The 125,458-nt window shown below is 42.9% G+C and overlaps 1 protein-coding gene and 1 pseudogene across 2 annotated transcripts; both read right to left on the bottom strand.

Moving 5' to 3' along the window:
• Positions 1 to 405: 405 nt before the first annotated feature.
• Positions 406 to 3,531, bottom strand: LOC308260333 (polyadenylate-binding protein 4-like; annotated as a pseudogene). Its single transcript has 2 exons — positions 3,510 to 3,531; positions 406 to 2,319 (listed from the first exon to the last, which is right to left on the bottom strand). The product of its transcript is annotated as a polyadenylate-binding protein 4-like (transcript).
• Positions 3,532 to 14,530: 10,999 nt separating this feature from the next.
• RAB8B (RAB8B, member RAS oncogene family) lies at positions 14,531 to 82,151 on the bottom strand (the record flags this gene model as incomplete). The annotated part of the gene is made up of 8 exons (XM_080691970.1): positions 14,531 to 14,623; positions 15,933 to 15,983; positions 17,846 to 17,911; positions 19,360 to 19,449; positions 20,385 to 20,462; positions 23,589 to 23,649; positions 29,590 to 29,650; positions 82,028 to 82,151. The coding sequence occupies 8 exons, from the start codon at positions 82,149 to 82,151 to the stop codon at positions 14,531 to 14,533; spliced, it is 624 nt and encodes a 207-aa protein (XP_080548096.1).
• Between the last annotated feature and the right edge of the window lie 43,307 nt (positions 82,152 to 125,458).

Raw genomic sequence — 125,458 nt, 5'->3', positions numbered from 1 at the left:
GTAGACAGACGAGAAAAGCCTAGAAACTTGACATGAGTGCTTCATTAGTTAGCAACGAAACCAACCTGAAACCTGAAACTCTTTTATTTTATGGAGATTTTTTTCTTTATTGAGAAACTTAAGTATATCAAATAAAACCAGTGTTTGGGGGGATCAAAACCCACAACACACACACACACACACAAAAGTCAACACTGTCTGGGTCATATCTGAACCCAGAGAATATATTATTTTGATTGCAAAATTTTAGGTGCTTCATAATTGACCTTTTGATACAAAATGATCTATTAAATTTGCAACTTGTAGTTCTTGATGTTGAGCTCCATAGGACAAGCGAGGAATTCTTTAAACCTTAAGCTGACTTTGGTAGGAGGTTATTTGGCTCTTGAATAGGTTTTCCCTTGTTTATGAGGTAGCAGCAGCAGCAACAGCGCCCACCTTCTGGGCAGCTTCTTTCTTGGCATGATGAGCTTGAAGAATAGCCACAGCTTCATTCACCTCGGAGCAGAAAGACTCGGGGGACTGCAGCACGCGCAGCAGCTCGGAGTTGTCAATCTCCAGCAGCAGCTCCGTTATCTTCCCAGACAAGTTTGGATGAGTGGGAACCAATGTTCTCCCAGCGTCTGCTTCTGTTCTTGCAGGGGAGCTGCAGTCAGCATGGACGCAGCCAGGGGCTCCTGGCCCTGCCCATGGGCTGCAGGCTGGGGGCGCCAGCAGTGGCTGCATGGCAGGGTGGGAGCTGCTATAGCCACACTTGTATGGTGCCCCGGCCCGAGGAGCAGCAGAAACTGTAGTACAAGGTGGGAGGTTCAGCACAGCTTCAGGGCACCTCCAGATTTGCAGCTGTCAGTCCCTGCTGGGCAGCACCAGCCCCCCAAAGTCCATAGGCAAGGAGTCCGGGCACTCAGACCCGACTCTCTGAGTGGTAGCGGGGAGGCCACCAGAGGCCAGAGCATTACCAGTTGGAACCATATGGTGAAGAGTTGGACAAAGCCCAGACTGGCAGACAGCATTTGGCATTCCTAGAAAGCCTTGAGGTCTCCCACCTTGCTGCCAGCGTGGGTTGGGCCTCACCTGTGCCAGCTGTTTAGGTGTGTGATGTGGAGGTCTTCCCTGCGCCTGTGGAACTGCCGGCAGCTGCCACAGTGGCCACCAGCTGCAGGCTGGAACGGATTTAAAATGGCATTGGCGGGGAGTGTCCCCATGCCAGCCACCCGCCGCATACACTGGTTGGTCGGGTGAGCCTTCCGCTCGTCTTTCCTCTGAGCCAGTGCCACACACGGAGGCTTGGAGCCCACGAGATGGCTCGGGGCCATCTGCTGCTTCCTCAGGAGATGAGGCACTGACAAAGCGGAACCCTTGACTTACCTCAGCTCCGGGGATGGATCCAAAGGGAGAAAACTCTTTTCACTAACTTCTCATCGTCAGTGGTGTCATCCAAGTTCTTAATGTGGAGATTCACCCCCTGGTGTCGACTAATTCTCTCCTGTTTCAGCTGCTCACATTTCTGTTTGAATTCAGCCTGCTGTTCGACTTTCTCCTCTGCACGGCCTGCAATATGGCTTTCCCACTGATTTCTTTTCCATTCATCTCTTCTACTGCCCGATTGCCATCCTCGTGTTTTTCGTAACACTCAAAGCCTTTGGATTTCCCGAGAGGCTCTCTCACCACCTGGACACTTAGGGTCTTTCCAAACTGGCTGAACAGCTCTTCCAGACTCCCATCATCCACCTCTTCCCCAGAGCATTTGATATAAACATGGTGAGGTCCTCGGCTTTGGCACCGAGCTCAGCTTCCCTCTCTTTGCGAGACTTGAGTCTGCCCACAAACACTTGGCGGTCATCGAGGAGCGCGCCCTTCATGTCCTCCGTGGCCTTGTCTGCAGCCTCTTGGGTCTCAAAGTGGACAGAAGCGTAACCCTGAGAGCCGTTCTCATTACACACCACCTTGCAGGACAGAGTGTTCCCCAAAGCTGGAAAAGTATCTTAAAGTGCCTTGTTATCTATAGATTTGTCCAGCCTCTTGATGAAGACGTTTCCCACACCAGATTTTCTCAGCGGGATCCCTCGGAGACCACTGAGGGATGTGGATTTGCTTTCCCTTACTCACATCAAAGTTCATGATGTCCAGGGCCTGCTCAGTGTCAGCTGGCTGCTGGAAGTTGGCGTAGGCAAACCCAGCGAGCGCGGGTGATCATGTCGCAGCAGACGCGGATGGACAGCACAGGCCCGGCGGGACTGAACTTTTCATACAGCATGGCCTCGGTGACATCCGAGTGCGGGTCGCTTACGTACAGGGAGGCCACGGGGTAGCTGCTGGCTGTAGTGGAACCTGGAACTCTTGGTTTTGAAAAACTGTCTTTAGCTAGGTGTGGTGATGCATGCCTGTAGTCCCAGTACTTGGGAGGTTGAGACAGGAAGAGTGCAGATTCAAAGCCAGCTCAGCAATTTAGCAAGGCCTTCCACAATTTAGTGATACCCTGTTTAAAAATAAAAAAATAAAATAGGGATGGGGACATAGCTCACCTGAGTTAAATCCCCAGCAACACACACAAACACACACCCCTCTGTCTTTATACAAGATTCAGCTACCTCAACTGGGGCCTGAGGCATTTTCAGCAATTTATTAACTATTGAAGCTACCTATATAAAATATCTTCCCCTAAAATTTCATTGCAGAATTTGCTCATAAGGAACAAAAACTTAGTTTGTCTCTTCAGCAGTCGCTATTCTTAACCACACAATTCCTAGTTTTCTTTCATGTTGCCATTCAACTACTTTTACCTTAGAAAGTTAACTGCTTATTTTATTACTTATTATAAATGTGTTTGCTTTCTGTCACTGTGACAAAATACCTGAGAAAATCAAATTAAAAGGAGGAAGGATTTGGACTCACACTTCCAGTCCACGGTTTGCTCAGTATCTCGTGAGCCTGTGGTGAGGCAGTACGGGGCGGCGGGAGCGCGTGGCAGAGGAGGCTGGTGGTCAGGAAGAAAAAGATCATGGGGGGTGGAGGAGGGAAGGAGCTCGAGGTCTCTCTTTGTCTTTCTTAGGGTTTATTCTTCTTGCATTCGTGTATTTGTATAGCAAAATATATGCACACACACATATACACATATATATGCACACTTTTATTGGTACATTGTAACTATCCATCATACTAAAGTATAAAGTGACAAATATACCTGCACACAATACTTGCTTGTTTCCAACCAGATCACACCCCTCTCCGCTACATATTATTGAGATTGGTACTGATAATTTCACATGCAACATGGTATTATACTGATAATGTCACATGCATACATGGTGTTATACTTATAATGTCACATGCATACATGGTGTTATGCTGATAATTTCACATGTATACATGATATTATACTGATAATGTCACATGCATACATGGTGTTATGCTGATAATTTCACATGTATACATGATATTATACTGATAATGTCACATGCATACATGGTGTTATGCTGATAATTGCACATGTATACATGATATTATACCGATAATTTCACATGCATACATGGTGTTATGCTGATAAATTCACATGTATACATGATATTATACTGATAATTTCACATGTAACATGGTATTATACTGATAATGTCACATGCATACATGGTGTTATACTTATAATGTCACATGGATACATGGTGTTATGCTGATAATTTCACATGTATACATGATATTATACTGATAATGTCACATGAATACATGGTGTTATGCTGATAATTTCACATGTATACATGATATTATACCGATAATTTCACATGCATACATGGTGTTATGCTGATAAATTCATATGTATACATGATATTATACTGATCATTTCACATGCAACATGGTATTATACTGATAATGTCACATGCATACATGGTATTATGCTGACAATTTCACATGTATACATGATATTATACTGATAATGTCACATGCATACATGGTATTATGCTGATAATTTCACATGTATACATGGTATTATGCTGATAATGTCACATGCATACAGGGTATTATGCTGATAATTTCACATGTATACATGGTATTATGCTGATAATGTCACATGCATACAGGGTATTATGCTGATAATTTCACATGTATACATGGTATTATGCTGATAATGTCACATGCATACATGGTATTATGCTGACAATTTCACATGTATACATGATATTATACTGATAATTTCACATGCATACATGGTATTATGCTGATAATTTCACATGTATACATGGTATTATGCTGATAATATCACATGCACACATGGTATTATACTGATAATTTCACATGTACACATGGTATTATACTGATAATTTCACATGCACACATAGTATTATGCTGATAATTTCACATGCACACAGGGTATTATACTGATAATGTCACATGCACATATGATATTATACTGATAATTTCACATGCTCACATGGTATTATGCTGATAATTTCACATGCACACATGGTATTATACTGATAATGTCATATGCACACATGGTATTATACTGATAATTTCACATGCACACATGGTATTATACTGATAATGTCACATGCACACATGGTATTGTACTGATAATGTCACATGCACACATGGTATCATTTCAGCTGTTACCTTCATTACACGTCTACCCCCTCCTCCCTGCCCTGAGCCCAGTCCATCGCTCCACTGGACTCTGCTCCTCTAGCTGAGGTCTCCTTTGTTGCCTAATTTCTCTCTAGCTTCCACATATGAGTGAAGACATGCAAGTCTTCACTTTCAGAGACTGGCTAATCTCACTTAGCATAATATTCTCAAGTTCCATCCATTTTCCTGCAAGCGACATAACTTTGTTCTTCTTTAATGACTGAGTATAATTTTATTGTGTGGATAGACCACAGTTCTATGATCCATTCACCTATCGATGGACTCCTAGGCTGGTTCCACGATTTGACTATTGCAATTGTGCTGCAGTAAACCTGGATATGCATGTGTAGCTATAATATATTTTTACTTCAATTCCCAGGAGTGGTTCAGCTGGGTCCTATGCTGGGTCCAGTCCCAGTCTTCTGAGGAACCTCCCACTGATCTCCAGACTTGCTGCACTAGTTTGTAGTCCCACCAATAGTATATTAGAATTATTTCCTTACACTGAGCCAGGCATGGTGGCGCACGCTTGTAATCCCTGCACTTGGGAGGCTGAGACAGGAGGATCGCACGGGTTCAAAGCCAGCCTCATCTACTTAGTGAGGCTCTCAGCAATTTAGTGAGACCTTGTTTCCAAATAATAAAATATAAAATAGGTCTGGGAGTATAGCCTGGAGGTAGAAAAGCCCCTGGGTTCCACCCTCAGTACCACCAAAAGAATAAATAAATTAAATAAATAAAACTGAGGCAGAGGAATAACAAATTCAAGGGCAACCTGAGCAACTTAGTGAGACCATGTCCCAAAATATATAAAGAGGTAGGAAAGTAGTTCAGTGGTAAAGCACTTGTTTAGTGTGCAAAATGTCTCCAGTATTGAAAAAAATAAAGTTTTCTAGTATTTATTCCAAGGATCTCTGAGAATGCAAATAAATTCCTGCTCTGATTTTCCCCTTAAATGCCCCCACGCTCCTATGTTGAAGGCCTGCTCCTCAACTGACGGGCTTGTCGGAGGTGTTGGGATGTTTAGGAGGCAGGACTGAAAGAGGGAGGCTAGATACTGTGGCAGTGCCATCAAGGGGACAGTAAATTCAGCATCACCTTGGAAACTACTGATTTTTTAAAAACAGCAACACAAGGTATTAGTCCTCTGTCAGAGGAGTAGCTGGCAAAGATCTTCCATTCTGTAGGCTTTCTCTTTAGACTCTTGACGGTGTCCTTTGCTGCACATATGCTTTTTACTTTAATGCCATCTCATTAACTCACTTCAATTTCCTGAGCTTTGGAGATATTATTGAGGAAATTTCTATCAGTACTTATATGTTGAAAATGTTGGTCCTATGCCCTCTTCTAGTAATTGTAATTTCTGCCTAATTTCCAGGTCTTTGATACCTCTAGATTTGAGCCTTGTGTAGGCTGAGAGGTCGGGGTTTAATTCCATTCTTCTACAAATGGGTAGCTATTTGTTAAAAAGGCCGTGTTTTCTCCAACATATGCTTTTGGCACCATTATAAAAAAAAATCAGCTGGCTATAAATATAAGGTTTGGTTTCTGAATCTTCTATTCCTTTGTTCTATGTGTCTGTTTGTGGGCCAACACCATGCTGTTTTTTAAAAGTATAGTTCTGTAGGATAATTTGAAATCAGGCATTATGATACCACCTGCAAGGTTCTTATTGCTGAAAATTGGCTCTTCTGGGTCTTTTGCTTTTTCACCTGAGTTTTGGGACTGATTTCTCTAGATCTGTAAAGAATGATGTTGGTACTTTAACAGGAATTTCATGGAATATGTAGATTGCTTTTGGTAAAAGGCCATTTTGACTATATTTATTCTGCCCATCCAAGAGCATGGGAGGCCTTTCAAATCGAAACTACACTGAGATTTTATCTAACTCCAATTAGAATGACAATCATTAGGAACACAAAATAATAAATACTAGTGAGGGTATAAGGAAATAATTATTTTGTGTGTGTCGTACTGGGGGTGGAACCCAGAGGCCTTCTACCTCCAGGCTATCCTCCCATAATAAAGCTTCTATTTTTCTTGCTGCACTTAATAAGGCATTTATGGACTACTTCAACTATTTCTTTAAAAGGAAATGGAAAGCCAGACGTGGTGGTGCACGCTTGTAATCCCAGGGTTTGGAAAGCTGAGACAGGAGGATCATGGTTTGAGGCCAGTCTCAGCTACTTAGTGAGGCCCTATGCAACTCAGTGAGACCTTGTTTCAAAGTAAAGAATAAAAAATAGGAGCCGGGCGTGGTGGCTTACACTTGTAATCCCAGCATTTGGGAGGTTGAGACCAGGGGATTGCGGTTCGTGGACAGCTTCAGCTACTTAGTGAGGCCCTCCGCAACTCAGTGAGACCCTGTTTCAAAATAAAGAGTAAAAAATTGGGCAGGGGGTGCAGCTCAGAGATCAAATGCCTCTGGGTTCCATCCCAGACTTGCAAAAAACCCAAAGAAAGCAAAACAAAACAACACAAACAAACAAACAAACAAACAAACAAAACAGGGCTGGAGGAGAATCACACAGGTTCGAAGCCTGCTGCGCTGGCTTCAGAGACCCTGTTTCCAAATTAAAAAAATATAAAAAAATAGGTCTGGGAGTATAGCCCGGAGGTAGAAGGGCTCCCAGGAACCCCAGTACCACAAATGAATGAATGAATGAATGAATGAATAAATAAATAAATAAATAAATAAATAAATAAATAAAATAAAAACAGTGCTGGGAGTGTATCTCAGAGGTAGAATGTCCCTGGGTTAAGAAAATAATAAAATAAGCTGGGTGTGGTGGTGCACACTTGTAATCCCAGCATTTGTGAGGCTGAGACAAGGAGGATCCAGGATTGCGACCAGCCTCAGCTACTTAGTGAGGTCTTTTGCAACTCAGTGAAACCCTGTTTCAAAAAAAAAAAAAAAAAAAAATAGGGCTGGGGGGTGTAACTCAGAGGTAGAATGACCCTGGGTTCCATCCCTAGTACTGCAAAAAACAAAATCAGATAAAATAAAATAAAGTAAATGGAGAGCTGGGCAAGGTAGCATACATCTGTAATCCTAGTATTTGGGAGACAAAAACAGGAAGATTGCAAGTTAGAGGTCAGCCTCAGCAACTGAGTGAGATCCTATTCCAAAAATAAAATAAAATAAAATAAAATAAAATAAAATAAAATAAAATAAAATAAAATAGGGTTTGGAATGTAACTCAGGAAGAATGCCTCTGGGTTCAATCCTGAATACCAAAAGTGGTGGTGGTGGGGGGAAGTTAATGGAGAACAAAACTTCTAAATTACCCTCATTTCCTAAATCACATGTAGTTCTCTTTGCTTTATTTTTAATGATTTATATTTATTTTTGTGGTACTGAGGATTGAACCCAGGGGCATTCTACCTCCAAGCTACACCCCCAACCTCATTTTTTATTCCTTATTTTGAAACAGGGGCTCACTGAGTTGCAAAGGGCCTCATAAGTAGCTGAGGCTGGCCATGAACTTGCGATTTTCCTGTCTCAGCCTCCCAAGTATTGGGATTACAAGCGTGCACCACCACGCCTGGCTGGAACATTAATTTCGATGCCTACAGAAGGTCACGGGTTCTTCCAACACTTATTCTATACTTACTGTGTGCCAAACCCTTACTGTGGATTCAAAACCCTTTTAGGTTTGTTCCACCCTCCCACCCTTCAGAAGCCTGACTGGGGACACAGAGATAATGGTGCTACTTAGTACCAGGGAGAAAACAAGAAAAACAGGTTTCCACTCCTGGAATTGGGGTTGCTGCTGGGAATTGGCTGGGGAAGGGGGAAGGTACAATGGACTTTGAGTTTCAGAAATGTTTGATGTATGTGTAGTAGATCTGAGGACAGATGTCCAGTAAGACATCAGGGTCTAGGGAAAGAGGCTGGTGCTGGAGATACACATTTCAAGGCTATATTCCCTCCCTACTGCTGCTGAACCAAATCACCACAAATGAAGTGGACAAAGCATCACAAAGGCATTTTCTTCTTGTTCTGCAAGTCTGAAGTACAAGATGAGTTTAACAGGCCAGGATCCAGGCATTGGGGTGGCCTGGTCCCTTCCCGAGGCTTTCCAGGCAAGTCCTTTCCCTTACCTTCCCAGACCCTAGAGGCTGTCTTGGCCTCCGTGGCCCACAGCCCTGAGTCACACCAACTTTCTCCCTCTGCCTCCACCATCACAGAACTCTCCTCACATTCTGACTCTTCCTGTCTCTCTAAGGATCCTTAGATGACGTCATCCAGGGTCATCCAGGACAACCCCTCATCTCATTACGTCATCCGGAGTTATCCAGGACAACCTCATCTCATTATGTCATCGGGGTCATCCAGGACAACCCCTCATCTCATCATTCTTAATTTGGTCACATCTTCAAAGTACTTGTTTTTTTTTTTTTTTTTTTTTTGCGGTACTGGGGATGAACCCAGGGGCATTCTACCTCCGAGCTATTCCCCCAGCCCTGTTTTTTACTCTTTATTTTTTGAAACAGGGTCTCACTAGGTTGCAGAGGGCCTCACTAAGTAGCCGAGGCTGTCCCTGAACCCGCTATCCTCCTGTCTCAGCCTCCCAAGTACTGGGATTTCAAGTGTGTGCCACCATGCCCGGCTTCAAAGTACCTTTTGCTACATAAAAAACAAACAAACAAAACAGTTTTAAGGATTAGGACATGAACATAATTCATGGCAGAGGGGAGGAACATTATTCTGCCTTCCTAAAGGAGTTATGAGCATTTAAAGAGCCATGAAAAAGGATGAAATTATGCTGAAAAAGTGGAAATCGGAATACTGTCGCAGGAGCAGCAAATGGCTAACCCAGAGTTAGCCAAGTCAAGGGCTGGGAACTGCCCTCTGCGCTAACCACAGGCTGGTATAAGCAGCGCCAGTGGTGTGGCCGGGGCAGGAGCCAAAGGGAGCAGGGTAAGGAATAAATGGAAAGTGAAAAGGTGGAGCTAGTAACTACAGGCAATTCTTGAAAAAGCTCAACTGAAACAGGACGATGAGGGGGAAATAGTAGGTGAGAGAGGAACCGGAGGAATGGGGAGGAGGGCTGGGGTGCTGAGAAGCGGAGAGGAAGGGGTAAGAGCCGAAGACAGCGCAGGCAGCGCCCTGAGAGCAGGTGCGGGCGGGAAGGGTCTAGACGCCTCAGGAGGCAGAGGGAGGAGCCCAGAGGAGGAAGGACGCTGCTGCCACCAGGAGGAGGGAGAGGGACAGGGTAACTGCAGACCCAGGAGGGACCGGAGGCTGAATGCTCTGAGAACCTTGGTTTGCTTTGAGAGGCAAAAGAACCATCTACCAAGACTGACAGGTGGGGAGCTTGAAAAGAAACTGTGAAGGGTTGAGACGGTTGTGGGATGAATGATAAAGGCTGGAAACATGAACAAGCAAAGTGGTAGAACACCACAGGGCTAGCGCGATCAGACTGTGGATTGCTCAGTGAAAATAAACTGCGGAGACTAGATTAGCAAGGACTGAGAGGAAGGGTGATCAGTTTAAGGCTCTGGGTTCTACAGTAGAATAACGTCTGGATATTATCTTGAACTAAGGACGAGCAGACAGTCTGGCCATTTTTTTGTAGTCTTAAAACAAATTTCGGTAAGACATAAAGTTCGCTCAATTATTCACAACTCTCTCATGGTTTGAATCATATGAGGCAAATATGAAGAAATGGTTTTTAAATATGCAATCAACTTCAAAGAGACAAAATATTTTCATTATGTAGTTTTTATTTTAGACGAACATTATTGTAAAAAAAAAAAGACAAGTTCACCTGGAATAAAATCCATTAAAAAAATAAAACCACAGCATCAGTATCAGTATACAGTTAATGAATTGGCTTAAACAAGATTAACCACATGACAGGTCCATTTTATCTGCAGGAGTTTTTCACATTAAGCCATTGGAGCAAAAATAAAATATGCTTAAACATACATAGCAAGGTAATTCTATGGCATAAACTAGATAGCTCCCAAAAGGGGCATAATTTTACTCAAAGAGTTTATGGTGTTTTTTTTTTTTATTAAAAGAACTGCAGAGTCAGCTGCAAACAAAATAAAATCCATCTGTAAGGCCATAGGTATGAACTATCATGATGAAATTCACATTTTTGAAATAGGTAACAAAATGAAATAAGTTTTATTAGTTCTTGGCAATAAGAAATGCAACTATATATAGCATACACATTTCAAGAAATGAAGCAAAATCTGAAAACATCCCTAAAATAATTGTTTGCTAATTTTCATTTCTGTGCATTTCCATCATTTAATTTTTCATAGTGAACACAACCCCTACTAATTTTATTAGTCTAAAAAAGACTAATCCTTCTGTAAATTTTTGTTGAATTTGAAGTTTTATTAGCATAGCCTGTCCTTCTGGGTCCCTCTACACAAAGGGATTTAGTTTTTAGACATTTCTCTCCACCTTCCAGTGTAATGAGAAGGCAAAAGGAATGTCTTTTCTGTTAAAAAAAAAATCTAAAAAAAAAAAAAACCCTGATTGCAGAAAAGAGTGCTCAGAATTTGAGATAAATAAACCAACATAATGAAATGTGGTTTTTAAAATTTAAGCTTAGCAGCTCATCTTTAGTGGTAAAAAAAACACCTATATTTATAAAGGAATCTAAGTCATAAACATGAAAACAGGGCCTGCTTAAATGTAGCACTGATCACAGAAAAAACTTTATAAGCCTCAATATAGTCTCAGCATTCAGAACCTGTAAAATGGAGCTACAAATTCTTACTTGGAAACTTCTATAAAAATGTATCTATATTGCACAGCTAAATTTATTAATGGACACAGAATGATAATACTTTTTTTTTTTACACTATTGGATATGACATGTATGTTCTAAACTATTAAGATATCGCCTACCTCTCTCAAGGATGCCTTCCATTCAAAACGAAACATAGAATCCAAGTTTTGTTGGATACTTACAGGCTGGCTCACTGATTCTCTACTGGGTATTAGAATACTAGTTAGCTAAATGAGGTATAATTAAAAATAGTCCTTCAAAGTAAAGAGTAAAGTCTTCTGAAAATGTATAACAAAGACTGCACAAAATGTTCATGTAAATAGTAAGAAACCCTGCAGCACCTACTAATAGACGCACAGGTGGATTTTTATCATAATTTTTCTTAAGTAAATATAGCTAATATAAGTTCCCAGTGAAACATTTTACAATCGACTGCTTTCCATGCTACTTAGTTACAGCACATCTGCACTGTCTGATCCCTCAGACTCTCTCTGAAAAGTCTAGTCCAATCATTGTCAAATATTAGCACACTGATAATAAAGTGCAGCCAGTGAACCACTAATACTGCTGCAAAAATCTTTATGTACCTTATCTTTAAGACCACAAAAAATGTTCACAAAAAAGAAACAAATCTAGATTTCTTCAATTTCAGCAGGGAACAGACAATTATTTGTCACTAAACTCATCTACAAATAGAAAAAATAATGCACTATATGTACATTATTAAGCAAAATGAAATATTTACTGGGCCTTTTTTTACCATGCAGAAAGTGAATTTCCTATGCTCTTAGCTCAAATTATATACAATTTAGCAAAGCTAAATGTAAGAAAATAGCAAGGACAATTTATTTCTATATAACAGAGCATACACTCCCAGTTTGCTGCTACTTCAAAGAGCACTTTTAGACTCATCAACTTTCCAGGCTTTTTCAAAAGGAAGTTCATGGAGACTAGTTATTAACCCAAAGAAGACAAAAGAAGAGCGAAGAAATGTAACAAAAGCAAAGTATTCTGTTTTTTTTTTTCTTTAAAGAAAAAACAAACAGTAAAAGCTAACCACAGAATATGTCAGTTTTGGTTTGCAGACAACCCCTGAGATAGAAACCAAAGTGTTAAGACACCAAATAGTCAGAGGTAAAATACAAGGAGAAGTACATTCATTTATGGTGTCCTAGCACTTACCTTTTATTTTGTTACCAACCGGAAAACTTAACTGCTTGGAGTTTTCCCCCAGAAAATTAGTAAATACAAGATTTTTCTAAGAAATCATTTTTTTTTCCTCTTCAAAATGTATTTAATTTGAAGGTGGTAGACGTAGAGCTGACTTTCAATCATGGAATTCCTACTGCGCTGAGATAACAATGGGTTACTTTAAGCCCATGGATAACTATTTTTTAAAAAAATTCAAGGAGGCTGTGATTTGCCAATAGTTATCTTATCCACCAAATATGCTCTGGCGTGTGCGCAGTCACTAAATTATTTCTGTTTTCAAACGAGTAGTAAAGGCTGACTGTCCAAGCACCGAAATGACATGTCTTACTTTGAAGCAGAATTCTCTGTGGTAACGCGCAGTCCGTTTGCACATCCATCTCCTGTTTTTAACTGCCTAGCAGGACAGCAGCCTTGCTAGGCATGATGGGAGGAATAATTACGAACAGAATCTGTTTCCCTAGCCATCCCTCCATCATTCCCAGTGTTAATGCCACTGACGGCTACAATAACAACCGTGACATTCTGATCTGAACTTGGCACAGAAGTTAACACTAAAAACCAGCTTATATGAGAGTTTCATCTACACAACTGGTGTTCGGTGAGAAAGGCAACTAAGCTTTTGGTTGGCTTTGGCCCAAAGGATTAGACCAAGTTCTATAACAGCTAACCAAAACAGACGGAGCTGCCTCTGCACATTCAGCCACCGCTGCTTGAAAATTGAAATCTTGATCATATTTTCTCTAATGAAAAGGCAAGACTTTTCTTAGAGGAAGTGCTAAGTCTAATTGTTTTTAATTTTAAAAATTCCAAAATAGAACCAAACATCATTATTTTTAGCATTACTAAGAGCTATCTCTTAAATTGACATCAACAAGTTAATCTCTCTTCCTAAAGGTATTCTTCCTGCAAACTATAATTTAAATCTAACTTGTGTTAACTCTTACAGACAGGGATTATGGCAGAAGTTGGGTATTACAAGTACATCAGAAAGCTAAGGGGTGAGTCTAAGAAAAAAATACACGATATATCCCAAAGTGACAGAACCACAGTTAGATGCTGAAATAAAACTCTCGATTATACATTTCAGCTCAACAGATTCACAAATAGAAACAGATAACAATGCTTGAATATGTTATTAGTTTTAGCTATCAATGTTATTACAGTAAGTCAAACGTGGGAAAGACCAGCAAACACAAACTCTAGGGAAGGTGAGATTACGGTGATTTCCAATGTGGTGTCTATAGATTAAATGGAGGTAATCAATTTACAAAGTGATTCATACAGCTATCCAGACTCTGACAAAGGGATCAGGAATGAAGCAAAGCTTCTAACAACATGAAGAAATAAAGATACGGTGGCCTCTGATGAAGAGGTGGGCATTTTATGAAATTTTAAATTAAATTCTATCAGAACTTAATGATGCTTATTTAAGAAAAGCACAAACCAAAGCCCTTAAATAAATGCTAACAATACATTAACACTCGGCCATATGAACCTGATTACCTGCCCTTGACTTTAGTATATCAACCTCTGCTTGATGTTCTGTTGTCTTTTAAACATCCCCAAATGTACACATTTGTCTGGAACTTCATGACACAAAAGTGTGGAAATATGAGTCTAAGATTGTGTGGTTATAAGGAAAGGCTAACACTGATGTGCAAAGTGAAAAGAAAGACGGCAGCTTCTGCAGTAGGCGGTAAAAGAAAGAAAGAAGCTGGGTCCTGCCTGTGTCTCCACGTCATTGCTTCCATGTCTGAAAACAGGAGCCTCTGCTTTTGCTGGGCCTCGAGGCTGGAGTCCTCCTGGCGTCCCGTGGCGAGAGGTCTAAGTTCCAGTGCTCTCCGCAGCAGCCGGGCAGTGTGACTGAGGCTGGGTGACCTGTGCTTTCAGAGAAGCAGGAAAGGGCCCTCTAGGGGTGCTGCAGTCTCTCAGAAAGGAAGAGTTCATCAAAGCAGCGAACAACGGAAGAAACTGGTCTTCTTGGATCGGTTTTCTGTTATTTTCACTGGCCCGCCTGCCCCTGATGAATTGCTGTCATTCTGCAAAATGGGAGATGAAGTTACCAAGGAAATGAAAGTTTCATGATCTGACCCCAATTACCTAAGGATAAAAATAAACCATGCTATGTGCGATGTATATTCTAGGGAAATATGGACTTGTTAGAGTATTTTCTTAGAAAGGGAATGAGATAAGCTCCAATGTTGGCTTTTTCTTTGGGAATAGTGAATTAAAAGGGGAAAAGTGTTTTTAGGATAGCACTTTTATTTTAATAATATATTAAGTAGGAAGCTCCTATTTCCAGCTTAAAGGAATTATAACCAATGGAGTATAAAGTTTCAAGGGTAAGGATGGAACTAAGATACTAGTGTAGACAATCTTGTTAGAGGTAAGAAGAGTTAGTAATATAACATATACAATTATAGTCAGGCCTCAGGCTAAAATAAAATTTCAAGACTATGCTAATGATTAACTACCAAGGTAGTTTTAAATGTGAGCCAACTTGAGCAACCTCAAGATCACAATTACATGGACATAAATATTTGTCAGGTGAAAACCGAACTAGATCACTTTATGACAAGAATATAATTTGTGCTACTGTTATTCTCATTATTCTGGTCAAATCCAATTAAAGACCAATCAAAGAGCTAGATGAAAGAGCTGAACTATCTGTGGGAAATGAGAATACTGAAAAATAAGAATCAAAATCCAACCAGATGAATATATGAGCCAAGAAAAAATGAGTTTAAGCCGGGCGTGGTGGCGCACGCTTGTAATCCCAGCATTCGGAAGGCGGAGACCGGAGGATCACGGTTTGCGGACAGCCTCAGCTACTTAGTGAGGCCCTTTGCAACTCAGCGAGACCCTGTTTCAAAAGAATAAAAATAAGCTGGGTGTGGCGGCGCACGCTTGTAATCCCAGCATTTGGGAGGCAGTGACCAGAGGATCACGGTTTGCGGACAGCCTCAGCTACTTAGTGAGGCCTTTTGCAACTCAGGAAGATTCTGTTTCAAAAAAATAAAAATACTAAGCCAGGTGTGGCGGCGCACGCTTGTAATCCCAGCATTTGGGAGGCTGAGACAGGAGGACTGCAGTTTGTGGCCAGCCTCAGCTACTACTTAGTGAGGCCCTCTGCAACTCAGTGAGACCCTGTTTCAAAATAAAGAATAAAAAAATAGGGCAGGGGTTATAGCTCGGAGGTCAAATGCCCCTGGGTTCCATCCCCAGTACCAAAAAGAAAAACGAAAAATAAAAAATGAGTTAAAAATGTATTATAACCCTGTTTATTCTTTTTATCAAATGTTAAATTAAAAACAGCATAATGGATATAAAATTGTAAGCGATACAAACCATTTTTCTGTTGAGTTTTGTCATTATATCTCGTGCAAGTGTAAAAAATGCCTAAAGGTAAAACAAAAATTTCCATTATTATATATACATTCCTTAGTACATCAAGAACAGGGGAGAGTAACCCACTTCCCCAGAGCAGGACACAAAGCCTGGTCTAAGAAAGCTAAATTATGTTTATTGGGTGGATGAATGATCAAGTGTTACCCTAACTCTAAAACAAACCTCGGCAAAATTCACCTTTTAATTCTTCTTCTAAGAACATACCTGATATTTTCCATGTTTTAACACTCCAAAATCCTAATAACTCCTGGAATCCAGATAAATTCCCTTCCTTGGTGATTGGTTCAACAGAAGCAGGACAAATCTGATTAACTTCAGGGACGCTTTACCCTTAGCCTCTACTGACCCAAACCAAAAATATTTTAAACCTGTCATCACTTTTTATTTCTGCAGAGCCAAGAACTCTTAAAGCTTTTTCAGCTGTCTCTACGCTAAATGCGCTGCTGTCAGCCTTACAGCTCCCAACCACTCCTAATCCCCAAAATATGTCAAGGAAAAAGGATTATTTCCAGTCCAATTAAATAAAACCATATAGTAACTGCTAGTGTTAGTCGGGGTGAGAGTCTCAATGTCCTGCTGGTCACCGATGAGTCCAAGTTTCTAAGTAAGCTCATGCTCATGTTAGTTTTTATGAGGCTAACCACACTAATTAAAAGCTCCAGGAGAATTGCTAACTTAAAAAAAAAAAACATATGGCCAGAATAAGAAGCTCAGGCAACTGCTAACTTTGCACTTACACACACCATGCTCCCAGCACCGCAGGTGTGATCAGGGTATGGTGCTCAGGGAGCCCAGGCTTGCTGCGTTCAGCCAGGGTTCGGAGCTCATGCTGTGGAAGGAACCCTACAGGGCCGTCACAGTGAGCATGCTTCTCTGTCTCCACCATTCCAGCTGACAAGAGGCTGACCTGCCCTCTTTCTAGTGGAGGGAAATCTTTTTGTGGCAAGCATAAGGAAGCATTTTTCCGCTTAACTATGCTTGTGTAAATAAATCAGCCAAGACTTCCTGTTTCCCAACACCCACTGGCCAACCTGAAAAAATGAGTGCCAGTTATTTAAGACAAAGAAAATGATCTGATCAATGTCCACTGGCAATGAAGTCTCTAGTTTTGGCCAGCATGTTATGATAGTGAGTAGCTTAAAACACTAAATGTTTAATGGACCATCAGTATTATTAAATGAATTTCATGTATTAATACATATTACATGTATTATTTTTGTGATCAGTTAAAAACATTTTAACCAAGAAAATATCAACAATTCTGCCCTTTGCAAAGAAAACCTATTCTTAAAAGACTTTAGATGACGTGGTTTTCTTTAACAGCTAACTTAATGAAAATTTATTAAAGCTACTCTCTCATAAACACAATTTCTATTTCTACTAAATGCCACGGTGTTACAATGTATTGTGCTTAATCTACTTCTGATGTGTACACAAAAGAAATCTGTTCAATAAACTAGCAGTTTAATTTTCTCTTGAGAGAATACAGACATGAAAGTAGATTAACTTGTCTCTCGAGGCCACCACCGGTGACAGAATGAAGACACAGGAGCAGAGGGCGCCGCCAGCTCAGCCTGCCGGGCCAGAGCTGCCGCCCCCGACAAAGGGCCACACTGAACCCGAGCTGGACCTCTTTCTCCTGTTGAGTGAATCTTGATGGAGCAATCTACTATAAGCTGCATGGAGACTGGATGCTAGAGATTCAGCCATCCAAGTCCACTTAGTAGTCAGGGGCACATGGTGCACGGAATGGAGGTGGGTTGATAGAAGGCTTTCACCTGTTCGGAACATGCTGAGGCTTTAAGAACCGCTTCAGCATGGCGCCCGAGTTAGCACCAAATGTTTCCTCTTACCTCTTCTACATTTGTACTGGATTTTGCACTTGTCTCCAAGAATTTAATCCCGTAGTCAATTGCTAACTGAAAGGCAAACAGAAACATTACATTTGTGTTTTTTAGGTTTTTCAGAGCCCCCAAAGTAGGGTCTCTATATCAGACCTCCTGTGGCTCTCAAATTTCTTTTCTTTCTTCTATTACATTTGGAATTTAATAATATAACTTAATAGTAAAAATGGTGCAGCTTCCACTTAAAACACAATGTCAGTACTTCTCTTTGTTCTGTTGTACTTTTAGTTTCTCCAACATATGGACAAGAAAACTATGAGATGGATTCCCACCTCTACAAAAACTTGAGATTCGTTTCTCTTTTATCTTCTCCAAAAGTACAATTCTTTAACCATTACTATGCTAACTTTTATTTTGTAATGAATTGGTCCATAATATAAAACAAAAACACTGAAGTACTCACTGCTTTGATTTCTATTGACTGAGACAAATGGTTAACTCATCCATATTCCCATCTGCTCTCAAAGAGGCCCCCCGTTCATTTACAACAATTAAATTGGTGAGTGTTTTTTGTGGAGGAGGAGTGTGTAGTCGTCTGGGCATGGTGGCACACACCTGTAAACACCTGTAATCCCAGAACTTGGGATGCTGAGACAGGAGGATCATGGGTTCCAGGCCAGCCCCGAGAATATATAGCAAGACTCAGCAACCTAGAGAGATCCGGTTTCAAAACATAAATGAAAAGAGCTGGAGATATAGTTTGATGATAGAATGCCCCCAAGTTCAATCCCCAGTATCAAAAAAAACAAAACAAAACAAAACAAAACAAAGTATACAGTCGGATTGGAAAAACAAGATGTATTTTACATGTATCCCTGAAAAAAGGACCAAAGCAAAATTCTTAGATTTATGAAAGTGAAGCCTTTATGTTAATTTAGAAAATGCCATAGAAGTGAACATGTGCAACAACAACAAAAAAGAAACTTTAGATTTACAGGATACAAAATAAAGAAAAGCCGGTAAATGATACATCCATAGCCTGACGAATTATAAAGAGTTTATCCCAGATGACCTAAATCCAATGTATAATAATACATTCTTAGGGAAATAAAGGAACTGAAAAATAATTATGGCTTAAGCTTCACCTATCCTTTACTATTTCTTTCCAAAAAGAATGAACTATTTTAACTTAAAAAAAAAAAAAACAGCTTTTCACACAGATCTGGAAGAAGTGGCCTGAACTCTAAACTGTAGGAAATCTTAAACTAGACCAATTTGTACTTCTCAGAAAACATTAGCACATTCCTTAGGAGTGAGTCATGACCACACAGTATATGCAGTTGGATCCTGAATACTAATTCACACCATTCAAGTATGGATTACATCTCTTTGTTGTTGCTGCCCAGTTTTAAAGAATTAAAACACAGATATTTTTAAAGCTTAGATCAAGAATGAAATAACACTAAGAAAATGAATGTGCAGTGTGAGTAGGTCCCAGCCTTTATCCACGCAGCCCAATTTACCTTCTCCCCTCTTTCTCTGGACACTTGTCTTTTGTCATTCATATCGCATTTGTTACCCAGGATCATCCTTTCCACGTCTGAAGAGGCATGCTGCCGGGAGAAAACGGTATGCTGTAAACACCGCCTGAGAAAAACCACAGCCATCCAGCAGGAAAATCCCAGCCTGTCAGGAACACATCGATGTGCTAGTGATAAGACCGATGATCTTTCATTCAACACGAGGCCTGACTCAGAGAAAAGTGTAAAGATGGAAGAGGGCAGGCAAATGCTGCAGCTTAGAGCCTTTACAGAGCCTGTGCAAACTTTTCTCCCAAGGGCTTCCAGTTATACCAGTAGCTTTGTTTCCACATTTAAACAAACAAACAAAAACTGTATGGTTGTCTAGTAGGAAAATTGCCAAATACTTATTTGGGTCAAAGACAGAAAAAACCTCGGTAGTCAGTGACCCAGTAGAGAAGGTATTCTGGATTCTGAAACATTAAAAAAAAATATTCATATGGGTTAATATAAATGTGTACAGAGTTATTTCAAAAATGTTTCTTTCTAAAACGTCAAAGATATTTTCCAAAAATCTCAATGCAAATTATTCTGAAATTGAGCTAAATTCCAAATATCTAAGACAGAGAAAATGTTTAAAGGGCAACAAGTTATTACAAGGATGAAGATGTATCTTGCTAGTCACTCGGCACAGTGGGATAGATGACCCCGGGCACCAGACGGACATCTTCTTCCTGGCTCCCTTTTCAAAGGGCTGCAGGAACATTGCCAGTCGCCTCCTTCCGGCCTCAGCATCCTCGTGTGTAGACAGGGACTTGGATTATATATAGTATTCCAAGATCTGGCCCACGTTCAAGACTGTGCAATTGCTCCTCTGTCCACAACCCACAGGAGTCAGACTGGCCGCCCCAGAGATCCAGCCCTCTATGGAGTGAAGTGCGAGGTTCCCGCCCGCCAGGCTCCTCCTCAGCCGCGCAAGCGCCCCGCAGGACTCTACTCCAGGGCCACCATTCCCCTGCCACACCTACCTCTTCAATGTTTCTTATCCAGTTTTTAATATTGTCAAAGGATTTTTCATTTGTGATGTCATAGACCAGCATGATTCCCTGTAAGAGGAAACAAAGGTCTGTACCTGGCACTTTATATATTTACAGTTAAAGGATGAAATGTCATTGTACTCCGGGCCTCCAGAAGCCTTTTTTCTTTTCTTTTGGTAATAGAGGCTGAACCCTGGGACATTCTACCTCTGAGCTACTCCCCCAGCCCTATTTTATTTTTATTTTGAAACAGGGCCTCACTTAGTGGCTAATAAAGGTCTTGCTAAATTGCTGAGGTTGGCCTCAAACCTGTGATCCTCCTGTCTCAGCCTCTCAAGTATTGGGATTATAGACATGAGCTACCATATCTGGCTTCCTTTTTATCTTTAAAAAGGAACTTGTAAAGACTTTGAAAAGAATAAAAAAAAATAGATACATTTTTCTACTGTCTCACTATGTAAATAAATAAAAACTCTGTTAACATCTTCACTGTTAACCTTTAATGAATTAGTGATTGTAAAGTGATACCTCCTTTATACCTGACCTCGTGTGACAAGGACCAGCACCAAGTGAGCTGAGGGTGCTTAAGGCAGAGAGAAGTACAAACCGTCTTACTTCTACCCTTGCAGTAAGATTAAGACCATACTGCTTTAAAATTATTTCTTTTGATCAAAATGTCACCAGTTATCTAAGTAAGTCACCGATACTTAGGGTGCAATGATAAAACACTGTTTTTGCCGGGCGTGGTGGCGCACGCTTGTAATCCCCGCGCTTGGGAGGCGGAGACAGGAGGATCGCGCAGGTTCAAAGCCAGCCTCGCTGGCTTAAGAGACCCTGTTTCCAAATAAAAATGTATAAAATAGGTTTGGGAGTGTAGCCTGGAGGTAGAAGGGCTTCCAGAAACCCCAGTACCACCACCACCAAAAAAAAAACCCCACTGTTTTTTTTTTTTTTTTTTTTTTTTGGTGGTACTGAGGGCTGAACCCCTGATTCTACCTCTGAGTTATACTCTTAGGTCACTTTTTTAAAATTTTGAAACAGGGCCTCACTAAGTTGCTGAGGCTAGTCTCAAATCTGCGATCCTCCTGTCTCAGCCTCCCAAGTACTGGGATAACAACTGTGCACCCCCACGCCCAGCTGTCATCAGCTGTCGTCATATTTTTAAAGAGCCCCATGTTCAGTATTTCTGAAAGGTCCATCTTCTAAATGTTCCAACTAACACTTGTATGTTAACTCATCCATCATCTATATCCTCGGACCCCTTTTTGGTACAGTCTGACAGATCCGCTCACCTGTGCATCCATCCAGCAAATATTTATAATACATTCAACAAATATTTAGTGAGCATTTACTACGTGTCTTACACTCTACCAGGTGCTTCTAGAGGTAAACAAGAGAGTCCCTTCCTTTTGGGGATGGTTAGCAAAGAAAACAGACTGATCACTTCTATTTTGACAAATGCTATGAAGAAGTATGGGGAGCTCTGAGCCCACGTGGCAGGGACATTAGTCTGGTTGAGGGGTCAGGGAAGGTTCCCCTGGGAAATAACACTGAGGCCATGGCGAGCACCGCGTAGACTTACACTGGGCCGAGGGCCAGGGCCGGGGTTCAGAGGGGAAGCCCACGTGCCTGGCGAATAACAGAGCAACCACCTCACTGACACGGGAGGCCTAGACCCAGCGAAAGCAAGTCAGGCAGGCAGGAGAGAGAGCACTGATCCACCGGGAAGGGCACAGGCTGGGCCGAGAGGTGCACGGGGCCTATGTGCCTCGGGTACCACTGTCTGGACCTCAGCCACTAGGTTATCTCCTGCGGTCAGCACAAATTCAACTGAGTAAAGCATGAGATGTTAATGTTCCATTAACATCTGGGTAAAGGGCGATAAAAATCCAGCTAGCCAGCTACTGATACTCAAATAATGGTGGGCAAAGAGACATGTGGGAAGGGAAGGAAAGCCTGACAAAGCTGGGGTCTGTGGACTCAGATCACACCGTCCTGGAGTCAAGGCGCAGCCACCACCCCTCAGCTCTGCTGCCCAGCGCCACTCCCGGGGTACAGTCCTCTGAGCAACGAGCTGGGCAGGATGGCATTTGGTACCCACTGTTCAGCCTTCAGAGACTCCGAGACGACTGGGCTTCATCAGAATTCAAGGTGCCTCCTTGGGCTTGGCAAAGTCTAATTCATTATTTAGGATTTTTGGTGCTGGAGATTGAATTCAGGGCCTCGTGCAGGCTAAAGGAGATCTTTACTGCTGAGCTACACCCTCAGCCCCTGACTTAGGCCTAACAGATAAAGCCTGTCTGGGCCTGAAGTTCCAGGCCTCGTTCAGCGCAGCTCTGCTTCCTAATTCACCACGGGAACAGCCAGCACTTTGCAGGACCTGCCCGGAGCCAACAAGGATACAGATGCTCTGACTTAGGATGGAAAAGAACCGAGTAATAACGTTATGATAACAAGGATAACGCCAGGGTGTAGCCAAGAAGGACACGGCGTCAAGTCCACCAGATTCTTTTTTTTTTTTTTTTTGGTTGTACTGGGGTTCCTGGAAGCCCTTCTACCTCCGGGCTACACTCCCAGACCTATTTTTGGAAACAGGGTCTCTCAAGCCAGCACGGCTGGCTTCGAACCTGCGCGATCTCCACCTCCCAAGTGTGGGGATTACAAGCGTGCGCCACCACGCCTGGCCCACCAGATTCTAAGCCTCTAGCCCTGGGCCACCCAGCTGTTGCCTGGTCAGCTGACAGATCGCTGGTCAAGAGACTCCAGAGAGGTGAGCCATAGCAAGGGGATGTTGCGGGAGTGGCGAGAGATCGCGTGAGATCGGGGGTGACGGGGCAGGGCTAAGAGATAAGAGGGCATGAGAATGAACACTTCACCATAGGGCTCTGGCTTGCTAAGACTGTCACAAAGTATTGGTAAAGGAAAAAATCACAAAAATATTCAAACATCTCAGAATGTGGAGAAAGTCTAGAACTTCTATTAGCTAATTGCCTGTTTATTATTATGAAGACCAGTAACAACTCACAGTTACTAAACATAACACATAACCAAGAACCCTTTAAAAGGTCTCGCTTTCCCCGTGAAAAATTTATTTATGCCCACTGTACTAGATTCCAGCCTGAACCCTCTAACTGGGGCAAATGAATATTCATGCCTAACCTCCACCTGAGGAGTTCCACACCCGCCAGCACTCACCATGGCTCCTCTGTAGTACGCCGTCGTGATTGTTCGGAATCTTTCCTGACCTGCTGTGTCCCTAAAATTTGAAACAAAGGAGAGAGTGGTTTTAAGTCACCAGGGCATCAGAGAGGAGGGGCCGCCGCGGGAGGAGACCACTCGGGTCTGCAGGCCGCAGCAGGGGCAGGGCGAGGCGAGGAGACGCAGGAGCTGGAGGCGGCTCAAGATGCCGGGATGCAAACCTCGGCCTTGATGAATGCAGCCACGGGAAAGTGCAGGTCCTGCTGGCAGCCGGCACGTCATATCAATCAGACACACGTGGGCGGGAACAGGGAATAGTTCCAAATTCCTGGACTCATGGGATAGCAAGAATCCTTTTTATACACGCTTATGATTAAGGCATTTTGCTTTCTTGACTGAACATCTGATTTCTGTACAAAGCAAACAATTCAACTGGACTTACTACTGTGCCCATTCTGCTCAGCAGAGCACAGTAAGGCAGCTCTCCTTCAGAGCGTTCCCAGCAGCAGAGCCTGTGATTACGAGAGCCTGCACTTCAACAGAGCACTCTTGATGATGCTCCCACAGGTTTTTAAACATAGACACTTCAAAATTACATCAACTTCAATAGATTCTTGCTATTTTTTATCTTCCATCCATCCATCCATCCATCCATCCATCCATCCTTCCTTCCTTTTATTGGTTCTAGGGATTGAATCCAGGGGCATTTGACCTCCAAAGTATACCCTGAGCCCTTTTTAAATTTTTCTTTTTAGTTTTGAAATAGGGTCTCACTAAGTTGCAGAGGATCTCACTAGGTTGCCAAGACTGGCCTCAAACATGTGGTCCTCCTGTCTTAGCCTCCCAAGTACTAGAATTACAGGTATGTGCCATCACACATGGCATATTCTTTTTTTTTTTAAAGCTGATGTCATACCATTAAAATAGATTCTGGTTGGCTGGAAGAACATTTGCCTAGCCGTGTGCAAAGCCCTGGATTCAATTCCTAGCACTGAAAAAAATAAAAGCAAGTGTATTTTTCCTCTGAAAAATACAAGTATCTAATTACATTTATAGCAGCAACCTTATTAAAGGAAGTCAAATTTCCTTGATAGTTGGGGAAATCAATATTCTCAAAATTGCTACTTATAGCCAGAACTAATTCCTTCCCTGAGCCACTCAAACTAAATCGTACAATTTAATTGCGAGGGAGAAAGAAGCATTTGTAGAAATGTATTAGAAACCTAATACATACTGAATCCTAACAAGGGACAAAGGTCCAAGGGAAATATAGTATATTAAAAACAATAAACACCTTAACATTTGTGTCTTACAAAATGTCCTTACGTTCTGCCTACAGGATGCCACCACAGCCTGGGGCGCGTGGGGTGTGGGTATTATCATGATCCTCCTTCTGCACAAGAGGAAGCAGGCTCAGGAGGGCCGAGGCCCCATCCCTGCCACAAGCTCAGACCCTCGGAGTCGCGAGCACCCTAGGCTCCGGCTGTCCAGGGCCGGAGCCACACCAAAGCCTTACCTTGTCATTCTCTCACCAATCAGGATTAGAAACTTGTGACACTTGTTTTCTGCATAGCAAACCAATCATGGGGAAAGCCAGCCAAGCACCCTTGAGCAGGGTAACCATATATTCTTGAGTCATGGATACTACTGCTTAGCAATAGCTTTGCAGTGAGGAAGGAGAAGAAATCCTACCACGGTATATGTATGTTGTAAAGGCTAAGTGCAAACTATTTTGCTGCTAAAAGTAATGATAGAGCCATGATGTTTTGTATTATTATAACAAAATATCTGAGGCAGGCAGGTTACTTTATTCAAAAAAAGGGTTTACTGGAGTAGGGGGTGTAGCTCAGTGATACAGTGCTTGCTTAGGATGCACAACAGCCTAGGATTGATCCCCAGCACCACAAAAAGAGAAAAAAGGTTTATTTGGATCCAGTTGTGGAGGGCCAGGGCAGGGCTCCGGCACTGGCCGGGCCTAGTGACGACCTCTGGGCTGTAGCACACCATGGCGGGTGGTAGTGGCAGCAACAGGAGGAAGCAGTCACCTCTCACAAGCCAGACAGTGACTCAGGGTCAGGCTCAGGCTTTGGTAACAACTTGCTCTTGCAAGAACTCACTCCAGCTGGGTGTGGCTGCCAAGCCAGTCATCCTCGTACTTTAGGAGGCTGAGACAGGAGGATGACAGATTTGAAGACAGCCTCAGCAACTTAACAAGGCCCTCAACAACTCAGTGAAACACTGTTTCAAAATAAAAAAAAATTAAAAGGGCTGGAGTATAGCTCAGAGATAGAGTGCCCCTTGGGGTTCAATTCAGGGCATAAAAATCAACAATTAAAAAAATAGCAACTCACACCAGGAGATTAGTATTCCCCTCTGAGGGCATCACCCTTGTGACTGGGCTCCTCCCTCTAGGCCCCACATGGGCTCCCACTGTCACATGGGGCCAAGCTCCCATTGCAGGACTTTGGGGCACAAACCACAGCCAAACACTGTATTCAGTTCTAACTAGCTGCCATCATAGGCTCCTAGAAATATTTCTATTGCTACCATAAAGCCTGTATAACACAGAATCAAAAATTCTCTGTGCTTTCCTCTTTAAAATGTTTATATCTTTAAAATATTTGGCTTCTTACTACACGTCAACAGATGAAAAGGGCGGCCTGTGGGAACCTTCAGGATGTTTCCAGTGAAGTTTACTGGGAGCCACTAGATCAGATGAACCCACAAACCTGACACCACGTTCCAGGAGATTTGAGTAGTTGTCGGGCATTGTCACTGACCCAGACAGCGGCACTCAGACGAATGCAGCCACCCTCACACCCTAAGTCCTAGTTCCTCTTCAATAGAGGAGGGGCTGGGGCGTTTAAGACGGTATTCTAGCAAGACAGTAATCTAGCTTTATCTCAGTCCTGAGATTCAAAGAAGAAAAAGAGCCTATAGAAAACACAAAACAAAACAAAATTGATATATATTATAGGATAAGAATCTGAAATCTGAAAGGCTTTAAAATCTGAAATATAAAATGTGAAACTTTGTATGTGCCAACATGTCAAGTGTAAAAGTCCATACCCCAATACTTTGTTTCATGTACAAAATATTTAAAAACATAGTATAAAATTACCTTCAGGCTGTGTTTAGACCTGGATCTCATCCCTCAGCTACTGCATTATCTAAATGCAAATGTTCCAAAATCTGAAAGCCCAAACACTTCTAGTTCCAAGCTCTCAGGATAAAGGACTTGACCTGCACTTTATTTTTTAGCTCGGCCTCTTAGGCTGTGTTTGCTCTGAATTTCTAAATTTTCTTTGCTGCTATCATCATTATCTATATACCAGCAAACATCACCAAAATCTTCTTCAAGGCTCCAAATCTACATGGCTCCACAAGAGGCATCATACTGAAAGAGATTAACTTGTGTCTACTAGATTAAAAATACATATAAGAAGAACTTCTGCTGGGCGTGGTGGTGCACGCTTGTTATCCCAGCATTTGGGAGGCTGAGACAGGAGGATCCCAGGTTCGTGGCCAACCTCAGCTACTTAGTGAGATCCTTAGTGAGATCTTTATTTATTTCAAAATAAAGAATAAAAAATATGGCTGGGGGTGTAGCTCGGAGATGCAATGGCCCTGGGTTCCATCCCTAGACACATACACACACACACACACACACACACACACGAACTTCTGAATTCAAGTCAAAAATACTCAATTTGGCAATCTGAACATCCCATATTTACTGACTGTAGTTTGATAAATTCTTTACAAATTCACCATCTAGAGATGTGTGTTCATAAGGAAATCTTTGCCGTGCACACTCTAATCTGAGAGATGAGAGACATGTTGTAGACTAAATGTCTGTGTTCCTTTAACTGTGCATCTGGAAGCTACTTGTCAAGGCGCTGGTATTCAGAGGTGGGCCTCTGGGAGGCAATCAGCTCACGAGAGCAGAATTCTCTGAATGGAATCAGTGCCCTGTGAGAAGAGCCAGGAGAGGTGATCTCCCAGGCCCATTAGGGAGCCATCTGCAGCCAGGAGACTGACCCTCGCTAGACCCTGGATCTACGCACACCATGACCCTGGACCTCCCAGCCTCTGGAACTCTAAGAATACAATGTCTTGGTATGGTTTTTTTTTTAGCTGCTGTGCAAGTGTGATATAATAAGAAATATATATTTGGTCTCTGCCACGGGTTTCTGGCACAGTTTCTAAAACTCTAGGAATCTCCAAAGTAATGTGTCTTTCTGTATGATGAGAGTGACTGGTGGTTGGGGATGGCCTCAGGACCAGGGCTGGTTGCCAAGGGAACCAAGCCTGTGATTAGAGGGGAGGACCTTCAGTCCCACCACCCAACCCTGAGGGAGGGGAGCAGGACAACCTGGAGTCCATCACCAAAGGCCAATGGTAGAGACTGTGCCTATGAAATGAAGCCTCCCTGCACCCCAAGAGGGCAGGGGTCAGGAGCGCTCAGAGACGTGGAGGTGTAGAGGTGCCGAGAAGGCCACGTGGCAGAGGGCGCGCAGACGCTCCACACCCCATGGGGCCTGCCCTGTGCCTCTCTTTCATCTGCCTGTTCACCTGTATTCTTTACAATATCTTTTATAATGAACAAGCCAGACGTGGAGGCATGTGCCTATAATTTCTAGAGAGACTGAGGTAGGAGGATCCCATGTTCAAGGCCAGCCTAAGCAACTAAGTGAGACCTCATCTCAAAAAAAAAGGGACAGAGTGTAGCTCAGTGGTAGGTGCCCTGGGTTCAACCCTCAGTACCACAAAGGAACAAACCAACAAAAAAAACTGGGGAGACTGTGGGAGCTCTGGTATAGAGCCAGTCAGTGACAAGTACGGGTGACAACTTACTGTTTGCAACTGTAATAGCGGCCGACTGAGCCCTCAACTTATGCCTTTGATGCCATCTCCAGAACATTATAGAACACTTATTTAGTGTACCCTGAAAATCCCCACATACATCTGGTGTCAGAAGTATTCTGATTGTGTAAAAGAAAAAAAATTAAAAGAAAAAAAGAGCAGTCTGAATTAAGACAAGGCATTACTTATTTTATCCCTACTTTGCATTCCAACAGATATCATTTTTCTGTTTAATCACGAGAAGCAAATAAATTATAAAATATCAGAGCTAGGGGAAAACTCCAATGTTGTCTATATAAAACCAATTTATAAGTGAGAGAAAGCAGACCCTGAGAAGGTGCTATGGTTTAGGTACGTGTCCTCTCAAAGGTCCATGTAAAGCTAAAGGCTTGGCCCCCAGCGGTGGTGCTGGGAGGTGGCAGAGTCTCTGGGAGGCCCTTAGGTCCTGGGAGCATCCATCCCCTTGAAGGGATGTGGGACCCTGGCCCCTCCTGTCTCTGTCCCGCTTCCCGGTTCAGGAGGGAGCAGTCTGTTCTATACTATGTGCTCCCACCACTGCCATCCCGCACCACCCTCAGAGGCCTAAAGCCATGGGTCTGCCAGATCTTAGATCAGGACCTCTGAACTATGAGCCAAGATAAACTTTTCTTCTTTCTAAGCTAATTATCTCAGATATTCTGAAATAGAGTCAGAAAGCAAACACAGAAGGGAAGCAGCTGGCCCAAAGTCCTCAATTTAGGGGCACTGTGGCTAGAATGTGGCACTTTCAGTTTAGGGTTTGTATGACTTTACATTTTACCTTATCTGATTTCAAAGCCACAACAATGGCAATGTAGAAGTAATGTGCTCTTTTTAGAATTTAGTTTCCTTTGTGTAAATTGGAGTCCTGGAAGAATGAGCTCCCAGGATTCTTCTGGATCTAAGAGTCAGTGATACCATCCCTCATTTCCCACTCTTGCTGGAGGTGCCTTTGAAGGATGCTTGGTACTTGCCCATGTCTCCTTGGTCATGATACAGAAAAGAGGTTTGAGCTATCACAGGATGCCTCTAACTTCATCACAATTCACTTTTTTTTAAACTCCCACTTTAAATTCCAATTAAAAACCCTGTGTATATATATATTTTTACTTACCATATCTGAAGCTTAATTTTCTTTCCATCTAGTTCTATCGTTCTGATTTTAAAATCAATTCCTGCCAGAAAAACAAAAAAAGGATAAGTTAGGTTTCTTCAAATCTAATCCAAGTCTTATTAGAAAGAGGACAAAGATTTCTATTGAAAAAGAAAAAAGAAAAAAGAAAAAAAAAGCTCTCCAACGCACTGGAGAATGTGAACGCAGAGAGGGTGTGAATGGTATGTTTCCTCTGAATACAGGCTGAAGAAAGGAATGCTAATTACTCTGCAAAGAATTCCCACACGTGTTAAATGCAGCGCATTCTATGCCTCATTATTTTGACACAAATGTACCACATTCCGCAAAGTTACATAATTTAGATAGATTGAGAACATGCCATATTTTCTACTTCCTGAAATACATTTAAACAATACTTCCCATCCCTTCCCCGTCCTTCCCTAAAGAAGGCCACGGGACCGCTTTAAAATGCCTTTCTCCTTCTTTTTCATTTTCCCTTCAGAAACTGCAACTAAGAAGAAAACAAAAATGCGAAACACCTCTCCTATCTGATGACAGGGAGGGAAGGCTGGCATTCAAGTGTACACAGTTAGCAAGTATTTTATATACATCTTAATCAATGTCCCAGAGATGACCGCCTAGAATTTAAGTAGCTAGAATGGTTTTCAGCCTGTCTGACTTCAGCATTACTTGCAGAACTTAAACAAAAACAAAAAACCTCATGAGTAGGCCTGCTTCCTCCCCAAAGTCTGAGGTTCTGACTTAACTGGTAAGGGCACTGTTGCTTTCAAAGCTCCCTCGGTGAATTTAACCTGAAGCCAAAGAAAGGAAGGCTCTCGGCAGGGCCTGGCGCGGCTGCTGCGGCGTGTGAAAGTGATGCGGGGCTCTGGCACTTCAAAGATGCAGCCCCAACCTATTTCCCTTCACTATAGTAGCTCAAAACTTATTTATGGATTCCGACTACCAAGAACCACAAAAGGCCAGGCGTGGTGGCGCACATCTGTAATCCCAGGACTTGGGAGGCTAAGATAGGAGGATTGCAAGTTCAAGGACAGCCTCAGTAAGTAGGAAGTCTCTCGCAATTTAGTGAGATCCTGTTTCAAAACCAAATATAAAGTAGAGATGTGGTATAGTTTGGAGATAGAATGCCCCTGGGTTCAATACCCAGTCACACACACACACACACACACACACACACACACAGCCTTCAACAGTCAGCAAGCACACTCTATCATATGTCAGGAATAAACTTTCAGAGGGATCAGTAATTTGCTAAATCTTCATTATCTGGTGGCTCAGCTTTGTTTTAGGTTTTTCCATTATTTTGTATTCTGTACGGAACTCAAAGTAGTTCCTAAGACATTTCAAGAATGTGTGTAAATTACGTACCCTCTAAGTTATCTTGAACATTAGCAGCAGTTATTTGGGGTGAGGAACCTTCAATAGCTATGTTTCTTCAGAAAGAAACTGAAAACACCCACAAAAGCTGTTTCCCAGTCTCAGCTTTAAATGATACATAAAATTAAACCAATTAGTTTTGCCCTCCTCAGTGTGGTACTTTTCCCTAAGAGATATTTTTTTAGGTTCTCTTGTGAAGCTTGATGTAGACAAAAATCACACCCAAGCTAACCCAGCAAAACAACCTCGTCATCATTCCTTTCCCTCACTAATAAGCATGGATAAGCAAACACAAAGCCAGGTCACGGTGCTCACATTTCGTATCTTAAGGTGCCTTCCTCATGGCTGCAGAGTCCGCAGTGGTGGAAGGAAAACTCGCCTCCACAGCTTGAGTACCACTGCGAGCACGGCATCTCACAGAACTGGCTTTGCCATTCCTTAGGACTAATAACACTGGTTTTTATTGTGGAAATTGTGTGTGTGTGTGTGTGCGTGCGCGCGCGCGCGTGTGTGTGTGTGTGTGTGTGTGTGTGTGTTACTGGGGATTGACTCCAGGGCTGTTCTATTTTATTTTATTTTATTTAGAAACAGGGTCTCACTAGGTTAGTGAAAGTCACTAGGTTAGTGAAAGTCACTATGTGCAGAGGCTGTCCTTGAACCTCTTGTCTCACTCAGCCTCTCAAGCACTGGGATTACAAAGATGCTCTTAAAGACCTTTCTTTAGTATCTGTCTGTCTGTCTGTCTCTCTCTCACCCTCTCTCACCACCCCCTCTCTCTTTTGGTGGCACTGGGAGTGGAACCCAGGGGCTTTTCTATACACCCAGACCTATTTTATACTTTATTTGGAAACAGGGTCTCACTAAGTTGCTGACAGTCTCACTAACCTGCGTGATCCTCCTGTCTCAGCCTCCCAAGCTCGGGGATTACAAGCGTGCGCCACCACGCCCGGCCCTTTACTCTCTTTTTGGCTGGCAGCAAGAACAATGCCCCAAACCTGTCACATGCACAATAAATGTTTCTTGAGATAAAATCTAAAAACATTTACCACTTCCCCAATGCACAGAGACAGAAAGTGGAATGGTGCTTGCCGGGCTAGAGGGAGGAGGGGAGGGAGGAGTCAGTTGTGACGGGGAGTTTCAGGTTTGCAAGTTCTGGAGAAGAGTTACACGACAAAATGAACACACTTAATGCCACGGAACTGTGCGCTTAAAAACAGTGAAGATGGGGTGTATTCATTTTGAGTCATCCCCCCATGCCATTTTGGCATGGGGCTGTATTTCTATCTTTTAATAAACTTCTTTAAATCTTCAAAAAAAAATGGTGAAGATGAGAAATTTTATCACACTGTTTTCTTTTTACCATGTTAAACTAAATTTGGCCTGAAAAAAGCCTCCTCGCTCACACGTTCGAGTCCTTGTGCGGGGGAACTGTGGGTTGACGCGGTCCTAAGCAAATGGAAACCTAACTTAAGAATCTGCTTTGTAGCAAATAACTGAGTCTCAGCCAATCCCAGCAGATGAGTTGTAGTCAAATCGGGCCGAAATCCAGCAAATGCCAAGTTTTAACCGAGGGCGCTCTCTCCGCACGCACCTGCATTTCCCGTGTGCCACTCCTCTTTGGGCAGCCTGCGTTCATGGAGCCTATGCTGGTTCCTGGGCTGCTGCATTCACGAGCTGTTCTTTGCTCACTTAATCCCCAGTAAATTTAATCTGTCTGAAGTTTCTCTTTTAACAAAATCACAACCAAAATGAAAAGAATCCTGACACTCAAAATGTCTACTGCATGCCTACAGAATAACTTAAAGGACAAGTATTTAACATCTTGCCATTAATAGTTTATTCACATTTTACTTTTATTTATTTATTTGTTTTTCAGTACTGGGGATGGAACCCAGGGGTATTCTACCTCCGAGCTATACCCCCAGCCCTATTTTTAATTCTTTATTTTGAAACAAGGTCTAAGTTGCAGAGGACCTCTAAGTAAGCTGAGGCTGGCCATGGACTGTGATCCTCCTGTCTCAGCCTCCCAAGTACTGAGATTACAAGCGTGTGCCACCAGGCCCGGCTTATTCACATTTTAAATACAAGTTGATATGTATCAAAATACTTGCTTAAGCCGGGCATGGTGGCATAGGCCTGTACTTCCAGCTACTCGGGAGGCTGAGTCAGGAGGACCACAAATTCAAGGCCAGCCTGAATAACTTAGCAAGACCCTTTCTCAAAACAATATTGAAGGACTAGAGATAACTCATGGGGTGTAGCTTGCTTGCCTATGATGTGCAAAGCCCTGAGTTCAATGTTCAGTACCACAATAAGTAAATACAGAAATAATCTGTTGAGCTGAACACTTTCCTACTTCTGACTTGCTAAGATGACAGCTCCAGGTCTTTCCAGTTGGCTTTGCCCGTGTTGGGAATCAGGGGCGACCTGACCGCCTTCATTCCACAAAGCCATCTCGAGCCTCCCTTACCATCTCACTCTCCATTTATCCTAGGCACTTTCTACTGACCTAGTCTTTCGTTTTTTGTGCTTTGTATTTCTTAGAAGTATTACCTGTTACTTGAGGAAGTTCTAAAGGCTGGTGGCTCCTAACCATCTTTACGCTATTGGTATATTTTTCAATGTTTGTAAGAGTGGTAGTGATATTTAGCTTTTGTTTATGCTGCTGTCAAGAGCCACTGGTAAACAGGTGGAGAGCACAGTCAAATTAGCAGACATGGAGGAAAGCAAGCAAGAACCTAAAACAGGCTAACATTCTTACAAGGTAGGAATTTCACTAAAATCAGAAAATACTAAGAGTATTAAAAAGCAGTAAAGCAGTAAATGGGAAAGTCAAAAGACTTCGATTTTTGGTTATATTCTGTTACAAACAACTTTGGGACAGGTTGCTTAGCTTCTCTAGACCTTGTAGCTTCATGGACAGAGAAGGTTGGAGGATCTAATTAATCTAATTTAAGATAATGTGTATGAACAGCTTTGGGAACTCTGGAATTCCTTACAGAATTCAGACTCTGTTTTCTTACTGCTGCTGTTACTTCCTGTGTGGATTGTTGGTAATGGCTTCCCAGGCTACTGTGCCAGCCTCTCCCTGGTCTAATTCCCCCCCCCCCAAGCCTCTGCTGGAGTAACCTCCAGCCATCCCCGAGGGGCGCCACTGCTCTGCCGAAGAAGGGCCAGTTCCGCTTCCTCGCCTGGCATCCCACCCAGCCTTTCCCGTGGGACGCAGTTTCCTCACACTACCCGCAGAGCTTCTTCAATTGGGCCTTTTTATCTTCTTTTTATGTTTTTCTATTTCTTTTTCTTTTCTTTCTTTTTTCTTTTTCTTTTTTGTTTTGTTACTGGGGATTAAATCCAGGGGCATTCAACCTCCAAGCAACACTCTCAGCCCTTTTTATTTTACAACGGGATCTTGCTAAATTCTGACTTTGAACCTTCAGCCCTCCTGTGTCAGCCTCCTGAGCACAGGGATTACAGGTGTGAGCCCGCCCGGCTACTTGGGCCTTTTGTCTCGCCCAGTGGGCCCTGTACCTCTTTTCCTCTGCTCTTGCAAGCTTGTCTAAGGGTGCCACCCCACCATGCCATGCTCTCTCTTCTCCACTCAGCCATGTTCATCCCTGCTCAAGCCTGGCTTTTGTACAGTGACCGAATCCAGTGTTGCTGGGTTTTGTTTATATATTTGCTCTCAAATCAAGCAAGGACCCATCCTCTTTGAAAGTTAAGTTGAAAACAGAAGCATATACACAGTGGGTACTAAATTAAAGGTTAAATACTTTCATCTATTTAAGTGAGTGGTAAATGCTACTATGTGTGAACAACCTTAGAAATAGTTTTTTTTTAATATACTAAAGTACAAATAATGAGGATGCTGAGGACACTTATTCTAAGAAGAAAATGAAGTCACTTATCATTAATTTGATAATAGTATCAATAGAAATATCAATAAAAATATAGTGAATTAACATTCAGTTTACCGCTGAAAAAAACAGTAATGTTCTGAGACTACTCCAGGGGTTTAAAGAATAATTTGCTGTAAATTATATCAACTGCAAATAACAGAGACCCCAAATCAAACTACCTTGCATTAATTTGCTGACTCCTAACAAGGCCAGTGTTGAGCTGGGCTCAGAGTACAGTCTAGTAGTTCTGGCTCAATTCTCTAGGCTTCCCCGTGGCTCTGACTCTGAGGACTATCTGACTGGTTGTGTTCCTGACCATAACAGCAATATCAAGAAAAAAAGAGACCATCTTCCTGTGCCTCTCTTAAAAGTGAGAATGTGCCAGGCATGGTAGTGTACCCTGTACTTCCAGAACTTGAGAGGTTGAGACAGGAAGATCACAGGTTTGAGACCAGCCTCGGCCATTTAGTGAGGTTCTTAGCAACTTAGCAGGACCCTGCTTCAAAATAAAAGATAAAGCTGGTGTGGTGGTGCAGGCTTGTAATCCCATTACTTAGGAGGCTGAGACAGGAGGATTGAAGGTTCAAGGACAGCCTCAGCAAGTAATGGGACTCTCATCAACCTAGTGAGACCCCGTTTCAAAATAAAATAAGGCTACGGGTGTAGCTTGGAGGTAGAATGGCCTGGGGTTCAATCCTTAGTACCACTAAACAACAACAACAACAACAAAAAAAAAACCCCACAAAATAAAAGATAAAATAGGGACAGGGGTATAGCTCAGAGGTAGAATGCCCCTGGGTTCAATCCCCAGTCACACACACACACACACACACACACACACACACACACACACACACAGTGAGAACGTGTCTTCCCAAAGCTTCCCATGATCAAATTCTTCACTTCTCATTTTTGGATTATTTTTATTTACTTTTACTGGTGCCTTGCAGTCTCATATACATGCACACAGCACTTGGTGGGCTTCATGTCTAAATTGCAGCATGGGAACGTTGTGTTCTGGAGGGCGAAGGCCGAATTCCTGAACCAATCACTGCCATGGGGAGTTACCAAGACTAGATTAATGTAAATCCATCCCTAAATTTAGAATCATCAAGACCCACCCCTGGAGCTGGGTCACTTCTTCGATCCACCAGATTGCTGAGAACAGTGGTGAGCATGGAATGGCTGCTGGCATCAATCACAATATCCTTTATACTAGTACGCAAGTCCATCTAATTAAGAAAATTTATATTCACAAGTATAGGGCAATGCAAGCTACTACATTTAGCAATACACTACAGTGCCTTTCTGAAGGTAATTTTGTCTAGTGTTTTGTCAAGAACCAGAAAATAGTAAGAATAAAAGGATAATAAGCCACCCAAGCAGCTGCTACAACATCTCTGTGCTACTGTCAGGAGAGGCCTCGAGGCGACTGACAAGGATGAAGGGGCTGCCACACTGACCGCAGTTTATCTTGCTACTGTGGGTACAAATGTTTATTTGTTTGTTTGTTTGTTAAGAATTATCTAGGCGTGGTGATGCACCCTTGTAATCCCAGCATTTGGGAGGCTGAGATGGGAGGATCGTGGTTCGCGGACAGTCTCAGCTACTACTGAGGCCCTTCACAACTCAACGAGACCCTGTTTCAAAAATAAAAAGCCAGGCACGGTGGCGCATGCTTGTAATCCCCGCGCTTGGGAGGCGGAGACAGGAGGATCGCGCAGGTTCGAAGCCAGCCTCAGCTACTTAGTGAGGCTCTCAGCAACTTAGAGAGACCCTGTTTCCAAATAACATATATAAAATAGGTCTGGGAGTATAGCCCGGAGGTAGAAGGGTTCCATCCCCAGTACCACCAAAAAATAATTATAATAATAATTAAATAAATAAATAAAAATAAAATGATAGGTAGGCATGGTAGCGCATACTTGTAATCCCAGAGCTTGGGAGGCTGAGACAGGAGGATTGCACAGTTTCAAAGCCAGCCTCAACTACTTAGTGAGGCTCTCAGCAACTTAGTGAGAACCTGTTTCCAAATAACGTATAAAAAACAGGTCTGGGAGTATAATCCAGAGGTAGAAAAGTCCCTGGGTTCCACCCTCAGTACCACAAAAACAAAACAAAAATAAAAAACAAAAAGACTAAAGAATAGGGCTGGGGGTGTATCTTGTAGGTAAAATGCCCTTGGGTTCCATCCCCAGTACTGCAAAAAAAAAAAAAAAAAAAAAAAAAAAAAAAAAAAAAAAGTATAGAATCTGAAGGGTGTCATATTTAGGGTCAGAATGTCCTTGGCATTTCAAAAGGCCCTGAAAGAGCACCATTTCTGTAGCATGAAATATCACAATTCATGTTCACAATGACAGGCTTGAGCCATCCTGACTCATGGGGCGATCCGTGACCCACAGGCTGTGTGCAGCCGACCCGCTGGCCACAAACCCCGCAGCTAAGCCAGGAAGCTTGGCTCCAGAGTCGCCTCCGTGCTGCTCAAATACAACCAGTGATAATTTTTTGACGGCTTTAAAGCCAGGCTTAGTTTCCTCATTTATGTTTATCTACTCAATAACATAGAAAATCTAAATTAAGAAATAATTCCCAAGAGACTCAAAGTTATTTTCATTTAAATTTTTACAAATACATATGCCTACTCTAAAAGGTTTTTATTTTTCTGAATTGATTCTTATGCTAAATGGAGAATCACAGAATCACTGCTTATGGAGGCTGTTTAGTCTAGAATTGCCTTGTGGCTAAGAAAACTGAGGCCCAGAGAGGCGCAGCAGCTTACCAGACTCACAGAGACCAATACGAAGAGGGTTAAAATCAAGTCTGGGGCTGGGCGTGGTGGCGCACGCTTGTAACCCCAGCATTTGGGAGGCTGAGACCAGAGGATCATGGTTTGCGATCAGCCTCAGCTACTTAAGTGAGGACCTTTGCAACTCAGTGAGACCCTGTTTCAGAAATAAAAAGACTAAAAACTAGGGCTGGAGGTGTAGCTTGAAGGGACAGTGCCCTTGGGTTCCGTCCCTGGTACCACTAAAAAAAAAAAAAAAAAAAAAAAAAATCAAGTTTGGGGCACTTAAAAAAAATGCGTTCTCAAAGAGACAGAAGAATGCCTATGTCTTCTGCGGAAACCTGCTTTTAAAAGGTCACAGGAGAGCACTGGCAGCAACTGAAGTGTCCACCAACAGGATAGCACCTTGCTGTCTAAGAAGGGCCACTCTGGGGAGTGAGCGAGAGTCACATGTAGATTCAGCAACGTGGCTGAATCTTAAGAAACATCATGCTCAGCCGGGCGCGGAGGCGCATGCTTGTGCCTGGTAATCCCGCGCTTGGGAGGCGGAGGCAGGAGGATCGCGCAGGTTCAAAGCCAGCGGCGCTGGCTTATGAGACCCTGCTTCAGAATAAAAATATAAAATAGGTCTGGGAGTGTAGCCCGGAGGTAGAAGGGCTTCCAGGAACCCCAGTACCACACACACAACCCCCCCCAAAAAAACCCCAAAAACCATCATGTTCAGCCAAACAAACAAAAAAAGTCACAGAAACAGAGTCAACTCATTTCTAAAGAAGTATATAAATGCTCTAAACAAAGTCTATATAATTTACACATATATCCATGTATAATTAAAGTTTATAAATGAGAATGATTATTAATAAATTAAGGATAGCTACTGCCTTTGGAGAAAAATGGAAGAGAAGGGACTCAGAGGGACTTCAATTCTGCCTATTAAATTAATTAATTAACAAGTTTATTTATTTATCTGTGGAACTGGGGATGGCGAGGGGCATTCTACCTCTGAGCTATATCTCCCTCCCAGTCCTATTTTATTATTTTATTTTGAAACAGGGTCGCACTAAGCTGTGAAGCTGATTGTGACCCTGAAATCCTGTCTCAGTCTCCCAAGTACTGGGATTTTAAATGTGCAGCACCACGCCCAGCATGATTTAGAAGTCCATAGCCAGGCATGGTAGCAACAGGCTTGGAATCCCAGTACTTGGGAGACAAGAGGATCACAGGTTTGAGGCCAGCCTCAGTAACTTATCGAGGCCCTCAGCAACTTAATGAGACCCTGTTTCAAAATAAAAGAATAAAATAAGGCTAGGGGATGTAGCTTAGAAGTAGAATGTCCCTGAGTTACATCCCTAGTAACACACACACACACACACACACACACACACACACACACAGTAAATTCAAGTGATGGATACATGGATGGACATGGGAATATTTTATATTAGCCATACTTTTATATGCCATACTTTTATATTTCAAAGTTTTTTTTTAAAGCAGATATTAATTATCTGGAAAACTGGTATATGGAAACACATATTAATGATAGTAGAAAAATAAAACTAAATCTTACTAATGAAAGGCACCTTAGTAGATCTAGTTAAGAAAAAGCAGGCTCTGCTATTCTTGTTCAAATAAAAAGAGTGCCCGTGCCCCTGTGGCGGGTCACTGTGTGGGAAGCGGCCCTGTGGCCAGGGGCCACAGTGGGAGACAGAGGAGTTCAGACTGTCTACCAGGGAGAAGGAAGAGGAGCCGCCAGCCCTTCCCTTTGGTGGGAGGGTGCAGAGGGAGCTCTGCCCCAGACCTCTGCACTCCAGGGTGACACACAGGCCACAGGAGCAGGCAGACACCCGGCTGAGTCAGGAGCACTTCCCCAGAGCACTACTTCTCAGATGCCCTCTGGGGGAAAGGGCTGGGCCAGCAGAGCAGAGGGCAGGGCAGTCGGAAGCAGGCTCAAGACCACGGCTGACAGACAGACGTCACAGGAAAGGAGCGTGGATGCTCTCCTGGCCACCTTGCATCCCACAGGAGACAGAAGACAAAGCTCTTTTACACTAAAGTCGAATTAGTCAACATGTGAATAACACAAGCTCCTCCTCCCCCCCAAGAGACCAGGGAGGTTGCCTTGGGCCTGTGCTGGAGTGTGGGAGCATCCTGCTCCAGCCTTGGGAACTCGTGCGCAGGCAGCCAGCTCTCCTGACCTTCAGCTGCTGAGATGCTGAGATCGATGCCTCTGCCCTGTGGCCGCGCTGCCTCAGGACAACACAGAGCCCTTTTTTCTATCTTAGTTCTTTTGGGTCACTTGGAGAAATCTGCTGCCTGGCCCAGAAAAAACTCAGGGGTGAAGAAACAATAGGACTTTCAGTTGAGATACTCTGCACCTGGTTCCTGCTGAAATTCTTTCAAAAGTCCAATTTGGCTGCAGTTGTGAAAATCATAAAAAATAAAATAAAATCAGATTTCTGGGTCATTCAGCCTGTCGATGAATGATAGCCATGCAAGATTTCAAGGCTGGTTTTTCAACCTGGTTTTATTTATCCCGTTTGGCCCACTTTTAAGGAGCAGAAATGTAACACCGTGCACTTACAATTAAAAAGGGGGAAAATGTGCTTTGTCTTAAAAGTACTTTTGGAAACATCTGTGATCCCAGGCCATCTGAGTATGGGCTATGTGGTTTGTCTATTTACATTTCTGAGATTCTAGAAATAGAAAAAAAAAAGTTTCCCAAATACTGAAACCCACTTTAAAGAAATGCTACATTCCTTTCCTTACTCTAGATATTATTATTAATAATGAAGACAGCATAAATGGATCCTGCCTGTTTTGAAACTTTGACAACCACATTTTCCCAGCGCTGTGTGTGTGTGTGTGTGTGTGTGTGTGTGTGTGTGTGTGTGTGTTCTTTTAGACAAGGAGAATAATGAAATTTTAGAGTCGTTGACTTTAAGATAATTAGTTGAAATCTCTAATTAGAAAAATGAATTACCGAAATAGGAAAAAATGAGTCACAGACTGAAGCTTTGAAATATTTTTTTCCAAAAAAAGAAAAAACTTGTAGAAAACGTGTAAGAATAGAAATAAAATTAAGAATGTTACTTAGATTGAAATAGAGGAGCTGAAGGCATTATTTTTTATGTAAATACACATCCCAAAACTTTTAAAGCTATTTTCACCAAGTATAAATTTTGCTGCACATATTTAGAACTATTTAATTTTTAAATTTATATTAGAACTTATGGCTTATGTTCTATTTGAAAATTATAAGCCTAAATTTGGGGAGAAAAAACATTAAATATATTTCTAGAAAACATTTTAACAACAGTGACAGCCAAATATGTTTATATTAGTTTAGTTAAATCCAACAGAGGAAACTGGGTGTGGTGGTACATGCTTATAATCCCAGCATTCGGGAGGCTGAGACAGGAGGATCTCAGTTCCCAGCAGCCTCAGCTACTTACTGAGGCCCTTTGCAACTTAGTGAGACCCTGTTTCAAAATAAAGAATAAAAAAATAGGGCTGGGGGTGTAGCTTGGAGGTAGAATGGTCCTGGGTTCAATCCAGAGTACCACACACATAGCTGAGGCTGGCTGTAAACTGAGATCCTCCTGTCTCAGCCTGTGAGCACCGCTACACCCAGCGACTCATGGCATTCTTTATATGACAGCTATACTTATACAATCTAACCATATCAACAAGAGATAACAAACTTGTAAACTAATTCAAGAAATTACTAATGTTTCTTTGGGTCATAAACATGTATAACAGATTAAATAAACAGCATAGTTACATATAATTTTGTTTGTTTTGGGGTGCTGATCTCTGGGCCTCACACATGCTAAGCAAGTGCTCTACTACGGAGCCACACCCTCAACCCCAGTTAAATATTGTTGTTGTTGTTGTTGTTGTTGTTGTTGTTGTTGTTGTTCTGCAATACTGGGGATGGAACCCAGGGGCATTCTATCTCCAAGCTACACCCCCAGCCCTATTTTTTATTCTTTATATTGAAGCAGGGTCTCACTGAGTTGCGAAGGACCTCACTAAGTAGCTGAGGCTGTCCTGAACCTCGATCCTCCTGTCTCAGCCTCCCAAATGCTGGGATTACAAGCGTGCGCCACCACGCCCAGCAAATAGTTTTAAATAATGTCTATATTTGTCATCTCCAAGGGCTTTACCTTAGAATTAAGATACAATGATCTAATTAACCATTCAAATGTCTTTAAATTCAACAGATAAAGGGCAAAATAAATCATCATATACCAAATGATAATGACTATGTATGAAGAAAGAGAAATAGCAAATGAAGTATGGTAATGGCAGGGCTATAATAACTCAGGTAACACATGCAGAACCACACGCAGGAAGCAGCAAAGATGTTTCAATTGACTGCACAGATTAGCCAGCATTCAGGTCAGCATTTCAGAGTCCCAGTGAGCGCACGGCAAGCCTCTTCTGCAAATCTTGCACTTTCCAGAGGAAATGTGTTTCCACATTTCCTGGAAGTTGCAATGAGTTTGAAGATGTCAACATGTGGATTTTAGAGATTCTCAAAAAACAGATGTTTGGCCCTCAATAAAATCTGTCGCAAGGGGTCTTTTTTTTGCAAACTAATCTTTTCTGAAGAATAAGTTCAGACCACCCCCCCTCTGCGCACACACACAGTATTAATTCACGATGATTTCAAGAGCCAAACTGCTCCAAAATGAAACCAGTTGCAGGGTCTCTGCTCCATCCATCGTTTCCAAGAAACGCACACCTTGGCAGCAGGAAAATTCCTCCAGCGTGAGCCACCATCACTTTCCTAAACCTGGAATTTCCCAATTTTTTTTTAAATTTGACAACTCAGAGTCAGCCCTGTTTCGTTTAAACACTGAAGGGAGAACTGTAGTCATTCAAGAAATGAAGATGAAATAAAAAGCAAATCCCTGATTTTACATATTACTGCTATGAGAAAATCATACAGCCAAATCACTGGAATTAACACTGGAAAAAATTACAACTGCATTCCAATGATGCGGCACCAAACATGCAGTGAAATTGATCCTCTGGGTCTTCCCCAGTATATTAACTCCATTAATTCAGAGGTAAGTGAAAGCTAAAAAGAAAAATGATCATGTAATAGGAATGAAGTCACAACACTATATAATGTAATTTTTTTTAAAAAAGGGTATCTGTTCCCTTTTAGAATAAGTTCCTAAAAAAGGAAAAGTGAAGTAGATTATTAACCATGTAATAAAAAATAAATAGAAGGAGCTGGGTGTAGATGCACATGCTTGCAATCCCAGTGCTTTGAAGCTGAGACAGGAGGATCGCAGGTTTGGGGCCAGTCTTAGGAACTTAGTGAGATCCTAAGCAACTCAGCAGGACCCTGCTTCAAAATAAAAATCAAAAGGGCTAGGGGTGTAGCTCAGAGGTAGAATGCCACCAGTCCCTGGTGCTCAAGGAAAAGCAAGGGAAATGGTCAGATTATAAAACAAACACAACTGCAATCTCACAGTGCTCTGAATATAGTTAGCAAGGATTTTTTCTTGACCAAAACCAACATCAGGAGCTGGTGCATGCCCGTAATCCCAGGAACTGGGAGGCTGAAATAGGAGAGTAGTAGTTTGGAGGATAGCCTCGCAGTGTAGTGAGACTCTCGTCAACTTGGTGAGATCTTGTTTCAAAATAAAAATAAAATAGGGCTAGAGATATAGCTTGGAGGTGGAATTCCTCAGGGTTCAATTCCCAGTACCAAAAACAAAAACAACATCAATGCCACATAAATAAAGTAAAATTAAGCATCAGCTCCCTGTAGCTGTGGACATTTATAATGAGCTGTTGCTAGTGAGAAGGGTTAAAACAGAGTACATGCAAGTAAAGGATGAGACAAAAATCAACAAAAATGGCCCAAACTGCACATAATTTTTCCCAAACAAAAATTAAAAACTATTACTCACTCCATCAGCTGAGCTGGAGGCTCACTCTCCCACAACGGAGCTGCCAACTGCAGCTCTAGGACCCCCGTGCACACGCACTGCCACCTGCTGTCATGTATGGCTGCATACGTGGCCATTCAGCTCTAAAATAATTAAGACACTTTCTAACTTCACAGGGTTCCTAACTACTTCCTTGGCCTAGCTTTTAGAATAGACTACAATGCTACGAATGGGCTGATAAACCCCAGGACTTTTCTAACCTGGAGTCAGACCCAGGGAGGAAGTCTGGCCCAATGAGGAGTGACCCAGAGCAGGGCACGTTTTCCTTTGTCTCCTTTTCCCTAGCTATTTGCCAACTCACAGAGCACCAGTAACAACTCTTCAGGGCACACAATAAGGTTGTCAATACAGGCAGGGGCAGATTTCACATCGAGTCCTTATTCTCCCTGCTCCCACATCCCAAGTATTGAGGAAAGAGAGGAGAGAAGGAACAAGAAAACCTAAAAGATGTTCACAGGAGACTGTTTTTACGTCATCCCTGTTTTGTTTGTTTGTTGTTTTTTGTGTGGTATTGAGGATTGCACTCAGGGCATCCTACCTCTGAACTACAGCCCCAGCCCTAGTTTATTTATGTGTATTTTTAAACAGTCTCACTAATTTGCGGAGGGCCTCATGAGGTTGCTGAGGCTGGCCTGGAATCTGAAATCCTCCTGTCTCAGCTGCCCAAGTACTGGAATTACAGGCATGGGCCACCAGGCCCGGCTTGCCCGGATATTTTAATGTTTTGGAAAATCAGCGAGTACAGTGCCACATATAATAATTTTTCTAAAACTGACCAAAATTATATTTCAAGTTATATTTTATCGGCTTGTTTTATAAAACCAAATTTAAAGATGCCCCTCCCCCCACTAAGGGTGGGGCCTTGGATTAGCACAAGATACTGCGACATTCACTGACTTGTCTTCAAGCCTGGAGAGAATTTTTGCCCTGTTTCCTTTATCTATTTTTTCAAAATGGATGCTTCCTTCCAAATTCTGGAGAAGAATCTTAAAGTTCATTTAATGTCTATGAACACTTGCCTTCCACAAGCAGGTTTTTCAAAGTTAGAAAATGTCTTGTTTTAAACAGGTCATCATTAGGTATTTGCCCAACAGGCATGTAAGATACAAAGGCAAGTTTGCAGCCTGAGCCTGGGCCCCAGGGAGCAGTGGCCTGTACGTATTAGAGCAGAACACCGAGAACAAGTGACCAAGAGCTAAGTCCTCTTTTAGGCAGGCACACAGTTCCTTGTATGGCCTTGTCCCCCGCCCCTTACTTCACAATGCTGGAGTAGCCACAGAAGGCTTTGAGTTTGAATGTTTTGAAGCTATTAAGAAATATTTTGAAGCCAGGCGTGGTGGCGCCCGCTTGTAATCCCAGCATTCGGGAGGCTGAGACTGGTGGATCACGGTTCGCGGATGGCCTCAGCTACTTAGTGAGGCCCTCTGCAACTCAGTGAGACCCTGTTTCAAAATAAAGAATGAAAAATTGGACTAGGGGTGTAGCTTGGAGGTAGAATGCCCCTGAGTTCCTTCTCCAGTACCGCAAAAAAAAAAAAAAGAAATATTTTAAAGATATTGGAAGGACTCTGATCATTATTGAGATTATATAGAAAACTGAAAGACATTTGTTATACCTTATAAAAAGAGAAAAACATAAAGTGCACTATGTCTGTGTTATGTAAAAACACACGTTCACATGAGAAGTAGCATGTCAACAGGAAAGCAGTTTACATTAGGGCAAGTGTGTCCATGTGCGACGATTTTCAAAATCAGGAACTTAAACTTTTCACTTACTCTTGCATTATTTTTGCATTAAGTAATTTTTTTTTTTTTTTTTTTTTTTTTGCGGGTCTGGGGATGGAACCCAGGGGCATTTGACCTCCAAGCTACACCTCCTGCCCTATTTTTTATTCTTTATTTTGAAACCAGGTCTCACTGAGTTGCAGAGGGCCTCACTAAGTAGCTGAGGCTGTCCGCGAACCGCAATCCTCAGGTCTTAGCCTCCCGAGTGCTGGGATTACAAGCGTGCGCCACCACGCCCGGCTCTGCATTAAGTAATTTTGAAAAAAAAATTACACATGGTAGCCAGGCGTAGTGGTGCACGCTTGTAAGGCTGAGACAGGAAGCTCGCACAGGTTTGAAGCCAGCCTGAGCTACTTAGTGAGGCTCTCAGCAACTTAGTGAGACCCTATTTCCAAATAAAATATAAACAGGTCTGGGAGTATAGCCCAGAGGTAGAAAGCTCCTGGATTCCACCCCTAGTACCACCAAAAAAAAAAAAAAAATTATATATATATATCGCATGCTATAACTGCACTGGTACTCACCACAAATATTCTTCAAATTTTGGAATGAAGCAGATTTGGGAGGCTGCCCTTGCAAAATCTTAGCATTAAGTATAATATTTCTTTAGGGGAAAAAAGCATAAAAAGGTACACTAAAGAACTATACTCCTAAAGAGAAGATTGTTATTATTTAGGGAGTTATTACTAGTTCTTTATTTGGCAGTACTTTCACCACCGCTGGGATGACTTGGGAGAAATTAGACGGTTGGAAGTATAGCTAATGAAAGCAAAATAAGAAAGGAGAAGAACTAGAAGTAGGCCTTTTGGTCTTCAGTGGCTACTTCAGCATTGAGAAATAAGGAGGGAGGGGAGAGATTTTCAAGGGAGAGTGTTAACTCGGAGCTACAATCATTGTCCACCAAATAATCCAAATCTTTTCCTTATTCCTTGGTCCTGAGCCTGTTCCTTATTTCTTGATCCTTCAGGTCATGATTTGCTGTCACCTGCAAGAGACTTTTGGAAACCGAGAGCACTGGCTCTCACGTGGTGCGCTTCTGCGGCATCTGCAGAAACAAAGCCCAGAGGACAGGTGTCACCCACAGCTCATTTGTCCATGCTATCCCTGTCCCTAATTAGTGCAGATAATTCTGAGTTTGCCATACTATAATTTATTAATCACATTCAATTAATCTAATCAGCTGTGAAACAGGAGCGGGCAACAGGGCAAACCTTCATCAAGTGAGCTCCCTGGATTTGCAAAGCTGCTCCGCCGAGGTTCGCGGTAAATTCCCACACAGACAAAAGGCAAAGGTGGTCTTGCTGAATACTTTGCTTTGTATGTTTTTAACTTTTTCTTCTACTTGAAAAGACCCCATATAACAATAGGATTAAAAAAAACAACAGGTGTACAGAGATTATTTTAAAAGTGAATTCAGCGGTGAGCTCTTGGGTATGCAGGGGGTAAACAGAGCGAGAATGCTGCCATATATAAATAGCTGAGAAAAAAATGACACAAAGTAAAAGTGACATCCAGTTGAAACCTTTCCCTCTTCCATTGAAAAGAGCTGGTGATTTGCAATGGTAAATGCATTTACCTAGTTTGTGACCGATCCAAATGTGCTTTGGCAGCACCCTAACTGTAACCCTAAGTTAGGAAAAACAAAAACAGAACTAGTCACTCACATGGTTCCTTTAAAGGCACACTGTAATTGCAAGGATGCCTGGGGCAGTATTTCCACATCGGGTGGTGACAGTTTTGGCGGTCCCAGTTTGGCCTGAGTCACTAGGTCAGGAAATGCACAGGATAGTGATGTAAAGAAGTTAAGGACCATGAAACATAATGACTGTGTATTTTAACCCCAAATGATCTGTCGACAGAATGAGGAGAGCAAAGAAAATGTCACTGGTCATTTGGGGGACAGAAAAGATCACAACCGCTGGATTGGATTCCCTATATGGACTTCTGAGAGTGACAAAAGCAAGCAGAAAAAAAGTGTACATTCAGAAAAAACGGGCGTTTCATCTACTTCTGATAAGCAGTATGCCTCTGCAGGCCTCAAAGTTGAAGGCGGAAGCCCATCTTTGGGGATTGATACTGAAATCAGAGTTGCACACCTGACTCCATCTCAGATTTTACTACCAAATCCTCAGTTTAGGTGTCTGACCCACTTCTTAAATTATGGAGCAGAAAACCGACTGAGGCTACTTGTTTTAGGTACAGAACCAATATGGCTAGAGTGCCCAACCACAAACGGTAAATACAATAAGGCCTGGCTGCAGACATGTAAAGTGACACTTGCTGAAAATCCAGTTGACTAATGCAAGACAAATGTCAATACTTAATTTGTCAAAGGTTTAGTGGGCATCTCCAGGAGCCTGACACCATGCCAGGCACTGAGGAATACAAAAAGGAAGAGGTACAAGCTTCAGAGAGACCTTGGGCTAGCAGTCACTGACATTTCATAAGGTTTCAAGCCTACTCCATACCTGGGTCTTTTGCTCAAAATAACAATCTAAAATTTGATCTTCAGGAGCAGGAACTTACAAAGGATGACAAACCATCAGAAAATGGGATTTCCTAAGACATGAAACTGCTTTGATTCTGTCATTACCACAGGCAAATATATAATTATCTAGCCAAAGGCAGAGAGTAAGCAAGTGGCATTTATCTATCACAATGGAAAATATGGTAAGAGCAAATTTTCCTATTGTTCAGAAAGAGATGTGGCCTAAAATTCAATACAGCAAAAGAAAAAATAGTACACAATATACCATCAGCTTCACCTTCCCTCCTAGCACTCTAGTAAATCAACTATAGACTTGATTAAATTTACAATTCTCTCTGAATTCTGAGGGCTTAGATGACTAGCTGAAAATCAAAATTATCAACCATAATAATAATAATAATAATAATAATAATTAGAAGAATGGTAATACTTAAAATTCCATCAGTTTTAAGTTACAGTAACACAGACTGGAGGGCTCAGCAAAACTCTGCAGCTCAACTGAAGGGTCTTGAATCCCTGGCTCCAAAAGTTCCTTGTCTGATGAGCATAATGATATCATATTAAAAATAAGATGGCATTTATTATGTATGCACAATAGTCATCCCCATTTCACTGATAAAGAACCTGAGACTCCAATGAGTTAAATAACTTGTCCAAGATGACATAGGAATACAGCAGTCTCCTTTTCCATGGGAGATAGGTTCCAAGACCAGAGTGGATGCCGCAAACCACCAGATAGTACCACGCTCTAGATACAGATAACCATGAATTTACAATAGTTTGGCTGTATGGTGGTGCAAAAGTGATGTACATTCAGTAGAAGCTGTGCTTTGAGTTCCGGTCTCCTCCCAGGCTAAGGGCAGGCAGAACAGTCCTCTTCCATGGTGCCGGGCAGTGGCAGTGCATGGTGGCAAGAGGCACTCCCTGGAGGCTCCACCAGGGAAACAGTTGATACTCCACCGGGTTCTGTGTTGCCAGCACAGATACAGACATTTGATAAATCTTATGAGCTAGTATAAAAGAGACTTTATGAGCAGGGTGTGGTGGCCACGCTTGTAATCCCAGAATTTGGGAGACTGAGACCAGAGGATTGCGGTTCGCAGCTAGCCTTAGCTACTTAGTAAGGTCCTAGCGACTTAGAGAGACCCTGTTTCAAAATAAAAAATAAAAAATAGGGCTGGGGGTGTAGCTCGAAGGTTGTATGCCCCTGGGTTCCATCCCTAGTACCGCAAAAAAAAAAAAAAAAAAAAAAAATTAAAAAAAAAAGAGAGAGAGACTTTATGTTGGATGATTTTGTCCAACTGCAAACTAATATAAGTGTCCGGAGAACATTTAAGGTAGGCTAGGCTAAGCTATGATGTTTGGTAGGTCATGTGTATGAAATGCATTTTCAACTTACCCTATTATTAACTTACAGTGGGTTTATTAGGATGTAACCCCATTGTATGTTGAGAGGCATCTGTAATCTATGTTTTCTCCTATACATACATACTCATGAGAATGCTTAATTTATAAATTTAGCACAGTAAGATATTAATAATAATTAGTGGGGAAAAAACAATTATCTGAGTGTGGTAGCACACACCTGTAATCCTAGTACTTGGAAGGCTCAGACAGGAGGATTGCAAGTTTGCAGCCAGCCTCTGCAAATTAGTGAAGCTCTGTTTCAAAATAAAAAATAAAATAGGGCTTGGGGTGTGGCACACACACACACACACACACACACACACACACACACAATAATACAGTGTAATAAAAGTAATTTAAAACTTACGAATTGTTAGCCAGGTGCTCTGGTGTTCACCTATACTCCCAGCCACTCAGAGGCTGAGGCAAGACGATTACAAGTCTGACACCAGCCCAGACGATTTAGCAAGACCCTATCTCAAAATAAAAAGGGTTCTGATGTAGTTCAGTGACAGAGTACTTGCCTAGCATACAAGAGTCTCTGAGTTCAACTCCCAGGACTGCACAAATGCCTCCATGCTAGAAATACAAACTTAACTTATACAGGATTTGGAAAGAAACGACTGCGCCTAGCTCTAGGTCACTTCTTCATCACAAAGGGGAAATGGGTCTATGCTTGGTGGACAAGAATAGTAGGTATCAGTTCTTTGAGCCTCTTAACATAATTAGCATAGCCATTTTATTTTAAAACTTCCTATTGTTGGATTAACTGAAAGTAAATCTCATCATCCTGGCATCTTTCCCTATTTTTTATTATTTATTTTGAAACATCGTCTCACTGAGTTGCAAACAGCCTCACTAAGTAGTAGCTGAGGCTGTCTGCGATCCTCCCATCTCAGCCTCTGCCATGCTGGGATTACAAACGTACACCACCACACATGGCTTATCCTGGCATCTTTTATTATCTAGAAAAGACTCTGTCCACACAGGTTTGTTTTGAGGCAAAGTGAATCTAGCCTTTAGAGCAAGACTCAAATAAGGGGTGTTGAGGAGGCAAACAGGCAACTCTCTGCTCATCTGACTGAAATGCATCCCACGAGTCTCCATGACAGGGAGTATGGCACTCATACTGCCCCAGGGGATGTGCTCCTGGTTCTTTTTTAGTTTCTGAAATTAAAAAAGTTTGAGAAACCTAGGGTATTACCAGCAGTCGAATTCTTCTTGGTATTTGAAGCATGCTGTTTTTTGGTTTTGTTTTGTGGTACTGGGTAATGAGCCAGAGACATTCTACCTTATTTATTTATTATTTATTTATTGTGGTACTGTGGATTGGACTCAGGGGCATTTTATTGCCAAACTATACCCCCAGCCCTTCTTTACTCCTTACTTTGAAACAGGGTCTCACTAAATTGCAGAGAGCCTCACAAGTTGCTGAGGCTTGCTGCAAAGCTGTGAACCTGAGATCCTCCTGTCTCAGCCTACTGGGATTACAAGTGTGCACCACCACGCCCAGTAATTTTCTTATTTTAAAACAGGGTCTTGCTAAGTTGCTGAGGGCCTCACTAAGTTGTGGAGGCTGGCCTTGAATTTGAGATACCCCTATCTCAGCCTCGAAGAATCGGGTAGACATGTGCCACCATACCAGGCTCAAGGATACCTCTTAAATACACATAAATATCTTCCAAGATGAGATGAGTTGTTTATACTAAATTTCTCTGTGTATTTTATCTTCCAGTTCTGAGTTTATAATGGGTAAAAAAACTATGTTGGAAAAAACTACAAATGCTCATAAAAATTTAAAAGATGGCCAGCTAATAAATATACTGTTCTGTAACATCATTGAGACTCCCTGCGTCACTTGAGTAAGCCTGAGGGATTATAATGCATGTCTCTGTTTTGATTATCCAGGCAACCCACAGAGGTAGGTACAACAAGAATTATAAGTACTTCACTAGGAAGGACGAGGCCAAGGCCACAGTGCCAAGTGCCAGGCCTCGGACCTCACCTGGATCAAGTGATTCTAGATCCAGTGCCCTCTCCTCTGCATCACACTGCTTGATTAGGAGATTCCTTGTGGGATAATGCAAGGGGCTGTTTTTATACCTATTTCTGAGGCTGTACCTTAGGAAAAAGCAACATGAAAAACAAAAGAAAAAGGTTCTTTGGAACAATGCTTCAGTCAGGTCTAATCAGGAAACAGAAAATACTTCAAATATTCATAACAGTAGGAATTCATTTGTATGTACACACACACCCCATTGGCTTATATAATTTATATATTTATTTTGAAATCAGCTTATTTTTGTTATTTTGCAGGGCTGGGGACTGAACCCAGGGCTTCATGCATGCTAGGTGAGTACTTTACCATTCAGTTACATCCCCAGCCCACAACAAAAGGATCTTAGTGCAATTAGTCATGTGAACCACAGTTGCTGAGGGCAGCAAAAGGTTTAAAGAACAAAAAGCTACTACTACCCCTAAGCCAGAGAGACAAAAGGAGCGGTGTCACTGTAACTGAAGGCCCTGGAGTCCCTGGGAAGAGCATGGAACCACGCACGTGGGCACAGTGGGGGCTGGAGCCACCTAGAAAAAGTCTTTGCCAGAGAAGCCACAGGAAACGAAAGGAAGAAGAAATCCTGGTTTCTCGCCTTGCACAATCTCTCCCCAGTATCTGATCACTGAGCCCAGTCTGGAGCCAGCCACCCAGGAGCCTGGACAAGGGGTTAGGGGGAATGTGTTTCCGGGAAGCCGACTGAGGATTAGTTAACCCTCAGCGGCAGGAGTCAACTGCGTGTTAGTGTGGAAAGCCACTGAGATTTGGGTTATATATCAGCAAAAGATGACTAATACATACCTCCACAAACAACATCAAGTAGATAAATCAACAGGCAGGCAGAAAAATGAAATATAAGCTGGGCGTGGTGGCACACGTTTGTAATCCCAGTACATGGGAGGCTGAGAAAAGAGGATTGTAGGTTCCAGGCCAGCCTCAGCTATGTAGTGAGGGCCTCCACAACTTAGTGAGACCCTGTTTCAAAATAAAAAATGGGCTGGGGGTGTCGCTCAGAGGTAGAATGCCCCTGGGTTCAATCCTTAGCAACACACACACACACACACACACACACACACACACACACACACAGAGAGAGAGAGAAATGGAGAATCAAAAGTAAAATAGTACTGACAATTTTTTTCAATAATTGCTCTCAGGAAAGCATTTCTACCATTAATATGTGAGCCCAGGGTAAAGGGCAAGCACATGTACAAATGCCCCCAACCGTGTAACCTGTGGAGGACTGTGATGAGACCCCAGCCACAGGTGGGAAGAGTCCTGGTCATGACTGTCTTGCAGCTTCAAGATCAAGTGGGCAGCTTGGGACAGGATGACCCGGTGAAGTGGGATGTCATGTACTGGCAAGCCAGGAGCCAGGCCTTCAAAAAAAGGAAGTCTGTCCTGACTCAGTGCTACTGCCAATCCTTACGCAGAATGGTACTGATAAAGCTCAAGGTAGTCGCTGACATGGATGGACTCGAAGCTTCTTGTTGATACCACTTCCATCGCTGTACTAGCATCCCTGGGAATACTCACAGTATTCATTAGTTCTTCATAATCCCTCCCTACACCCAAGTAGACTGCAAGCACTGGAGAATGCCAATCTGTTTTAGCTTATGTGACTTTAATATTACCCACTTTCAAATACACTCAATATACCCACTCCTATTCCACCTTAAAATTCCCTCAATATATCCAATCCTGTTTTTCATGAGTCCTTAGCACACAACCTTAGAAATGCTCCTTTTGCCTTTACTCTGTGGTATCCCTGCCTCTTGGAGACACAGGATTCTCAAATTGTGTAGAATATTTTCTGTCCTTCCCATCTGAATCCTGACAGTGCTTTAAGACCCAGGAACTCTATCCTCTGTGCTCCAGGTATCCCAGCCTGCTCACCCTCTAACCCAAATTCCTACAGGATCTAGAACGAATACCATTAGAGATGGCGCTTCATTGTTTTTTAGTTCCAGATAAGTCTGCCTTCCCTATTTATTAGACTTGAGCCTAGAACAGAGCCCAGGAAGAGCTGACTGAGTAGGTGCCTGATAAATGTTTAAAGGGATGCACGAAAGACAAGTCTGTTAAAAGCAGCCTCACTCACCTTTTACTTACAGCACTCCTTTTGGAACTTCAGTCCTGTTTGCCACGCAAGTAACAGACACTCAATAAATACGTCTTGACGCTGATTAACTGCTTTGGAATACAATCAGGTTCACAAAGCTCTAAACTGGTCCTACTAAAATGCATCTTAATGACTGACAAAGGAAGGTGAATAGGGTGTGTGTGTGTGTGCGTGTGTGTGCATGTGTGTGCGTGTGTGTGTGTTTTCCTGGGGACTGAATTCAGAGGCATTCTACCTGTGAGCTACACTCCCAGCCCTGTTTCATTTTTCGTTTTGAAACAGGGTCTCGTTGCAAAGGGCCTCAGGCTGGCAGTGAACCGCGATCCTCCTGCCTCAGCCTCTCAAGGACTGGGATCACAAGTGTTCACCACCATGCCTAGCTTTAGAGGGCTTTAGGTGATAAAAATAAAAAGGCTCAAGACACAAAGAGTCATTGAAATATTTAAATTATCAGAAAAAGTAAGAACTGCAAAACATAGCATTAACCACGCACAAAGCAGATGTCTTAAGAATGGAAAAGGACGGCAATGCAGTCTCTTCTAGAGAAATGGGACTGAATGAAAGGCTCTGCTCCCACTCTCTGCTCCCACTGTTGAAATCACAGTTTAGACAGGCTTAGGGGTTCGGGTATTTTTTTTTAAAATCCACACACAATGAAATAAACACAAATTCTGTAATTACATTGGGACTAATACAAGTGCAACCCCTGGGGAGGAAAAAGACTTAGCTGTTGGTTAGAAAGTTTCCCTTTCTTCAGAAACTTTATTATTTTCTTAATACTTGAACAACAATCACAGAACCACAGATGGCAGATGCGGCTGTGCCGTGTGGGAACTTCTGCATCGCTCCCAGCGGCTTACAGGATCTTGCAGAAGGAGCGAAAATCAGGAAGCCAAACAAGGAGAGAGACAATGGAGTCATTACCCACCAGACCTTAACACAAACGCAGCAACCGAGGCCCTCTATCAATAAAGGTTGGATACCTAAAGGGCCCGTTTTTCTTTCGTGGCAAAAAAAAAAAAAAAAAAAAAAAAAACCCACCAACTTTTGTCCAGTCAAATGCAGCCTCCACAGAACTGTTAATGTTGTTTTATTTAAAATGAGATGGGTCTTTAGCAGCAAACTGACAAAAGTAGCTTCCTAGCTTTTGTGACCCACAGTGTAAAATACTTTTTATATCACACCTTATACATATATTTATACTTAACTAACTGAACCATAAAACAGTACTTGACCCTAATTTCTGTACACATGGTGGACTTTGTGCTTTTCTTTCTATTCTTTCATTCTGATCTATTCTCTTCCCCTCTATTTAAAAAAAAAAGTTGGTCTGGACACAATAAATTGATTTCATGACCTAATAATGGATTGCAAAACATGTTGAAAAATTGTTCCAAAGAACATTCTGGAAGTCAACCAAAGGACACATGCTAATTATTTTATTTTTAAAAAATGTGTTGCTGATGAGGAAAAGCCACTCTGGTTTCACCTTTCAATGAGAGAAAAAGACAGAGAGAATGACAACTTGAGGGCCTTGTGTATAGTAGGCACTAAAATATCTGATCAATTTAAGAGGCCATTGAAAAGCACTTTTCCCCCTTTTGTGGGTAAAGCAGCATAGAAAGGAACAGGGGAGATAGAAATTAAAGGAGAAAAGAATTCCAGCAATGGAGATGCTGGCTGGGCAACATGCCCAATATTGTGAGCAGCATGTAGCCAAAGGTTCTGCTTCCTCGCTCATCTGAGATGCTCTGACCGTTAGCCTGCAGCCAAGAAGCAAAAGAGAGAAAAGACCATTATAAAAGGAAAGAAGAGCACAACAGTTTGATAAATGACCAATTCCAAATAAATGAAATGGAAACATACTCTTAAAATGAGGCAAGCACTGTCTGCAAAACCAAAATCTCTAGTTTAAATCGGTCCAGAATCACAAAATGAGCATCAGATTAGGTAAGTCTGCATAATGGAATCAGTAAGATCCCTCAAGATACTCTCCTGAGATCTTCCCAGCTCAATAGATAATGATGCTGACAGCTGTAATGGGATAGGCTATCATTAATAAAAACAGCTCTCTTCTCTCAAGAGTCCACTCAGTGCCAGGCTTCGTGCTACGTACTTAATATACCTTATCACTACTCTTAAAGCAAACATGCCTGCACGGAGACCATTATCCCCATTTTACACAAGAGGAAAAGGCAGTCCTGATAAGCACCTTGCTTATAACCACATACCTAGACAGTGGCAGGCTGGGATAACGAACTCAACTGTAGAGTTTAAGCTCTCATCTCCCAGTGGCTTATTGCTTTGGCAACAAAAGAGTACGAGGATTAAAAAAAAAAAAAAAAAAAAAAAAAAAAAAAAAGCACAGGTAACCAAATGAACAGCACGTCTGCAGGTATAGGAAAGGAGGAAAGAAAGGCAGAGAGAAAAAGGAACTGGTTCTTTTAAATGAGAAGGACACATTATTTCAGAAAATAGCAGCTTCCCTTAACCTGGAAGCTCAGCTTTATCTCTGCAGTCCTGTCTATTTCAGTAGCAGTGAGTACTATGAGCTCTGTACTGTCGATCTAGGAAAATGAGTTATGCCACTAGGAAGAGGAATTTCAAAGTGAGAGTTTGCTTTTGATATAAACATTTGCTACAGATACTAAGTTATACAAACACAGTAATCTATCCCTCCCTTCTCTGAAAAACTGTCTTTATCAGATTTTATTTTAAACTCTTTATATTTTTAATTTTTTTTCAAATTAGAAAAGAAAGCCAGTAGCTGGATGTGATGGCACATGCCTGGAATCCCAGGACCTGGAACGCTGAGACAGGAGGGTCACAAGTTGGCAGCTGGCCTTAGCAACTAAGCAAGATCCTGTTTCCAAATAAAAATAAAATAGGGCTGGGGATATGGCCTGGAGGTAGAATAGCCTGGGTTCAATCTCCATTACAAGAGAGAAGAGAGCGGAGAGTGAGAGAGTGAGCCAGAGAGACTGTCAGAGAGTATTTTAAACCTAGCAAGACAACGTTTTAAAACAAAAAATAAAAAGAGCTGGACTGTAGCTCAGAGATAGAATCCCTGGGTTCAATCCCTAGTACCACCAAAAAAAAAAAAAAAAAAGTGATGTCTTTAACTTCCAGATTCCGGGGCCCCATTGGTGAGTTGGGTGCATACTGTAATTGGTCTCAAGCAGCATCAGTGGGTATGTGGCGTGTGGAACGGGGAAGGAGCTCAATCCTGTGGACACTGTGGGCTGCTGGCCCCATGAGAACAAGGTGGAAGGCATATGGGCAGAAGAGCTCTAAATGTCCACTCAATTTTAATGCCCTCAATAAAGAAGAAAAATAAATACCATATGTATATTCTTGAGAATTTGTGTTTTTTATTTGGTGGAAAACATGACAACACGCAGTTTTAAAGTTAGAAGGGAAAAATAAGAGTCATGAACTCTCAAAAGCAGAAACTCACATCTCAAAGGTTACGTAAGAAAAGAGAAATGCACTGTGGCTGAAATTGGAGTCAGGAGAACCCGCCCCTCACATCCACTGTCAGATGCAAAAGTTTTGTAAAGGGTTGGGAAAAGAGCACACCCATTCCCCAGGAATCAAGCGTCACTGCCAAATCTTTTCCAAACTGAAATTAAGCCCTTAGAGAACTGTATCAGACCCTTTATCTCCCTACTGTAGTATCTCAGAAGGGATGACAAATCTGAAGTTTCACATACTGTGAATTTCAGCCGGGCGTGGTGGCGCACGCTTGTAATCCCAGTATTTGGGAGGCTGAGACGGGAGGATCACGGTTCACTGACAGCCTCAGCTACTCAGTGAGGCCCCCCTGCAACTCAGCGAGACCCTGTTTCAAAATAAAGAATAAAAAAATTGGGCTGGGCTGTAGCTCAGAGGTCGAATGCCCCTGGGTTCCATCCCCAGCACCCCACACACAAAAGAAGATACTGTTAATTTCTATAGTTTACAAAGTTGGTAGAGAGAAGAAGTCCACATCTATTTTGTTCCTGAGTGTAGATGTATGAAATGAGAATAAATTAAAAATGTAGAAATTTATCTGAAAGACCATATGGACTCATTTTAAATTTCAACACAGCTGGAAAGAATTCACGTAAAAATTCTCCAATAAGCAGAAGGAAGACTAGAGTCTGGTTTTGTTTTTGTGGGTGTGTCCACATTACAACTTATATTTACTACTTAAGCTTTTATCATTTTTATGAAAGCTGCAGCATCTATATCCATAAGCACACAGTCTACTGAATTTGAAAGAGGCGCACGTTCCGGTTTAGGAATGGGCAGAGTAACTAAATAGACCTGGCCAAAAAATTCTTCCAGCCAATAACGGAGGATTTTCTGAACATTCAGCAGTGTTGAGAGGACCACGATTTACTAAGCACAATCGGACCGCATTATAATAGTTTCCCTACCTTAACCTCTTCCTCCGTCCCTCCCTAGAGATCCCGCCACACATATCTACCTGTTGGAGGTACTGACCTCATGCCTACAACGCATTTATTCTTGTAAGATTTTATTTCAAGGAAGAAGTCCGGAAGGAATTAGCTAGTACAACTTAGTTACAATTTCCGATACCAGCTGGGAAGTAGATAAAAAATTAGTTTAATCTGTGTACAGGTTGGAATTGTCCCTAGTTTTGAAAGAGAATAGTTAGAACCTAGAAAGTTCTCTTTTGATTCCAAAGAGGAGAGAGAGAAGGAAGGAAAACTTAGATATTAAAACATGCTTTAGGTTTCTGCCAAAGTCTTACAAAAACCTAACCCTAACCTCATGGTTAAGTAGTGACAGTGGCATGTGCTTTTAATTATACTTTGAAAATGTGCAAGTAAGCAAGGAAAAATCACAGCACGGCTCTCCATTACATTATCACCCCGAAGTAGAGGGGCATATAATCACAGGCGGCCATTTGTGGTAACACATATGAAGATGGGCCTTCCGAGGGCAGGGCTCCAAGTTCTAGTGTCTTTTATGTATTCGCCAATCCTGAGGCATTGCACTAGAACAGTGTTAGTGAATAGGGAAACAGTTGGGGAAGTCCAGAAGCTGTTTTCTTCTCATGTATGAAATTTTTATAATTTCCTTGACCCCCTTCCCACAGTGAATCTCAGAGGTGACATTTCCTCTCCCCTGTTTTGTTACAGAATCACTTTGTAGTTTACAACACTTTTCCCTGTTAGGATTTGGTGGGGGTTTTTTCCCTTGAATCGAAAGCGATGAAAATCATTGCTACTGTATCTTGGCTTTTCTGCTCCCCAGTCAGGATTTCCCTTCCCCTAGCTGAAAGTGACATTTTCTAGTACAAAAGATTTCCAAGCAAAATAAGGCTGGACAAGAATAAATGAGTCACAGCTGACCAAGAACCGGAACAGAAAATGTGCTGGTGAAATCCCTGCCTTAACTGTATCTCACAGACCCAGATTTTAAAAGATGATAAACATGGTGACCTATCCAAGAACAACCTGGGTACCAAGTTTCTGTTGTTGTTTGTTCTAAACTGGCTCAGTATGCTCTGCTTGTGATACACCAAAGTGGCTTCTACACCAACTCAGAAAGGACATTTAAGCTCATGCAGCCGGGCGTGGTGACGCACGCTTGTGATCCCAGTACTTGAGAGGCTGAGACAGGAGGATCCCAGGTTCCAGGCCAGCCTCAGTTAATGAGGCCCTCTGTAACCTAGTGAGACTCTGTTTCAAAATCAAGAATAAAAAATAGGACTGGGGGTGTAGCTCAGAGGTAGAATGCCCCTGGGTTCCATTCCCAATACTGCCAAAAGAAAGAAAAAAAAAGCTCTGTGCAGGACTGAACAATGATGAACTAGGCATTTCAATGGCTAGTCAACAGGTAAGCAAAAAAAAACCCACCAAAACCATAACTGGACTTAACTTGAGGTTACTTTTGAAATCTACTGCACTCACTTTTAACAAGATACACTTAAAAAAAGCAAGCATTTGATAACGGTAGTACGAAGAAGTTTTGTAAAGAAAATTTCAAACTAAGGCTATCTAATGACTTGCTTAAACAGTCTTCCCTATAAAGAATCGCCATCCAAGTTAAGGATAGAATAGAGTTAAAGAGGCCTGTCACTAAAAGATACAGTCAGTGTGTTCAGTCCGGGGTGGAACACAGTTACAGCATCCCGTCCCAGATCCCCGTAAGTGAGACAAAGATCTCCCAACCCACAACACGTAGAGGGACAAGAATTCACCCAATCTGGCTGCAGTTTCAGGAACATCTGTGAAGCATTTCCCCATGATCTCAGTAACTTCTACACTTCTATCTACAAAGGATATTCTACTTTTTTTTTCCTTGTAAAAAAAAAAAAAAAAAAGTAAAGTTAGGCCGTAGAAGCCAAAAAGAGATTTTTAACACAAAACACTTAACTTGAGCTGATAAAGGCAGAGTTGGTCTTTCACTTTATTTGGGCTTTTTCAGAGAAGACACATCTCACACAAACCACAGAACCTCCCCCAAACTTGCTCCTGCTTTCATCTTTTGATATTGCAAGGGCTCCGGTGGGTCACCTGTGTACCTTGTAGCCAACGAGGTTACCCCAGGATGAGTTGAGCGCTGGCTCTTCAAAGCTAATTAGAAACACACAGCCCAGGCTGGAGTGTGTGCTGTCGGGAAAAGCCTGGGGTGTGAGGTTAAGCTTCCTTCTCTTCAGAAGACAATTCAATTTCTCATCTTTTATTTGTCTACCAGTTCCTCAACATGAACCAGTCTACAGCTTAGAAACAAGGCCAAGGACCAGCCCACTGATGCCGGCCACCGCTGTAGCCACCTCCATCCTCCCTGCTCACAGCTCACCACCCCACCTCCTCACAGGAGAAAAGATAAGACAGAAGAGGCAGTGGCCTGCCCTTCCTCCTCCTCTGAGGGGCTTCCGTGCCAGAAATCCTGCCACGTGGGATACTGAAAAGTCCAGGTGAGAGGTGTTGAGGGATTCAGCTGGGTGACAGAAGGGAACAGAAAGGCCTTGGCAACAAATTATGTGTAGGGATTGAGGCAAAGGAAAGAGTCAAAGATGACTTCCAGGTTTTGAGCCTAGATAACAGAAAAGAATATACACTGGGCATGATGGCACACACCTGTAACACCAGTACTTGGGGAGCTGAGACAGGAGGATTGCAGAATAGAGACCAGCTTCAGCAACTTAGCAAGGTCTTCCACAACTTACTGAGACACTGTTTTAAAATAAATAAATAAATAAATAAATAAATAAATAAATAAATTTAAAAAACAGGGCTGGGGTGTTGCTCAGAGGTAGAACACTCCTGAGTTCAATCCCCAGTAACACACACACACACACACACACACACACACACACACACACACGTTAATGTTAACAGATATATGAAATCCATAATCGAAGATTAGACAGGAGGAGGAAATGAATTCATTCTGGGGTGGGCTAAGCAGAGAGGACCTAGGGAGAGGTTTGGCTAGTGTACCTCCGTCGTCGCTAAGTGCCAAGCGCTGACCTAGCTGCTAGGAATGGATGAAGCACAGAAACAGACCCGGTACTGTACTCATGGGCTGGCAATCTGGCAGGAGAGACAGGTATTAATGCAGTAATCACACAGATGGGTATGGTTACAAATTGTATTAAAGTGCCTACTTTCCGAAAGAGGGAAAAAAAGGAAAACATAGAGAACAGACATCTGGGAAATGGCTTTAATTAAAAGGCAGAAAGAAGATACCAGTGGACACCGAAGGAACGATTAGGAGAGTGAGAAGTAAACGGGCGAGGACTATTCCTGGAAGCCGGTGGGGTAGGTCAGCAAAAGTGCCCTCAACTGAGGCCGGGAGGCCGAGGACAAGACAAGACGCAAGAAGGGAGAGGCCCAGCATGGCTCTGAAGGGTGCAGCAGGGATTTGAGGGAGAATGAAGGAGATGGCAGGAACGTGCAGGTGGCAAGACTTCTTTCAAGAAGTTAAACAATAAAAGATTGGAGTTGGGGAGATGAGTGCTTCGAGGGAGTAGAACAGAAAGGACCAACAGAGAAGAAATAAGGCAGACGATGTAGGAGAGAAGGAGACCAATCAGCAGCAGGGTCCTTGGAGAGTGGGGTGGAATTACATCAAGAAATCAACCAATCAGGGTGTAATGGAACTGGCCTATGATCCAGTCCTTGGGGGCTGAAGCGGAGGATCGTGGGTTCAAGGCCAGCCTGAGCAACTTACTGAGACTGTCAGCAACTTAGTGAGACCCTGTTTCAAAATAAAAATGGCTGGGAAGTAAGCTGGGCATGGTGGCACACGCTTGTAATCCCTGCGCTTGGGAGGCAGAGACAGGAGGAATGCGCAGGTTCGAAGCCAGCCGCGGGCGCTGGCGTAGGAGACCTTGTTTCCAAATAAAAATAAGTCTGGGAGTGTAGCCTGGAGGTAGAAGGGCTTCCAGGAACCCCAGTACCACACACACACACACACACACAAAAAAAAAAAAAAAAAAAAAAAATGGCTGGGGAGTGTAGTTCAGAGGCATAATGCACCTGGGTTCAATCCCAAATACAAAAAAAATAAAAATAAAATAATAAACCGGTAAGTTTGCACAAACTCCTAAAAAAAAAAAAAAAAAAAAGAGTAAGGGAACAGGTAGGTGAAAATAGCCAGAAATTAGAGAGCATGAGAAAGGATGTTGCTAAAGCACTTAGGGGGAAAGGAGTCTTTTCAAACGGATGCCAGGAGAAGGGCGTCATTTGCTGTGATGAGTGGGCCATGAACAGCTGGGGCTTAAAGAGATCACCACTGGCTGCCAACTGTACAATCACTCAACAAACCTGTACTGAAGGCTTTTTATGCAACAAAATTGTGCACTTATGCATGTGCATAAATGAAATTAGTAGGCATTTCTTTCTATAGACAAATACTTTGGGTCAAAAAAAGAAACAGGTTGATTTTATTGCTGTCACATCTAGAAAAAGAGCATAAGCAGTAACAGGTGATAATTACACATCCTTTGAAGCTTATGTTTGTGCTCATGGATGAGATATCACTGCTGCAGGAGCCTGATCGTTCCTCAGGATGCAATTATAAACAGCCACTTGTCCCATGAACGAAGACTGCATGCCTGCATATCAGGTAAGGGTGCTCTGAAGAGGCGAGGCATGGTTCCTGTCCTCCCAGAAAGTTCCAGCCAGAGTGACAAGTCCTGAAAGTTGTTGCTCTTTCCACCATTTTGGAAAATTTCTTAGTTTGCACTGAGCACTAACTGAAGTTACCAAACACAAGTGTTTATGCTTCATTAGAAAGCAATTCTCAGCATCTGAACATGTTAACAAGACACTTTTCTAGATGCATCATAATCTTAAGGGATGGACTGGTCCAGAGAATTTCCTAGCATGTTTCTTCATTGTCATGAAACCTCAAAAAATGAACTCTCTTAAAATCAATGCATCTATTAAAATTATATCAAGCCAGCTGTGGTGGCACATGCCTGTAATCCCAGTACTTGGGAGGCTCAAACAGGAGGATCACAAGTTCAAGACCAGCCTCAGCAACTTAGTGAACTACTGTTTCAAAACAAAATATTTTAAAAAGGGCTTTGGGCATAACCTGGAGAGAGGATGCCCCTGGATTCAATCCCTAGCAACACACACACACACACACACACACACACACACACACACACACACTTTACAAATCAAATTTGTTACTTCCCTCTGTGTAACTCTTTCAACTACAGAATAAAACCTACCATCTTATACTCCCATAATGCCCTTCATAACCAGGTCCCTGCTGCCTCCGAACCATCCATCTATCTATTTTTTGTATATGTGTGTGGTACTGAGGATGGAATCCCGAGGCTTTCTACCTCCAGTCTACACTCCCAGACCTATTTTATATCTTACTTGGAAACAAGGTCTCACCTAGTTGCTGAGAGCCTCACTTAAGTAGCTGAGATAGCTTCGAACCTGTGAGATTTTCCTGTCTTGGCCTCCCAAGTACTGGGATTACAAGTGTTCAGCCTCCCAAGTACTGAGATTACAAGTATGCACCACTATGCCCAACTCTCAATCTATTTTTAATGTTGAAAAACACTTTAAGGTCTCATTCCAGCCTCCTGGTCCAAAATGAGTACCACAAAAAAACAAATTCAATTTGGGCTCTATGTCTACCACGTACATGTAATCACTGTGTACTAAATGTCACAAGAAGGAAAGTGTGTAGGGGGGGCAAAATCATGTTTTATGCTCATGTTGATACATTTATTTCCCTAATAATCTTGATAAGACAGCTTAATAATTATGAAGAAATTAATCACAGATATCGATCTGTAACAGTAAGATAAATGACTTTTTGAGATTAAAATATCATTTTGATTATTAGGTAAAGAAAAACCTATTAACTAACCTTTGAGTTGGGTAATTTACTCCATTAAAATCAGCTGCAGTGTTTTAAGATTTAATGTATTGTTCAAATTCATGTATGCAAACAAACTCATTAAAATTCAAGCGATTTCACTCAGAAACTCGCTGCACTTAAAATGCAAAGCCCCATCAGAGGGAATGGAGCTGGAATATTTAAATTGAAACATTTGTCCACTCTAGACATGGCACTCCACACTGTTTTTTGCTTTATTTTCACCCAAAGTAAGGACTAAAGATGTCCTGTGAGTGTGTAGCAGCTGAAAACCCGTGAAGGACTTGCTCCCTGCGCTACATCTATAGGCACCGGAGGCCACGGGTTACATTAGATGCTTCCCTACGCCAGGTGAGGTTGGGCACAGCCACCTCACACTGGGAATGCGGAGTTTAAAGAACAATATTTCTAAGTCTAACTTTAAAAAACGCATGTGATTCTAAACGTTCTTAACAACTAATTTTCTAGCCTACTGAAGCACACCCCACTAAGTAACCAAACTGCTCATGTTCTTCTTTTTGTTTTGTTTTTGCTGTGCTGGGAACTGAACGCAGGGCCTCATGAGTACTAGACAAGTGCTCTACTGATGAACTACATCACTAGCCCTTGTTCATATTTTTTATGGAATTTGCACTAATAGGTGCTTCCTCCATTCCCTAGATAAAACAAAAAACCCTCACCAGCGATGGGCCCTAACTGCGTGCTAGGTCCTGTGCTAAGTGTTCTACTACGTCACTTCCTCCAACGCCACCTCACATCAATCCTCTGCAAAAAAGAGAGAACTCAGACCAAGCAGGCCAAAGAACTCCATGGGTATCTTGCCTCCTTGAAGAAAATGCATCTTTTTTTTTTTTTGGTGGTACTGGGGTTCCTGGAAGCCCTTCTACCTCCGGGCTACACTCCCAGACCTATTTTTACATTTTTATTTGGAAACAGGGTCTCCTGAGCCAGCGTGCGCGGCTGGCTTCGAACCTGCGCAATCCTCCTGTCTCTGCCTCCCAAGTGCGGGGATTACAAGCGTGCGCCACCACACCTGGCAAAATGCATCATTTTTTAAAAGAATATTTCTAGCCAGCCGTGGTGGTGCACGCTTAAAATCTTAGTACTTGGGAGGCTGAGACAGGAGAATCTAATGTTCAAGACCAACATCGGAAACTCAGTGAGGCTCTCGGCAACTTAGACCCTGTTTCAAAATAAAAGAATAAAATAGGGCTGCGGGTATAGCTCAAAGGTAGAATGCCCCTGAGTTCCATTCTCAGTACCACCACACACACACACACACACACACACACACACACACACACACACACACACCAAGAGTCACTGTTAGGGCAGAAAAATAATGTAATGGTTAAAAATACAGGTTCATCCAGGCATGGTGGCACATGCCTGTAATACCAGTGCTTGGAAAGCTGAGACTGGGGGATCACAGGTTCAAGCCAGACTCAGCTAATTTGTGAGGCCCTCTGCAACATAGTGAGACTCAGTGTCCAAATAAAAAATAAAATAGGACTGGTGGTGTAGCTTGGAGGTAGAATGTTTCTGGTTCAATCCCCACTATCAAAACAAACAAACAAACAAACAAACATAAAAAACTCACAGCTCTAGAACCAGTCTACCTGAATTCAAATCTAGATTGGTTCTACTGCCTACTAGCTATATAACTTTGAGAAGTTATTTAACTATTCTGTGGCTCAACTACCTCATTTTGGAAAACAAGGATAATAAAACACAACTAAGACATCAAGAGGATTAAATAGGTTACTCTATGAAAACTGTTAATGCCTAGAACTACTAGTACTTGGTATACAGTAAACACACTATAAATGTTAGGTGTGTGTGTGTGTGTGTGTGTGTGTGTGTGTGTGTGTGTGTGTGTTACCGAGAATTGAACTCAGGGGCATTCTATCGCCGAGCTGCAACTCTGTACCTATTTTATGTTTTATTTTGAAACAGTTTCACTAAATTGTGGGGGGCTTCACTAAGTTGCTGAAGCTGGCCATGAACCTGTGATCTTCCTGTCTCAGCCTCCCAAGGACTATGACTACAAATATGCACCACCACGCCTGGCAACTTTTTTTAAAAGTAAGTACGCTAAGCCTGACATGGTGGCACATGCTTGTAATCCCAGTATTTGGGAGGCTGATACCAGGAAGATCTCAGGTTCCAGACCAGCCTCAGCTACTTAGGGAGGCCCTTTGCAACTTAGTGAAACCCTGTTTCAAAATAAAGATTAAAAAATAGGGCTGGGGGTGTAGTTCAGAAGTAGAATGCCCCTGGGTTCACTTCACAGTACCACAAAAAAAAAAAAGCACTAAATGCTCTATCAATGAAGCCCCCAGGCACTCCCAAACATGGTCCAAACAGATGTTTGGACTCAACCCTCAGTGAACTGGACTGATTTCATTTGTATACATTCATATGCGAAACTTTTTTGTCAGCTTCCTGTGTTCCAAAGATAAATACACAATAATGCATTTAAAAATAAAGAATAAAAAATGGGGCTGGGGGAATAGCTTGGAAGTAGAATGCCTCTGGGTTCAATCCCCAGTACTGAAAAAAAATTGTCGAAATAAAACAGAACAAGCTGGTGTAGTGGTGGTGCACACTTGTAATCCTTGGGAGACTGAAACAGGAGGATCACAGGTGTGAGGACAGCCTCAGCAGTTTAGTGAGGCTCTCAGCAACCTAGTGAGACCTTGTTTCCAAATAAGAAATAAAAGTCAGTCTAGGAGTGTAGCTTGGAGGTAAAATGCCTCTGGGTTTAATTCCTAGTACTACAAAAAAATAAATAAAACCAAGAAATCATGTCAGGAAATGTCTACCTTCTTTTATCAATGAAAAAAATGGTTAAATAATTTGCCCAAGGCTCTTAAACAGGAAATAGTAAAATACAGACTGGGACTTGGGAGTTTCTGTGTCAAAAGCCTCTTTTATCTACAGTATTATTTTGAGTTCCTCTTTCTACTTTTTTCATTTTGTCAGTGAGTCCCTTGGTTACAATTTAGAGTCAGAGTTTTAGATTTTTTTTTTTTCCAGTACTGGGATGGAACCCTATTTCTTATTCTACCTCTGAGATCCACCCTCAGCCCCCCCCCTTTTTTTTTTATTTTGCGGCTTTGGGGATGGAACCCAGGAGCATTTGACCTCCGAGCTACACCCCCTGCCCTATTTTTTTTTTTTTATTCTTTATTTTTAAACAGGGTCTCACCAAGTTGCAGAGGGCCTCACTAAGTAGCTGAGGCTACTCATGAACCAAGATCCTCCGGTCTCAGCCTCTGGAATGCTGGGATTACAAATGTAAGCCACCACACCCAGCTCTCAGCCCTATTTTTTTCTTTATTTTGAAACAAGGTCTCACTGAGTTGCAAAGGGCCTCACCAAGTAGTAGCTGAGACTTTCCACGACTTCGATCCTCTGGTCTCAGCCTCCCGAATGCTGGGATTACAAGTGTGCGCCACCACGCCTGGCTCATGAAGCTCTTCCGCAGTACCACACTGCCACTTTTCCTCTCAGATGTTGAGAGTCTGCCTCTAGGAGGACCTCAGCCTTGCTTCTATTCTTTTGGGGACAGAGAAAAACCAATGACCACTGTATAAAGCAGAAACGCAGGTCAAGTGAGAGCCCACAGGCTCCGCTCGGGGCAGGTCCCTGAGTTTTGGCAGTGTGCTTGTCACATCGAGTTCAGATGCTTGGGTTTTTTTCTGGCTCACGGGGCGGTCTAGAGACAGGGTTACCAACCACATCAGGTGTTGGTCTGCTTTACAATGTTGCTGTGACTCGGAGCGAGGGTTTACTAAACAGGGTTTTACAAACAAAAACTAGAGCAAATAGAATTTCACCCTTGACAAAAGGACAGACAGACAAGCGAACATGAAGTTTAAACTTGCTAAAGGAAGGAAGCTCACAATTAAGGTAGCTGTTCCTCGCAAATCAGTCTAAAGCCAACAACACACAAGCATAACAAACCAACGGCCTCATGTGGAGAGAAAACAGAGATTTCTGATATAATTAGTTTCCTTTCCACAGAAGAATCAGAGTCATAATTAAACGCTGTCCCCTCCTGCCCCCGTTCTGCTATGCACATACTTGATTGCTTCCTAAGGGGCCGGGTTAGAGGCCAAGAGACAACTCCTAACCACAAGTCCACTGACCTCCTGGAGCCACGGGCAATGTGGTCCACACCAGCAATTGTGAGTACTGGGGCCTGTCCACGGGGACTTGCTCATCTCCCCGCTCAGCACACTTCTCAAGGGTTTGCTGGCCAGTTTACACAGTTCTTCCAGAACACTAAAAGAAACCACTCCCTTGGCTAAGTGCCCAACCCACAGAGTCCCTCGAGAAAGTCCAGGGCACACTGTGGCAGGGCTCAGCCCAGAACTGCAGTGTGAGGCCCAAGTCTTGGTTCCTCTAACCTATTTATGGGACTGACTGAGTCAATTATCCTCCTGGAACTTTAGATTGCTTGTTTAGAACATGGAAAAATAGTGTCTTTTCATCTTATATGATTGTTGAAGCATTTATGTAAAGGAATATAAGTCAATGTGCTTTTGTGTGTGTGTGTGGTACTGGGGGGTGGAACCCAGGTGCTTTCTACCTCTGGGCTACACTCCAGCCCTATCTTTATAATTTATTTAGAAACAGGGTCTCACTAAGCTGCTGAGAGCCTCACTAAGCAGCTGAGGCTGGCTTTGAACCTGCGTGATCCTCCTGTCTCAGCCTCCCAAGCGTGGGGATTACAAGCCCGGCTTGAATGTGCTTGGTAGGCAGTTAAAGTCCAGGTGAGGGGAAGGCGCAACAGTACTGTCTACTAAGTACCACAGATACTGTCTCCCCACGGCCTTCCTGCACTCGTGGGATGAAGCCTGGGCTCTTGAACAAGGTCTCAAAGCCCCTTACACCCTGCCATCTAAGTACCCTTCAGCTGCACCTCTTTCACATCCCCACCTCGCCTGAGGCTTCAGCCCAACAGGATAGGGAGTTCCCAAGCCGTGGTCCAGAGTCCTCCCTCCTCCTCCCAGCCACTCCTCCTCCTTGCGCTCCTGACTTGACTTCCGTGGGATTTCCTGCCACAAGTCTCCCGAGACTCTTCTATACATTCATAACATCATATATTTATCCCCAATAGCATTTTTTCTTCACCCTTGTGTTAAAATACCCTAGATACTTAACTTTTTCCTCCCCAAAATTTGCGGGTGAAAAAATGTTGACAGAGCCAGGCATGTTAGCGCACGCCTGTAATCCCGGTATTCTGGAAGCTGAGACAGGAGAACCTCATTTTGACGGCAGCCCCGGCAATTTAGCAAGACTCCCAGCAACCTAGTGAGACCCTGTTTCAGAAACAAAAAAGAAAAAGGGCTGGGGATGTAGTTCAGAGGTAGTATGCTCCTGGGTTCAGTCCTCTCTCGCTCTCTCTCTCTCTCTCTCTCTCTCTCTCTCTCACACACACACACACACACACACACTGCTGACAGAGAGTAAGTGAATTTAGTGAAAATGCTAATGACTTAAGTGTCTGATGTGCGTGGTTGACTAACAAACCGCTACAGTTCTCCACACAACTTCTTATGCAATGAGGGGCTTTCAGAGACCTAGTTCAACTCTTACCCCACCCCTAGCTGCTCGTTTTTAACCCCCAAACAAATGGCCAATCAAGGGCAGAGATGTGCATGAATCCTAGATCTCCTAGTTTAATCCCTTCCTTTCGCCCACAAATGTTGGCTGTGTTTGGGGTGTATGCTAAACCATCAGTGTCTTTTCCTAGCAGGAGAACTGAAGGCAGATGAGGTAGAAGAGAAGACACTCGAAATCAGAAAACTGACACTCAGTGTCAGGTCCACGGGAACTTCAGGGCCTCAGGCTCCTCTCCTGCCGCAAGGACGTGCAGCGCCAGCAACAGACTCCTGTTGTCTTAGATTAGGCCTCACCTACTGCACCATGCATGTTTTTTGTGAAGGAAATGAGAATATTTAAAAATGCTTTATATATATACCTTCAGAAAAAAAATCTTTTTAAAACATCCAAGCAGTTTTCTGATTATATTTGGCTTTCATACTTAAACCAAGGCATTTGTGGAGGGCGTGGAGGGTTACTGGGGCCTGAACCCAGGGGCATTCAACCTTTGAGCTGCACCCCTAACTCTATTTTATTTTTATTTTGAAACAGTCTTGATAAGTTTCCACATGCTGGCCTTGAACCTGTAGTCCTCCTGTCTCAGCCTCCTCAATACTGGGATTACAGGCTCCTGGTTTAAAACAGCAACACAGACTCATCTGAATTAACTCTTGCTATTTCTTCCTCTGTCTTTGTGTCATCCAAACACAGCGATGGGAAAAGCTCTCACCCACAATCATCAGCTGAAGGGTAAAAAAGAGAATCCTTTTTTCTTCACAGACACCTGTTTCATAGGCTCCCAGAAGGCTGTCCCCGGCACAGCCTCTGCCCACCGCCACGAGCCAGCACTCACCCTAAAGAGGAGGATGCGGCCAGGCTAATGCTTCTGGGAAGCTTGTGCCCAACTGACCAGAAACATGCACCAGATGCTTTTCACGGTAATGAGCGCTTTATTTTACAATAACTAAGAGATGAGTTGAACAAAAATGTGGCAAATCATCTGATGCGGTCACAGAATAAATTAAGATGTGATGGTGGCCAGGCCCACTGGGGCAGACCTGGAATCCTGGTAGTTGAGAGGCTGAGGAGGCTGCGGGGTCAAAGCCAGCCTTGGTAAGGTAGCAAGGCCCTACTTCAAAATGCCAAATAAAAAGGGTTAGGGGTATAGCTCAGGGATAGAGTTCTCCTGGGTTCAATCCCCAATTCCACTACAAATAAAATTAATAAAAATAAAATAAAGTAAAATGTAATTTTTTTTTTTGGTGGTACTGGGGATGGAACCTTTTTTGGTGGTCCTGGGGATGGAACCCTTCTACCTCTGAGCTACATTTCCAGACCTATTTTATATGGAAACAGGGTCTCTTAAGCCAGCGAGGCTGGCTTCGAACCTGCGCGATCCTCCTGTCTCCGCGTCCCAAGCACGGGGATTACAAATCCATGCCTGGCTGTAAAGGTTAAAAACTGAAGGGTCAAAAATAAATAAATAAATAAAAACTGAAGGGTCAAGATCTAGACCCATCTCTGATGGTAGTATATATTCATGTGTTTTTTTCAACTTAATTGTAATGGAATTTTATATAAATGAGAGAAATTTTTCCATAATCTTTTCATGCTTTTATAAGATCCAGAATTTTTTAAACACTGTAAGTAAGCCAGGTATGGTAGGGCACACCTGTAATCCCAGATACTTGGGTGGCTGAGAACCTGTCTCAAAGTAAAAACTCAACCGGGATGGGAAGGCAGCTCAGTGGTAGTGTGCCCCTGAGTTCCATCCCCAGTACTGCTAGGGGCGGGGGAGTGCAATGTAAGTAATATAAGTAGACAAAATAGGAAGTGTACTAGATCATATCCTGCTTGTGGGCAATGTCCTGGTCTGTGTATCACTGCTCATTACTGGCTGTGATTGAGACAAGCACCAATTTTTTTCACCATCTAGTTTAAAGAATGTAAAAGAGTAACAGCAATCAAAAATCACTACTAATTCTCAGACTGTTTTAGACATTTGTTTCTAACTCCTCACCCAGTGGTTTACTCCAACTCTAACAAAAGCAAGAGACTGAAAAAGTAGCCAGAGAAACTCTTGGGACGGGGATAGAATACTGTGTTCATTCTTCTTCTCATCTCGATCACTTTTCCTCAAATCCTGATAGGAATGAGGTACTAATAACAAAATGAGTCATTTTAAAAATAGAGTAGTTAGCTCTCAGTAAAGAAGTTTTCCATGCTGTATCAAGATTTTACTCAGAGACCTTTAGAAAAAGAAAAAGAAAGAAAAATTCCTTGGCTTGTTTATTTGTGTACTGAGAATTGAGTTCAGGGGCATTCTACCTCTGAGATTATACCCTACCCCTTTTTATGTTTTACTTTTTTATTTTGAAACAAGGTCTCAATAAGTTGCTTGGGCTGGCTTTGAACCTACAAACCTATGATCCTCCTGTCAGCCTCCCAAGTACTGGATTACAGGCATTTGCCACCATGCCCTGCTCAAAAAAATTTCCTTGTTTAAAACCATGAATAGTGCCGGGCGTGGTGGCGCACGTTTGTAATCCCCGCGCTTGGGAGGCAGAGACAGGAGGATCGCGCAGGTTCGAAGCTAGCCACGCGCGCTGGCTTAGGAGACCCTGTTTCCAAATAAAAATGTAAAAATAGGTCTGGGAGTGTAGCCCGGAGATAGAAGGGCTTCCAGGAACCCCAGTACCACCAAAAAAAAAAAAATAAATAAATAAATAAAACCATGAATAGAATCGAGTGTGGTGGTACATGCTTTGTAATCCCAGCATTTGGGAGGCTGAAACAGGAGGATCTCGATGCAAGGACGGCTCAGCTACTACTTAGAGAGGCCCTTTGCAACTCAGTGAGACCCTGTTCCAAAATAAAGAATAAAAAATAGGGCTGAGAGTCTAGCTCGGAGGTAGAATGCCCCTGGGCTCAATTCCCGCCCCCCCCCAAAAAAAAAGACAACCAAGAATAGCTACCCCGTCCAAATTCATAAGCAATAAACAAATGAGAGTTACTCACCAACATCTCATAATGCAAGCTTTTTTGCCACTGATTTTATATTTGTATGTGTGCGTAAGATTGGAATACTTTGTAATTCCTCTTCCAGGCAAGTGGATATTGCATTGGGGTTGTTAGAAATGAATTTACAATTCAACTTCAACTTCAATGAGGTCACCCTATACCTCACACCAAAACTTACTCATACCTCTACTGGATCAGGAAGATGTCTATGATTCAGTAGAAATGATTGCTGCCAAATTCTTTGCCAAAATATGCAAAATTCTGAAGTGACAGGGGAGGCCCTGCAGCCCCAGGTCTGCCAGCAGAACGCTGTGCAACACCACCTCCTGCCTAATCGCTCTGTGGCTGGTATTTATCATGATGAGGTGGGTTCTACGCCTAACCTGGCTTTTGCAAAGAGCTTTGAAACCCCGCAAGCTGTCACAAGGTGACAAGCAGCACTGCCGTCTCAGTGGCAGCAAGGCTCGGTTTCATGAACACGATGGCACGCAGAGCTTTAATATTTACCCTGGGAGCCAAGAATTAGAGCTGTGAGCTGAGGAAGACGAGCGCTCCCTGGGAAATGTCCAAGGGTGCGGCGACAGGTAAATACCAGAGCGCCTAATTAAACACGCTGAATGCTACGGGGAGGGCAGCAAGAAAACGCTTTGTCACGGCTAAGCAGGCTTTAGGGAAATTATTTCTTAACTGTTTCCACCACTCTACGTGGTTTCCCAAAGGAAGTCTGGAGTAACTAACTTTACAAAAGCAGATTTATTTCTTCCCTTATAGATAGATACCTATTTCCTTTCAGTTTCCTATTAATGTAATTCAAAACAAGAAAAGTCCTCAAAACTAAACATCGAAAAAGTATACATCTCCAGGCACGACATATCCAATAGCTATTTGCTAACATATCATTAATAGTGAACTGTAGCCTTAACACCTGGGACGACAAATAGCTACCTGTTTATTTTTATTTATTTATTTGGTGGTACTGGGATATAGTCTAGGCTATACTCCCAGACCTATTTTATATTTTATTTGGAAACAGGGTCTCACCAAGTTGCTGAGAGCCTCACTAAGTAGCTGAGGCTGGCTTTGAACCTGCGCGATCCTCCTGTCTCAGCCTCCCAAGCACGGGGATTACAAGTGTGCACCACCATGCCCGGCTACCTGTTTACTTTAGAAGATAGCGTGTGTCTTGGATATTGCCATCCCATCATAGATGCCTGGAGACTACCACAACCCTCAGTCTTGATGGGCTCAGACAGACTCAGCAGAAGACAGCTGTTCAGGCCATCACGACCAAGCTGCCATATTGGTATTATGTCTCATCCTTCTCGGGTAGCATGCTGAGGCCTCTCTGTCCAACTCCAGTATTCCTCAACACACCATGCCAAAATATTGAATCAAGTCTCTAAGCAAAGCCACTTCCCGATCATTTTAAAACTAAAGTAAAACCTTCACCTAAACCATAGAATGGTCATTTGCAGAAAGCATAACTACATTCACCTTAAACTAGATATATGCTGTTTCAGTGAGATATACAAGTGGTTCTATATATTTATATGCATCTTTTTAAAAACACAGTTTGGCTGTATAGAGCCCAAATATACCCAATCTAGTTCTAATCCACTTACTACTCTGCCACTCAAGTGCTGGGCAGAACACAGACCCAAGCACGGCTCCATCTGCTAATTAAAAATGGGCATGAAACTGTTAACAGGCATCTGTTGCATTGTTTGAAGCTAATGGGCAGAGACAAAGCTGAAATGGCTCTTCTAATGCAAACCCAGTGATTTCACTCATTTTCTATTTGGTATTTATGTTGTTAGTGGGGGTTGGAAGCAGGGTGTTAAAATAATAGCTTATTATGCAGATGGAAAGATAAGGGAAATATTTTTCATATTCTAAAACAACCCTTTAACACTGATTATAGAAAGATCTATAGCATTTTTATATCGGGAGGGATAACATTCCTATATTAAGAATTTAAATAAATCTGTTGAACTCGGGAATCATGTAATCACCTCTAACATTATGAAAGAATAACAACAAATTCATACAGCGCTTTACAGCCCATACAGCGCTTTCACGATACATCATTCCATCATCCACCCACCTGGTCCATCCAACCATCTATCCATCCATTCATCCATCCATCCATCTATTCTTTCATTCAGTTGTGTAGTCTTTTTAAACAGGCCTTGGAAATTTAAAAAATGAATAGATTTGATTCCTGCTTTAGGGAACTCACAGCAGTATTATTACACTGCATCAGAGATGAAGGAACTAAGGCCCTATGACAATACTCATCTTTATTTATTTTTTTTTTCTTCTTTGGTACTACAGATTAAATTCAGGGGCATTCTACTGAGGCTGGCTTCGAACCTGTGCAATCCTCCTGTCTCAGCCTCCCAAGCTCAGGGATTACAAAAGTGCGCCACCACACCCGGCATTCCTGACCCTTTTTATTTTGAAATAATCTTGCTAAGTTGCTTAGGGTCTTCTTGCTAATTTGCTAAGACTGGCTTTGAACCTAAGTCCTATCTTAGCCTCCCAAGTACTAGGATTACACAGCAAAGATTTCTTTTCTCCTCTTCTTCTTCTTCTTCTTCTTCTTCTTCTTCTTCTTCTTCTTCTTCTTCTTCTTCTTCTTCGTGTGTGTGTGTGCGTGTGCGTGTGCGTGTGCGTGTGTGTGTGTGTGTGTGTGTGTGTGTGTGTGTTACTTGGGATTGAACCAGGGGCATTAAGCCCTATTTTATTCTTTATTTTTGAAACAGGGTCTCACTAAGTTGCCCAAGGCCTCACTAAGTAGCTAAGGCTGTCTACAAACTGTGATCCTCCGGTCTCAGCCTCCCGAATGCTGGGATTACAAGTGTGCGCCACCCCACGTCCAGCTCTAGGATTACTTTTAAAGTACCGTAACTTACGTGCATTCTTGGCCATTGTGGCTGACTTGCAAGCTGGCAGCTCATGTCAAGCCAGATATGTCTGTTCTGCCCTCATGCTGTTTTGTTATAACTTAACTGCCTATAGATTTGCATTTTTATCAGAAATTTTCAGCATACATTGAAATGCTAGCAGATTTTCCAGCGTGGTGACAGTACAGCTGAGCTGAAACAGACACTCCATTCCTCACTGGGCCCTGCGGCCTCCCCTGTCCAGGGCCCGACCTGGGCCCCTGGAGCTTGCTATTCCCCTGAGCCAGGCAGGAACAGTGGACAATCTCACTCCGCATTTCCCTTTTCATCTTCCCAGGGCTGTTCACATTTCAGTGTTCATCTCCCAACCACGATACTACTCACTACCTAAAATCCACTTCCCCATCCCCACTCCAACTCTCTTCTCATCCTGCTACCCAAACTCTTTCCTGCAAAATTTCCCCAAGTTGTTAGTTTCCCAAGGGTGTTAGCTTCCCCTAATGCCCACAGGAGGGCTGTGGGGATGGGGGCTGTGCACAGGCAGGCCGCAGTGCCAGACCAGAGCCGGCCTTGGGCCACGCCAGCAGCTCCCTGGCCTTCCCATTCCGGCTCCACCATTCTTTTCAGATTCAGTTATGGGACTCAATTCAAAAATCAGCTGCTAAATTTTTCCTTGTCTTCAAAGGCTAGATTTATTTCCCTCTAAAACAATATCCAAACCTACTCCCCTCCAGCTTTTCTCAGCGGATCCAAACAATGTTGCTGTTGTTGCCAAGAAAACCCCCCTCCCTGACTTGCTGCCTGAAAAGCTGGCAAAGCTCTTCTAAAGTACACTTATTCTTAAGACTGATCCACATCTGAACCCAAGACTCAGTTTCCCTGTGCACAGCCTTTAAGTGTAGAAAGGCTTTTTTCATTCACTAGCAGATGAGTTTAACCCTTTATCATCCAGTTTGAATGTGTGTGTGTGTGTGTGTGTGTGTGTGTGTGTGTGTGCGTGGTACTGGGAATGGAACCCAGGGGCATTGTACCCCTGAGCTACACTCCCAGCCCCACTTTTTAGCCTTTTTATTTTTTAGCCTTTTTATTTTTTGAAACAGGGTCTCACTGAGTTGCGAAGGGCCTTGCTAAGTAGCTGAGGCTGTCTGTGAACCTATGATCTTCCTGTCTCACTCAGCCTCCTGAATTACAAGCGTGATTACAAGCGTGCGCCACTATGCCCAGCTAACTTTTTCTAAACTAGTGTCATGATCAAAGTTATCACTTAGATGGGAAGCCTACTGACAGCTTAGGAAGAACACAATGACATTAAAATATGGCTTCATGCACAAAATGTTCACTTGAACTTGTGTGTTTCTTGCATATTTTTGTTTGAGAAGTTGAAGCCGAGGAAAACAACTATGAAAATTAAAATCAACTTGCTCTACATATCTGGAATATACTCAGCCAAATGTTGATATCATCCTGGATAAAATGTAAATAAGACAGAGTTTGTTTTTCAGCCAATAATTCTTGATAAAAGCTTTTAAATACTACCAACCAAAAACAGTTTTTAATTTTAAGCAAGGGTCAATAAACTCTTCTACAAAGAACCAGTTAGTAAATATGTTTGAGCTTTGTGGCACACAGTCTCTTTTGTATGTTTCTTATTGGTTTGTTTTATTTTAATAACCTTTTAAAAATATAAAAACCATCTTTAGCCTGTGGATTGCACAAAAACAGGCTGTGGGCCACATCTGGTCCATGGGCTATCATAAGCTAACCCTTATTTTAAGGAAAGAAAACCCTAGAAAAATATGCAGTGTTACAGAATAAAATGTTTCAAAGTGTTCTAATGAGGCTAAGCTGCAACAATTATCAACATGTGGCTATTAAAATGATTACATTAATTATTTTGCAGGTAGAAGGAATTTTAATGGCAGGATGCACTTTGATCTCCTAACCTGAAACTACAGACACAGATAAAAGGGCAAAGGACAGCAGCTATGTGCTGAGTTATCCCATGACAAGCTTCTAGGGCTCGGAGCCACGGTGTGAACACTGCTTATGTCCCTAAAGGGACGCGGCTAATCAAAGTGAAAACATCTTCACTTTCCTCACACAAATGTGTGTGCAAAATCTAATTTCTCCCTGTAAAAGGTGGTCACTTGAATTTATGGAAATGGGCATCCTACAGAAATGGCAGCAGCTCATGGGAAAAGTGATGCGGGCTTGGATTTGGGCTTCACCAGAGGCTCTCTTCCACCCAGCTGTGTAATTCTGAAGATGTCAACTAAACCTTCATTTCTTCACTTAGAAAATTGGGACAGGGGCATAAAGTAGACAATTTCTATGACTCTTTCTGCTGCCAAACCATGACTGTACTAAATAATGAAACCACTCAGGAAATACTTAACAGGAAGAAGGGGGCAGGGCAGGGGAGAGACAGCGAAGGGAAGAAACTTAGACTGTCCTGTTGGAGGACATGATTTATCTCTTTTTGTTCTACCAGTAGCGTGTTCCACATTGAGCCATTTTAAGATACTGGTATAAACTGGGCGTGATAGTGCATGCGTGTAATTCTAGTACTTGGAAGGTTGAGAAAGGAGGATCTCAGGTTCAAGACAGCCTCAGCAACTTACCAAGACCCTGCTTCCAAATAAAAAAAATAAAATAAGGCTGGGTGTGGTGGCGCACGTTTGTAATCCCCATGCTTGGGAGGTGGAGACGGGAGGATCGCGCTGGTTCGGCGCCAGCCTCTCTGGCTTAAGAGACCCTGTTTCCAAATAAAAAATATAAAATAGGTCTGGGAGTGTAGCCCGGAGATAGAAGGGCTTCCAGGAACCCCAGTACCGCCAAAAAATAAAAAATGTAAAATAAAATAATAAAATAAGCCGGGCGTGGTGGCGCACGCTCATAATCCCCATGCTTGGGAGGCGGAGACAGGAGGATCGTGCTGGTTCAGAGCCAGCCTCGCTGGCTTAAGAGACTCTGTTTCCACATAAAAATGTTAAAAAATAGGTCTGGGAGTGTAGCCCATGGGAGTGTATACCGGAGGTAGAAGGGCTTCCAGGAACCCCAGTACCACCAAAATAAATAAATAAATAAATAAAATAAAATAGAGCTGGGGTGTAACTTGGAAAGAGAATGCCTCTAAATTCAATCCCTAGCACCACACACACACAGACACACACAAAAAAAATTTAAGACACTGGTATGCCTTTGTACCAATAGTAAAATGCATCCATATCCCATAGGAGATACAGTATATAATTAATTGCACTACCACGCCTAGTCATCTTAATGTTATATTTTATGGGCATTTAATTAAATGTTAATTATGATTATGTAAGGGGTATTTCTCTTGGAGCCAACCAATAAAACAATTTTTAATTTTCAGACATGTGAATAGAAAGGCTAGTTGGTGTCAGGCACAGGATCTATAATTTCAAGTGGATAAATCATTCCTAACTCCATGGGTACAAATATTATCTGACTGGAGGAATAGAAGATCCCCAACAAGCCAGATAAAAGAAATCTGCCTTTCGCCACCACAAAGAGCAGAAAGGAAATTACGAGACCAGGAATGGCCAAGAACTTAGAGAAGGGAGAAGAAAGTATCTGTGAGACAACTAAGTGTGGAATCAGAATGACTCACTGCCTCCTCCTTTTCATGACAACAGAGCCCCAGCCAAACAGTGTGTGGAGATGGCAGGCTCCCCTTTTAAAAACCAAGCAAACTTTGAACAGGCAAAATTGAGACCGAAACAGTACTTTATAGGAACAAACACATTGCACATATCTATGAAAACACACACACACACAAACCCCCAGGCATTAAGAAATGGATCTGTCCTGAGATGGAGAGCTTATCAAGTTTTGTCAGCAATGCTACAGCCGACCTTGTCAAAATGCAGTCACAGAAAAGCCCATGAATTTACACATGAAACAATTATGGCTGGGGAGGAGATGGGCCACCAACTGTCACCTGTCAACTTTAGGTCACCTGGGGATTGAGAGAAGGGGCTGTGGGAGGTGACTTTGCTGCTGGAGCTGTATGTTTGTGGCCAGTGAAGAGTCTGTGGAACTTTTCACTAGTGGTAAGTACTGACTTTATTTTCCCAGCTTATTTCAACTGCAGAGCATTATGTTTCGGGTATATAAATCCTCCTGCTGCTTGAAGGCAATTTCTACCACTTCCTTTTGGAGCTCTGGGGCTAAGCAAGAGGCACAGGATTTCCCCTCCTCCTCCATGTCAACTGAAGAAGACACAGCTCTCAGCCCCCTTTTACCACATCCACTGCACAAAAGAGCAAGGTCTCCCGTGAGTCACCTCATCTAATGTCTACCTTGTATTCTAAATGGGTTTTCATTTCTCTGTAAGTGCAACCCTCCAGAGAAGTTCATTTTGATCATTTTTAAAAACAAACTCAAAGATTCTAAACCTTCAGAATAAAAAATGTTTTTGATTCTTTTGGGGGACTGAATCCAGGGCCTCACCTATGGTAATAAGTGCATGCTATAACCACTGAACTACATCCCCATCCCAGAAAAGTGTTTAAAAATTTAAAAAGTAGCAGATTCTCTTACAAGAAATGTGGGACAAAAATTGAGGGGAAAAACTTATACAATTATTGCAAATAAGCAAAAATTCATTCAAAGAACTTAGAAACAACATCAGTGAGATATACCCACTTTCAACACAGGATACTCCTGGGAGGGCCAGACACAGAATGAACAAAGGCTATCCACTTGTCTTGTTAAAACTGTCCTTTACCGTGCTTGCTCTGGCTGCATATATGCTAAAACTGGAACAATACAGAGAAGATTAGCATGGCCCCTGCACAAGGATGACACATAAACTCGAAATTTATGAAGTGTTCTGTATTTTTCTGTATTGGGAAGGGGAAGGGGGGGCATTGAGAACGTGTGCATATATGTCATTGTCAACATGATTTACATTATGATGTGAGACTATAATGTACTAATAAAAGCACACAAAGAAATTGCCCTTTACTATCTCTACTGTAATATGAGTTCAACAATGAAAAAAGTTACTTGGGATTTTGAAATTAATACCAGTGTCAAAAATTAACACTCTTTAATTACTGTACCAGCTTCTACTGTATCTCTTAGGAATATACTTGAAAGATGACATTTAAAATCCGCTTCCTCAGAAAAGAAAAAGTCCCACTCAAGACTGACTGCCAAGAACTTTCTTTCGACTCAAACTTCCCCAAGCTCAGATATCATAACACCCAGGATGTTTTGGACCATTCGATCTCTATAAAAATAGATCAGAATTTTGAAAAGTCCTCCATATTCAAATATTTCTCTTTAAAAAACAAAGTATTCTTAAAGCACAAATATTTAAGTACTTATTACCAAAGCACTATCTCCCTATTATTCCCCGGCCCAGAAGTTCATGATAAAATATGAAAGATGTCTAAATAAGTTACTTGTCAGAGACCAGAAAGCTAAGATTCTTAAGTTACACAATTACCTGCAACTATTTCACATGATGTTAAGATCACTTCCACAGGCAGCTTTGAGCCAGTTTTGATTTGTACTTCAGTTTATGGTTAAGAGATTTTGTTACCTGAACACAAAGTCTTTCACTAGAATGTACAAAGGCCAAAATCAGAAAAAAAATAAAATAAAATAAAAACTCTAAATCAATTGGAAGTAATTGAGGGGTATCTCATACGTTGTGATTCATTTGGCAAATAATAATTAGAACCGAAGCAAAATCCACCAAGAAGGCAGGCCAAATTTGAAATCAATTCCTAGGCTTAGAAGTTGAATAATTCCAGCCCCACTTCTCAGGAGATGGTAGTAAAGGGGTGAACCCTATTGTCCTGACCGCATCATTCCCAGAAGTCACCAATCTCCACCCGTTAACACTCAAGGCTTTATAGACATTATTCCACGGTCGCTCACTTTCTGTCTTCTCCTACACTTGATTCAAAAGAAGAGAAAATGGTAACCCGTGCTCCCAGTCACTGGGGAAAGTCCTGTGCCCCTCGGCTCCCCAGTCCCCTGTCTTTTCCATCCTCTGCTCAGCCTCTTCCCTGGCGCCCAGCTCTCCTGTACTCTGGCCGCCGAGCACCCTCCGGCGCCCTCTGGCCAGGGAACCCTCCTCCCACCTGCAGTTGTCCTGTGCGCTCCCCCGGGGCTCCCCGTCCAGCCCTCTCACGCCCAGGGCCCTCATCCCTCCCTCGGTCTCCTTCCCTCAATTTCCTGCCGACTGCCTGGTCTCGCCGCCCCTGCCTGTCCCTGTGTCCTCTGTTCTTTTACTTCGCGTCCCTCTCATTCTTCCACAGCCCTTCGTTTCCTTCCTCTCTGCTGTCTTTTAATCTTTCCACACCCCCTGGCCTCCCCAGGGGCTGCCCCGCGTCCCCGACCCTGCCCCGGCTCCCTGCCTGCCGCCTCCCCCGGGGCCCTGTCCTTGTCCCTCGGCTCCCTCCCTCTCCCCAGCGCCCCCTCCACCGCAGCCTCGCGCCCCCGCCCGCGCCCCACGCCCCGGCGCGCTCGCTGCAGCCCAGGTCTCCCCTCGGGCTCCCAAGCCCCCGCTCGCCCTCCCGGGCCCCCAGCACCGCCCCCCGAGGCTCGCCCCCGTCCCGGGCCGCGGCCGCTCCCTCACCGATGGTGGAAATGAAGGTGGTGTTGAAGGCGTCCTCGGAGAAGCGGAACAGGAGGCAGGTCTTGCCCACGCCCGAGTCGCCGATCAGCAGCAGCTTGAACAGATAATCGTACGTCTTCGCCATCTTCTCGCTCCGGCCCTCTGACCGGGGAGCAGGAGCAGGCGGTGGAGAGGCCGGGAGGGGGCCGCGGCGAGGGGGCGTGTCCGCCACCAGTCACGCCCCGTCGGGGTCCCGCCCCCTGTTCCCGCCCCGCCCGCCATGTGACCAATCAGCGCTCGTTTCGTCATCACCGCCCGCGCCCCGGGGCTGCTGGGACCTGTAGTTCCTTGGGGAAAGCCTCGGGCGTGCCCGGCGCGGGCGGTCCTGGTGGTGTCTGCAGGTGAAGAATCTGCTCCAGGTGGTGGGGTTGGGACTCCAGGCATTTCCCCCCACGCGGAGAAGGGAGGCCTCTTTCCGAACTCCGCCCCTCGCGCGGTCGGAACTTAACTTTGTTCTTTCTTTCTTTGTGGGCGCCTTTCAAATCCAAGACCTCTCCAGCAATTCTCGCATCTCTTCGCCGGGACCTGAGTAAGGATGCTTTCTTAAAGCTGCTGTGGCGCAGCCTGCAGAGTATTATCCAGCTTCTCCTCGGTTCCTGCTCAGCACCATCCTCTGAAACTCCTCCCGCAAACCCTCAGTCACAGCTCGAAAAGATTTCCATGCTAATTTGAGCCCCACTAGTGCCCCCCTTCGCTTCAGAGACCACCGCCAAATGCGATGGCTATTTTAGAGAATCTGCATCACAGACCGCTCCCCTCTCCCCACACAGGGATAGATTTAAAAATCTGGGAAGGCTGGCGCTGCAGTCGGTGTCTTATAAAATTAAAAGCATCAGTTGAGCGCAGTGGCGCACGCCTTAATCCCAGTATTTAGGAGGCTGAGATGAGAATCGCAGGCTCGAGACCAGCCACAGCAACTTCGGGAAACCCTGTTTCAAAAAATTTTGTAAAAGGCGAGCAGGGCGTGGTGGCGCACGCTTGTTAATCATAGCACTGGGAAGGCTGAGACAGGAGGATCGCGGTTCGCGGACAGCCTCAGCTACTCAGTGAGGCCCTCGGTAACTTAGTGAGACCCTGTTTCAAAATAAAGAATAAAAAATAGGACTAAGGGTGTAGCTCGGAGGTCGAATGCCCCTGAGATCAATCTCCAGACACACACACACACACACACACACACACACACACACACGCAGTAAAAGGCTGGGAGTGTACTTGAAGGTAGAATGTCCCTGGGTTCGATCCCCAGTACCACCAAAAAGTGAAACAATCAAATAAAATAAAAACAAGTGTTGTTGTTTTTTTAAGCACCATCTAAGGCAGGAACTTTGGCTATAGGAATTTTGAGAATAAGATTTGGATTTAGCCCTGGCTCGGCCGCTTAACCACTGTGACAAGTCACACAGCCCTGCACACCTCCATTTCCTCAAATGTAAATGAATACAAAACAAGCTACTTCGCAGGGTTATACCCAGTGGGGAAGCATTTTTGGAACCATAAAGCACTGCAAGTGTCAGTCGTGTTGATACCCATCAGCCCCCAGTATGCTCTCAATTAGTGACAAATGAAGGAAGCCACATTCTGTTATACTCAATTTAATCTTTTATTATTTATTGTATTAGACTAATTATTTTGTGAATGTCCTGTTCAGTGCTCTTTTATTTGCTAGTGGCAGAAATCCAACTAGATCAAACTCTCTCTGAAAGGAGGGTTTCCTGGTTCCAGTAATGTAGAAGGACTGGCTAAGGGGACCAGGCAACCCATCTCTGTCAAGAATCCCTTCTTCCTTCTCAGTTTTAATTTCTAATTTGTCAAACACCAACAGCTAAGACCCACATCAACTTAAAAAAAAAACCCACATGAATAAGGCCATTAAAAAAAAGAAGATAAAGGGATCCTGAGACCAAAATATTTGAGAACCACTGACCCAGATATTTACCTTAGATACAGGAAACACTTGGGGAGATTAGAGATTACTGAGGTAGCCAGCGGACTCTTAGTGCAATAAGAGAGGAAAAAAAGCTTGGACAATTAGTTGAACAAGTCAGCAGGCTTTTCTAAGACACATCTTGAGTGCTTTGTAACTTTATGTACAATGCCACTAATGTTATATTCTTTTTGTGGTACTGGAAAATAAACTCAAGGGTATTCTACTTCTGAGCGATACCTCCAGTCCTATTTTGTTTTTTTTTATTTTGAAATAGGGTCTCATAAGTAGCTGAAGGTCTCACTAAGTTGCTGAGGCTGGTGGTGAGCCTGTAATCCTCCTATCTCAGCCTCCCAAGTACTGGGATTTACAGGCACGCACCACCATGACCCACTCTGATATTGTATTCTTAATCCTGTTGTTGCAGAAGACTTAATATTGGCCTTCATCTTTTATATGGGGAGAAGATGAAATGTATCATCAACTCACACTATTGATCACGTAGTACCCAGAGGGTGGCTGCTGTTGTGTCTGCTGGTACCAACTGAGTTATCTCATTTTTAGAGTCTACTTGAGGAGAACAAAGTTTTCATGAGGTCAAAGTCACAGTAATGAGGAGGAATTGAGCCCCCTAACGAGGAGAGATTCTGACATCTGCCACAAGCTGAGCCTCTCTGCCTAAGCCAATCCTTGGGCCTCTGAACATGGCTTCTGCCTGAGTCTGAGCAAGGGTAGGCACCTCAGTTCTGCTCCTTCATTCTTATTCCCGGAAAAGAAAGGGGGGGGGGTCTTCAAATGGTACTTATTAAAATGATGTTTTCTATCCCACCATCTGTATTCAACTACTGTCATTCTCTTTCTGTATGAATAAGAACATGTTGAAATGGTAAAGAACCTAAGTTCAAAAGAGAACCTGGAATAGGAATTTTAAAGTCCCTAAATTTCCTTTGGGGAATTTCTTTAACTGATAGGAATTTTTAAAAAATCTGACTTGTTTTCACTTCCTCAGTTTTTCTCTACTATTAAGTGCATATAATATTGGGACTTTCTAGTTGCTAGTTTGTGTAATATTCAGACATTATAATTAAAAGGGGAGCTGGGCGTGGTGGTGCACACTTGTAATCCCAGCATTTGGGAGGCTGAGACACTAGGACGATGGTTCACGAACAGCCTCAGCTACTCAGTGAGGCCCTTTGCAACTCAGTGAAATCCTGTTTCAAAAAATAAACAATAAAAAAATAGGGCTGGGGGTGTGGCTCAGAGGTAGAATGCCTCGGGTTCCATCCCCAGTGCTGCAAAAAAAAGGAGGGGGACTGGAGGTATAGCTTTGGCGTAGAATGCCTCTGGGCTCTAACCTCAGTACAAAAATAAAAGAAAGAAGGAAGGTGTTTGTTGAAACAAATGTAGGGTTACTATTCTCTATGACAGCTTGACAACAGGGATCTAATGTCCAAGTATGAATTTTGTAAGGCCAACACTTTTTTTTTTTTTTTTTTTTTTGGTGGGTCTAGGGATAGAACCCAGGGGCATTCGACCTCCGAGCTACACCTCCCTGCCCTATTTTTTTTATTCTTTGTTCTGAAACAGGGTCTCACTGAGTTGCGGAGGGCCTCACTAAGTAGCTGAGGCTGTCCGCAAACCGTGACCCTCCAGGTCTCAACCTCCCGAATGCTGGGATTACAAGTGTGCACCTCCACGCCCGGCTCAACACTTTCTTCTTGATTCTAGAAAGTTGCTCTCCCCCCCACTGGTGACTCTGAGCATGGTACTTCCCTCTTGCAGGCAAGGGGTGTGCATCTGACTCAGACTGGGTCAATCTGAGTTCTTTCTTCCCCTGTGAACTTTCTCCCATCCAAGTACTAATCAGACCCAACCCTGCTTAGCTTCCGAGATCAGACAAGATTGGCTGCATTCAGGGTGCTATGGCCATAGACCCCTGTAAACTTATTATTATTTTTTTTAGCAGTACTGGGGATTGAACTCAGTGTCATTCTACTTCCGAGCTATACCCCCAGCCCTATTTTTTATTATTTATTTTGAAACAGGGTCTCACTAAGTTGTGAAGGCCTCACTAAATAGCTGAGGCTGGCTGCCAACCTGTGATCGTCCTGTCTCAGCCTCTCCAATACTCGGATCACAGGCGTGTGCCACCATGCCTGGCTTCCCTGTGAACTTTCTAATAAGACCGGGTGATGATTCTGAAAAGAAATCTGTCAGGTATGACATCTCTGTGAGCTTTAGACTGGTTTTGAACAGAGCTTTTGCTAATTTTCCTGTTGTCCTGACCCCCTCTATGCTTACTTGATCCTTGAGCTGCTTTCTTTATTGTAGCAAACAAGAGCGTCATGTTGCATAATTCCAGGGGATAGATTCACCTCCCATTGTAGTTCTTCTTGTAGTAATACCCACCCCAAGAATCTGTACACACATTCTTGGAGGTCTGTATGTTCTCTATGCAAATTTTCATAATATTTTAAGAAATTTAAACTGGTTTAAATTGCTCCATGACACTTGAATGCAATAAAGGTCACCTTTCTTAATTGCTTCTGTGAAATTAAATGTGGGTGAGACCCCTACTTGTCAAGGGCTGGCAAAAATAGAAATCAGTCATGACTGGGACTTTGCTTTCCCCTTAATACTTCTTGTTGTTGTTTGCGGTACTGGAGATGGAACCCAGGAGCATTCTACCTGCAGCCTACACCACAGCCCAATTTTTTATTCTTTATTTTAAAACAGGGTCTCACTGAGTTGGGGAGGGCCAGACTAAGTAGCTGAGGTTGGCCGCCAACTGCGATCTTCCTGTCTCCGCCTGCTGAATGCTGGGGTTACAAGCACGCACCACCACGCCCGGCTTGCCTCCCCTTAACCATATTGTACAAGAATTCAGGTACTGATGGGGGTCCTGAAATATTAAAGACAAAGCAGCTCCTCGCCATCATTTTACACCATTTGTGTGGACACTTTGGCCCACCCACTCTTGGGTGCTGGCTTTCTGCCATCTATTGAGCACAGCTGTCCTGGTGGGCTACAAAGATGTCCTTCATGGTGATCAGCTTTCACTGACTGATGACTCAGCTGTCAAATAAGTTCTCTGTTATCAAATAGTTTGTGTACTTCTTTGTCTGCTCCCTTAAAACTCTTTGAGGAAGGGGAACTTGCTAATTTCTCACTGCATCCCCAGCATACCTAGCAGGATGCTTGACACAGAGTGGGCACTCAGTTAAGTTGCTGCATGAATGAACATCTGATTGTAATGCCATCATCTAGCTAATTTAAAAACATTTGGAGCCGGGTGTGGTGGCGCACACTTGTAATCCCGGCATTTGGGAGGCTGAGACAGGAGGATTGTGGTTCTCAGACAGCCTCAGCTACTTAGTGAGGCCCTTTGCAACTCAGCGAGACCCTGTTTCAAAATAAAGTATAAAAAATAGGGCTGGGGTGTAGTTCAGAGGTAGAATGCCCCTGGATTCAATGCCCAGTGACACACACACACACACACACACACACACACACACAACCATTTGGGACATTGTGTTTTTTTATTTGCTATAAGATCTACATACTTTGGACCTCATTAATACCTTTCTAATTATACTTCACCTCACCTCATATTATATGTTATTAATTCAGTAAGTGCACTATTGTGTTTAAGAAATCACTGTGATTATATATTATTTTTCTAGTTTGTGAAGATCGCATTGAATGATAAACCCTTAGAAACACTGGCTACTTTTATCACCTGCATGTCATCTAAAAACATGCTCTTTTTTTTTTTAGTGATATTCTAGTGCTATAATTCTATAATTATCCTCATCAGAGAGGGACAAACTGTACTCTTCCACCCACTCATATTTCCTGAGCAATCACTGGGTGAATAAGGTCCACTCAGACAAATATTCATTAAACTTACATTATGAAACCAGCTCAGCAAGGCCACCTGGAGGATACAAAGAGATCTATCATGTGGTCCCTGCCCTAGATTTTCTCCCAGCTAATTGAGGGGTGAGCACACGGGTGAAAAGTTCAATGATAAATTTGAGCGTCCACACTGATTATGATGGAACAGGTGTCCATTCTGATTGGTTGGCTCTTAATTTGGATTGCTGAGGCACCCATTCTGATTGGTTGATGTTCATTTTTGATTATTTGAACACCAATTCTGATTGGTCAGGTTTCTGCCCTGAGTGATCAGGCTCATACCAAACAGATTTTTGTGTATTTTATATATCCCCACCGGATGCAAAAGTTGAATAAAATAGGATAATATTTTTTTAATTCTACATGAAAGTATAGAGTTTATCTGACATCTACTACCTCTGGGCTACACTCCCAGACCTATTTTATATTTTTATTTGGAAACAGGGTCTCCTAAGCCAGCATGCGCAGCTGGCTTTGAACCAGTGTGATCCTCCTGTCCGCCCCCAAGTGTGGGGATTACAAGCGTGCACCACCATACCCGGCCTTTTTTTTTTTTTTTTTTTTTTTTTTTGCGGTATTAGAGATGGAACTCAGGGGCATTCTACCTCGAGCTATACCCCCAGTCCCCCCTCCCTTTTTTTTTGTCTTTTATTTTTGAAACAAGGTCTCACTGAGTTGCAAAGGTCCTTGCTAAGTAGCTGAGGCTGTCAGCAAACCTTGATCCTCCAGTCTCCGCCTCCTGAATGCTGGGATTACAAGTGTGCGCCACCACGCCTGGCCAAACTTGCTTGTTATAACAAAGTTAGCATGGTACAGAGAGGACAGGAGGACACTGTATATTCCTCAGTGCTGGCTTAATGAACATGACTGAATGAGAGGCTATCTGCACAGGGGCCTGTGAATATGAGGATTCAGTCCCCCTTGAATATGGGGATTGAACCCAGGGCCTTGCACATGCTAGGCAAGAATTCTATCATTAAGCTACACCTCAGCCTAAGAAAGGCCTTGTGGGCCAACTCTAGAATGGACTTTGATTTAATATCAAAGTACAGATGTGCTGAAACTCACAATCAGTATCGTAACAAGTATCAGGATACTTGTGGTAGTAAATAAAGGAACTTCATGATATTTTTTGTGATACTGGGGATTGAACCCAGGGGCATTTTACTTCTGAGCTATACCCCCTGCCCCATTTTTTATTATTTATTTTGAAACAAGGTCTCACTAAATTTCAAAGGGCCTTACTAAGTAGCTGAGGCTGGCTTCAAACCTGCGAACCTCCTGTCTCAGCCTCCCAAGTTCTGGGATTACAGGTATGCGCCAACATGCCTAGCAATGCCTTATGATTTAAGTAACAAAAATTTTTATTTGATCACATATTAAAGAAACAGATATAGGACTAGTGACAGGTGAAGTTTAATCCAGCAGCTCAGCTGAAATGCCTGGGACCTGCTTTGTCTTTCTCAGTTTCTCTTTCTTCCTTCCTTCCTTCCTTTCTTTCTTTCTTTCTTTCTTTCTTTCTTTCTTTCTTTCTTTCTTTCTTTCTTTCTTTTTTCAGTATTGGTGATGGAACCCAGGGGCATTGTACCTCTGAGCTACACAGCCGACCCTAGTTTTTATTGTTGTTTGTTGCTGTTGTTGTTGTTGTTGTTGTTGTTGTTGTTGTTGTTGTTGTTTTGATACAGGGTCTCACTGAGTTGCAGAGGGTCTCCCTAAGTAGCTGAGGCGGTCTGCGAACCACAATCCTCCTGTCTCAGCCTCCCTAATGCTGGGGGTACACGCATGCGCCACCACGCCCGGCCTTTCTCAGTTTCTTAATACTTCCCCAACTCAAAGGAGCACTTTCTTTTCTTTTTTCTTTTCTTTTTGTACTGGAGATTGAACCCAGAGGCATTCTACTCTTAGCTACACCCTCAGCCCTATTTTATTTTTTATTTTGAAACAGGGTCTAAGTTGGGGAGGGCCTCACTAAGTTGTTGTGGCTGGCTGCAAACCTGTGATCCTCCCGTCTCAACCTCCCAAGTACCAGGATTACAAGTGCTGCCACCATGCCCTATTAGTAGCACTTATTTCAATAGGCCGGCCAGCCCCGTGTATTTGCAAAATGTCTCCCCAAAACTGGTGGGCATCTTGCTTCCAGATTCAAACAGAGAAGAATGTAGAGAATCCTCTTCCCCAAGAGTTCAAATGAATGCTTCAAAACTGAATTCCTTGGCTACCCTTCCCCAAAGTAATGAAGAGCACGAGAGCGTATCCTAGGTCAACTGGCATAAACCACTGAAATTAGATATGGGGCCAATTTCACTTAACACAGGAGTCTATAAGAAATAGAGAAAACCGGAAGGGACAAGGCAACTGTCACTTGTGTTCTGGTCAAGCGCATAACCATGTTTGTGTCAAGTACTACTAAGTGGTTGGTTATATTGCAGTTTCTGGAGAAATCACAGAATTAAATCCAGGAAAAATCTGACTTGTCTCTCTCTCTCTTAAACATCTGGATTGACACTTAGCTGGAAAGAAGGAAATATCCTTGAGGTGAGGATGGATGGACTAGAGCCTGAATTGACACAGGCACTTGGACACCCGGTCCCTTTTTACCCTATTTCAGCAACTAGCTAAGGTAAAGATTCAAGTGAAACCTTTTGGCAGCCTCTAATTTCTCTATCAAGCTCTGGCAAGTCTGTCCTGGGACTTTGTAATGGAGAAAACGATAGGACAAATCATCATATGACCTGGCTCTGTTCCCTGCTCCGCCACCAACTAGCTATGTGACCTTAAACAAGCATAATGACTTTCTTGCCTCAGTTTCCTTATCTGCAAAATAAGGGGGCTGGATCGGATAGCCCCTTTCCATCTGTAAAATCTTTGAGGTCCTTGATTCTGGGCTCTCCTAACAGATGACCCACAGGATGAAAGCCTGGTCTTACAGACATTGGTCTTCCAGGCCACCCAAACATCCTGGTGAATCAAGGGGATTTATCAGCAGCCAGAGAGGCCCTTTGGGTCCCATGCAGGGCGTGGTGTTGGGAACGGAGCCCAAGACATCTAGTTCCTTGTTCTTAATAGTATTCATTTCACCCTTATGACTCAGTTATCAGTACTTCTCTCTTTCCAAGGAGTGCAAAGTTTCAGTCCTTCCTGAGATGGTAATTATTTATTTCTTGGGTTACCAAAGATTTATTGGGGTTCCAAACTATTGGTTTAAAGAGAAAAATGAAATTCTACTTTGTATGTTGAGCCAAATCCAATCAGATTCCTACTTACTATGGATAATCAGCTAAGAAACCATAAGCAGAGACTTTTTCCTAATTAAATAGTAGTAAGGACTTACAAATGCAATCAGAGAACATGTTGAGTTGTTCCTGAACCCTATCGTTTTCTGAAATCCTTCACTCTCACACAAAACTGAAGAGTTAATATAAAACCAAGCAGAACTCTGTGATGATTCATTTTTAATATTTACATTTATAAAACGATGGTACAACCTAATAGAATGTTAAAGAAATAAAGCTGAATAGGTGATTCTTTTGGGCCAGGATGAATATTCAGATTAAAAAAGATTGCTAATGAAATCCCAGTCACATAGTAATTTTCCACCTATTACTTTCTGAAACTCGAGAAGCTAGATGGCCTAATTAGGCCTGTTTGGGGGATTAGTACAAAATCTTATTTCTGCAATGAATGACATCATTTGGGTCTTAATATTCATTGAGGCTTTTCTGAAACAGAGAGGTTTCCATATGTCTCTAGAGCAAAACATTTGTGTTTGCCATCTGCTACTCAAGAACAGTTTTGCAGGAAAAGGATGCAAATTGCCTGGTTCTTTAATTACTCTGGGGCTAGGCTATATTATAGTCGAGGCTGTATGATAGCCAGTTCACTGTTGGGAGAATACCATTCTTTTTATTTTTTTTTCAAGTGTCATACTGCTTTTATTATTTTGGACGAGTTATACCTCACTAGATCAAGGAAAAGTTTAAAAAGAGAATACCATTCTTTACTTAGCCACCAACTCAAAGAATTTTTTTTCGGTACTGGGGATGTAACCCAGGGGCATTCTACCTCCTAGCTACACCCCCAGCACTATTTTCTATTCTTTATTTTGAAACAGGGTCTCACTGAGTTGCAAAGGGCCTTACTAAGTAGCTGAGGCTGTCCATGAACCATGATCCTCCTGTCTCAGCCTCCCAAATGCTGGGATTACAAGCGTGCACCACCAAGCCCAGCTAATTTTTTTTTTTTTTTTTTTTTTTTTTTTTTTTTTTTAGGTTCTGGGGAATGAACCCAGGAGCATTCTACCCCTGAGCTACACCCCCAACCCTCTTTTTCTATTCTTTATTTTGAAACTTAGTCTCACTATGTTGCAGAGAGCCTCACTAAGTACCTGAGGCGGGCCACGAACCTGTGACCCTCTTGTCTTAGCCTCCCAGGTACCGGGATTACAAGTGTGCACCACCATGCCCGGCTTCAAAGAATTTCTTTTTTATAAGCAAACAGCATGCAAAGACACTGAAGCCTAAAATTATTTATGTCCTTTATTTATTTATTTTTATTTTACAGGGGGGTGGGTACTGGGGATGGAACCCAGGGGCATTCTACCACTGAGCTACACCCCCAGCCCTATTTTTTATTCTTTATTGTGAAATAGGGTCTCACTAAGTTGCAGAAGGCCTTACTAAGTAGCTGAGGCTGTCTGGAAACCTGTGGTCCTCCTGTATCAGCCTCCCAAGTACTGGGATTACAGGTGTGCATCACCACTCCTGGCTTATTTGTGTCCTTTTAACTCAAGACAAAGACTATGTGACGTGCTGTGTGAAACACTTTCAAGCGGGATAAAGAAGACACTACCTAGGACATTAGGCCTTCAGGTCAGTATAGCAAGTATCAGTTCTGTTTTCCTAGCCCAGCACCAAATAACCCATGACTCATACTTAATACTTTGACTAAAAAAGCCACAGGAAGCTGGGTGTGATGGCACACACCTGGAATTCCAGTAGTAGGGAGGCTGAGACAAGGAGATCACAGGTTTGAGGATAGCCTCAGTAAGTAGTGAGACTCTCAGCTACCTAGCAAGACCTTGTTTCAAATAAAAAAATAAAATTGGGCTGGACGTATCTCAGATGTAGAATGTCCCTGGTTCGGTGTGTGTGTGTGTGTGTGTGTGTGTGTGTGTGTGTGTGTGTGTGTGTGTGTGTGTGTATCTGGTTCACTAGGAACTAATTACCTGATCTTTGAGCTTAGTACCTTTTTGTTTTTCCTTCCCCTCTCTTCATTGGCTACACAAATTGTGGATAATTTTCTGCTCAGTAACACTCCACTAGCCAAAAGATTGACACCATTAGAAAAATATTTCAATGGTAGAGCAACAACTGCCTATCATGTACAAGGCCCTGGGCTTGATCCTCAGCATGGGAAATGTGTATGTATGTATGTATGTATGTATGTATGTATGTATGTATATAGTAGAACCAGTTTGCTTACTCAGTAGTAACTTCAACCAACTGTGCTTAATCAAAAGTGGAAACTCTGGAGCTTGGGGGTTATTTATAGATTTTACTTACTTATGCTTTTTTCTAATTCCCTTCACCATGTACTTCCTGCATTGTAGTTGTTTTAATACAGATTGTAAGAAACTGACAAACTAAAGTGACCAGGTCTGGCCACTGACTGTGAGACCCCTGCTAGGACATCCAACCTCAAGAAACTTCTGATTTCAAAGATTATGTTCTGCATCGAGGTACTCTTACACCGGTGGTTACAGAGATTGTTTATTCAAGTGCTTCTCAAAGTGTAGTCCTCGGAACACTGGGTGCATCTGCAGATGTCAGTTGGTGATGGTAGAAGAAAGGGTTTCATGGTCAAAGCCTTTCAAGAAATGCAGCTGTCAGTGGGAAGTGGTGGCCCACACCTGTAGCCCCAGTGCTTGGGAGACTGAGACAGGAGGATCGCAGTTTCAGGAACAACTTCAGCAATATAGTGAGATTCTCTGCAAAAGTTATTAATAAAAGGGGCTGAGAGTGGAGGTAGAATGCCCCTGGGGTCAAATCACAGTATCAGAAAAGAATACATTTTAAAAAATGCTGCTGTTATAGTGCTTTGTGGAATAGCTCCTCAGAGCCTTCAATATGCTGAGATGCATCGTGAATCCACAATAGGGTGGGGACAGGGCTTTCTTATACTCCTCTTTTTATCTTTTGGGACCTGTGTCCTGTCAAAAACATGTTGAGAAACTGATTTAATCTAAGCCCTTCATTTTAGATACAAAGATACAGACTAAAATCCTACTGTCAAGATGGGAATCAGCATGTTTACAGGAAGCTGTCAGGGAGGGAGGCAGTGTCGGTTACCAGAATTCCTGACAAACTGGACTCAGAACATCTGTCCCTGCCTCCCAGGTTCTTCTGGATCTCAGGACAGGTCCCCTGCCATCTCCAGCACCATCACACCCACACAAAGTGCAGCCAAGGGTACCGGACTGGCTGTTCCCTCCCCACTTGGCACAGCCACTACCCGCAAGTCCTGGAAGTGCTAACATGAAGTGAAAATCACCTATAGGAAGAAGTGTTTTACCCAGAATTCTGATGGTGAAAAAAAACACCTTGATTCTTCAGTGAACATTCTGTGCTATGCTTTTGAGAAAAACTGATGCTAAGTTATTAAGCTAACATTCATCTCTTTTCTTTTGTATCGTTCTATAATTTTGAGTGAGTTATAGGTATGTCAGAGGGTCATATCACAGCCAGGCTAATTTTCTACAATGACATTTAAAATGCCATAAAATGATCTGCACAATAAAATGTTTTTAGAGATGAATTATTTAAATTTCTTGAGGGTATGAATTACATTCACACTGGATCCCTAATGACTAACACAGGGACTGACATATATTAGCCACATAATGATAAATGTTTGCATTAATTAGTAAATTACAACCTAATTATTCAGTTTAATAAAATTAAATAATGGTATACTATACTAGCAGTGCTAATAATATTCTGCCTTTTCAAAAAATCTTAATGATAGATTCCTTGACCTATTATGGTGAAAGACAACGAATCCTGGTTAAGACTTCTAAACACGGGCTCTTTAACACTGGGTTTGTAATCCTCTGGCTTCATAAACAATGGCACTATGATGTGGTTTTCCTTTAGATAATAAATGGGATAATTTCTATATTTGACATTTAAATATACACACAATAGACTTTGAATTGGAATGAGTTAGTGGATATCAAGCCCTATCTTCCAGTCACTGCAGATTTCCTCTTTCTACCATTTGGCCTGTCCTTAAACATCCCCAGAAAAAACACATGTAATGACCCTGAGAAACTGTATGATTCTGGAGGGCCTTCTGAGTCATCCAAGAAGGATTAAGTCATGTTGGTAAATTATTATTTGTGTTCTATATTTTCATTCATTTAATAAAAAACTTTTTTTAGCACTTGCAGTGTACAAGCAGTATGCTAAGGTACTGTAAGAGGAATGAAGATAAAACTGATACAAGCCAGGCATGGTGGCACACGTTTGTAATCCCAGCATTTGGGAGGCTGAAACTGGAGGATCGCCGTTCACGGACAGACTCAGCTACCAATGAGGCCATTTGCAACTCAGTGAGAACCTGTTTCAAAATAAAGAATAAAAAATAGGGCTGGGAATGTAGCTTGGAGGTAGAATGCCCCTGGGTTCCATCCCCAGTACCGAAAAAAAAAATTATACAGATCATCTCTTAAGAAGTCTATGGTCTTACAGGGGAGGGGAGGCACCCACGGAAATAACTACAATACTAGGTAGAATTGTGATGTGCTGTTAATGTACTGAAGAGTTGATTTATATTTATTTCAAAACTAGTTTACATATCTCTTTTTAATATATTTTTATTGGTGCATTGTAGTCAAACATCACAATGGATTACAAGATTTGTTAGGATATCCAAGTACACATCATCCAATCAACCTTTATCCAATCCCCATACCATTCCCTCCCCCTCCCTCAATCCCATGCTTGATTTAGTGTTTAACATTGATATATTTATTTATGTACATCATGTGCTTTAAAGAGATTCCATCTTCCCCCATCCCATCCCCTCTGATTGGTCACCTTAATTGCTCCTCCATAGGGCCCCTTCTCGTACTAGATTCCCTCCTATTACCCATTTCTTCCTAGTTTTGCATATTAGGGAAAGCAGCCAATTTTTTCGTTTTCTGTGATATTTCTCTGTGCATGCCGCTTTGCAAGTTCCGATCCCACTCTTGAAGGCCCCGGGAACCGGCCTGGCCACCCGGTAGATTCTGATCCCAGCCTCACTGGCTCCAGCACCAGCCTTGCCTCGTGGCAGGCTCCGATCCCAGCCTCGGAGGTCCCAGCACCGGCCTTGCCTCACGGCAGGCTCTGATCCAGCCTCACTGGCCCTGGCACTGGCCTCACCCCTCGGCAGGCTCCAATCCTGGCCTTGGAGGCCCCAGCACCAGCCTTGCCTCATGGCAGGCTCTGTTCCCGGCCTCACTGGCCCCAGCACTGGCCTAGTCATCCTGCAGGCTCCTATCCTGGCTTCAGAGGCCCCAGTACTGGCCTTGCTGTCTTGCTGTGCATTGGGCTCTGTTCTCTGCCACTATGGGCAGGTTGTCTACAGATGTCCCTTTTTTTCTTCCTTTTTTGGTGGTACTGGGTTTCTTGGAAACCCTTCCACCTCTGGGCTCTACTCCCGGAGAACCGCCTATACACACACACACACACACACACACACACACACACATATATATATATATATATATATATATATTTTTTTTTTTAAACAGGGTCTCCCAAGCCAGCAAGGTTGGCCTCAAAACTGCGTGATCCTCCTGTCTCCACCTCCCAAGTGCGCGGATAGCAAGCGTGTGCCACCACGCCTGACATTCTTCAATTTTTTTTTAATATAAGAGAGCAGTACATGTCTTTTGCGAAAGCTTGGACCCTAAATACTCAGTGGCAATGAATTTTGTCCTCCCTCCAAAGACTGAGGTCCACAGTTTCACTCTGGAGAGCAGGCTCTGCTGCTTCACATGTACCCTGGTCTCCCACTCTGCACAGAGGAGCACAGTGGCTATGAGGGCTGATGACTCACAGAACCCACAGTGTGGCAGCCCATCCCGGCCATGCGGGGCTCCCTCTGAAATCCCCCAAACCCTTTTACCACTTAACATGTTGTCCAGAATTCCCGATCATGTGTGGGAGGAGCAATCTACTTTTGGGGAGATTTCCTCAAAAGTTCACGGTGGACTGGACTGGATCTGACTGCCCCTCCAAATTCTGGTCACCACCACTGTCACTGCTGCCACTGCCATCTCGGTTCTCTCCCGAACACCTTTCCCACACAGATTGTTTTCCAGAATTCCTGAGCATGTGCGGCAGTAGCGGTATATCTTTGAAGATATTTATTTAAGATTATGAGGTGGAATGGCTTGAATCTCTGCCTCTACCAAATGCTGACCACCACTGCCACTGCCACAACCATCTTGGTTCTCTTCAGAGCACCCTCTTCACACAGCATGTTGTCTCAAGTTCCCGCGGCCATCTTGACCCCTCTCCAATATTTTTCCTTCTTTTTTTCTCTCTTACATATCTTTTAAAACTGGTAATCTATAGCTACTTAGATCACCCAGTGTATCAAAACACCCTATTCCCTAACTATTCTGGCTAAATAGAAGGCTATAACATGTTGGGTTCTCCTAGCAGCCAACAGTATCACATAAGATCCATACTTCTCGTTAGAAGTATAAGGACCTTCCCAGTGTGGTCAGAGTTACTTGTTCTGGACACACAATTCACTTTAAATGGATGGGCGAGTTGAATCACAATCAATCACATGAGTCACAATGGCATGGGGACCTGAAGTGGCTGGGGAGACTTAGAAGATGCTTTCAGGAAGTTGATTATACTTGTCCAGGCCATAGTAGGTCAAATTGCCAGGCAACAACCAGAAATGGGGTCAGTCTGTGTGTGCAAATTGCCCTTGGCTCTGAGGAGTGGCTCAGTCTGAACAAATAGTGGAAACGTGGGGGAAGTTTACTGGGATAGGAGGGGCACCTGCCTTTCCACATCCAAGAAATGACCGCTACCTAATGGCATGAACCAGTTCATTTATTCTGATTTTTAAGTTCATTTTTAAAGCAAAGAGAGTTTTAAGGAAATTAATTTACACAACCGACCTCCAGAGATCGTTAAGGAAACGTGCCCTTTGCACATCAGGAACATGCCCTTTGTCAGAGAAGGCTGGATGGAAGCTCTTTCCTGAGCCCAGAGACCAAAATTCAGTGTTAGCAGCTAAACATATGCTAAAAACAACAAATTGTCACCAACATACACATCTCACACATTTCCTTATTTACATCTTTTGCCTTGAGAATTTGATGATAAAAATACCTTGTTCTATATATAGACATATTTTCTTAAATCTTGTAAACTCATTTAAGCAGCATTGAGATGTGGGTTAACAATAAGAAAGTTCATTTTAATTTCTTTGCATCTCAACCCAAGATTGACATCATGTACCTGATTCTGAGGGAAGTGAGAAATGTGAAGTGTGTGTGTGTGTGTGTGTGTGTGTGTGTGTGTGTGTTAGTTACTGCTAATTGAATCCACGAGCATTATACCTCTGAGTTACACCCCCAGCACTATTTTTTTTTTATTTTTTTTGAAACAGAGTCTCACTAGGTTGAGAGCCTTGCTATTTGCTGAGGCTATCCTAGAGCCTGCGATCCTCCTGTCTCAGCCTCCCAAGTACTGCACCAGCACAGCTGGCTGAGGGTTGTGTTTGTCCGGCAGATCATCTCAACTTTGGCTGGCCCAATCCTCCCCCTCCCCAACACACATGTACACAAAGAGGAATGTGACACATCCCAGTATCCCAAGGCGATGTGCCTCTCTTCTTTCTCCCTCTTGGTTTATTGTGGGGAAGCAGTATCAGTAGTACCACACTCCCTAGGATCACCACCCAGAGTTTTGATACCTGCTTTTTATGGGAGCTCAACTTCTCCAGTGAAATATTTAATTATAGAGCTATCCATTTTGTTTCTAGTTTTTATAACTACTGGAAATCATGTATACTTCCCAGGAAAAGTAAGTTATTTCTTGGAGGTGGCAGATAAAACATTTGAAGGCAGTTTGTGCTTCCGGTGTTTGTAGTTGAGGTAGAAATTATTGATGGTATCCAAATGTGTGCAGACTCTAGTATTAACTCATGCTTTGGGTTTATTTACTATTTGGCCAGTTATAGTTTGTGCTCAGGTCTTGGCACAAGGGACCCTTGCCCTTGGGCCCACTGTAGTAGTGTTCTCTCCTCCCCAGTGGGCAAAGAATCTATAGGTAAGCATTATTGCTCTTAACCCAGACTCTAGATTCCCAAACCTCAGAATTCTCTGCCAAAGGTACTACCTTCCAGGACTGATGTAGACCTGATCTATCCTTCTGAAGATGGTCTGTACAGTTGCGTGGCACCACAGGGCCAGGGGGTGAGCAGAAGAGGAGAGAAATATAACCAGCTTGGCTGGGATCCATTTCATATACATGTAAGATCTTCATGATGCCGCCAGGTCTGGAATGGGCAAGAAGGGCGTCTGTATTAATTGAGATCATTCCCCCTGAACCCCCATTTCTAGTGGTTCAGTGCTGCTCTCAGGATTTTCTGGGTCCTTATAAATGTACTGTTGGGGGACTTCCGGGAAGATGGCAACCAAGAGAAGCGGGGCTTAAGAGCTCCACTAACAACCAATCTCCATTACCACAAAATCAGCGCCTTTCATACCCAGAAAACACCATCACCAGAGAAACAAAAAAATCACCAGGCTCCAGAGAGAAAGCGGACTGAGAACAGAGCCACAGATGTGGCAGCAGCGCCATACTGCCAGCGGCAGCGGGGAGTTCACCGGACGGCTACAGCAAGCCAAGGTGAGCCGCTGCGAAACACCAGGTGGGATTTCTCGGCGCAGAGAGCATCTAAAGCTCCCAGTGGCTGAGCTCAGCACACGCTGCAGGGATTCAGAGTGGAAATCAAAACCAAGAAGAAAAACACCAGCCCAATGGCGGAGGGTGTAGCAGCGGCGCCATATTGCCACCGGCGGCAGCAGCAGAGAATTCAGCGAAGCAGTACAGCTACATCTGCGTACTCAAGAACAGTGAGTCAAATTGCGGGCCACAGAGGAGAAATCCCAGTACTGTACTCCCTGGGACTTGACCCAGTGGAGGAGGGGCGGTGGCAGAGATATCACACCATAGGAGAACGGGCAACCCGGCACCCCCCACAGTCTAAAGCAGCCTCTATGGACTCTCTGGGTCAGAGACTGTGATACAACCCAGTAAAGGAGTAGTGGGGTCTGAGATACTACTGACTCGAGATCCAGAACACCTTAAGTGAAGTCATAGTGACCCAAGGGAAAAACCCAGAGAAGGCACAAACTTCCGAAATCATGGGAAAGAGGAATAATACTGGAGCAATGAATGCCCACAACCCCACAACATCAGAACCTGATAAAACAGAAAATCAGAGATTTCTAGAAGATCAAATCAGGAAAATAACTGTAGAAATAATAGAGGTGCTACGAAAAGAACTCAGAAAGAGCCAAACGAGATAAAGAATGCAATTAATGAAGTAAAGGCCTCAATTCAAAGCACAAACAACCGATTAGACCACATGGAGAACAGAATCTCGCTCTTAGAAGATGATCATTCCAAAAATGAACGCATAGTTTCTAATCTAGAAAAAAATATCCAACAGCAGGAATCTGATATTGAAGAAATATGGGCCCATTTTAAGAGAGCTAACCTAAAAATAATTGGAATAGAGGAGGGAAAAGAAAGTGAAACCAAAGGGATCAACAATCTCTTCAAGGAAGTAATAGCAGAAAATTTTCCAAACATAGAGCAAGAGGTCGATACACAGGTCCAGGAAACTTATAGAACTCCCTTAGGACAGGATCGGAGAAGAGGATCCCCGCGCCACATAATTGTCAAAATGACCAATGTGGAAGCCAAGCAGAGAATCTTAAAGGCAACAAAAGCAAAGGGCCAAGTGACATTCAGAGGCAAACCAATTAGAATCACTCCAGACTTCCCAAACCAAGTTATGAGAGCCAGAAGAGCTTGGAGTAACATATTCCCAATTCTGAAAGAAAACAACTTCCAGCCAAAAATTTCCTACCCAGCAAAACTTTCTATCAAATTAGATGGAGAAATAAGAAGCTTCCATGACAAACAGAAACTGAAGGAATTTATGTCTTCAAAACCAGCGCTAGAGAAAATACTCAAAGAGATTAACTACAAAGAAGAAATAGGTAACACACACCAGAACTAGAGAAACAAGATTTTCCATCCAACAGACAACTAAGATTGGTTATCTGTGGAGATTCATTATTTATGTTAGTCTTTTACCTATCTCTAAATTGTATTGTTTGCCTTTATTATTGTTAATTTTTAGGATTTCTAGTTGGAATATTAATATACCTTCAGATATAGCATTTGTGAAATATTTTATCCCATTCTATTAGTAACTGTTAACTCTGTTTACATTGTCTTTGATATACAATATTTTTTAGGGAGTTTGTATACTCTTCTGTTGCCTGTGCCATTGAAATCATATCCAAGAAATCACTGCCAATTTCAGTGTTGTGAGGTTTTATGACCCAGATTTTCTTCTAAAAGTTTATAGTCTTAAGATTTATATTTAGGTCTTTTATCTATTTTGAGTTAATATTTGTATATGGGATTAGGCAAGGGTCCAATTTTATTCTTTTCCATGTAATTGTTATTTTTCAACAATATTTAGTTAAAAGATTATTATTTCCACCACCAAATGTTCGTGGAAACCTTGTCAAAAATAACTTGACAATATAGGGAAGAATTTAGCTCTAGGCTTTTATTTAACTCCAATGGTTTATATATCTGCCTTTAGAATAGTACTACACCGTTTCGATTATTGTAGCTTTATATGGTTTGAAATCAGAAAATATATATCTTCTAGCTTTGTTCTTTTTCAAGATCGTTTTGGGTATCTAGAGTCCATATTCCATATTAGGATATATTTTTTTTCTGAAAAATAAATATATAAATAGATGATAGTTTCACCTAAAAAAATAGAAAAAAAATATTCTCTGGTAAGAAAGAAAATAAAAAGAAATATTGAAATGTTATCTTTAATGCATCAAAAGCTTGGTATTAGACAAATGAAACTGTTATGTGAGATTATCATTTTTAATTTTGGATAAATTGCTATAATACTAGATGTCAACCACTAAGCCAAGCATGGGAAGGAGGGATGGGGAGAGAATGGGGTGGGGATCGAGTGGGGGCTGACTGGGCGATGTGTGCATGTATGTCTACAAAAATTTGTATCCCACTATGATGAATACAGTGCACCATTAAAAAAATAATAATAAAAATAAATGTACTGTTGGCACATGCTTGTAATCCCAGTACTTGGGAGGCTGAGACAGGAGCCTCAGTTACTTAGCAAGACCCTTTGCAACCTAGGGAGACCCTGTTTCAAACTAAAAATAAAATAGGGCTGGGGATGTAGCTTAGAGGTAGAATGCCCCTGGCTTCAATCCCCAGAACCACACATGCACACAAAAAATGTATATTTGTCAAAGAATGAAACTAGTTTGTTAGCTTCAAGTATAATTTTTTGTTTGGACTGGGGATTGAACCCAAGGCCTGGTGTGGTAGAATGCCCCTGGGTATAATCCCCAGTACAAAAAAAAAATAAAAATTTAAAAAAGTAGATGCTCGAGTCCCCTTTATAAGATGGTATGGTGTTTACATACAGTTTACATACATCCTCCTGTATACTTTCAGTCATCTTTAGATTACTCATACCTAATGCAACAGAAATGCTTTGTAAATGGCTGTTAGACTGAATTAAGGCACAATGACAGGGAAAAGTCTGAACATGTTCAGTACAGGTGCAAATTTTATTCAAATATTTTTGATCTGCAGTTGGTTGAATCTGTGGGTGTGAAACCCTTGGAGATACAGGGCTGACTGAAAAAGATCTGGTAATGAGGTTAAGTGTGGGTAGTGGGTGGGTTGCATCGCCTCCAGGTAAAATATAGCATTTGAACAAAAACATTCAAATGATGATGACCCAACATCCTGCTTCTGCTCCCTGACCCAACAGGGGAAATACTGTGTGTGTGTGTGTGTGTGTGTGTGTGTGTGTGTGTGTGTGTGATAGCCACTGAGAACCAAAAAACACAACATAGCCATTTTTAGTGCATCTGAACACATTTTACACACACACACACACACACACACACACACACACGCACACACACACACACACAGTTTCAGCCCCATGATGGTGCTCTGGGCTGCCCTGCTGCCATTGCCCTGCCAAACTCCTCTTCCCCATTGACTTCCTTAAGCTGCTTGGAGTTAAGAGCCGGGCACTTTGCAGGCCTATTCCAAGCACAGAAGAATGAACTAGAAAAGGAATGGGGCCAGGCCTCCTGCAGTAAGCCCTTCACTTCAGCAAATCCCCAAGCCTTTCTGTCTGTCTTGTCAGCTGTAAAAATGAGCAGACTAATTCAGCCTCACTTCAGAAGGCGAGTGGCAGGTTGAATTAATGAAACTTGTGATGGGCTTTGTCATGTAAAGCTGTCTATATGTGAAAAGGAGCATTACAGCCACTTTACCTGACGTTCATTGAGTTTGGAGGGCTTCCTGCTTTCTGCTGCGATGGTTAAGCCTCCAAGCCCTGCTCACAGACAGCTGCAGACTTCATGGGTGTGGGACGGCACAGCTGGATTCACTTTACCAGGACAGAAAGCAGGCTTGAAAATGGAGTGACCAGCAAGCGTGCAAGCGTACACGTCTCAGATATCTGCTGGCAGCAGCCCCCAAATCCACTGGAACCAGCTGGTGGCAGGAGATGGGCTGGTCTCCACGTCACAGTACAAAGAACAAGAGACATCCATTTATTCCTGGAAATGTTCTAGAAAGATCCCATCAAGGGAGAACTGTCTCCTAAGATCTCCCCTGCAGCTCTTCCTGTCATCCTGGCCTGGTTTGGCCGGCTGGGTGAAGTTCCTATTAGCAGTATTTTCTCCAGGAACAGGTGTTTACTGAGAATATGCAACCAGAGTTAGTGCTGCCTACGGTCCATTCCCTCTTTAGTCTGTGGCTTAGCCCAGCATGTGGCGCACACTTGTAATCCCAGTACTTGGGAGGCTGAGACAGGAGGGTCACAGGTTCTCAGCCAGCCACAGCTTCTTAGTGAGACCCTGTTTCAAAATCAAGAATAAAAAATAGGGCCAGGAGTGTAACTCAGAGGCATAATGCCCCTGGGTTTAACCCCCAGTTCTGCAAAAAATAATTAGTTAATAAAGTCTGTGCCATCCTCATAGGGGTCCTGTTCCACGGTTCACTTAAAGACAGGGCTACAGGATTGGCCAGATGTCATCTGGCTCTGCTAGGAATCACACATGGGGATTACTGATTATTTTCACATGGGATTTTTGTCTCTCCTGTGACTCCCCTAACAACATTCATTGCAGCAAATCATAACTTTTATATACTTACTGGACAAGACTGCTCCTCCCGCTTAATCTTGCTAGTGTTTCTAGGATGGTTTATCACAGTCAACATTGTGGTATAAATATGCTCATACCACTTTTTTCTTATTTTATTTATTTTTTAATGTGTGTGTGTGTGTGTGTGTGTGTGTGTGTGTGTGTGATTGAGAGAGAAAGACTGAGAGACTAGAATTGAACCCAAGAATGTTATACCTCTAAGCTATATTCCCAGCCCTATTTTATTTTTTATTTTGAAACAGGGTCTTACTAAGTTACTGAGTACTGGTTTCGAATATGTGATTCTCCTTTCTTGGCCTCCCAAGCACTGGAACTATAGGTGTGTGCCACTACACCCAACTCTTTTCCTTAATATTAAATGATTGTGAGCTCTCTAAAAAGCTTAATCAGGACTTCCGGGAAGATGGCAACCGAGAAAAGCGGGACTTAAGAGCCCCGCTAACAACCAATCTCCATTACCACAAAATCAGCGCCTTTCATAGCCAGAAAACACCATCACCAGAGAAACAAAAAAATCACCAGGCTCCAGAGAGAAAGCGGACTGAGAACAGAGCTCAGAGCCACAGAGGAGATACACCAGCCTCACACCCGAGGACACGGCAGCAGCGCCATACTGCTGGTGGCAGCGGCGAATTCACTGGACAGCTACAGCAAGCCGAGGTGAGCCGCTGCGGAACAGCCAGGCGGGATCTTTCGGCGCAGAGAGCATCTAAAGCTCCCAGTGGCTGAGCTCAGCACACGCTGCAGGGACTCAGAGTGGAACTCAAAACCAGAGAAGAAAAAATACACCAGCCTCATGGCCGAGGGCGTGGCAGCGGCGCCATATTGCACCCGGCGGCAGCAGCAGTGAATTCACCGAGTCCAGTACAGCTACATCTGCGTACTCAAGAACAGTGAGTCAAATTGAGGGCCCCAGAAGAGAAATCCCAGTACTGCACTCCCAGGGACTTGACCCAGTGGGGGAGTGGCGGTGGCAGAGATATCACACCATAGGAGAATGCACAACCTGGCACCCCCCATAGTCTAAAGCAGCCTCTATCGACTCCCTGGGTCTGAAACTCTGTGATACAACCCAGTAAAGGAGTAGTGGGGTCTGAGATACCACAGACTCAAGATCCAGAGCACCTTAAGTGAAGTCTTAGTGACCTAAGGGAAAAACCCAGAGAAGGCACAAACTTCCGAAATCATGGGAAAGAGGAATAATACTGGAGCAATGAATGCCCACAACCCCACAACATCAGAACCTGATAAAACAGAAAATCAGAGATTTCTAGAAGATCAAATCAGGAAAATAACTGTAGAAATAATAGAGGTGCTTCGAAAAGAACTCAGAGAGAGCCAAAAGGAGATAAAGGATGCAATTAATAAAGTAAAGGCCTCAATTCAAAGCATGAACAACCGATTAGACCACATGGAGAACAGAATCTCGCTCTTAGAAGATGATCATTCCAAAAATGAACGCATAGTTTCTAATCTAGAAAAAAATATCCGACAGCAGGAATCTGACATTGAAGAAATATGGGCCCATTTTAAGAGAGCTAACCTAAAAATAATTGGAATAGAGGAGGGAAAAGAAAGTGAAACCAAAGGGATCAACAATCTCTTCAAGGAAGTAATAGCAGAAAATTTTCCAATCATAGAGCAAGAGGTCGATACACAAATCCAGGAAACTTATAGAACTCCCTTAGGACAGGATCGGAGAAGAGGATCCCCGCGCCACATAATTGTCAAAATGACCAATGTGGAAGCCAAGCGGAGAATCTTAAAGGCAACAAAAGCAAAGGGCCAAGTGACATTCAGAGGCAAACCAATTAGAATCACTCCAGACTTCCCAAACCAAGTCATGAGAGCCAGAAGAGCTTGGAGTAACATATTCCCAATTCTGAAAGAAAACAACTTCCAGCCAAAAATTTCCTACCCAGCAAAACTTTCTATCAAATTAGATGGAGAAATAAGAAGCTTCCATGACAAACAGAAACTGAAGGAATTTATGTCTTCAAAACCAGCGCTAGAGAAAATACTCAAAGAGATTAACTACAAAGAAGAAATAGGTAACACACACCAGAACTAGAGAAACAAGATTTTCCATCCAACAGACAACTAAGATTGGTTATCTGTGGAGATTCATTATTTATGTTAGTCTTTTACCTATCTCTAAATTGTATTGTTTGCCTTTATTGTTGTTAATTTTTAGGATTTCTAGTTGGAATATTAATATACCTTCAGATATAGCATTTGGAAATATTTTATCCCATTCTATTAGTAACTTTTAACTCTGTTTACATTGTATTTGGATATACAATTTTTTTTTATTTTTTAGGGAGTTTGTATACTCTTCTGTTGCCTGTGTCATTGAAATCATATCCAAGAAATCACTGCCAATTTCAATGTTGTGAGGTTTTATGACCCAGATTTTCTTCTAAAAGTTTATAGTCTTAAGGTTTATATTTAGGTCTTTTATCTATTTTGAGTTAATATTTGTATATGGGATTAGGCAAGGGTCCAATTTTATTCTTTTCCATGTAAGTATTATTTTTCAACAATATTTAGTTAAAAGATTATTTTTTCCACCACCAAATGTTCGTGGAAACCTTGTCAAAAATAACTTGACAATATAGGGAAGAATTTAGCTCTAGGCTTTTAACTCCAATGGTTTATATATCTGCCTTTAGAATAGTACTACACCGTTTCGATTATTGTAGCTTTATATGGTTTGAAATCAGAAAATATATATCTTCTAGCTTTGTTCTTTTTCAAGATCGTTTTGGGTATCTAGAGTCCATATTCCATATTAGGATATTTTTTTTCTGAAAAATAAATATATAAATAGATGATAGTTTCACCTAAAAAAATAGAAAAAAAATATTCTCTGGTAAGGAAGAAAGTAAAAAGAAATATTGAAATGTTATCTTTAATGCATCAAAAGCTTGGTATCAGACAAATGAAACTGTTATGTGAGATTATCATTTTTAGTTTTGGATAAATTGCTATAATACTAGATGTCAACCACTAAGCCAAGCATGGGAAGGAGGGATGGGGAGGGAATGGGGTGGGGATCAGGTGGGGGCTGACTGGGCGATGTGTGCATGTATGTCTACAAAAGTTTGTATCCCACTATGATGTATGAATACAGTGCACCAATAAATAAATAAAAAAGAAAAGAAAAGTAAAAAGCTTAATCATTTTTACAAGGTCCCTGATATCAGTGCCCTTCTTATAAAAGACACACATATGCACACACACACACACACACACACACACACACACACACGTTCAAATACATTGAAATTGAAAAGACTTAATATGCAATGAAAATTTTAGGAAGGCCTACTGTCTACCAGAGTTACAATTTCAATTTAAGAGAATTGTGTCAGAAGATCTAAATACAATAGATTAGTTAAGATAGAAAGTCTTGGCCAGGTGTGGTGGCGCACGCTTGTAATCCCAGCGCTTGGGAGGCTGAGACAGGAGGATCTCACAGGTTTGAAGCCAGCCTCAGTTACTTAGTGAGGCTCTCAGCAATTTAATGAGACCCTGCTTCCAAATAAAATATAAAATAGGTCTGGGAGTATAGCCCAGAGGTAGAAAACCTCTGGGTTCCATCCCTAGTACCACCAAAAAAAAAAAAAAAAAAAATTAGAAAGTCTTGTACTTGAGAGGCTGAGAGAGGAGGATTGCTGGTTCCAGGACAGCCTCAGCAATGTAGCGACTCTTAGCAACTTAGCAAGACTGTGTTTCAAAAAAAAAAAAAATTAAGGGCTGGGAGTGTAGCTTGAAGGTAGTACATCCCTGGGTTCAAGCTGCAATACCACAAAAAGAACGAAAAAGAAAGAAAGAAAGAAAGAAAGAAAGAAAGAAAGAAAGAAAGAAAGAAAGAAAGAAAGAAAGGCCTTTGGCTAGGGCTGTGAGGCCCTGAGTTCTATTCTCAACAGTCAAATAAGAAAGTCTTCAACCTCAGCCAGACTTAGGTTTGTATCTTAGTTCTGGTACTTAACTATCTCTGAGCCTCAGTTTTCTTGTCCATAAAAATGGGCATAATAGTACTATCTACCTTATAGGGACATTATAAAGGTGAAATGAGATGTGCAGGCTCGGCAGAGCACTTGGCATCAAGTAAATGCTCAGGTGACGCCCTCATCCGCAACAGTTGGAGACTTGGAGACTGTCAGGAGCGCGTCCCAGTTGCCCTCAGAGCCCATGAGTCCAGCCTTCAGGCTTCGCAGCATATACCACAGCTCCCTGTGTGCTGACTTATAAAGATGAAGAATCAGCCCATTTAGGTCAGAACCTACAGATTTTCTTCTTCTCATCCCTAATTTCATATTTTATTTTTGAACACTTGAAGTATGAATAAAACAGTTTTCCTTCAGATCTAATGTGAGGGGTGTCTAAAAAGGCACTTTGCAGCCGGGTGTGGTGGCGCACGCTTGTAATCCCAGCATTCGGGAGGCTGAGACCGGAGGATCGTGGTTCGCGGGCGGCCTCAGCTACTTAGTGAGGCCCTCTGCAACTCAGTGAGACTCTGTTTCAAAATAAACAACAACAACAAAAATAGGGCAGGGGGTGTAGCCTGGAGGTTGAATGCCCCTGGGTTCCATCCCTAGACCCGCATAATAATAATAATAATAATAATAATAATAATAATAATAATAATAAGTAAAAAATAAAAACAAATAAAAAGGCACTTTGCAAACGAGTTACTTGTGCATTATGCATAGTAATTTTGTTGCTTGTAAAATATTGTCAGGCTCAGGCAGAACTTGCAAACTGACTCAGTCCCAAAGTACTTGGCATATCTTTGGCTTAAATGGCTTCTCCCCTTGATGTGTGGTCTCTGGATTTGATTATTCTACATGAAAAATGGTTTTGCTGTAGATATTCACCACTAATTTGCTGAAGTTTATGGAGAAATGTTTTCAGTTAACAAACTATGTTCAATTAATGTTCCATGCCAGGCATGGTGGCACATGCCTGTAATACAGTACTTAGGAGGCTGAGACAGGAAAATTGCAAGTTCTATGCCATCCTCAGCGACTTGGCCAGACCTGGTTTCAGAATAAACAATTAAATAGATGTGGGAGGTGTAGCTTAGTGGTAGAAGGCCTTGGGTTCAATCCTCCATACCACAAATACTACTCTTACTACTAATAAAAATGTCTGTATTTCTGGGAGAAGGTAGAGCAGCAATGAGGGCACCTGGAGGGAGGCTCAGAGCCACCAGCGGCTGTGCCATGGGCAGCAGTGACAACCTATAGGAAGGAGTAGGCATCTGGTGGGCTTTCCAGCCAGTGCCTTCCAGTCAGCCTGTGCACCCCGCCACAGGGGGCGCTGTTGCCCCAAGTGCTCCTGCTGCCCTGGCCACAGATGACTGGGGTAGACACTCCCAACTCAAGCTGACACAACCAGGTAGGCCCTCTCTCTGGGGCACTGGGCTACAGGCCTCTGGTGCACAAGACAGGGGGCTGGCGTGGCCATTTTCACTGTGTCCTGGGAGGCAGAAAGAAATGGGGTGTGGGGAGAGGAGACTGAAGCAGTGTCAGGGAGGGGAGATGAGAAACTGGGTCACCCCAAGAGAAATGGGGAGGTGGCAAGAGAAGAGCTGTGTCCATTCCCAGAGGCCTCTCAGGGTTTTGTTCCAACCCCCATGGGGCCCGGCTACACTTCCTGACCTGGCCTGTGTCTTTTTAGCTCAGGCAAGTGGGAGATGTTTCTGTTACTTGAAACCCAAGGAGCTTGGCTAAGTCAGTGGGCCAGCAGAGAGAGGGGCCAGCCCGGGATCCTGAGTCTGCCTGCTGAGGGCCACCCTGGTGGTCTCATTACGCTGGCCTTTCAAAATCAAACAGATACACAGGCAATTCTTGCTGAGGATAAGATTAGATGCAATGGATTCAGGGTTATCCTGAAACTATGTTCTCTCTTTGTCACTGATATACTTTCTTGGGTAGTAGGAAGCAAGGGGCATTATTGATGGCACACCCAGAATGCTGTCTAACCTGGAATCTTTCTACAGTGTAACGTGGACCTGCAGCTGCCATTGATGATGTATGTTGCAGCCACAAAACAAGACAAAACAGGATAGGCAGTGGTCTTGCCAATTCCTTTAACAATTGGTCAGTCCCATTGCCGGGCATTTGACACTCACCTGTAGATATGGCCCCGCCCTAGATTAAGGAACAAAGCCTGTGTCTAGCTGAAGGCTGGAGGAGCCTGTTTTCAGGGGACACAGGTTACCCTGTGACTTGTCCTGCTCTGATCATATGTGCTGGTTCTGGGCTTTGCCTTCATCCTAGAACTGAGTCTTGGTTCTGACACCCTGTTGTAGGATGTGAGTCCTTGATTCCCCAGGCTCATCCCCCACCTCCATCCAGGGTTCTGCTTCCAAAGTCAGTGCTCTAATCTGGGTAAACCGTTCTCCCCAGGTGATGCACCTGAACATAGACCAAGCTGAGACTTTTTTTTTTTTAAACTCAGAGGCATTCTACTTCCAAACTACACCTCTGGCCTGCCCTCCTCTTTTATGTACTGAAGAATGAACAAAGCCTCTGAGCTACATCCCCAGGCCTATTATTATTATTATTATTATTATTATTATTATTATTATTATTGGTGGTACTGGGGTTCCTGGAAGCCCTTCTACCTCCGGGCTACACTCCCAGACCTATTTTATATTTTTGAAACAGGATCTCTTATGCCAGCGCGGCTGGCTTGGAACCTGCGTGATCCTCCTGTCTCCGCCTCCCAAGCACGGGGATTACAAGTGTGCGCCACCGCGCCCGGTCTTTATTTTTTATTTTGAAGCAGAGCCTCACTGAGTTGCTGATGCTGGCCACGAACCTGTGATCCTCCTGTCTCAACCTCCCAAGTGCTAAAATTACAGGCATGCACCACCATGCTTGGCACTTCCAACCCTTTTTATTTTTTGTTTTTTAAAACAGGGTCTTACTAGGTTGCTGAGAATCTTGCTACATTGCTGAAGCTGTCCTTGAACCTGTGATCCTCCTGTCTCAGCCTCTCAAGGACTGGGATTATAGGCATTCACTACTGTGCCTGGTTTGTTGGGCCTGTTTTAATAGTGATATGGGCAAATGAGAACACATCCAGAGAAATGAGAGACTGCAAATACTGTTTGTAGGAACCCGTGACATTTGTCTTGGAGAAATCAAACCTAAAAAGAAATGAAACATCATCTTCAGTAAACTCTGGGGCTGTTTTTTTGAAAAATGAATAATATGTATTTCTGTGTTCCCTTCCTGGGCAAGAACCTCAATAGGTGAACTTCAATTCAGCAAACAGATCTTAATGCTATCTAAGGGACAGTTGAAGCTGTCTAAAATTAGAGGAGCTTGTCCCTTTGTAATTTCATATTTACCACATGATTAACCAGCTGGAAAGCAATGGTTTTTTTTTTTTTTTGAGAGCTTCCCTGTGTCATACTGTAATGATTAGATATAGAATGTCCCCTGAAGAGCTCATGCAATAATGCTCAGAGTTGATGTACTTAAGCCACAAGGGTTGTGACCTCATCTGTGATAAATCCCCTGTAATGGAGTTACTGGGTGGTGACCTAGGCAGGTGGGGTGTGGCTGGAGAAGCTGGGTCCCTGGGGTGTGCCTTAGGGGCTGTGCTATGTCTTTAGAGCCTCTGCTTGTTCACTGTCCACCTCCGGCCTCCATGATGTGAGAGCAGAGCCTTGCCCTCTCCCTGTCTTTGCTTCCCATCACCATGCCCCCAGCCCTGCAGATCCTGGCCTCACATGGACTGAAACCAAAATCCCCCAAAACTATGAGCAAATCAATCTTTCTTCCTTTAACTTCTGTGGTCAGTTGCTTTGGCTTATAGCAGTGAGAATGTTGACCAAGGCATATATGTTGTGCTCAGGCAGGCAAAGCGATCAAGTAGGTCAACTCTTGTTTTTTCAAGGTTAATCATTCAGCTTGTGGCTTACAAAAGTGGTCCATTCTTCCTACCATTTCTTATTCCTGTTCCCTGCTTTATTTACTTATTTTTCCTTCTGCAGTGCCAGGACTCCAACCTAGGGCCTCATGCATGCCAGGCCAATGGTCTACCACTGAGCTATACCTTGGGGCAGGACCCCTGTTCCTGCTTCTTTGATAAAAGAATAGAGAAAAAGGATTGTCAATATAAGTTATTTTTAGCAGTTCTAGTGATAATAGGATATTCCTAAAAGGATACCTTGGCATTGCCTGATCAGGAGATGGGAGTTATCTCTCTGTGACTCTTTGTAAAGTGACTTTACCTTAGTACTTTGAAATTGGCCATGGTGGACATATTTACAAAAATTAGCAAACATTACAGGTCAGCACATGTACCCCTAATCTGTCTTCTGACTCCTGTACAATGTTACATTGCTTGAGTGTCCATGCTATTCAAAGGATGGAGAGCTGGCCCTATTCATGCTAATTGGCCTTTTACTAGAGTTTTGGGCCATGTATCCCTGTAAGAAAATATTTATAGAGCCAGTTCTATTTAAGTTTCATGCAAGAAAATCTGGATTTCACGCAACTTAATTTAATTAACTAGTTTCAGATGACTAGAACATTCAGGGAGAAAATATTTGGGGAAAACTAGACTTGCTTTCAACTACTTCCTGGGCCACAGAGTTTTCTCTAGGCAGCCCATAATAACCACGGTCTGTACGTATGCACCATCTGCACAGCTCCTGGTGGGGTGTCCGTGTCACAGGCTACGGAGATACCTCCAAGACAGAGGCCGCCTGCGGCAGGAAGAGCAGGCTCTCTGCGGGCCAGCACCTGTCCTGCACGGTGGCTCCTGCGCCGCCTCTTGGGTTGTGAAAGTACAATCTCTCAGCTTTTGATTCAAAGGTTGTAGAGTCCAGCAAGGATTTTCCATAGATGAACCATATTCACAATATCCCTGATGGCTGAAGTATCGTAAAGACATTGCATTTTGCAAGTCCTTATGAAGGAGATCACCAGTTGACTTCCAGAGCCAAATGATTTTTCTTTTCTTCTTCCTCATTTTTTTTTGTACTAGGGATTGAACCCAAGGGGGTTCTAATTTTGAGTTACCCTTTCCCCAGCCCTTTTTATTTCTATTTTTTATTTTGAATAGGGTCTGCCTAAGTTTCTGAGACTGGCCTCAAAACTGCTGTCCTCCTGTCTCAGCCTCCCAAGTACTGGGATAACAGGTGTGCGCCACCATGCCCAGCCCAACTGAGTTTTTATTGCCAAGAAGCACGAGGTATTATAGCTGCCACTTACTGAGCACTTGCAATATACTATGTACTATTTTATTTTAACTTCATAAAACCTTATGAAATAGGTAGAATAATTTTCATTTTATAGGTGAAAGAACTTAGCAAGATTAAGTGGCCATTAAAGTTACATTTCTGTGCCACTATGAGCATTTATATTGCCTGCTGCTTTGTATGTAGCAGACATTCCATAAATAGTTGAGTAAGATTTTCAGTGTGAATAAGTACAGCACCATTTTTCTTAATACTTTGAGCCCCTTCACCATTAGCCGTTTAATTAGCTTTTATCTAAGGGAAAACCAGAAAGCATTTCACTTATTTCTGTGTGTGTGTGTGTGTGTGTGTGTGTGTGTGTGTGTGTGTGTGTGTTACTGGGGACTGAACCCAGGGGCACTCTACCTCTGAGCTACATGGCCAGCACTATTTTATTCTTTATTTAAAATAGGGTCTCACTAAGCTTTGGAGGGCCTCACTAAATTGGTAAGGCTGGCCATGAACCTGTGATCCTCTTGTCTCAGCCTCCCAAGTACTATGATTATAAGTGTGTGCCCCCAAATCCAACACATTTTTTCTTTCTTTCTTTCTTTGTGTCTTTCTTTCTTTCTTTCTTTCTTTCTTTCTTTCTTTCTTTCTTTCTTTCTTTCTTTCTTTCTTTCTTTCTTCGTGGGTCTGGGAATGGAATCCAAGGGCGTTCGACCTCCGAGCTACACAACCTGCCCTGTTTTTTATCCTTTATTTTGAAACAGGGTCTCATTAAGTTACGAAAGGCCTCACTATATGGCTGAGGCTATCTGCGATCCATGATCCTCCGGTCTCAGTCTCCCAAATGCTGGGATTACAAGCATGTACCACCACGCCCGGCTCATTTGTTATCTCTATACAAACTTTTCTTTCTTTTCTTCATTTATTTTTGTGGTGCTGGAGATTGAACCCAGGGCATCCTACCTCCAAGCTACATCCCCAGCCCCGTATTTTAGTCTTTATTTTGAAACAGAGTCTCATTAAGTTGTGGAGTGCCTCACTAAGTAGATGAGGCTGGCTGCTAACCTGTCTCAGCCTCCTAAGTACTGAGATTACAAGTGTGCACCACCATGCTCGGCTTCTATACACACTTTTCAAGGGAAGGAGAGCCCGCTATAGTGCCTCATCAACCACAAGATGACTGAATTGTTTTCCCAATTTTAGAATCAAATTTGCTGAAGTTTAGCCAGAATTCAGTGTTCTTTTTTGTTTCGTTTTGTTTTTTTCCATCAGACCATGTAGAGACAGGAATGTCAAGGGCATGCATCGAGTTAGGGCTAAGAGGATTCTGTCTGAATTAAGTGGGATGGTTAGTCCTCCCAGAGGGCTCACCATGTCAGTGATGTTGAGTACGGCAGCTCAGCCCAGTTTCCTGCAGTGCTGAGACCTAGGCATCTGGGGAGATGAGACCACATCTTGACCTTGAAGAAGCCTGTAGACTTTTAGGAAAGAGAAGACGTAGATGCAGGGAACGTGAGATATCAGCACAGAAGCATTTTAAAAAGAAAGCCTCGCAAGACAGCAGTGGTGATTAAGAAATGATTAATGTAGACAGTAAGAGTTCAGAAAAGAGAGAGATTACATTTGCATACATTTATGCTGACCTCGAAATCTTCATAAAACATCTTTACTATGAGCCATGGGTTACAATGAGGTGAGAGAGAGTGAGAGAGAGAGAGAGAGAGAGAGGGAGAGGGAGAGGGAGAGGGAGAGGGAGAGGGAGAGGGAGAGAGAGAGAGAGAGAGAGAGAGAGAGAGAGAGAGAGAGAGAGAGAACCTTGACTCTCAGGAGCTCAATTTCAACTGCTCAAGCAGATGGAGAAAGGATTTGCAGGAAGAAACAGCAGCAGAGAGAGGAGGCCAGAGACCAGATCGCCAAGGCAGGCACGACAGGTGCTCAGAGATCCCGCCTGCTTACTAAGTTTGGACATACACACGCGCGCGCGCACACACACACACACACACACACACACACACATCCAGTCTCAAGGCTGGCATGGTGAGGGCTTTTTTTTTTTTTTTTTTTTTTGCGGGTCTGAGGATGGAACCCAGGGCATTCTACCTCCAAACTACACCCCCAGCCCTATTTTTTATTCTTGATTTTGAAGCAGGGTCTCACTGAGTTACAGAGGGCCTCACTAAATAGCTGAGGCTGTCCACTAACCACGATCCTCCTGTCTCAGCCTCTCAAATGCTGGGATTACAAACTTGCACCACCACGCCCAGCCGGTGAGGGCTTTCTTGCTATATGAGAGAAGGGGAAGAGCTCTTATTACCCCTCAGCAGGAGTAGCTTCTGATCCTTTCTGGGATTTGCATTTGAAAGTTCTAAAACCTCTGGAGAACTTGTGTCAGTGGTTCCCGGCCATGGAAATCACCTGGGAAGTTTTAAAATCCCTGCCACCTAGGTTTCTCCCCCCAAATACTCTAAGTTACCTGGCTACGTTGCTTTTTGGGGATTCTAATCTGTAACCAAGTGTGAGGGTCATTGATTTAAAGTGGTCCTAGATATGGGAAAGGAGAATAAATTTGCTAGAATAAAGATGATATCTTGGAGGAGCAGGGGAAGAGGGATGGTCCCCTGCTCCAATCTAGAGAAATAGCTTCATCTGTTACCCTGGAGTAGCAGTGGCCTGGTTAGTCTGATGACTAGGTACTAGATGAACCCCATCTGCAAAGCCCTCAGGCTAAATGCAGAGCATTTTCTAGTGGAGGATCCTGAATAGGAAGGAAGAGACTCCTTCTAGCTGAGTTGAGCCAGTGGGAGAATCTCTGAAGACAGGAAGACTCCAGAGAGAATGGCAGTGGGGTACTGGGGATGTAGCTCAAAGGTAGAGCAAGTGCTTAGCATGTGCAAGGCCTGGGTTTGATGTTTTGCTGAGAGTTGCCGTGTTGCTGAGGCTGTCCTAGAACCTGTGATCCTTCCCAAGTACTGGGTTTACAGGTAGGTATCACTACACCTGGCCAAAATGCAGGTCTAAGTCAATCTGGAATTTCCAGAGTCACTAAGTGATAACACTCCCGCTGATCTATAAAGTGGAAGAATCTACACAGCAATATTCTCATGCATGGAACAGATATTCCAGGATAATATTCAATAATAACAGATAATAGTGGTAGCAAATAACAGATAATATTCCAAGCATAGAACAGAAGGACCCTTAATCTGTCTGAGCTGGAGAGTCCCATACGCAGAGACAACTGGCATGCCTGTGGCGGCCTGGTTGGTCTGATGGCTAGGGCGTAGATGGATCCTATCTGCAAAGCCCTCAGGATAAAAGGGGAGCATTTCCTACTGGAGGATCCTGTGCCAGGGTCCTTGTGGGTCACAGAGGGCCCACTCAGAGTGATGACTGAAGAGCGTTTCGTGAAGGCAGTATTTACAAGTTTGGGACAGGATTATTAAAAACCAACAAAGGATTGTGAACACCAATCCTCAGCTGGAAGGGAAGGAAAAGGGAAGAAGTGGTGCCTGGTCCCCATGAGAGCTACAGGAAAAAGGACACCCAAAGCAACTGTTTGCCATTAGAGGAACAGTCAATGTGGGAGAAAAGGGCCCACCAAGGATAGATGCAGGGGAGTAAAGAGCCCAGCGCTGCTCTTCTCTGGTCCTCTGATTTCCTACTAATGCCTCCCATTGGCCCAACTCAACTAGTAGACAGAACAAGGAAGCCGCTCGATGCAGCCTGCAGCCACCCTCTCAGGCACAGAGCAGAGTGAATGGCGAAGAAAAAGATCTGGAAGCAGACACACGCAGAAAGCCAGTTTCGTTCCCACTGCTGAGGCAAATGGTCCGCCAGCCCAGCCTCAGTTAGGAAGTAAGTTGGTACAGAAAATAGAGAAAAAGACACCAGAGTTTGAGTCTGAGCGTCTTTCCTCTCTCTTATGAGTGGGAACTTGCCTGAGTGTGCCAGGCGTCCTTGTGAATGACAGACGGGCCCCCCCCCCCACACACACACACAATTGAGTGCCTTGAGGACAGAGGCTGCCCTGCTGTTGGAGAACTGCTAGGCAGAAAAGAAGAGCCCTTTGGGAAGTTGTTGCTGATTTCAGGAATGCGTTGAGGGTGAGCCATGAGTGTGCTGGAACCTGCCAACAGGTGGACAGTAGAAGGAAGAGAAAAAAGAGAAAAAAGACTCTTGCTAGGGTCCAGCCCTAGCAAGAGTCGAGGTTCGTGTGCTGGTGAGAGGAGAGTCGAGGTCGTGAGAGAGAAGGCACTGACACACGAGACCAGATGGCAGCTTCTCGAAGTTTATTCTGATGTAAGCTTCTCCAGCTTCTCTCTTACTTCTTTCTTACTTCTCTTTTTACGACTTTCTTACTTCTCTTATTACTACCTTTCAGGATTTGTTGCAGTCTTTATAGTCATGCAAACAGGAACTTCAAGGACAGAAATTTTTTTTTACAGACTTAAGGGCAGGGTGCCAGATATTTAAATAATCATAGAAAAGCCGGGCGTGGTGGCTCATGCTTGTAATCCCTGCGCTTGGGAGGCAGAGACAGGAGGATCGTGCAGGTTTGAAGCCGGCCGTGCTGGCTTAGGAGGCCCTGTTTCAAAAAAAAAAAAAAAAAAATAGGTCTGGGAGAGTAGCCCAGAAGGTAGAAGGGCTTCCAGGAACCCCAGTACCACCAATAATAATAATAATAATAATAATAGAAAGTATGCTTGGTCTCATCACAAGGCCAGCTTGAACTTAATCTTATATATTGGCCCAAACTAAGGTCAATTTGAACTTAATCACTGGCCCAAACTTTATCTTTGGGGAAAAAAAAAAACTTTGCTGCCTGAGTCTCACAAGCCACTGCCCATCAGTTTTAGTTATAATGCTTATACATAAAATTCCAATTATACATATTGATCCAAATAATCCTAAAATAATTTTTTTGAAGAAGGAATGCTAGACATACTTCATGGGGGATCTATGCCTTTGCGGGTCCCCTGATGGAGCTTTCTCAGGATCTGTATGAGATGCTGTAGCAGGTGTCAAAAGTTACCTTTAGGACTCCTACTTCCTCACACCTTAATTTTCTTTAAAAAATAAAACAAAACTAAACCTCTGGCTCTGGGAAAAGAAGAACAAGGGCCTGAAAAACTTTGGCCCAGAGGAAGGGTAGGGAATTGATTTAGAGCACCTCTTTGGGGGGCCTAATTAAGCACCAGTTGGGCTCCTGACTTAACTTGTGTAAACACCAGCGAGTTTTCCCAGTAGCTGGAGTATGGAAAGGGAGTAGAAGCCAGGCGTGGTGGCGCACACTTGTAATCATCCCAGCATTGGAGAGACTGAGACCAGAGGATTGCAGTTCGTGGACAGACTCAGCTACTTAGTGAGGCCCTCTGCAACTCAGTGAGACCCTGTTTCAAAATAAAGAATAAAAAATATGGCTGGGGATGTAGCTTGGAGGTCAAATGCCCCTGGGTTCCATCCCCAGACCTGCAAAAAAAAAAAAAAAAAAAAAAAAAAAAGAGTAGAGATGGCAGGCACATACTTGAGGTAAAGGGAACCAGGTGCCAAGTGGGAGGTTTTGGTGGCACCTTCTCAGACCTAGCCAAATGAACAGCTGGAGAGTTCTCAGGCAGTAACCAGAACTCCAGCTGGCACCTCATGGTGACTGGGGAAGCTGGGGGCACTTCTGCAGGATCACCGAGAGCAAGTTGCCAGAGCAAAGGCCCCACATCTGCCTGTGGTCCTCTTGCTCTGCCCCAGTGCAGGGACCTGGGGACAGGTCAAAAGAGTAACTTGACAACTTATTTTATAAACCTTAAAGTGTGCACAACTTTTGACACATCAGTTCCTTCTCTAGGAGTATATCATAGGGAAATAAAGATGTGCATGTAATGGACCGGATGTGGCAGTTGTAGCTTGCTGAAGTCCCTCCCATGAGCGACTCTGAGTCCAAGATTATTAATTTTATTTAATATTTAGGGTCGCCACTTCCGGGAAGATGGCGACCGAGAAAAGCGGGGCTTAAGAGTCCCGCTAACAACCAATCTCCATTACCACAAAAAGAGCGCCTTTCATAGCCAGAAAACACCATCACCAGAAAAACAAAAAAACCACCAGGCTCCAGAGAGAAAGCGAACTGAGAACAGAGCTCAGGGCCACAGAGGAGACACACGTGCCCGAGGACGCGGCAGCAGCGCCATACTGCCGGCGGCAGCGGCGAACTCAGCGGACGGCTACAGCAAGCCGAGGTGAGCCGATGCGGAACAGCCAGGCGGGATCTTTCGGCGCAGACAGCATTTAAAGCTCCCAGTGGCTGAGCTCAGCACACGCTGCAGGGATTCAGAGTGGAAATCAAAACCAGAGAAGAAAAAATACGCCAGCCTCATGGCCGAGGGCGTGGCAGAGGCGCCATATTGCCACCGGCGGCGGCAGCAGCAGTGAATTCACCGAGTCCAGTACAGCTACATCTACGTACTCAAGAACAGTGAGTCAAATTGCGGGCCACAGAGGAGAAATCCCAGTATTGTGCTCCTGGGACTTGACCCAGTGAGGGAGTGGTGGTGGCAGAGATATCACACCATAGGAGAGCGTGCAACCTGGCACCCCCCATAGTTTAAAGCAGCCTCTATCGACTCCCTGGGTCGGAGACTCTGTGATACAACCCAGTAAAGGAGTAGTAGGGTCTGAGATAATACAGACTCGAGATCCAGAGCACCTTAAGTGAAGCCATAGTGACCCAAGGGAAGAACCCAGAGAAGGCACAAACCTCCGAAATCATGGGAAAGAGGAATAACACTGAAGTAATGAATGTGCACAACCCCACAACATCAGAACCTGATAAAACAGAAAATCAGAGATTTCTAGAAGATCAAATCAGGAAAATAACTGTAGAAATAATAGAGGTGCTTCGAAAAGAACTCAGAGAGAGCCAAAAAGAGATAAAGGATGCAATTAATGAAGTAAAGGCCTCAATTCAAAGCACAAACAACCGATTAGACCACATGGAGAACAGAATCTCGCTCTTAGAAGATGAGCAATCCAAAAATGAATGCATAGTTTCTAATCTAGAAAAAGATATCCAACAGCAGGAATCTGACATTGAAGAAATATGGGCCCATCTTAAGAGAGCTAACCTAAGAATAATTGGAATAGAGGAGGGAAAAGAAAGTGATACCAAAGGGATCAACAATCTCTTCAAGGAAGTAATAGCAGAAAATTTTCCAAATATAGAGCAAGAGGTTGATACACAGATCCAGGAAACTTATAGAACTCCCTTTAGACAGGATCCGAGAAGAGGATCCCCACGCCATATAATTGTCAAAATGACCAATGTGGAAGCCAAGCAGAGAATCTTAAAGGCAACAAAAACAAAGGGCCAAGTGACATTCAGAGGCAAACCAATTAGAATCACTCCAGACTTCCCAAACCAAGTCATGAGAGCCAGAAGGGCTTGGAGTAACATATTCCAAACTCTGAAAGAAAACAACTTCCAGCCAAAAATTTCCTACCCAGCAAAACTTTCTATCAAATTAGATGGAGAAATAAGAAGCTTCCATGACAAACAGAAACTGAAGGAATTTATGTCTTCAAAACCAGCGCTAGAGAAAATACTCAAAGAGATTAACTACAAAGAAGAAATAGGTAACACTCACCAGAACCAGAGAAACAAGAGTTTCCATCCAACAGACAACTAAGATTGGTTATCTGTGGAGATTCATTATTTATGTTAGTCTTTTACCTATCTCTAAATTGTATTGTTTGCCTTTATTATTGTTAATTTTTTAGGATGTCTAGTTGGAATATTAATATACCTTCAGATATAGCATTTGGAAATATTTTATCCCATTCTATTAGTAACTTTTAACTCTGTTTACATTGTCTTTGGATATACAATATTTTCTTTTATTTTTTAGGGAGTTTGTATATTCTTCTGTTGCCTGTGCCATTGAAATCATATCCAAGAAATCACTGCCAATTTCAATGTTGTGAGGTATTATGACCCAGATTTTCTCCTAAAAGTTTATAGTCTTAAGATTTATATTTAGGTCTTTTATCTAGTTTGAGTTAATACTTGTATGTGGGATTAGGTAAGGGTCCAATTTTATTCTTTTCCATGTAATTATTATTTTTCAACAATATTTAGTTAAAAGATTATTATTTCCACCACCAAATGTTCGTGGAAACCTTGTCAAAAATAACTTGACAATATAGGGAAGAAGTTAGCTCTAGGCTTGTATTTAACTCCAATGGTCTATATATCTGCCTTTAGAACAATACTACACTGTTTCAATTATTGTAGCTTTATATGGTTTGAAATCAGAAAATATACAGCTTCTAGCTTTGTTTTTGCTTCGAGATTGTTTTGGGTATCTAGAGTCCATATTCCATATCAGGATAGATTTTTTTTCTGAAAAATAATTATATGATAGTTTCACCTAAAAAAAAGAAAAAAATATTCTCTGGTAAGAAAGAAAGCAAAAAGAAATATTGAAATGTTATCTTTAAGACATAAAAAGCTTGGTATCAGACAAATGAAACTGTTATGTGAGATTATCATTTTTAATTTTGGATAAATTGCTATAATACTAGATGTCAACCACTAAGCCAAGCATGGGAGGGAGGAATGGGGAGAGAATGGGGTGGGGATCGGGTGGGGGCTGACTGGGCGATGTGTGCATGTATGTCTACAAAAGTTTGTATCCCACTATGATGTATGAATACAGTGCACCAATAAAATAAAATTTAAAAAAAAATAATAATAATATTTAGGGTCTACCAGGGAGGGGGTATCTTGAGAATTCTCCTGGCCTCCTACAGCACTATTGCTTTCATAAAAACTTTATTATTATTTTTTTTGAGGGTTTGGGGATGGAACCCAGGGGCATTCGACCTCTGAGTTACACCCCCTGTCCTATTTTTTATTCTTTATTTTGAAACAGGGTCTCACTGAGTTGCAAAGGGCCTCACTAAATAGTTGAGGCTGTCCGTGAACCACAATCCTCCAGTCTCAGCCTCCCAAATGCCGGGATTACAAGCGTGCACCACCATGCTTGGGCTTCATAGAAGCTTTAAACAAGGCATCATAAAGTTAATTTAATGGGACAAGATGAGGAAGGTCAATGATACAGTCATGTGACAAACTTAGAGGAAGGAAGGGTTAAACATTACTGGCGGAGAAGACATCAAAGACCACCCTCTTCTCGATGACATAAGGTCCTTTGGAAGTTGTCTGTATGCCGACACCCATGTACTCAGCCTGGGCTGGTTCAAGATGTTAATTGAGATTAACGGTGGTTCTAAGATGGCTCTCAACATGTACAAAAAAACTTATCTACAAGAATGTTCACTACAGTGTTGAATAATAGTGAAAAACTGGGGGAGGGGATGGTGAGTGTTAAGATTTCAGAGTTAGGTGGTGAGGAATGGGTCTTTGTTACGATAGTAGTTGCTTATTGTTGCTCTAAGAAAGACCATACATTTCTTTTTATTTTTTTGTATTGGTGCTGTCCAGTCCTCCATCTTGATGAAGCTCCGGGTGGTAGAGGCACACATGCTCAGGGCACTCGTTGAGCCCTCCCCAGTTCTCCCCCCCTCCCTCTCCTGCCCCATCTCCCCCTGCTCAGCACAGTGATGGCCTCTGATAAGCTTGTGTGTGTACATCATGACCCTCTTCAAGTCTTTCTCCCTCAGTTAGGTCCCCTCCCTCACTCCATTAAAGTTTTTCCTCCTTTGAAGAAAGACCATAAATATAATGGCGTACAGCACACATTTAATATCTTACCGTGCTGTCTGTATTTAGAAAGTCTGGTCCAGTTCTCGCTGGGCTGAGGCTGAGGAGCTGGCAGGGCTGTGCTCTTCCAGAGGTCTAGGGGAAAGTCTACTTCTTTGCCTCCCCATATTCCTTGGCTCATGGCTTCTTCCTCCGTCTTCAAGGCCAGTAAGAGAATCCCTCAGACCCTTCTTCCTCCCCCAGACTGTCTTCCTCTTTCCTCTTTCTTTCTTCTTTCTTTCTTTCTTTCTTTCTTTCTTTCTTTCTTTCTTCTTTCTTTCCTTTCTTTCTTTCTTTCTTTCTTTCTTTCTTTCTTTCTTTCTTTCTTTCTTTCTTTCTTTCTTTCTTCTTTCTGGTGGTACTGGGGTTCCCGGAAACCCTTCTACCTCCGGGCTACACTCCCAGACCTATTTTATACTTTTTTATTTTTGGAAACAGGGTCTCTTAAGCCAGCGGGGCTGGCTTCGCACCAGTGCGATCCTCCTGTCTCCGCCTCCCAAGCGTGGGGATTACAAGCGTGTGCCACCATGCCGGGCTTCCTCTTCCATTTCTAAGCACCCTTGTGATCACATTAGCCTACACAAATATTCCAAGATAATCTTAAAGTCAACTAATTAACAATATTAATTATACTTGCCAAGTAACTACAGGTCCTGAGGATTCAGAAGATTAAGATATTGACATCTTTGGGAGCCATTATTTTGCTTATACAATGATATAATCTATATACTTATCTGTATGGCAATATTTAACACTTATTAATGTTTGCTATTTTTTATCAATATTTTAAACATTATTTTTTTGGTACTGGGGATTGAACCTAGAGGCTTTCTACCTCCAAGCTACACCCGCAGCCTGATTTTATTTCTTTACTTGGAAACAGGGTCTCACCAGGTTGCTGAGAGCCTCCTTATGTTGCCAAGGCTGGCTTGGAAACTGCAATCCTCCTGTCTCAGCCTCCTAAGTACTGGAAATACCAAACCCGGCTAAACGTTATTTTAAAATCCAAACCTAATGTCCAACTTAGTGTATGGATGGAATAAAGACACATCCACATATATATTCATGGGATAAATGCTGTATGCTCACTAACAACCATAAGACAGAAGAATGCATAATATTCTTCTGGGAGAGATGTTCTTTATATAGTAACTGGGGAGAGAATCAAATAAAGAAAAGCATGTACATGATGATCCCAATCATATAAAACTCAAATCCCCCCCAAAAAACCTATATGCAAGCAAGTAAAAAAAAAAAAAATTGGGGGCGTGGTGGCGCATGCTTGTAATCCCAGCGCTTGGGAGGCTGAGCCAGGAGGATCGCACAGGTTCAAAGCCAGCCCCAGCTGCTTAGTGAGGCTCTCAGCAACTTAGTGAGATCCTGTTTCCAAATAAGGTATAAAATAGGTCTGGGAGTATAGCCCGGAGGTAGAAAGCCTCTGGGTTCCACCCTCAGCACCACGCACGCACGCACGCACGCACGCACGCAAAATATTTGGAAGGACGAGTCAAAAGTTAATGTTTGAATGGTAATTTTAATTTCCTTATCTTTCTTCATTTTTATATGATTATTATACTTGTACCCTTTTTGCAAAGAGAAATTAAAAGTGAAAGGCACATCTAGCCAGGACAACTTTCCATGCTAGCGTCTCTCTAGTTCCTTAGTTTTCCATCACACATGCTCGTGCCATCCTTCAACTGGTCTTCCTCATTAAAGGCTTTCAGCGGCTGTCAGGCTGAAGCTGTCAGCTCTGGAAAGCAAGCGCACGTCGGAGGACAGAAGGGGCCGCTGGCGCACTTAGCACAGCTGCAAACGGCGCTGGGCGTGGTGGCGCACGCTTGTAATCCCCGCGCTTGGGAGGCGGAGACAGGAGGATCGCGCAGGTTCGAAGCCAGCCGCGCTGGCGTAAGAGACCCTGTTTCAAAAATATAAAATAGGTCTGGGAGTGTAGCCCGGAGGAAGGAGGGCTTCCAGGAACCCCAGTACCACCCCCCCCCAAAAAAAAGCGGTTTTAGAGCAAA

The sequence above is a fragment of the Muscardinus avellanarius genome (genome assembly GCF_963383645.1).
Source record: "Muscardinus avellanarius genome assembly, chromosome: 3".
Taxonomy (NCBI): domain Eukaryota; kingdom Metazoa; phylum Chordata; class Mammalia; order Rodentia; family Gliridae; genus Muscardinus; species Muscardinus avellanarius.
Note: the sequence above shows the minus strand (reverse complement) of the source record. Positions and strands in the feature narration are given on the sequence as shown.